Source organism: Panthera pardus, unplaced genomic scaffold (assembly GCF_024362965.1).
Source record: "Panthera pardus isolate Hobbes unplaced genomic scaffold, ASM2436296v1 HiC_scaffold_12, whole genome shotgun sequence".
NCBI lineage: Eukaryota > Metazoa > Chordata > Mammalia > Carnivora > Felidae > Panthera > Panthera pardus.
In genome coordinates this window covers 53,480,701-53,624,270 of record NW_026526677.1, presented here as the reverse complement: position 1 = coordinate 53,624,270, position 143,570 = coordinate 53,480,701, and the positions used below count along the sequence as shown (strand labels likewise).

Below are 143,570 nucleotides of genomic sequence, written 5' to 3'. Positions count from 1 at the left end.
GAATGTTTTTCCATTTCTTTGTATCTTCTTCTATTTCCTTTATAAGCTTTGTATAGTTTTCAGCATACAGATCTTTTACATCTTTGGTTAGGTTGATTCCTAGGTATTTTATGATTCTTGGTGCAGTTGTGAGTGGGATCAGTTTCTTTATGTGTCTTTCTGTTGCTTCATTATTAGTGTATAAGAATGCAACTGATTTCTGTACATTAATTTTGTATCCTGTGACTTTGCTGAATTCATGTATCAGTTGTAGTAGACTTTTGGTGGAGTCTGTCGGGTCTTCCATGTATAGTATCATGTCATCCGCAAAAAGCGAAAGCTTGACTTCATCTTTGCCAATTTTGATGCCTTTCATTTCCTTTTGTTGTCTGATTGCTGATGCTAGAACTTCCAACACTCTGTTAAACAACAGTAGTGAGAGTGGACATCCCTGTCGTGTTCCTGATCTCAGGGGGAAAGCTTTCAGTGTTTCCCAATTGAGGATGATATTAGCTGTGGGCTTTTCATAAATGGCTTCTATGGTGTTTAAGTATGTTCCTTATTTCCCAACTTTCTTGAGGGTTTTTATTAAGAAAGGATGCTGAATTTGTCAAATGCTTTTTCTGCATCGATTGACAGGATCATATGGTTCTTATCTTTTATTAATGTGATGTATTACATTGATTGATTTGCGAATGTTGAACCAGCCTTGCAGTCCAGGAATGAATCCCACTTGATCATGGTGAATAATTCTTTCTATATGCTGTTGAATTCTATTTGCTAGTACCTTGTTGAGAATTTTTGCATCCATAATTCATCAAGGATATTGGCCTGTAGTTCTCTTTTTTTGCTGGGTCTCTGTCTTGTTTGGGAATCAAAGTAATGCTGACTTCATAGAATGAGTCTGGAAGTTTTCCTTCCCTTTCTATTTTTTGGAACAGCTTGAGAAGGATAGGTATTATCTCTGCTTTAAATGTCTGGTAGAATTCCCCAGGGAAGCCATCTGGTCCAGGACTCTTATTTGTTGGGAGAGTTTTGATAACTGATTCAATGTTTTCACTGGTTATGGGTCTGTTCAAGTTTTCTGTTTCTTCCTGTTTGAGTTTTGGAAGTGTGTGGGTGCTTAGGAATTTGTCCCATTTCTTCCAGGTTGTCCAGTTTGTTGGCAAATAATGCTTCATTGTATTCCCTGATAATTGCTTGTATTTGTGAGGGATTGGTTGTAATAATTCAATTTTCATTCATGATTTTATCTATTTGGGTCATCTCCCTTTTTTTTCAGAAGCCTGGCTAGAGGTTTATCAATTTTGTGTATTTTTTCAAAAAACCAACTCTTGGTTTCACTGATCTGCTCTATAGTTTTTGTTTTTGTTTTTTTTTTAGATTCTATAATGTTTATTTCTGCTCTGACCTTTATTATTTCTCTTCTTCTGCTGGGTTTAGGGTGTCTTTGCTATTCTGCTTCTAGCTTCTTTAAGTGTGCTGTTAGATTTTATATTTGGGATTTTTCTTTTTTCTTGAGATAGGCCTGCATTGCAATGTGTTTTCCTCTCAGGACTGTCTTCGTTGCATCCCAAAGTGTTTGGATTGTTGTATTTTCATCTTCATTTGTTTCCATATATTTTTAAATTACTTCTCTAATTGCCTGATTGACCCATTCATTCTTTAGTAGGGTGTTCTTTAACCTCCATGCTTTTGGAGGTTTTCCAGACTTTTTCTTGTGGTTGATTTCAAGTTTCATAGCATTGTGGTCTGAAAGTGTGCATGGTATGATCTCAATTCTTTTATACTTATGAAGGGCTGTTTTGTGACCCAGTATGTGATCTATCTTGGAGAATGTCCCATGTGCACTCGAGAAGAAAGTATATTCTGTTGCTTTGGGATGCAGAGTTCTAAATAGATCTGTCAAGTCCATCTGATCCAATGTATCATTCAGGGCCCTTGTTTCTTTATTGATCCTGTGTCTAGATGATCTATCAATTGTTGTTAGTGGGGTATTAAAATCCCCTGCAATTACCACATTCTTATCAATAAGGTTGCTTATGTTTATGGTTGTTCTATATATTTAGGGGCTTCTGTGTTCGGTGCATAGACATTTATAACTGTTAGCTCTTCCTGATGGATAAACCCTGTAATTATTATATAATGCCCTTCTTCATCTCTTGTTACAGCCTGTAATTTAAAGTCTAGTTTGTCTGATATAAGTATGGCTACTCCAGCTTTCTTTTGACTTCCAGTAGCATGGTAGATAGTCCTCCATCCCCTCACTTTCAATCTGAAGGTGTCCTCAGGTCTAAAATGAGTCTCTTGTAGACAGCAAATAAATGGGTCTTGTGTTTTTTCCCATCCTGATACCCTATGTCTTTTGGTTAGAGCATTTAGTCCATTTACATTCAGTGTTATTATTGAAAGATATGGGTTTAGAGTCATTGTGATGTCTGTAGGTTTCATGCTTGTAGCGATGTCTCTGGTACTTTGTCTCACAGGATCCCCCTTAGGATCTCTTGTAGGGCTGGTTTAGTGGTGAGGAATTCCTTCAGTTTTTGTTTGTTTGGGAAGACCTTTATCTCTCCTTCTATTCTAAATGACAGACTTGCTGTATAAAGGATTCTCGGCTGCATATTTTTTTCTGTTCATCACATTGAAGATTTCCTGCCTTTCCTTTCTGGCCTGCCAAGTTTCAGTAGATAGGTCTGCCACTATTCTTATGTGTCTACCTTTGTAAGTTAGAGCTTGTTTATCCCTAGGGGCTTTCAGAATTTTCTCTTTATCCTTGTATTTTGCCAGTTTCACTATGATATGTCATGCAGAAGATCGATTCAAGTTATGTCTGAAAGGAGTTCTCTGTGCCTCTTGGATTTCAATGCCTTTCCCCTTCCCCAGATCGGGGAAGTTCTCAGGTATGATTTGTTCAAGTACACCTTCAGCTCCTTTTCTCTCTCTCTTATTCTGGTTTCCTATGATACGGATATTGTTCCATTTGATTGCATCACTTAGTTCTCTATTTCTCCCCTCATACTCCTGGATTTTTTTATCCCTCTTTTTCTCAGCTTCCTTTTTTTCCATAATTTTACCTTCTAATTCACCTATTCTCTCCTCTGCCTCTTCAAACCATGCTATGGCTGCCTTCATTTTATTTTGCACCTCATCTATAGCATTTTTTTTAGCTCCTCATGGCTATTTCTTAGTCCCCTGATCTCTGTAGTAATAGATTCTCTGCTTTCCTCTATGCTTTTTTCAAGCCCAGCAATTAATTTTATGACCATTATTCAAAATTCTTGTTCCATTATATTGCTTAAATCGTTTTTGATCAATTTGTTAGCTGTCGCTACTTCCTGGAGTTTCTTTTGAGGAGAATTCTTCCGTTTTGTCATTTTGGGTAGTCCCTACAGTGGCTCCAAACTGCAGGGCACTTCCCCTGTGCTGTCTGGAGTAACTTGTGTTGGTGGGTGGGGCCGCAGTTAGACCCCAGCCAGCCCACCGCTGGGGCCACAGTCAGACTGGTGTGTACCTTATCTTCTCCTCTCCCAGGAGCAGGACTCACTGTGGAGTGGTGTGGCCTCTCTCTGGGCTACATGCACACTGCCAGGCTTGTGGTGCTGCTTCTATGGGATCTGGTGTATTAGCTGGGGTGGATCTGCAAGGTGCACAGGGGTGGGAAGGGAAGACTCAACTCACTTTGCTTTTGGTGGTCCACTTCGGGAGGGGCCCTGTGGCACCGGGAGGGAGGCAGACCCGTTGGAGGGATGGATCCCCAGAAGCACAGCCTTGGGTGTGCAAACAAGTTCTGCGAGGTGAACTGGTTCCCTTTGGGATTTTGGCTGGGGGATGGGCGAGGGAGATGGCACTGGCCAGTGCCTTTGTTCCCTGCTGAGCTGAGCTCTGTCTTCTGGGGCTCAACACCTCTCCCTCCCATTCTCCTCTAGCCCTCCCGCTCTCTGAGCAGAGCTGTTGACTTCTAGCATTCCAGATATTAAGTCCCACTGGCTGTCAGAACACTCAGTCTGGCCCCTCCGCTTTTACAAGCCAGACTCAGGGGCTCTGCCTTGCCAGGCCGGCTCCCCTTCCACCACCCAGGCTACCTCCCATCAGTCCGTGTAGCACGCACTGCCTCTCCGCCCTTCCTACACTCTTCCGTGGGCCTCTTGTCTACTCTTGGCTCCAGAGAGTCCATTCTGCTAGTATTCTGGTGGTTTTCTGGGTTACTTAAGCAGACGTGGGTGAAATCTAAGTGATCAGCAGGACAAGGTGAGCCCAGTGTCCTCCTATGGCGCCATCTTCTAGAATTTTCCAGAAGATGGAAAATGTCTATTTCTTGAAAGTAAACACAAAAAGAGCAAGAGAGGACATGTTGGTAAGTTTTACACCCAGAGTCTCCAAATAGGCTTTGATTTGTTTTAAACTAATGATCTCATATGATCCTTTGACCACAGAGTAAATTTTCTGGCTAGCACAGGCTTCTGGTGAGGTGGGATATGGGGAGTGGAAGATTGATGCATTCTACATATGCACCAGGTGGGATGATTCTCTTGGGGCCCAAATCAGGCCTCCATAGGTAGTGACGTGGGCCCTCCACGGCCTGTAGCCACATCTGGAAGGGAATGACTCCACTATAAAAAGGAAATACTTGTCCCTTGAGATGAGCAGAGCAGAACATTTGAAAAGTTCCTCTGTGGGGAGCCAGTGGGGGCATCGAGGCTCAGACCCCGCCCCTGTGAGACCCAGCACCTCTCTGGGACTCTCAGGTTATTCTCATCTGCCTGCATCTGTCTCTCTCCTCCTCTCCCTCATTTTACTAAAACCATAATATATACGTTTTATAGAAAAGTAGAAAATACAGATAATTAGGAAAATAAGTCTTCCCAACTCTCACTAACGAAGACAAACTGCTCATGTAATTTGTTATTCCTTCCTTCCAAACTACTTTTTCTTTGCAAGTGTGTGAATGTGAAACAGCAATAGTATATATCAGTGTTTTTTACCAAGAAAAAACATTCTATTTGATAAGACGTTTTATTTGAAATACGGCTCTACAGTGGATTATGTACATTCTTCCAGTCTGTCCTGTACTAGAAGTCTGTTGTTGCAGCCATAGCTTCTATTTTAAGTAGTCTATTTTTCTTTTTTTTTCCCTCTTGTTTTAACATTGGGGAGCTCTACCTCATTCCTGTTCCATTTCCCAATTTTTTTTTTAACTTTAGAAAAAGTAATCTCCATTGTATAAGAATTCTAAATTAGCTTTAAGATCATGTTGTTGTATTCCCCCAAATATTCATAATTAAGTACATTGAATAGGGAAGAAATGACACCTTCAGTATTTGTTTAATCTTTCCACCTAGACACATGCTTTTGTCACCATCCATTCAAGTTTATTTCTAAACCTATTGATCATACTTGAACTTTTTTTCCATAAAACACCTCATTAAAATATTACTGAGGAATTATTTTTTCTCTCCTTCTCTCTCTTTTCTTTTTTGAGAGAGTGTGAGTGGGAGAGAAGGGCAGAGGGAGAGAGAGAATCTCAAGCAGACTCCATGCTCAATGTAGAACCCAACTTGGGGCTGGATCCCAGCCTGGTTCCATGGATCATGGATCATGACCTGAGCTGAAATCAAGAGTCAGTCGCTCAATGGATTGAGCTATCCAGGCACACCCTGAGGAATTATTTTTTTAAGTTTGAGAGTTGAATTAAATATTTGTTGTTTTTGGAAATTTCTGGTTTTGTTATATTATGTTATATTTGGAAAATTTTCTCAATTTTTAGTAATTTTTCTTTTTCTTTATTTTTTATTTACTTTTTAAATTTTAATTTATTTTTAAATTTACACCCAAGTTAGTTAGCATATAATGCAACAATGATTTCAAGAGTAGATTCCTTAATGCCCCTTACCCATTTAGCCCATCTCCCCTCTCACAACCCCTCCAGTAACCCTCTGTTTGTTTTCCATATTTAAGAGTCTCTTATGTTTTGTCACCTTCCCTGTTTTTATATTATTTTTGCTTCCCCTCCCTTATGTTCATCTGTTTTGTATCTTAAAGTCCTCCTATGAGTGAAGTCATATGATATTTGTCTTTCTCTGACTGACTAATTTTGCTTGGCATAATACCCTTTAGTTCCATCCACGTATTTTTAAATCTTTGTGTTTTCTTGAACCACAAATTACATCACTTGGAAATAATTATAATATGGTTGTATTCATTCATTTATCCAATTCATAAGTATTTACTGAAATCTGTATAATCTGCGCAAGGTTAAGGTTATAATTTGGTTACTATAAATGTTAGAATTTTCCTTATTGAGTATTTTACTATATGCCAAGCAGTGTGTGAACCATTTTTCAAATTATCTGTAAACTTTATAGAAAATATAATCTGGTTATTTTGTATCAATTTACAGTTGAGTAAATTGAGGCTCAGAGAGGTTGGTATTTTTCTTTCCTTTTTAAAAAAAATGCTTATTTTTGGGAAAGACAGAGAGGGGTAGGGCATGGGAGGAGCAGAGAGAGGGAGACACAGAATCTGAAGCAGGCTCCAGGCTCTGAACTGTCATCATGGAGCCCAACATGGGGCTTAAACCCACAAACTGCGAGATCATGACCTCAGCCAAAGTTTAACCCACTGAGCCACCAGGTGTCCCAGGTTGGGATTTTTCTAAAGCCATGATCTTCTGTGCACAAAGTTCATACCCTTTCTAATATTAAACAATTAATTCTTTCAAAACGCTTATGATTTAAGTAGGAAGCTATATACAGAGTAGTACAGAGTTCTATCTAGCTGCTGCAGTGTAATTCCACACAAATAGATTTGAAGCATACAAAGAATAAAATATCTGTTTTAACGCTATTGGAGGTGAGGGGACCAGACAGAGGGCAGGTAGTAAAGGAATTCCTTAAAATGCTGCACAAAGTAGATAACTTAAAACCTGAACCAATGTTTAGCCCATGATATCTGTCTAATAAATATTTTTGATGAATAATTAGGATGGTATACATTTTCCATGCAGATAAAGATGGACAAGATACCCCAAGTAAAGTCTCTCAGAGCAAGGATATAGATATAAAGCAGCTTGTTGGTTCATAAATCACATGTAGTTCCATATGGCTAAGGCAAAATACAAGATAGAGTGGTACTATGATTAAGAGACGTGTTACAGCTTTTGGACTTTATCCATAGACAGTAAGAGACATTGAAATCTCTTGAAAGAGACATTGAAAGTATTTTATAATCAGATGGAGCCTTTGGGAAGATCATTCTGGTTGTGGTGTAGTAAAAGGAGAGAAAAGATCAGTAAATGATGAGATCATTTTGGAAGATATTGCCAAGTTGAAGTAAGGGATGATAATGAAGGCCTCAAATAAGGTAGCAACAGTGGTGAGGTAGAGGCAAAGTTGGGAAAAATCAAAATCTGGAATTTTCAGGATTTAGTATAGAGTTAAAGATACAGGTTAAATTAAAATAATCGTTTCTATCTCAAGTCTCACAATATTGAAAAAAGATTCCTCAAAAAAATGGTAAGTGATAGCCAAATATTTGTGTGTGTGTGTGTGTGTGTGTATGATACAGTATAAAAAATATATATAGAAAATTTTAAAAAATTTAACCAGAAGGTATATGATATAACACATTAATAAAATATGCATAAAGTTTTCATTAGTACTTTCTGGAAAGTACTATTGCTTATATAGTTTTTTCATAATTTCACTCATTAGCATGATGAATTATATTGATGAATTTCTGAAAAATGAGTTATGCTTTGAAATCTAGAATATATGTTGATTATTCTTTGTCTATATTATTAATTGTATACACAACTTTGAGTATTTACACATATGTTCCCATTAGTGTGTTTTGTCTACAGGATTGTTTGCCGATATAAATTTTTTCTGTATTATTTATCAAGATTATATTTGCTCTTTTGAATAGCTTTCCAGTTTTATTTATGACTTAAGATGTATAGGGGTGCCTGGGTGGCTCAGTCGGTTAAGTGGCTGACTTCGGCTCAGGTCATGATCTCGCGGTCCGTGGGTTCGAGCCCCGCGTCGGGCTCTGTGCTGATAGCTCGGAGCCTGGAGCCTGTTTCTGTTTCTGTGTCTCCCTCTCTCTCTGCCCCTCCCCCATTCGTGCTCTGTCTCTCTCCACCTTTCAAAATGAATAAATGTTAAAAAAATGATGTATAAAAAGAGGGCGCCTGGGTAGCTTACTCAGTTCAGCATATGACTTCAGCCCTAGTCATGATGTCACAGTTCATGAGTTTGAGTCCCACATGAGGTGAGATCGAGCCCCCTTTGGGTGAGACCTGCTTCTCTCTCTCTCTCCCCCGCCTCTCTCTGCCACTCACTCACTTGTGCCCTCTAAATAAATAAATAAATATTAAAGAAAATATTAAAAGAATAATCTGTTTCTTGAAATGTGGGGAGAAAAGCAAAGAAAAAGATCTTGTTCTATATACAACTGTAATATGTTGTAATATGTATAAATACATATTATAATATGTTGGAGATGATGTGAGTATAATTGTTAAGTTGTAATTTCTTCCTTAAGTATGAGTTAATTCTTCATGCATTTACATGAAGAAAAAATAAACTTTTTTTAAGTTTATTTATTTATTTTGAAAGAGAGGGCATGCACACATGAGTTAGGGAAGGGCAGAGAGAGAGAGGGAGAGAGAGAATCCCAAGCAGGCTCCATGTTCAGTATGGAGCCTGACAGGGGACTCGATCTCACAACAGTGAGATCATGACTTGAGCCCAAATCAAGAGTCCGTCACTCAACTGACTGAGCCACCCAGGCACACCCATGTATTTACATTTTGTTATTTTCCCTCGAACACCAATTTATTCCAGACTTTAGATTACTTATAGAACATGCTACTGTAATTTTAAAAATATCTCTAATCTAGTATTATATATGATTCCTGAGTGTATTTTCCATTTGATTAAGTTTTTAGAGGTTGGTCTACTTTGAGAGCTTAAAAGATTGGTTATTGGATTATTTTCAATCTTTCCCATTCATATCATTCCATCATTTAAACAATTTTTAATGATTTTAAGTAGTATTTTATTCTTTTATAATGTCTTAAATTGACTGCTCAATTTTTTAACATTCTCTTTTTGTCATAAAAAATACCACCAACTTTCTTTTTAAGTTTATTTCTTTATTTATGAGAGACAGACCTAACCTGAGCAGGAGGGGTAGAGAAAGGGAGAGGGAGAGGAAGAGAAAGTATCTCAAGCAGGCTCTGCACTGTCAGCACACAGCACGATGCTGGACTCAATCTCACAAACTATGATATCATGATCTGAGCTGAAATGAAGAGTAGGACACTTAATTGGCTGAACCACCCAGGTGCCCACCACCAACTTTTTATAAGACTATGAATTTAGGCAGAATACACCTTTGCATACATTTTGTATGTTTTGCTATGTAGTGTTTCCACTTTGATTCTTTCCTTATAATTTGCTAATATATGCATTTATATTGTTCATTAAAATATATATACATACATATATGTGAACATATACAATTTATGTTATACACCTTACCGAATTTTATTATTATTGAAACCTAGATCACACTACAATTTATATTGTAATTGCATTTATTTCATCTTTTAAAAGCTAGGTAGATAGTGTGTATTATGTGAAATAAATACTGACATGCATAGCTATAGCTAATATACATATTTCATTCGAACTAATATTCTTTTTCATAATCTTAATTTTTTTTATTTAAACACTTAACATGAGATCTCCTCTCTTAACAAAATTTTCACTGCCATTGTATTATTGTTGACTATCTGTAAAATTCTGCACAGAAGATTTCTACAGCTTATTCATCTTGCTTAACTACAACTTTATGCCCATCAATTATTAACTTGTCATTTCCCCTTCCCCCGAGCCCCTGGCAACCACCATTCCAATCATTGATTCTATGAATTTGACTATTTTCTGTACCTCATTTAAGTAGAATCATGCAGTATTTGTTTTTCTGTGACCGGCTTATTTCACTCAGCATAATGTCCTCAAGGTCATCCACATTGTCACATATTGAAGAATTTTCTTCTTTCTTAAGGCTGAATAGTATTCCATTGTATGGATATGACCATTTTCTTTATCCATTCTTTGGTTGATGGACATTTAAGTTGTTTCCACATCTTGGCTATTATAAATAGTGCTGTAACACAGGTGTGCTATCTCTTTGAGATCCTGATTTCAATTCTTTTGGATAAATACCAAAAAGTGAGATTGATGGATCATATGGTTATGACACAAAAAAGCACAGTCAACAAAACCAAAAATAAACAACTGGGACTACATCAAACTAAAAATCTTCTGCATAACAAAGGAAACAATCAATTGTAAAGGCACCCTTGAAAATATTTGCAAACCATATATCTGATAAAGAGTTAATCTACAAAATGTATAAGGAACTCCTACAATTTAATAGCATAAAAACTAATAATCTAATTTTAAGATGGTATAAAGAGTAGAATAAGCATTTCTCCAAAGAAGACCTACAAACAGTCAACAGAACATACAATGGCATAATGGCATAACATCACTCATCATTAGGGAAATCCAGATTGAAATTACAATGAGATATCATCTCTTATCTTCCAAGATGGCTATTACTAAAAAAATGAAAGACAACAAGTATTGACAAGGACATAAGGAAATATGGACCCATGCACACTATTGAGAATGTAAAATAGATCCACTATAGAAAACAGTGTGGAGATTCCTCAAAAAAATTAAGAGTAGAGCTACCTTTGGCAAAATCTTGGGAAATGGCTTTCTTTACCCATTATGAAAGTGTTTCCATGGTACTAAGCAATTTCCTTTGTGATGATTCGCTTTCAACAAAAACATATTGTGATAAAATGAGGGACTGATTATAAGGATGTATATTTTTGGATTAAAAAAGAGGAAAATTGAGCAAGTTTTTTTTGTTTTTACTAAATTCTGACCCAGTTTATCTTGGCAAAACCTGTTGGTTTAAGTCTTAACTATTGTCAGGTAGTCATCAAACATCTGGTGGCAGAAATCCTAATATTGGTTAATGACTAAAAAGAAATGTAAAAAGCCTTGTCAAAGTAGATTTTAAAAACTCGAATTTGTGGTCTAACAATAAATATCCTCTCAGTCTTGAAATTTCAACATGTCTCCTACTTAAAACTTTGTTCCCAGCAGTATTTTGCAAAGCCTCCGACGAATCTCTTTGGTTTTGATGGAATAAATGATGGGGTTGAGCATAGGAGGCACAAAGAGATAGATCAGGGACATGAGTGTATGTACATACTGTGGGGCATGCCTCCCATAGCGAGCAACCATGGACACACCAACCATGGGCACATAGAACATGAGCACAGCACACAAGTGAGACACACATGTATTCAGTGTCTTAAGTCTTTCCTCCCAGGATGCAATGGCAAGTACAGAGTGCAGTATGAGCACGTAAGAGAGAAGAATGAGTGCAGAATCCAGACCAAAGTTACAGATGACAATGAATTGACCATAAATATTATTGATGGTGGTGTCACCACAGGGCAAGCGGATCAGATCTGGATGCAGGCAGTAAGCATGGGAGAGTACATTGGCCTTGCAGAAGGGCAACCTCTTCAGAAGGAAAGGCAGTGGGAAAACCATACAGAAACTGCGGATGATAACAGCCATGCCCATACACACCACACAGGCACCAGTAAGAACTGTGGCATAACGCAGTGGGTTACAGATGGCCACATAGCGGTCAAAGCTCATAACCAACAGAATCCCCGACTCTATGAAGGAGAAGAGGTGGATAAAGAACATTTGAGCCATGCAAGAATCAAAGCTGATCTTCTGTAAGCGGAAGGAAAATGTGGCCAACACCGTGGGCAGTGTGGAAAAGGACACACCTAGGTCATTAACTGATAGCAGGGACAAGAAATAGTACATAGGCCGATGCAAACTCTGTTCCTCCTTGATAATGAAAAGGATAAGGGCATTTCCCACAATGGAGACAGTGTAGAGGGTACCAAGGAGCAGAAACACATAGTGTTGGGAGGTCCCCAGCCCTGAGAACCCTGTCAGGGTAAAGGGAGGCAACTCTGAGCTGTTGTGGGGGTTACCTCCCATATTGGCATTACTGCTTAGACTCTAGGACCACTGTCCTGTAAAGAAGATAAACATACAGTTTAAATCATGACCTAGACCTAATATCTTAAGACTCTTATATATCATCCAGCCCTTTATTTGTAGCATTAATCAATCTTGCTCCCCAAATCATTCATCCTTCTCTCTTATTGTCAACAATATCTCTGGAATTATCTGAGTGTTCTCTTTTATACAGCTAGCTAAACAGGTCACATTGCCTTCCTTTACACCTGTGCCTAACACCACAATGCTTCTTCTCACATTCAAAGCTATGAACTCTTTTCATCAATCTCTGGGCATCTTTTTCCTCAAGACCTAAAATCAAACTGTCTTTATCACTACTTCCTTGACCATCCCACCTTCTTCCTGAACATTTCGCTTAGTCATTGAACCATAAACTTTTCCTCTTTCCACTCTCTCATGCTACTGAACCTTTATTACCTTATTATGATTCTCCAGCTTCCTCACTCCTGTATAGTCTGTCAGTTCTTCTATCCATCCATCCATCCATCCTGATAAAATATAAATGGGTAGAAAGAGGTGGTCAGTACTAAATCAGTAGTTCTGGTTTCAATCCTCAAAATTTCCTTCCTTGTACCTCAGGATACCCACATTGATCTCTTTGTTGCTATCCAAACATGAACTGCAGGTCCTCAGCTCCCTGAGGCAGCCCTGAATGTGATAACATAGCCATTAGATCCATCTTCTAGGGACCAGGACCAGCGATGCCCTCTGCCATGGATATTTGTTGTCCATGGCCAGCAGAGGTAACTTGTCTTCCTGCTACCACCTTCATAGCTATAGGTTTGTGTCTCCTTTCATGCCCACTTCTCTGCCAGTCCTGCATTATAGCTTTGTGAATCCTGTCTTCCCTCCTGACTCAGTTCCAAGAACTCAGCCGTGACTCTCGCTCACTGTTTAGCCCCTTCTGTGCTTAGTGCAAGGTCTTGCACAGGAGATATACTCACTAAGTCACTGATCCTTCCTGGGTTTTTGTTCTCTTTGTTGTAAACTGGAGATTTTAAGAAACCGAGCTAACAGTGTTGTGGAGATCCAAAAGTGGACAGTTGTGAAAACTTTAAGGACTTTGCAGCTTGGGTTCTATAGCCTTCTGTCCGCCCTCACCTCCAGCTGCTCATCTGCCTTTGCCAAACCTTCATCTGACTCAAGACTCCTCTATCCTCTCTTCTCAGGATGCATTCCCCCCTGCATTCCATATTCTTAGTACCACTTTGTCTTCTCTACCTGAAAACTCCTCCTAAACATTTTTATTTGTCTCTGCATGAAATGTGCAGACACCCTTGATTTTAGTTTCTTAACACTAAGTAAGGTGGTAAAGGTGAAAGTGTACAGGAAATCAAACAACCCGACTCAAATTATGGAGAGCCTTTCCTTCCTCTGACTGTCATACTATAGCACTAAGGATTTCTAAGTTAGGGGAAGAGTGCCTTAAGGCTTGAGATTTTGTGCATCTGACACTCCAGTTTACCTACCTGAGAGAGCTGTGCACATGGAAGGTGCAGAGGAAGGAAGAGCAGTAGTGGGGGCCCTGAATGCCTTACTCCAACCCCCAAATGGTTACTTGTGCCAACTCTCTGGCCTGACAATATAAGGTTGCATTCAGGAAGTCCCTTGAGCTTATATCTGCCTAGGTACTCATGGACTGCTGGGAACATGGAACATCTACACATCTATTTTACAACCAAAGAAATTGGGTTTAGCAAGAACCCCTCAGATACCTAATGTTTGCCTGCAACTCACCAGTCTTTTCAAAACTCCCACTCATATGTAAGTCAGACCAAAGGATTCAGTGTCTCACCTAATGCACTCATAGACCTTGCAGTCACACTGATTGCCATGCAAAAAGGTCAGGAAATTACCCAAGCCCTGATCAATACTCATGGGTTTATCAGTATCCTGTGTCTACTGACCCTTTGTCATAAGTCTCTTCAAATTTTCCCATATGGAAAGAAAAAAAATACTGTCTTTTCATTTACAGCAAGGTAACAATTTTTACCCTAAAGTTCTATGGTATAAGGTGTATGTTAACAAAAGTAACTATAAATGGAGTCCTTCATTTAATAGTAGACATGATTTTAGTCTTCAGAAATGTGTAGATGAATAAGCATAACATTCCATAGTCTAGTTGGGGAGAATCCTAAGGAAACACCTCTTCTATATTTCAGTGAATTCAATGATAAAAGATACAAGGCAGAGTTTAGGAAAGAATAAAGGAGGAGAATTTACAATATTCTAGGGCAGCCAGAGAAGATTTTCAGGTGTATCTCTTGCTTTTCAAATTATGAGCAAATATTATTTAAGTGAATATGGTAGGCAGAATGCCCCCCACAAATATGTCCAAGTTTGGTACCTATGAGTAGGTACATTTCATGGCAAAAAAGGACTTTGAAGATATAATTAAGATTATGGACCTTAAGGATTTGGTGGGGGGGGGGGGGGTGGTGACTTAAGTATACCAAACTGATTCACATAAGTCCTTAGAAACAAAGAACATTCTCAGGCTGGAATCAGAAAAATGTGGCAGAAAAAGTCAGAGAGAGTCAAAGCATGAGAGGCACTTGGTCCACAATTACTGGAGGGAGTTGAATGAATAGCATGAGAGTAGTGTAGACAGCCTTTAGGAGCAAATGCCATCCCCTGGCTGGTAGCCAGCAAGGAAATTGAAACTTTAGTCCTACTTTTACGAGGAACGGAATTCAACCAACAACTTACATGAGCTTCAAAGCAGCTTCTTCTCCAGAGCCTTCAGTAAGGAACTCAGCCTTGCCATCACTGTGATTACCTTGAGAGATCCTAAACATTAAGGGTTTCTGGACTTCTGACCTACAGAATCTATGAGATAAGATATATTTTTTTATTTTTTTAAGCTGCTAAGTTTGTGATAATTTCTGCCAGCAGCCAGAGAAAACTAACACAGTGAATCTCAGGCAGAAGGGAGATGAGGAAAGAACAAAAGAAGGGTCATTTCTGGCAGATGAGAAAACACAAACACAGGTATGAAGTCTTGAAAAGCAACACTGGAGAGGAGAATGGGAGACAGAAAGGAAGGGTTTAGGAGGCTTAAAAAATAAGTTGGAAATGAGTGAGAAATTAATTCATCAAAGCCAGACAATATATCATCTCAATTGAGAGTCCAAGAAATTTGGAGAAGAGTGGTGTCTATGCCATTGCTCTACACAGGAGAAAGAAATGTTAAAAAACAAGACACTGTGCCCAACATCGAGTCACTTGTGTAAGCCCCACACCACCAAATAGAGACTTAGTTATAGATTGTCTATTCCAGGAATGGAATCTTAAACCAGTCCATCAGGAACTCCCTGACTGGCACTTGGGAAGCAATCTGCCTGATGGACTTCAGTCATCCCCTCAAAGAAAGTAACCTTTCAATAACCAAACCACTTTATTGCGTAGTATAACTTCCTTGTTCCCTCTCCTTTCTGCCTATACAAGTCTTTATTTTGTACAGCTCCTCAGAGCCCCTTTCTATTTGCTAGATTGGATGCTGCCTGATTTAAATTGATTTTTGCTCAAATGAAGTCTTAAAATTGTTGTTCGGTTTATCTTTTAACAGAAGATAAGTACAAACTTAGTGATAGGACGTTGAGCATTCCTGTCTAATCCCATCAACGTTCTTCTGAAATGAAAGTAAGATCATCAGCTGGGAGTAAGAGGTTGGGGGCAACAGATGTGAGCAATTTGTGGAGAGAAAGTATGAGATAGGAAACATGGAAGCGTTTATGACCAATAGTGAGTCTTATTACAGTTTGGGCTAATTCATGAAGCCATTGAGTATATCATTGCTTCTAATCTGTCCAACCTCTTCATCACACTACTCTTCTAGTAAATGCTTTTTAATCTTCTTGGTAAGTTCTCCTTGAAGCTCTCTGTTCTCTTGCTTCTGTCTATATCAGTTGCTTCTCAGGTCTCTCATGCAAATAGCAGCAAGGAATCTGTCCTCCTATTCTCCTGGGGTTGGAATTCCATTTCCTGGATCATGTATCTTCCTCTTTTGTCAGCATCCATATTTGTTTGCTGGAGGTCTTTCTTCTTCACACTTTATTTTAAGGACAACATTTTTTATTAAATTGCATACCGCCTTTTCATTTCTATGCAACCCTGTTTTTCTCTCCTTTCCCTGTTTGTAGAAAAACTTTCCTGTGCCATCCATGGTGCTAAGTACCCTAAATATTTGGTAGCAATCCCACTGCATGTATGTGTGAGGGCGGAGGGTTTCCTTCAACATCCAAGCAATTCTCTGATATCAGCTTGGTGTCCTATAATTCAACTCGATTCTGACAACTGTCTACCCCGCCTCATATCCCACAGGTTTAAATCTCAGTCCCACAAGTCTGCCCTTTGCTTCAGATGCCGTTAGCAAGCCAAGGTTGTTACCTGTGCTTCTGATTGACTGGCAAGAGATTGGAGTTCCCATGACCTGCTCCTTGGACTTCGGACACCAGTCATAAGTCCAGATTGTTACTTGTACTTCTGAGAAATTGGCTACAAATCAGAAGTCCTCATGACCTGCTCCTTGGGTTCTTAATTTGTTGGAGCATCTCGCAGAACTCAGGAAACCCCATTTACTCACTAGATTACTGGCTTATTACAAAAGATACTAAATGATGTTAAAACAATCATTATCTAGATGAAGAGATACATAGAGCAAGGTCTTGAACAAGGGATCTTCTATTCTCATGAAGTTTGGAACCTGGCACAGTAACATATGGAAATGTTATTTCACCTAATCTGGAAGATCTCCAAGCCTCTTCTTTTGGGTGTTTTGTGAAGGCTTCATTACATAGGCATGATTGATTAAATTATTGGCCATTGGTGATCAATTCAGCTTCCATCCTCCTCCCCTCCTCAGAAATTGCAGGGTGAGACAGAAATTTCTACCCCTCTATTTTTGGCTGTTTCCCCTGGCAACCAGCTCTTATCCTTACGTGCCTTCCCCAAGTCACCTCATTAACACAAGCACAGTTGTTGGTGGAAAGAAGCTTGTTATTAATAAGACACCCATTTCACTTTTATGGCTCTGAAATGTTTTCAGGAACTGAGGACAAGAGAACAAATGCTATAAAAAAAGATGTTCCCGTTGCTCTTATCCCTTAAGAAATTCCAAGGGTTTGGGGAGCTGTGAGCCAAGAGCTGTGGATAAAGACAATATCTATGAGAAGTCTATATTTGGCCATCTGAATGAGCAAATATGTATTTCTTCTAAATCACAATATTGCACACCCTCACAAAATTCATATCTTATTTTGGGACACATAACTATAAAATAATATGCAAGTCATGATCCTCTTGACCTTCCTGGGTAGAAACATAGTCACCTATTTTTCAAGGGGATAATTATGGACATTTCTTCATCTAGGAGACAGAAAATAGAAAGCAGATAAGACTATATATGACTGGGGTTTTTTCATTGCTCTGAAATCACTGAGTCAGATCTGATATTTATTTTTCTATATCCACCCTAGATGTGTTACAAGTAGGGGGATAAGAGGGAGTTCCTTGCTATATGTTTGTGAGGGTCCACACTGGAAGCCCTTTATGAGATGGAGGTATAGCAACATATATCCTCAGATAGCAGTGTGAGGTGTGCTGAGTAGAACCTAAGGGAGGTAGGCACAGAAACAGACTCTTGACCCCCAAATGAAGCTTCAAAATTGTGTAGAAGGGGGGCGCCTGGGTGGCTCAGTTGGTTGAGCGTCCGACTTCGGCTCAGGTCATGATCTTGCGGTCTGTGAGTTCAAGCCCCGCATCAGGCTCGGTCTGTGAGTTCAAGCCCCGCATCAGGCTCGTGCTGACAGTTCAGAGCCTGGAGCCTGTTTCAGATTCTGTGTCTCCCTCTCTCTCTCTGACCCTCCCCCGTTCATGCTGTCTCTCCCTGTCTCAAAAATAAATAAACGTTAAAAAAAAAATTAAAAAAAAAAAATTGTGTAGAAGGGACCCAGATTCCATACAGTGATACTTCCTATGCCCTCTACTCCAATGTGTGTGTCCAGAAGATTCTCACTGAACCAACACCAACATGGAGAATGCCTTAACCTTCTGTTCCATGAAATAAATATATTGGCATTTGCTTCCAACAACTCAAGCAGACACACAGACTTGGATGGTCCTTGGAGGTACTTCCAGCTCATAACAAGTGGGTGAACTTGGCTTTGCTTGAAGAGACCGCGTACAATTCATGTCACAAGAAGAGACTAAAGAGCTCAGATAAGATGTATCTGATGACCTGGATACCCAGAGCCCTGTGAGCATGTTGGAGTAATCATAGTTCTCTTCAGTAAACCAGGTCACAGTCTTACACTTACCTCTATATTGGCAAGTTACAGATCCAGGCAGAGTCATAAATGTTCTATCTAATGGACTGAACAGAAGAAGACTTAAACAGCAAATATCTGCTGAATTTCTTTTAGACTAGGCCGATTTTTAAGGCCAAGAGAAAAGTACTGAGTGTTTTTATTTATAGAATGTGATGTGGAAAATAGACCAGAGGCTCCCAGAAAGGTTTTCACAGGTATGGAAATGAGCCAAATAGTTGCTTCAAAATCCATCAGATTTAAAGGAGCAGGCAAAAGTACTGTCACCGAAAGCATATATTGTCCACTTATTAAGGCAATAACCTTATTGTAAGTCATATTTGTGACAGAGCCAAGATCATTAAACAGCAATATTGTTTCAAAAAATATTTCTTTATGTACCTGCTAAAGGCCAGGCATAGTGCTGCCACTGTACTGAAATTGCTATGGGTATACTTTATATAGCATATAAGGTCTGAGCAATATAAATATGCAAGGTACATTTGCGGCAGGTTTGAAGATTGCAAGTACAATTTATTTTTTTATTTCCTCTGGCCAGATCCATAATGCATATGGTATTTAGACTATGAACAACGTAAGTCATCATATAGAATTGTTCTTTAATAAAATTATGATCTATGTTAAACTAAAATATTTTAGGAATATGGTAATTCATTAAAGTATAAAGAGATGGTTGGTAGGTAAATATACGGAAAGATAATCACTTATTAGTTCATTTCTTTACTTATTTGAACATGTCTGGTATATTTCAGGCCCTCTGTTAGAGACTGAAGAGTGTAAACATACATAAGACACAGTCCTTGTGCACGAGTTGTTTACAGTCTGGTGGAGGAGACAAACTACCCAAACTAATGAATATGATTAAAGTAAATTCCAAGGACAGTGGGGATGGAAAGCAGGTATAGAACAGTGCTACTTAGGGTTCAAGAAAGTCTTAGACAAAATATTTATTCAGACTCTGGTTTACACCCATGATGTTTTGAAGCTAAACCCTGAATTTTGCATTTATTCTTGCTAAATAAAAATAATATAAGCAAATAAAATATGTGTATTATCATATAATTTTTAAAGTTTATTTTATTCACTCTTCAAAACAAACATATGAAGTAGATAAATCAGAGATTAGTGTCTCATTTTACAGATGAGGAAATTAAGACTGAGAAGTTCAGCCCACTTACTCAAGAAGTCACCTCTTTGGATGGGTTAAGTAACCTTATTGTGCTGATGTTTTCACAATATATACATGCAGTAAATCATCATATTGTACATCTTGAACTTATACAACATCGATTTCAGTTATATCTCAATAAAGCTGGAAAAAAATAAAGATAAAAAAAAGATATCACCTGTGATTTACATTTCTCTCCATAATAATGGGGGACAGAGAGAGAGGAAATGCTTCTTGATATGAGATTCTGATCTTAAAAAATGTATTATTAGCCCATATGTTTATTCATTATTCACTTATGCTTTTCTTCTATTATTCATCCATTATTATGTATTAATCTATTTTTTCACTTACTCTTTCATTATTGCTGTAGCATCATCAGACATTATCTGAATGGAGGGACTATAAGTCTGATGGGGATGGACAGAGTGGTTGAAAAAGTTGCTGTTTTAGGGAGCTCAGATTCCATAAGGGGAAAGCAGATAGATATGAAAGAGTGAGGGAAAGGTCATAGGAGAGAAGCAAAGGGCTGTTGAATGCAATGGAGGTTGGCAGAGCCAAGTGCTTGTATATTTCAGCACCTCCCATGTGAAAAGAATATACCAGGAATCCTTAAGTCTAATTCTGACTATTTAAATATTGTAGCTGTTGGATTAGTCAGGGCTCTCCAGAGAAACAGTACCAATAAGATGTGTATATAAAGAGATTTATTGTATTTACTATAAGGAATTGGCTGTCACAATTATGGAGAAGCAGAAGTCTAGACCTAGGAGAATTGTTGGTATAGTTCCAGTCCAGATATGAAAACCTGAGAACCAGGAAAACCAATGGTATAAGTCCAAGCCTAAGACCAAAGGCAAGAAAAGACTAACCTTCCTGCTTTGAGACAATCAGACAGAGATGTCTTTCTTTTATTCTTGGACTTTTACTTTATTCAGTCATTCAGTGGATTGGATGAGGCCCACCTACGCTGGGGAGGCAATATGCGTTACACAGTTTATCAATTCAAATCTCAACCAGAAACACCCTCACAGATACACACATAAATAATGTTTAACCAAATATCTAGACTCCTTGTGGCCCAGTCAAGTTCACATGTAATATTAACCATCACAATTTGACTTTTCAAACGGCATGATGGGAAGAGCTCTGTCTCCTGGAAACATCAGAAACTAATCACCCAAGCTAAGCTTGCATACAGGTAAAGATGTGATACCTAGCCCATAATTAGTCCCTCTTTGCCCTTGTCTTTTTCAGAATTGTGCAGGCCCATAACCAGAAGTCCTAACCATGTCACCAAGTATCTTAAAAATAGTTCCCTGCTTCTCCAGAAAATAATCTCACCCTGTAGTGATAGTTGACATTCTTTGGGTTATTCTTGAAAAGAGACCATTTTTGTGTTTCTAAAGGACATTGAATTTTTGATTTATGGATAAGACCCAAGTTCTGGCAGGTGTTGGCCCAATATACCAGACTAAATGATTGTGCATTGATCTTATACCTCAAAGTGTAACACTAACATTCTTTGGATTGATCCTCTCTTCCAATGGTGTCTGGATGGTTATACCTCCAAGACAAAATCCTTCACAGTTTTTAGTTCTACCAAAGACTCAGGACTTAACCCTAAAGAGCATCTTGAGGAGCCTGCAACGTATCTCCTTTGTCTTAATGGAGTAGATGATAGGATTGAGCATGGGAGGCACAAAGAGGTAGAGAATAGACATGAGGATATAGACAGCATGGGGCAGGCCGGCCCCAAAACGATGCACAATGGACACACTTACCATGGGCACATAGAAGATGAGCACAGCTAGGATGTGGGAAACACATGTGTTCAGTGTCTTGATGCGCTTTTCTCCGGAGGCAATGGCAAGCACTGATCGCAAGATTAGTACATAGGAGATGAGAATGAGTGCAGAGTCCAGGCCAAAGGTGAATAGCACAATGGCCAGCCCATAGTGGCTATTGAGGGAGACATCAGTACATGCCAGCTTAATCATATCCACATGAAGGCAGTAGGCATGGGAGAGGATGTTCTGGGAGTGGCAGAAGGGGAGTCTGTGCAGCAGCAGTGGGAAGACAAGGATAAAGGCAAAGCTTCGGAGGACAGCACACAGTCCCATTGCCACAATGCGGGCATTAGTGAGCACTGTAGCATAGCGCAGTGGGTGGCAGATGGCAACATAGCGATCGAAGCTCATAGCCAGAAGGATGCCAGACTCTGTCCAAGAGAAGAGGTGGATGAAAAACATTTGGGCCAAGCAGGCATTAAAGGCAATCACCCTGGCATGGAAGCAGAGGGCAGCCAGCACGGTCGGCAATGTGGAAAAGGACACTCCCAAGTCATTGACTGAAAGTAGAGATAAAAAGTAGTACATGGGCTGGTGTAAGCTCTGCTCCTCCTTAACAATGAGGAGGATCAGGGTGTTTCCCACAATGGAGATGGTGTAGAGCATCAGAAGAGGGAAGGATAGCCAGGATTCCATGGTTTCCATTCCTGGGAAGCCCGTCAAGATAAAGGTGGGAGCATCAGAGGCATTGATTTTGAAATTACCCATGAGAAGCTGGCTACATGTGTTATCAGCCAGCACAACTGTGCCTAAGACTACTATTGTTCCTAGGGAGGAAAAACAACACAAAAGTTTATAAACTGTGATTGCATATAGATTTTATTACTAAAATACACTGATATTGGGGAGCCTGGGTGGCTCAGTCAGTTAAGCATCCAACTCTTGATTTCAGCTCAGGTCATGATCTCATAGTTCATCAGATCGAGCCCCATATCAGGCTCTATGCTGACAGAATGAAGCCTGCTTTGGATTTTCTCTCTCCCTCTCTCTATCCCTCACCCATGTGCATGCATGCATTCTCTCTCTCAAAATAAATAAATAAAAGGATGGATTGGGAGGATGAGGAGGAGGTCATGAAATGCTAGCCATCAACAGAAAGACTTCTTTCTTAGACATCTTTCAGAAAGACTAGATTAAGACTCTTCTTCCGGGTGGTTGATAGCTCATTAAGTGTCATTGGCAACCCTCTGGACACCTTCAATGTGGCCATCATCACAGCTGTCCTTCAAATGCCTCAACTTTCATAGCCATGATCTTAGCTAACCCCCAAGAGATGTTCACACTTACATCCAGTCTGACAGATGAGGAACCAAGTGTTCAAGAAAGGAAAGAGAATTAGTCCAGATTTTCTTGGGAGGCAGTTACATGGCTGGAACTAAAATTCACTAATCCAATTTCTACCTAAGGAACTTACGTGGTCTACAGTGCCACATTTAATACTGGAAGAGTCCATTCAGGACCCCTGGAAAATCAAAATATCTCAAGAGGTATTGGAGAATACTAGTTAAGAATACGGTGCCAGAACATCCTGGGTTTGAGTCCAGTGACATTAGGTAAATTTCTTAAACTCTCTTCCCCTGTGTCTTTACTTTTAAGACAGGAATAAAAGAAAGTTGCCCTATGGATATGGATACATGCATATGTAAGACAGAAAGAGAGAAACAGACAGAGGAAGAGAGAGAGAGAACTTGGACTTGAAATAGGTCTTGCCCACAGTAAGCATTATATAAGTACTGCTATTATTGTTATTATTTAAAAGTTATTATTTTAATAGCATGTTTAAATGGAAAATAAATCGCACATCGTGCTTTCCAAAAACACAAAAGTCATTGAATGTGTTTATATTAAACTTAAATTTGTATTTTTAAATCACTTGTTATCACATAATAGATCATGGTACAGACAAGCAGAAGTAAATTGCAAAAGGTTGAAAATTAAGCAAAAAAAATTATAACACTGAAAACATTCTATCCATTACCTTATTTTTTCCTATGAGTTGTTAAGGAATAGCATTCCTTCATTTCCATAACAGACCACTGTGTTTCATCTCAGAGACAGTCAAAGTTCAATAGGGAGTAGAAAATGCGAAACACTGCCTGACATCAGCCCAAGTGAGGTTGTGAGGAGAGGTGATAAAGGAGTATTAATTTTACATCTTCCCTTTTGGTCTCCTGCATTGTGGAATTTCAAAAAAAAAATTTATGGAGGGAGTTACATTTAAGAATATTTCATAATATTCTAAAGTATGTCCAGAGAACCTTGCATACCCTGTAATAAGTGGCTTTACCTGCTGTTTTTGTAATTTATTTTTTTCTAATTAAAAAAATTAATGTTTATTTCTGAGAGAGAGACTGAGTGTGAGTGGGGGAGAGGCAGTGAAAGAGGGAGACAGAATCCAAAGCGGGCTCCAAGCTCTGAGCTATCAGCACAGAACCCAATGCGGGGCTCAAACCCATGAACTATGAGATCATGACCTGAGCCAAAATTGGTCGCTTAACTACCTGAGCCACCCAGGCACCCCTGGTTTTGGAATTTAGGTGCTAGATGCCTTCTACTTCTCATGGATGGTTCCTAACCCTTGAATGGAATTATTCACCATTGAGTAATGTATTATTTATGTAAACTTTGGGAGGAAATTTGCTTTAGCCCTGCCATAGTGCACATATTATATCAATGAACAATCAAATTAGAAATCAGAGAGAAATTCCCTGCTAGATGGATAAGGGTCTGAGACAAAGCTTCAGAGAACTACTGCTGAGGACGGGGATGCTGAGCAGCAGCACTGGACTTGAAGAGGGAGGAGGATGGAGCAGATAAGCCCTGGGAAACCTGTACAGTGCAATGAGCTCCCGTTAGTACCACACAAAGAAACTGACAGAGGATTTTAGAGGAGATAGTCTTAAGGAGATGCATGGGTCACTCTCTTCTTGAGCACCCACCCCTGGATTTCATCCCATCATGCCACATGTTCCACTATAAGGAAGTCTAAATTGTCCCAAGTAAAAGACTACTCCTGGAGAGGGTCAGTTTTAGTACCTCCTTCCTGTCCTAATTAGAGATGATAGAGTTCAGCTGAATGTTCTGTTCTTTATTTTCTCAGTGTTCAGGCAAAGCAAAAAGTGGGGCAGAAGATGAAGACAGAAATGATAACTTGACAAAGAGAGAAGAACTGAAGGACAGGAAAGAGACAGAAAGGAGGGGATAAAAAATACAGAGGAAATAATATGGAAATGGGAGAGTCAAGTGAAGGAAAGAGGGTGCCAAACATAGGGAGACAGTGACTAGAACATTAAAGATGGAGAGGAAGAAAGAAGAAAAATAAGGCCAAGAACACCTCTTAGTAACACTGAGAACATTACAACGTGATGCCTCAGCAGCTGCATGAGGGTGGGCTGGGTTTTCCCCAAGCTAGGCCAAGGATGTAGAAGGCCCTAGACACACCACATTTCACGGGAGCTGCCTGCCAGGCTCTGGGAAGTGGAGGGGCTATGGGAAGCCATTCATATCCCCCAGTCAAACCCAGCTGGGAATAGATTCCTCACAGGGGATCCCAGTGGACTCTGCTTGCTGTCTATTCCATGGATGATCCAGACCTGTTTGTGAAGACCAAAACTCTCAGACTCTTCTCCTAGCTGAGCAGGGCTTACCTGCCCCCACACCATGTCTTCATGGCTCCTGAGATCCTCTTAAGGATGAGTTTTAAGGCACCTCTAGCATATGAGGAGTGTGAATACCAGGGGGCCCAGTGATTGCAAACAGTAAGCTAAGAATATAACTCATTCTTCCTTATCTCCAGCTCCAGAATTTCTTTTCCCCACACCATGTCCCTACCCTAAGGCTCTCTTCTTGGGGGACTTTTGGAAACCAGAATGTAAGGTTGGCTTGGGTCATTGGTGACAGAAAAACAATAATCATCAAGGATACTGGGTGTTTACAATGTTCCCCAAACTCCTTCAAGAGCTCTATGAGCATTGTCTCTTTCTATCCTAGCAACCACATTTAGATGGAAATATTCACTTCTCATTTTACAGATGAGAAACATGATGCCAAGGGGTTAAATTAAGTCCAAAATTATATCACTGAGTGGCAGAGCTACATCCATAGACTGTTCATTTATTCACTTAACATTTTCAGAAAACCTAAAAAAATTTATCCAGCAATGACCCTGAAACATGCATCATATGCCTGCTAATCACTATCATCTTTATCTTTTTCCCCATTTATCCTTTCATATTTGATTGTCTTTCTTGCCTTTGTCTTTCTTTGTCTTTATGCAAACTCCCTCAAAAATAACTAGAGAAAACAAGAGAGGAAAAAAGGATAAAAGAAACAAAAATTATTCTCTCTCATCCTATGACTGTAAATGTCTGGCTTTCCCATAAGACCACTAGCTAATATCTGGGAGACAAACCTGACTCCTTCCTCAGTAACCCCCAACCAAACCCAGGGCTTGTATTTGCTATATGCATGACATCACATCTATGGTATTACATATACAGCGAGTCCCAGGCAGTTGAACCTTTAAGTTTCAAAGATTACTTGATTCTCTGATTTCTTTTTTTAAAATTTTGCTATTAATATATAATTCACGTGTTATAAAATTCAGTTTTTAAGTATATAAATCAGTGATCTTTAGTGTATCTGCAAAGTTGTGCAGTCATCACCAACATCAAATCACAGAATGTTTTCATCACTCTGAAAAGAAACTTCCTGGCCATTAGCAGTCACTCCCCATTCTCATCTACCCTAGCCCCTAATGGACAACTAATCTATTTTCTGTTGCTTTGGACTTGACCATTTCTGAACATTTTACCTAAATATAATCAAATGTGCTGCTTTTCATGTCTGGCTTCTTTCATTTAGCATGTTTTCAAGGTTCATTATATATCAGTACTTAATGTCTGATAAAATTTCCATTGTATAAAATATACCACATTTTATTTGTGTAATAGTCACATGATGGGTATTTGGATTGTTCTCATTTTGAGGCTGCAAATAATACTTCTTTGAATATTAATGTATAAGCTTTATTATAAAAATATATCTTTGGTTCTTTGGAGCATGTAGCCAAGAATAAAATTGCTGAGTCACTTGGTAGCTCTATGTTCACCTGTTTGAAGAAAAGCCAAAAGGTTTTCCAAAGTGGCTTCACCAATTTACATTTCATCAGCAATGTTTGAGGATTCCAGTTTCTCCACATCTTTGCCAACTTTGTTATTTTCTGTTTTGTTTTGTTTTGTTTTCCTAATAGGAATGCAATGGTATCTCATAGCAGTGTTGATTTGCATTTCCCAAATGACCGATGAAGCTCAACTTCATACCATGTGCTTATTGGTGTGCTTACCATGTGCTATTTGTATGTCTGTTTTTGCAGAAAAGTCTACTCTAATCATTTGCTTATTTTTAAACTAGTTTATTTGACTTTTTGTTGTTGAGTTGTAAGAGATCTTTATATATTTTGGATATGAAACTATTGTTAGATATATGATTTGCAAATTTTTTTTCCACTTTCTTCACAGTGTCCTTAAAAGCACAAAAGGTTTGTTTTTTGTTAAGTCCAATTTATCTATTTTTTCTTTGGTTTCTTGTCCTTCTCATGTTATACCAAAACAACCATTGTCTAATACATCTGAGTTTTCTTCTAAAGGTATTATAGTTTTATCATTTCTCACCTTTTTGGCTAAGATCAAGTGTAAAGGTGTTAGAGTTTTACACCTTATATGTAGGCCTTTTATCTATTTGAATCAATTTTTTTACATGTTTATTTATTTTGAAAAAGAGAGTATGAGTGGAGGAGGGGCGGAAAGAGAGAAAGAGAGAGAGAGAGAATCCCAAGTAGGCTCCATGCTCAGCACAGAGCCTGACACGGGGCTCAATCTCACAACAGTGAGATCATGCCCAAAGCCAAAATCAAGAGTCAGGTACTCAACTGACTGAGCAGCCCAGGTGCCCCAGAGTTAATTTTTTAAAATTTTGAGTTAATTTTTGTATATAAGTTGAGAGAAGGATCCAACTTCAGTCTTTCTCATGTAGATATTCAATTATCCCACCAACATTTGTTGAAAAAAAATTGTTATTTACCCATTAAACACTCTTAGTATCATTGTTGAAAATTCATTGACCATAGATGTATGGGTTTACCTCTGAACTGTCAGTTTTCTTCCATTAGCCTGTATGTTTACCCCTTACATTGGTATCATACTGTCTCAAATAATCTAGATTTGCAAAAGAGAGAACAGACAGCATGGAAATCTGAGATACTGTTTCCGGTCAGTAAAAGGACTTTGGAGAATATTCAGGCATGGACAATAAGAATCAAAGGGATCTTCTGATTTCACTGAGGAGGGACAGGCAAAGGCCCACTATATTCTCCTCCAGCTTTCTTATTAAGGGCACTGACATTATCAGCCATGGCCTAAGCATTTCTATTCATCGTTAACTATTTTCTCTCAACTGTGTTGTCCAATTAGTTGTCAAATCTTGTAACATTTCTTCAAATTGCTTTGCCATTTCATTGATACCATATCTGCCTAAGAGTAGACCTTCAACACCTGAATTCCCAAAACAGACTTCTACTGGCCCCTGAACCAAATCTGCCAGCACCCAGCCATTCCTTCCCTCTATTGACAGTGACTTTTAAACCCAAATTTCCTGCTTAAACTCTTCAAAATAGACAGACCTCCCTTATTTTATAACTAAACAATGACGGAATTGGTCTTAACTCATCTCTACTTCTTCTGACCTATTTGCTTTTTAGATGGAATAGCTAATCCCTTCTATTCCTCAAGTCTTACAAGGAGAAGTGCACTTTCTATGGCTTGGGGTGAGTGGATGCACCGTGACCTACTAATGGACATGTTCATGGGCCACCACCTCTTCTCACCGTCTCTTCTTTCTTGTTCCTCATGAACTCCATAATGGATTATATTTTAGTAATGTCACACCACAAAACTGTGCTTGCAAGGTCACCACTGACCTCAACATTGTTAAATACAATGGACTCTCAGTATAGAGATTGATACCGTTGACTTCACTTCTTGATTTTTTTTCTCCTTTCTTGGACCAGTAAGTTCTCTCTTCCCTGATCTTCCACCTATCTTTATGTCTCTCTCTTCAATTTTTTTTATAAACAGCTCTCCTTCTATTCTCTCCTAAATATTAACATTACCCATGGTTCTTTCCCAAGCTAGCTCAGTTTTGACTCCACATGATCTCTCTGAATGATCTTGGAAGAAAAACAAGATTTCCATTATTTTTGAAACATGCTGATCAACTAATCTGTATCTTCTGCTTTCATTTATTTCTTGTTTTCCAACTGACTACTTGGCACCTTTAATTGTCTGTTTCATAGGAACTTTAAGATAAAAATGCCCAGGGGCGCCTGGGTGGCGCAGTCGGTTAAGCGTCCGACTTCAGCCAGGTCACGATCTCGCGGTCCGTGAGTTCGAGCCCCGCATCAGGCTCTGGGCTGTTGGCTCAGAGCCTGGAGCCTGATTCCGATTCTGTGTCTCCCTCTCTCTCTGCCCCTCCCCCGTTCATGCTCTGTCTCTCTCTGTCCCAAAAATAAATAAAAAACGTTGAAAAAAAAAATTTAAAAAAAAAAAAAAGATAAAAATGCCCAAAATATGAATATAATTTTTTTTCTTCTTAGATTGATTTTTTTCAGCGAATGGCAGAAATTCAGTAGCTAAGTCAGAAATCTAGCTATCATTCCACACATTCTTTCTTTCATGCGTTCTTTATGTCTATTTATGTAGGCACCAAATTCTAAATATCCTACCACTTAGGATAAGTGGTAAAGCAAGCTCTAAGAGAGAAGTGGGTGTTTGAAATGGCAGGTAAAAGGGATGAAAGAGAAAATTATTAGAATAGTTGCTTAGTAAAGCTGAAGTGTAAGGCCGTGTGTTAATTGGTTTATATTCGTGATTTTTTTTCTAGTGTTAAGCAGTCCTAGGGCTAACATCAGGGAAACTAGATACAAAGATTGATCCAGGATAGATACCAAGGAGCTAGTCTGATGGAAGAACAAAGCCTAAATTGCCAGAAAAAAACATCTATGATAGAAAGATCAGTTTTTATATTGATTTTAACTTTGTCAGAATTATGATTACAAACTTACCTGTAAACATTCAGTCATCTGAAAACCAAATTGCAATTGCAATTTCTTTCTTTCTCATGTTCTCCTCGGGTGCATTACCCCTCCTGAGCAGCAAGTAGAACAGTTTCAATAACTGACTCAGAGCAATCCACTTTATTAATTAAATCACCACATATTGCCAAGGATTTACTTTCCCTGCCTTATATATATTTATTTTAAGAATAATATGTGGCTTTAGATTATAATATTTTGGAGGTATCTGGAAGTTCTGAGATTAAATATATTGTTAGGCTCTGATGAAAGAAGTCATTAGATGCAGACTGGAAGCTGGAAGAAGGGTAAGGGGTGTACTTTTCCTGTTAACTTTCTGCTCCTGTAATTGTCACCCAAGCAACTGCTTTATCCTTCGCAACAGCAGTTGATTCTGACATAAGCAGCTGGTTCCAGTTTGTGGGTGGTTTTCCCCCCACTCTTACCTCCAAACAGCTTTGTGATATAACTTATATATACCAGCGCCATCTCTTGGTGACCCATTCTTAGAAGTCTGGGCCCCAGCCCTCTGGGCACTGTCCTTTAAACTTCTATAACCAGAATCTTCTTTCTCACAGAAGAAATTCATTACAGCAGTTACCAAATCTCTATCAAGTCAGTGTGCCCTGCAATTCAAACTTCTTCCATCCATAACTATTTATATAAAAACAAGAGTTCTCAGAGCTTAATTTTATAAAAATTAAATGGAGATAACTAAGGGTGAAACTTGTCTCATATCATCATTATTGATTTTTGAATATATGAATTCACTGAAGGAAAAACAAGAAAAATCCCATCAATCTTTTTTTTCTTAATTTTATTTTTTATTTTTTTAAATTTACATCCAAATTAGTTAGCATATAGTGAAACAATGATTTCAGGAGTAGATTCCTTAATGCCCCTGACCCATTTAGCCCATCCCCCTTCCCACAACCCCTCCAGTAACCCTCAGTTTATTCTCCATATTTATGAGTCTCTCCTGTTTTGTCCCCATCCCTGTTTTTATATTACTTTTGTTTCCCTTCCTTTATGTTCATCTGTTTTGTCTCTTAAAGTCCTCATATGAGTGAAGTCATATGATTTTTGTCTTTCTCTGACTGACTAATTTCATTTAGCATAATACCCTCCAGTTCCATCCACGTAGTTGCAAATGGCAAGATTTCATTCTTTTTGATTGCCGAGTAATACTCATTGTATATACATATAACACATCGTCTTTATCCATTCATCCATCGATGGACATTTGGGCTCTTTCCATACTTTGGCTATTGTTGATAGTGCTGCTATAAACATGGGGGTGCATGTGTCCCTTCGAAATAGCACACCTGTATCCCGTAAATAAATGCCTGGTAGTGCAATTGCTGGGTCATAGGGTAGTTCTATTTTTAGTTTTTTAGGAACTTCCATACTGTTTTCCAGAGTGGCTGCACCAGCTTGCATTCCCACCAACAATGCAAAAGAGATCCTCTTTCTCCGCATCCTCACCAACATCCGTCGTTGGCTGAGTTGTTAATGTGAGCCATTCTGCAGGTGTAAGGTGGTATATTGTTATGGTTTCGATTTTCCTTTCCCTGAAGATGAGTGATGTTGAACATTTTTTCATGTGTTGGTTGGCCATCTGGGTGTCTTCCTTGGAGAAGTGTCTATTCATGTCTATTCATGTCATGCATTTCTTCACTGGATTATTTGTTTTTTGGGTGTTGAGTTTGAAAAGTTCTTTATAGATTTTGGATACTAACCCTTTATCTGATATGTCATTTGCAAATACCTTCTCCCATTCTGTCGGTTACCTTCTAGTTTTGCTGATTGTTTCCTTCGCTGTGCCGAAGCTTTTTATTTTGATGAGGTCCCAGTAGTTCATTTTTGCTTCTGTTTCCCTTGCCTCCAGAGACGTGTTGAGTAAGAAGTTGCTGCGGCCAAGTTCAGAGAGGTTTTTGCCTGCTTTCTCCTCGAGGATTTTGATGGCTTCCTATCTTACATTTAGGCCTTTCATCCATTTTGATTTTATTTTTGTGTATGGTATCAGAAAGTGTCCAGAAAACCCCATCAATCTTATTAAAAACTTGATTTTCATTTAATAATTTATGAAATTAAAGTTTCTTTATATGGATTTATTAATGTACAATTAAAATAATTGCAATTATCAAACATTTTAATACTCAAACCCAAATGATTAAAGAAAATAAAATTAATCATTACAATTTGCATACATATTTTTATTGCAAACAATGATGAAAGAGTGAACGTCACAGGGTTTTTAAGCTTAAAAATTAATATGTAGGAAAATGGACCAACTTCAAGGAGACAAAGCAATAATGTTAAATTTGTGACAGTTATGGAAACCTTGTTCATGTATTTTTAAGTGGATAATAAAGGTCCACTTTATTGGACCCCTTTATTGGTCCACTTTAAAGTGGGGAAGAAAATTTCAAGGCTATTTAGATTCCATAGGACTTATAAGACTAAAGTGCTATTTTTATCTTAAAAATGTCAATATTTACACTATACTGAACATCACATCCTTTTCTAGTGCTTAAGTATTAAATGACAATTCTTAGATGTCAACTTGATATTTTTGAGGGAGCATATACTGTTTCAAAATTCTTTTGGCAAGTTCCCAGGCAAAGATTTTTGAAGACCACTGGTTTGTATTAACATGAGAGGAAATAAGCATGAACAAAGGAAAAGAATGCAGTACTCTGAAGTCTTTGGGGGGAAGGAATCTTTGGTGTGAAGGTTTGATGGATGGCTGATGTCAAAGGATCTGGGGGGATTTGGCTAAAGGAGAGATCGCTCCACTTCCAGGCAAGCTTCGTGGGTGTGAAACCTGCACAGTAGCATAAGGCCCACAGTTAGAAGGGTCCTGTGTTTGATTTAATATTCTGCTTCCATGTTGTTAAAATTATTAATAATTAATTTTTAAACGTATTAAGGCTAATGAGACAACAGAGCATGAGCATCTCCACCACCATTTCTTACCACTGTATTTACATATAGCATTCATGATGCCCTGTCTACATAGAATACTGTGGACCACGATACATGGAAATTCAGTGAAATACACAAAATTAAGGGAAAGCAGAGAAAAGGAAAGAACGGAGGATATAAGAGAAGAGAAGGGAAAAGAAACATAAAATCTACTAGGTTTTATTTCCACTTTCCTTGAAAATATCCTCGGAAAATATTCTGTCCTCATGCCTTAATCTTTGTTTTCCAACCACTCCTTATTATCTCCCTAGGAATAAACACCACGGATCAAATCTCTAGAGGAAGCAGCTTTGGGATTTCATAACTGAGCATCACAGAGAGTCAGTAAATAGCCTCACTTACCAAATCCCTTAATCAGAGGAGGCTGGAACTCAGAACTATGCTGAAGATACTCAATGGGCTCACAAAATTGAGGACAGATCAGACTTTTGAACTCAGTTTCCACACTCAGCCCCCTTTACCCTCCAAATCACGTCCATACAACCTGCACAAGAACACAGCTTTCACATCCCTAAACAACCCACTGCCTTCAGGCATACGATACCTGCACAAGCTATTGCTCTACCACATACTCTCCCACATAGCCCCACACTCACATGTGACACCCATCACAAAGCTCCAGGCTCAGCATGCTCAGCTTGTGAACACATGGCACTCGACACAGGTATGTTTTTGAAATCACATTCTAGAAAAAGATTATGCTCAGAGAAAGAACTCAGAGTTTAATGATAAAAGCCTAGGTCTCCAAGGCATCATGGTGATCCACAGCCAAGGCTGAGTGGGGCAAATTTGGGAGAGTTCTCCCATTCCACCCAAAGTAGTGCTCCAGTTCAATGTCTTTTTCACGTTGTTTCCCTGGGCAGAGGGTGGGGGGCGGAAACGTTGCTTGGACCTCATCTTTCTGGTACTCACATAGAATACCAGAGTAGCTCACAAAATAGCAGCTTCCTTACAGTAATCTTTGGAAATCTCCCTTTGCTAGCAAGAATAGGCTGGGAAGGGTGGGCAGGAGAAGGTGGTAGTGACTCCAGCTTTCCACTTGACCGCCCACACTTTTCTCCAGTACTGGCTGGACTTCCATCAGTGGAAGTCCCCAGGCAAATAAGAAGGGCTTTCATTGTATCTGTCTTTTCGAAATCCAGAAATGAGTAAAATGATTACAGCATTAAATATTAATATTAGAGCATCTGGCAAGAAAAATAAAGGAATTCAAATATTGGCCAAATACATGGACAGCCAAGTGATGTGAAAATATCCAACTTTGAATCATGAGATGTGAGGCATAATTTCAGTCCTGATAGTAATTTGCTTTGTGATCTGGATTGCATCAGTTTACTTCTCTGAATGTGGACTTTCCCCTGGTAAAACAGGTATGATAGGTATGATACTCTTTATCACTCCAGTATGTGGCTACAGGAAAAAGAGCTTGCACAAAGGGGGAGGACATTATTTTTGGTGTCCAACGTTTTAATCTCATATACTTAACACCTTCTCACCCACAAAAATGTGAGATAGGTAAGGCAGGTGGTCTCATTTCCAACAGATAAATGAAAAAAATGAATCTTAAATTATTGTGGGACTATCCAATGCTGAACATGAACATGCAGAAGACCTGGGACTAGGATTCCAGACTCATTGTTTTTCATAACTGGAGACTGCTTAGAGGAGGGAAAAGATTTTTTTTCTCAAGGTTGTGCATCATTATTTGACAAATTAGGACTAAAGTTTAGGAATCCAGGTGCCTTACAAAGCGTTCTTAGGTATGATTGGGGCTTGGAATGTGGATATCAAAACATGATTTTGAGTAAAGAAAATAGCAGATGGAAGAAATGGATTGTATGAGACATATTATTTTAAGATTTGGAAAAAATTAAAAACAATATATGTTTTTCTCAACATAAACAAAATTGTGTCACAGAAAGGTTACCATTTTAGGTGATGAACCAAATATATGAAGGCATTCCATCACCCCTTGGATACAGCCCTTTGTTTGCCAAGCAGAATGTCAGTTTCCAACATCAGTGATGACAGTCTCCCAGGCACACTCATCCTGACGGGCATCCCAGGGCTGGAGTGGGCCCACGTCTGGATTGCCATCCCCTTCTGCACCATGTATCTGGTAGCGCTGACTGGGAATGCTGCCCTCATCCTGGTCATTGTGACAGACAGTGCTCTTCATGCACCCATGTACCTCTTCCTGTGCCTTCTCTCACTCACTGACCTGGCTCTCAGCTCCACTACTGTGCCCAAGACATTAGCCATTTTGTGGCTTCATGCTGGAGAGATTTCCTTTGGTGGATGCCTGGCCCAGATGTTTTGTGTCCATTCTATCTATGCTCTGGAGTCCTCAGTTCTTCTCGCCATGGCCTTTGATCGCTACATAGCTATATGCAACCCACTGAGATATACAACCATTCTCAACCATACTGTCATAGGCAAAATTGGCCTTGCCAGCATATTCCGTAGCATAGTTTTTGTCTCCCCATTCATCTTCTTGTTGAGGCGACTGCCTTACTGTGGTCACCATGTCATGGCCCACACATACTGTGAGCACATGGGCATCGCTCGCCTGGCCTGTGCCAACATCACTGTCAATATTGTCTATGGGCTGACTGTGGCCCTGCTGGCCATGGGTCTGGATGCCATCCTCATTGCCATTTCCTACGGCTTTATCCTCCATGCTGTCTTCCGCCTTCCATCTCAAGATGCCAGGCACAAGGCTCTGAGTACCTGTGGCTCCCACCTGGGGGTCATCCTGGTCTTCTACATTCCTGCCTTCTTCTCCTTCCTCACCCACCGCTTTGGCCAGCACCGAGTCCCCAAGAATGTGCACATTTTTCTGGCCAACCTGTACGTGCTGGTGCCTCCTGTGCTCAACCCGATCATCTATGGGGCTAGGACCAAGGAGATTCGGAGCCGACTTCTGAGACTGCTTCACTTGGGAAAGGTCTCAGTATAACTTCTGAGCAGCATTGGAAATGTTAAAGAAAAGCAAACGAGCAAGGATAGTTGTCTAGAACTTTAACATGGATGGAAGCCTGTGATGTGAGAGGCAGAGTGACATGGCAGGAAGCACTGAAAGAGAAATGGTCAGATAAATTGGATACATTGAATATGACGTTGAATGTGCTCCTTGAGCAATTCTGAATTGCCCAGAATGAGGTTAAATTTTTCCTCATTAGGGACTAATGTCATCTCAGTAGGGACTATAATTTACCAAGAAGAAAGGCATTCCTGTCTGGAATTCACACTGCATCTCATGGCAGAAATATTCTACTGGGAAGTGACGTGAAAAACAAACAAAAACCTGAAAACTTGGAGTGCTTTGGATATGAACTCCAAAACGCTGGGCAGTGGCCAAGAGCATGAGAACTAGCATGGGGGTGCTTGTGTTTGAATCCCGGCTCCTCTGCCTTTTACCTCTACTTTGCTCAACAGTAAAAGGGGATAATGATAACATTTAACACTTGAGGTTGTGGTGAGGATTGACATATTATTGAGTGTATGTAGAAATCTGAGAATAGGGTCTGAAATATAAAATACCCAATAAATAAAATACCCAATAAATATGAGATGTAAATGTTATGTAACTTCTCTAGACATTATTTCCATTTTACAACTTATATAAGATTTATTTTGTATTATCTGAGCTGACATAATTATTATAACTGCTAATAAAGGTTAGACAGTGCTTGGGATATGATTAGTGCTCAGTAAAACCACATTTTCTCCCATTATCCACCCCCCTCTTCTGATTATAAGGTTTACTTCTATTTAGCCATAATTTCATCCCTTGTTATAGAAACCTGACCAGTCCCAGTACCCTTATGCACAGTCCATTGTTGACTTCAGTTGCTGTGTCTTTTTAAGTTCATCATAGTTGGAATTTGTTGAGTTTTTTGCATGTAAAAATCAATGGTTTTCATTAAAAATATATATATTATAAATTATTTTCCTGTCACTGCCACCCAAGCATCTGTTGTATTCATTGGCAGTAGCAATCGATTCTAATTGAAACAGTGAGTTCCAAGTGGCATTTTTAATTGCCCCTATTTCTTTTAAAAAATAATTACTATCTCTTTAGCTGATATTATCACTATCATCATTTCCTTTAGTTCTTTGGGCATTTTTAAAATAGTTGATTTAAAGTCATGGTTTATTAAGTTCAGTGTTTTGGCCTTCTCAGGGACAGTTTCTATTGGTATATTTTTTTTCCTGTGTATGGGCCATACTTTTTTTATTCTTTTTGTTTGTTTCTTTTTTTTTTTTTTTTTTCAACGTTTTTTATTTTATTTTTGGGACAGAGAGAGACAGAGCGTGAACAGGGGAGGGGCAGAGAGAGAGGGAGACACAGAATCTGAAACAGGCTCCAGGCTCCGAGCCATCAGCCCAGAGCCTGACGCGGGGCTCGAACTCACAGACCGCGAGATCGTGACCTGGCTGAAGTCGGACGCTTAACCGACTGCGCCACCCAGGCGCCCCTGTTTGTTTCTTTTGATGCCCCATAATCTGCTGAAAAGTGGACATTTTAAAGTGTATTTATATATTTTGAGAGAGAGTAAGAGAGAAGGAGAGAGAGAATTGAGTGAAAGAGTGGCACAAAGAAAGGGAGAGAGAGAATCCCAAGCAGGCTCTGCACTGTCAGCAGGAATCCTATGTCAGGCTTGATCTCACAAACCATGGGATCATGATGTGAGCCCAAAACCAAGAGCCAGATAATTAACCAACTGAGTTACGTAGGCACCCCTGGAAAACTGGACTTTAAAACAATTTTTTTAACGTTTATTTATTATTGAGAGACAGACACAGAGCATGAGCAGGGGAGAGGTACAGAGAGCGGGGAGACACAGAATCTGAAATAAGCTCCAGGCTCTGAACTGTCAACACAGAGCCCGATGTGGGGCTCGAACTCATCAACTGTGTGATCATGACCTGAGCCAAAGTTGGTCGCTTAAACAACTCAAATCTTTTCTGGTCATGTCTACAGCCCTGGGAATGTGCAGAGCCCTAACTTGCACATGGCCTTGTATATCTAAGAGATATGTCAAAAATATTCAAAGTTCCTATAAGTATCTCATTCTTCAGCTTTTCCTTTCTGGCTTTTTACTTAATTTATTACTCTCCCCAATTGTGATCCACTATCACAGGCAGCTGCAAAATTAACTGATTGCCTGTAATTGGTTTTAACAAATGCCCACAGGGAAAAAGGATATTTCTATTAGGAGAGCTATAGATCAGATCAAATAGAGACAGACTTGCAAGAGTGGTCTTTACAGGAAGTATCAAATAGGTCAAATTACAGTTTCTAAAGGACATTTTGAAAGAAGTCCAGCCCCAGTCTGCTATCTACTGGTGCCACCAGGCTACTGGTTTTCACTCTGCACACGGGTTGACAATCTTTAAGACTTCTATAGAGCTGGAGAGTGAGAAAATGGGATTAGAACAAATCAAAATGACACAAAGCCACAAATCTTACAAAAATTCAACCATTTTTCCTAAATACAATCTCCCTGCATAGATGCAAGCCTTGGTTTAATGTCTAGAATTCCAAACAGGTTTGATTTAGACCATCATTTTTCTCATTTTCTCATTGTTTCAATGGAAGAGGAAAATTTCCGAGGTTGTTTCTTGGCCATTTTCACAGATGTCACTGCAGTACTCCATATTATTTCTTTGCTGGAAGACATGAGAGCCAAGAAATCCATTAGGGAAAAAGGGAGGAAGTGTGTTATATATGAGAAAATGGTTTTTAGATCAGACTTGTTATGAATACCAGGCCAGTCACTTTTCAGTTAGATGATGTTATCTAAACCATGATTGAAACTTTAGTTTCCTCATCCTTAACAAGAGGTATCTTACAAACCTCCTTGTTGTGCAGTTGTGAGTATCATATGGATTATTTACTTAGGTTGCAAGATGGCAGGAGAGCAACAGATGTTATTTCCCTCACCAGCATCTACCCTCCTTTTGGGACAATCATAGGACAGACACGGTAGAAACCAGAGAAGTTGTCTCCTGTCAGTTGTGGATGTTCTCAGGCAGGAATGCTGGGCTGAGAAGAGAACTTCTGACTTCACAGAGGAAGGACTTCCTGTCACTTTTCTCCTAAGAGCACTTTCATTCTCAGCCCTGGGTTAAAATCCTCCACCTCTCTTTGACTATTATTACTCTCATCCCCGTGTCCATTTAGTTTTCACATTTCATAGCCTTTCTACAAACATTCCTGCCCATTCATTTATACCATATCTGCCTGAGTAGAGACTTTCACCATCTGAATTACCAAAGCAATCTCTTAATTTTTTCCTGTACCAGCTCCACCAGAATGCATCAATGATTCCCTTGGCCTACATAGTGCTCACTCTAAAATCCAAACACTCCTGGTGAGGTTCTTTAAAATATACACATTATCTTTTGTTTAAAACTTGGGAAATGATGCCGGCATGTATCATCCTTTGGGAATTGGTCTTAACTCATCTCTCTACTTCTATCCATTGATTTTAGCTAAAATAATTAAACTTTTTCCCTTTCGTGGGCAGTAAAAAGAGAAGTGTGTATATTAAAGCCTGGTGCAAGTCAGGGTACCAGGAGCTGCTCAAGGACATGCTTATTTTCCATCAGATTCCTTCATATCTTCTCTCCTACTTCTCATTCACTCTCATGGGTAATACTTTAGTAATATCGTGCCATAAAACTGTGCTTCCACTGCCGCCACTGACCTCACCATCACTATATGTGCTGGATTCTCACTTGAGAGGTTGATACAGTTGACTGTTCCTTATTTCTTGATTCTTTCTCCTTTCCTGGATTAGGTAGAGCCACATTTCCCTGGTCCTAGGCTGATTTCCATGTTCACCTCTCTTCAGTTTCCTTTACAAATGATTCTTCGATTTTTTTTCCCTAAATACTAACATTCTGCACAGCTTTTTTCCTAAGCCTGCTCTAGTTTTAACTCTGTATTTTTGCTGAGTGATCTTAGAAATATCAGATTTCAAATCTATATCTTTAGTTATGATTTATAATATTTCCAACTAATAGTTTGGCATCTATAGTTAGTTGGTTGGTGCATAGAATTGGAAAGGCAACATGTGCCAAATACGAATGCAAACCTGTTCTTGATAGTTTCCTTTTCTCAATAAATGACATGATTTTTTTGTTCTGAACTGCATTACCTAGGCTTTTCTGAAGAGTCAGAATCAATCAGATAGATTAGATAGATAGATATAGATATTCTATATGGATATGGATATAGATATAGATATAGATATAAGGATGGATTTATATTAAGGAATTGGCTCATGTTCATGTAATTATGGAGGTTGAAAAGCCCCATTATTTGTCATGTGCAAATGCAAACCCAGAGAACCTGGTGATGTAATGCTGTCTAAATCTGAAGACCTGCAAACAAGAGCAGCTGATAGTAGAGACTCTAGTCCACATCTGACGGCCTGAGAATGAGGAGCACCAAGGACCCAAGAAGATGATGTCCTAACTGAAGCAAACAGATAAGAAGCTCCTGAGTTTTTTTTTTTTCCTCCAACTTTTTGGTCACTTCAGGCCTTCAGTGGATTGGGTGATGCTCATAGCTGTTGACAATGGCAACTTGCTTTTTTGAGTCCACAATTCAAACACTAATTTCATCCAGAAACACTCTTACAAACACACCTGTTTAACTAAGTATCCAAAACTGTTTAACCAACTATCCAGGCACCATGGGAACCAGTCAGTTGACACATAAAATTAACTACCACACAGACTAAAGGAAAAACCCAGGTGTCATTCTGCACATATTTTTCTCATTCATTTCCCATATCCATGCGAGTAGTCACCAAATTCTAAATATTCTACACCCTCAGTATAAGTCAAACAGCAATTCCCAAGGTGCAGTGAATGTTTGAGATGACACCTAGTGGGGGAAAATAGAGGAAATTAACCAGAGCAAGCAGAATGATTGCTAGACAAAGCTAAGGTTTGAGGCCAGGGATATTCATTGTGTTAATTTGTGGATATTTATGATTTTTGACCATGGTATTCACTATGTACTGATTGTATGCCACCAAAACAAAAACAAAAACAAAAGCTGTCATACGTTGAGGTCTCACCCCCAATGTAACTGTGTTGGAAGTTAGCATTTAGAGGGGTAATTAAAGTTAAATGAGATTATGAAGTTCAGGCTCTAGGATGATAGGATTAGTGTCCTTCTAAGAAAGGCACCAGAGAACCGCCCCCCTCCCACCACCTCTCTGCTTATGCTCAGAGAAAAGGTGAAGTGAAGGCAGAGTGCTGTCTGCAAGCCGAGAAGATTCTTCACCAGAAATTGAACCCTACCAGACCTTTCTCTCGGACTTTCTAGACTCCAGAACAGTGAGAAAATAAGTTGCCATGTTTGAACCATCCAGGCTATGGCACTCTGTCACGGCAGCCCCAGAAGATTACTACAGTGTTCCCCAGTATGAAAAATAGAATCAGAGGGGCTGCATGGTGAGATTTATCCATGTTAGGAGCCAGAGAGCTACTCTGAAGGAAGGACAAATCCTCCCCTGCCAGACAAACAATCTCTGGTGGAAAGAGATTAGTTTTTGTCATTCTTGTGTTAGGATTATGATTATATAGTTATAAAAATTCTGTGATCTCAAGGGTGCAGGGAGATCAGTCGAATAAGCGTCCGACTTCAGCTCAGGTCATGATCTCAAGGTTCATGAGTTCTAGCCTTGCATCAGGCTCTGTGTTGACAGTGTGGAGCCTGCTTGGGATTCTCTTTCCCTCTCTCAGCCCCGCCTTCACTCTCTCACTCTCTCTCAAAAATAAATAATCTTTAAAGAATTTCAGTGATCTTAGAAGTCATTTATACTTTAAGCCTAATTTTCTCATCTAGTCCACTGTCTCATCTAGGCAATAAGCAAAGGAACACTTAATTCTCCATTTAGAGCAAGTCTCCTCTATGAGTCATTATATCACTGTACGACTTGCTGAAGGCTTGCTTTCGCTTCTTACACATATTTAAAAGCAACAATGGCTTTGGAGCAGAATATTTTGGCAGTGTTTGTATGTTCTGAATATAAATATATTATTAAGGAAATATGACAGTGGGAGTGGTTTTGTCTCTTTCTTCCCCGATCCAAATTTAAATGTGTCAAAGTTCTTAATGGAGAGTTAGATGATAGAAAATGAAAGAAAGATTCAAATACCAAAGATCTCTTTCTTCACATGTTTCACTTCAGAACATTTTTGCAATTGTGACTGAATGGCTATCATTAGATTATATTGTTAACTAGAAAGAAAAATATAATCCCATATAGGTGAATTGTGACATTTAGAACTTGTATATATAACTGACATGTTTTTATGGCCTACAATATTTTTAAAAAATCATGGAAGACTTTAAACATGAAAAAGTCATGTCACATGTATGTATGTGTTTGGTTTGAGAAGACGTGAATTAGAAAAGTTATGTTTCGTTCAAATAAACACCATTTTTATGAGTTTTATGAAATATTTTGAGTTATATACAATCCAAAAATGATGTAATCTATTGAAATGTTTCCTGTTTTCTCAGTGATATACATTTCTCTTACATTTAATAATAATTAAAAACTTATTGTAAGATATAGCAAAACAAGTGGATTTATTTTTATTTTCATATATGATTTATATGTACTCAAGCTCCCAGTGTCATACAGGTTATAACATATGCATACACACATACGAATCACAGGGTTTTTGTGTTAATTGCTAAGCCATTGTCTTTCAGCTTTAAACCTTCTGTGCGCTGCTTGGAGATGCCTAGGCTGGGACCACACTTTCCCTCCACCTGCTGGCTGGCTGTTAGAATCTGCCCGAAAAAGGCAGTAGAGGCAGATTAGAGAGCTCAGGCAGGGCTAGGGGATTTGTCTATCCTATGCACACTCTGTTCCTGTTAGTGTCACTCTACATTCGCTGTTTTCCTTGGCTGTACCAGTTGATTCTCATAGAAACAGTAGGTTCCAAGTGACATTTTAAAATTGCCCCTTACTTTGAACCAACCTCATCATGTCCCTCATGTATAACAGCGCTGCCTGGCTGGAATCCCTCCTCAGAATCCTATTACCAGCGCACCCTCTTTTGCCAGAACCTCCTCTTTTAGGACCATTGCTGATTACAGCTGTTACTCTCAATTATAGCTTGATTGCCATAACACAGAAACAAAACTCCTTCTATCACAGCTAAGTAACTTACATAACCACGAGTTCCAAGATTTTACTTTTAAAAATAAAATTAATAGGCGCCTAAGTGGCTCAGTCAGTTAAGCATCCAACTTCCCCAGGTCATGATCTCGTGGTTCATGAGCCTGAGCCCCAGGTCGGGCTCTGTGCTGACAGCTCAGAGCCTGGAACCTGCTTCTGATTCTGTGTCTCTTTCTTTCTCGGCCCCTCCCCTACTCTCTCTCTCTCTCTCTCTCAAAAATATAAATAAAACATTTAAAAAAATCAAAATCAAAATCAAATTAAGAATAAGCATGAACCCCACTTCATTGAATCAATATTGACTTGTGAATACATGAGGTGGTTTGGAAGAAAGTAAAAGCTCCATCCACCTCATTAAGGAATAATATTTCCAAAACAAAGTAGCCCTATGATTATTATTCAGAAATTTTAAGGATTATCATATTGCTTTTATTAATGTATTTTATAATCATTGTTATAACAAAACATTTTAACATTTGGAGACTAGTGTACAGGAAATAAAGCAATTGCTTATTCTTTGACAAGAATAGAAGAGTTATCATAACGACATTCAAGCAAAAAAATACATGTGGGAAAATGGAGTTACTTCAAACAGAAAAAGCATAATGTCAAATTTCTGACAGCTAAGAAAAGCTTGCTCAAATACTTTTAAATGGATAGTGGTGAATTACAAATTTCAAGGGCATACAGTGTCCATAGGATGAATTAAATATTGTCTATGGGAATTTAATTTTTAAATGGCAAAGTTCACAATATACCAGAAATTGCATCCTTTTCTACTCTTCAAACTTTTAATGATAATTCTTATAGTCAAGTTAAAGTTATAAAAGGTAATATCATGTTTTGAATATTCTTTTAGGAAATCTCCATATGAAATGTTTGAAGACCTCTAGACTGAAATAATTCAGAGGAGATAGATCTGTTACAAGGGAAGAGAGTCGAGTATTTTTAGACATGGGAGAAAAATGAACTATCCTGGAAAGGGCTTTGACAGAGGGAATCCTTGGTGCAGAGACCAGAGAGATGGTTGGAGTTAGGGAGCTGAGAGGATCTACCTAGAGCACTGATGTCATTTCCTACCAGGCCTGGCTTCATGGCAAATGAGCAGGACAGTTACATGGTGCCCATGCTCAGAAGGGCCTTGTGCTTTTCTCAAAGCTCTGCTGTCATCATAATGAAATTCTTGGTAATTTGATCTTTGAACTTGTGTTTTGTAAATGAAGCCTACAACACAATCATGTATGCGTGTTTCACCACCATTATTTGCTGCAGATAAGCATAGAATTATGGTGGATTCACATTGAAAGTGAGTTCCAGGAGGCACAGAAATAAAGAGAAGAGAAGAAAGCAAGGCAACGAGGAGAGAAAAGAGATACAGAGAGACAAGAGGGAGGATAAAACATCAAAGTATACCAGACATTTCATTTCTATTTCTTGACAAAGTCGTCAAGGAAGATTCTCCTTATTTCTTTCTCATTTTTTCACCACCCCCTTTCTTGTTCTCTTTTTCAAAGTGTGCTTCATGGACCAAGTCCCTGGAGGTCGCCACTTTGCTTTACACACCTGAGCATCTCAGACAGCCAATAAATAAGTTCACTCTTCAAACCCATTGCCCAGGGGAGGCTGGGCCATAGAGCTGAGCTGAAGACATTCACTGAGCCCAGAAAACTCAGGTGAGAGAAAAGATCAGCTATTTCAACCCAGATTACACATTCAGCCCCCTCTGCTCCCTCATCCCACACCCACCCAAACCTGCACAGAAACACAACTTTCTCCTCCTTCAGTCACACTGTGGATTCAGTTACACACCTCCGGCACAAGACCACCCTCTGTCCACCCAGCCTCACACTCAAGACATCTCCAACACAGCTCGAACCTCAGCATGCCCCACCTGCAAGTGTGTGTCTACCACACAGGTATGGTCTTGAAATCAGATTCCATCAACTGTGTTGTTGGAATGAAAGAATACAGACTGAGGTCTAGGTAAGACAAGGGAACACAAGGACACACTCTAGGACAATTTTGGGAAGACACCCCCATTGTGCACTAGAGTGACACTCTCTCAATATCCTTCTCCCATTACTTCCCAGGGGGAAAAAGTCCAATTCTGATTTTACCATAGTTTTTTCCTCACCACATCTCAGAATGTCTAGAGTACTAGTATCGTATCATAACCACTTGAAATCTTCCTTAAGGGACAAGAATAGGCTGGCAAGAGAAGGGAGATAAGATGGTGGTGATTCCAGCTCTCTTCCCTCCACCATCCAAGCCTCTCTCCCTTAGTGTTAAGGCTCATGTCAAGGCTGAGAAAATCCATTGGTGTCATCAGTGAAAGAGTCTGTGCAAACAGGAGGGGCTCCCTAATTCTCCTCATCTCTTTGATATTCATTAATGCATCAAGTGACTGCAGCCTTATGAATTGTTATTAGACAAAGTGCCTTGTTTGAAAGAGATAGGAATTCAGATATTGGTCAGATTCATGAACACTTGGGTGAAGTAAAACTTGAAACTCTGAATCAGCACACGTAAATCAGGCGCCTCATTTCAGTTGTGCTTCATTTGTGCTTCAGTTGTGCTAATGACTTAACACGCTTTGTGATGTGGATGACATCAGTTTACTTCTCTGGACCTTGTCTTCACATTGATTAGGGGTGCAAATGATGACTATATTTTTTCCAGAAGGTTTTTCAGAAATAAAGAAGTGCAAAGAATGGAGCGATTGTTTGGGGTGTCTAATTTTTTTAATCTCGTGAACATTATGTTTGCTCAACCAGAAACTTTGTGAAGATACTAAACCACGATGCCATTTCAAATTTATAGATGGAAAAAAAAAAGAGGGCCCAAATCAGTTATGGGATTGTTCCAGTGCCATAAAATGAGCAGATAGATAAGAGAGGATGACTATGGAGTCACTAATTTTTCCAAATTAAGACTGGCCAAAGAATTGGAAGATTTGTTCAAAATCACAAATCAATTTTATTAGAGAATCAGAACTAAAATTCAAATTTCTCAGAATCCTGTACAGATTTCTTTTTAGTAGACCATATATTTACTAGGGAGAACATTTGAAAATACTGTCTAGACTTCTACAACAAAAACAAATTCCCCTGCGGTGCCTGGGTGGCTCAGTTGGTTAAGCGTCCAACTCTTGATTTTCTCTCAGGTCATGATCCTAGGGTAGTGGGATGGAGCCCTGTATCAGGCTCTGTGCTGAGCATGGAGACTGCTTAAGATTCTCTCCCTCTGCCCCTCTCCCCCGCTTGCTGTCTCTCTCTCGTTCTCTCTCTCAAATGAAAAAACAACAACAACAACAACGACAAACAAATTTCCTTTCCAAAATGTTTTCATTGTGAGCAACAATAGGACACTCAATTTCCTCCCGAGATCTGCCTGTCAGCACTTGGTATTCTGACCTAACCTCAGTATCCAGCCATCACACGGGGAGGCATGCAGGACCTCAGGCTGGCTTTGCCATAGTAGAGAGTGCTGTCTCTCAGCTAGAATGTCTCATGTATGTCTTGCTTTTTTCTACTATATCCTGATGAATTCTCAAATCATTGTAGATATGTAAGCATATTCAGTTAGCCTAATCTCTTTCTAGGCATTAACGGTGAGATAGAAACTATAGTTACATGGTGTATATCATTGTAGACACATTATATATCAATGTAGACACATTGGACAGAAAATAAACTGGATGAACTATTATATCCTAAGTCCAAAAGCCAATGTTATGTCACATTGGCTTTCGTGAACATTGAGTCTTTAGTGAACACTGATCAAAATGTCTAGGTCCAGACATGGGCATAGTCAGTGTGGAGGTCGCAATTGCATAAAGACATAGTCTCAGCCAACGGGATTTTGTAAAGTAGTAGAAGGATGAAAACACAAACAAACAAAACAAAACAAAAAACTTAAGGGCCAGAAGAAAGGGAGGGCTTCTAGGAGGCAGAAAATTTTTCACTGAAGCTTAGAAAAAGAGAAGGGGGGAAATAAAACCAAAGACTCCATGAGCATGGAAAAGGCATAAATGAAAGAGGCAAGGAGCAACTGTTGATGTGAGTTGACCAAAGTAATAAAGGATGGATAGGATGTGTAGGAGATATGTCATACTGTATCAGATTGGAAAGATGCTTAAATAGTTAGGTTGGTGGTTGGAATATAGACCTCAAAACATGATTGATGAGGGGCGCCTGGGTGGCGCAGTCAGTTAAGCGTCCGACTTCAGCCAGGTCACGATCTCGCGGTCCGTGAGTTCGAGCCCCGCGTCAGGCTCTGGGCTGACAGCTCGGAGCCTGGAGCCTCTTTCCGATTCTGTGTCTCCTTCTCTCTCTGCCCCTCCCCCGTTCATGCTCTGTCTCTCTCTGTCCCAAAAATAAAAAAAAAAAAAAAAAAAAAAAAACATGATTGATGAGCACAGATATTAGCAAACAGAAAAAAAAAAAACAAAACAAAACAGCATATATGTGATAGAGTCTTTCAATATTCTTGAATAAGTTAATAACAATAAATATTTTTCTCAACATAAAAAAGATTATTTCACAGAAAGTTCATCATTTTATGTGAATGATGTTACAGGGAAGGCATTCCATTACCCCTTGGATAAAGGCCTTTATTTACCAAGCAGAATGCCTGCTTCCAACATCAGTGATGACAGTCTCCCAGGCACACTCATCCTGACGGGCATCCCAGGGCTGGAGTGGGCCCACGTCTGGATCGCCATCCCCTTCTGCACCATGTATCTGGTAGCGCTGGTTGGGAATGCTGCCCTCATCCTGGTCATTGTGACAGACAGTGCTCTTCATGCACCCATGTACCTCTTCCTGTGCCTTCTTTCGCTCACCGACCTGGCTCTCAGCTCCACTACTGTGCCCAAGATATTAGCCATTTTGTGGCTTCATGCTGGAGAGATTTCCTTTGGTGGATGCCTGGCCCAGATGTTTTGTGTCCATTCTATCTATGCTCTGGAGTCCTCAGTTCTTCTCGCCATGGCCTTTGATCGCTACGTAGCTATATGCAACCCACTGAGATATACAACCATTCTCAACCATACTGTCATAGGCAAAATTGGCCTTGCCAGCATACTCCGTAGTATAGCCGTTGTCTCCCCATTCATCTTCCTGCTGAAGCGACTGCCTTACTGTGGTCACCATGTCATGGCCCACACATACTGTGAGCACATGGGCATCGCTCGCCTGGCCTGTGCCAACATCACTGTCAATATTGTCTATGGGCTGACTGTGGCCCTGTTGGCCGTGGGTCTGGATTCCATCCTCATTGCCATTTCCTATGGCTTTATCCTCCATGCTGTCTTCCGCCTTCCATCTCAAGATGCCAGGCACAAGGCTCTGAGTACCTGTGGCTCCCACCTGGGGGTCATCCTGGTCTTCTACATTCCTGCCTTCTTCTCCTTCCTCACCCACCGCTTTGGCCAGCACCGAGTCCCCAAGAATGTGCACATTTTTCTGGCCAACCTGTACGTGCTGGTGCCTCCTGTGCTCAACCCGATCATCTATGGGGCTAGGACCAAGGAAATTCGGAGCCGACTTCTGAGACTGCTTCACTTGAGGAGGGTCTCAGTATGACTTCTGAGTGGCTGTTGGAAATGATAAAGAACGGTAAATGATACTTGGTAAAAGATAAAGTAAATGATAAAGGTAAAGGATGATTGTTTAGAACTTTAACATGGATGGAAGCCTGTGATGTGAGAGGCAGAGTGACATGGTAGGAAGTACTGGAAGAGAAATGGTCACATAAATTGGATACATTGAATAAGATGTTGAATGTGCCCCTTGATCAATTCTGAATTGCCCAGAATGAGATTAAATTTTTCTGTCGTCTCAGTAGGGACTAAAATTTGCCAAGAAGCAATGCTTCCCCAGCAGAAGTTCATACTATAGCTCATGGTAGAATTATTCTACTGGGAGGTGAAGTGATAAACAAAAACCAGAACATTTGAAATGAATATGAATTGAACTCCAAACCTTTGAGCAATGATTAAGAGCACATGATCATAAGGACTATAATCAGAGGGGCTGGATTTGACACTGAGTTATCCACTCACTAATTTTTGTGTTTTGAGCTATTGCGATATCCTTCTGTGCCTATTTAGGTCAACTATAAAGGGGATAATAATATCTAACTCCTGAGGTTGTTGTGAGGGTAAAATAAATTAGTGACTGAATGTATAAAGCTTAGAATACTGTCTGAAGCATAAAATGCTCAATAAAGAAATGTAACATGTAAAAGTTATGTAACTTCTCAAAACATTATTTTAGTTTTAACTCATCTAAGAATAATTTTGTATTATCTCATCTGACATTATTTTTGTCATGATGCTATATAACTGCTGTATAAATTTAGACACTGCTTGGCATATAATTAGCGCTCACTGAAACCATGTTTTCTCCCCTTTACTATCCACTCCTCTGATTGTGAGGTCCATCTTCTTTTAGCCACAAATTTATCCCTTATTAAGGATATACAGGAGTCCCAGAATGTTCAGAGGATGTTATATAAGGATGTTCAGAGTCCCAGTGCCTTTCTGCATAACCCTTGTTCATTTTAATAACTAAATATATCTTTTAAATTTATCATACTTGAAGTTTTTTGTGATTCTGTTAATTAAAACTGTTTACCAGATTGGGAGAGTTTAACTGTTATTTCTTCAAATATTCCTTCTTTTCTTTCTCTCTGTCCATTCTGCTCCTTTCATACATTCATACATATATGTTAGCATTCTTGATGATGTCTCATAAGTCCCTGAACTTCTGCTGACTTCCCTTCCTGCTTTTTCTTTCAGTTACTCAGACTGAATAATCTCCATTGACCAATATTCATGTTAGGTCTTTCTTTCTTCTGTACTGTCAAATGTACTGTTGAGCCTTATGGTAAGTTTTTTTTTTTTTTTTAATTTCAATTATAGTACTTTGTAACTCCAGACTTCACGTATGATTTTTAAAAAATAGTTATTATCTCTTTACTGATATTATCACTATCACAAGTTCCTTTAGTTCATTGAGTATATTTAAAATAGCTGATTTAAAGCATGGTTTATTAAGTCCAATATTTTGGCTTCCCTGGGGACAGTTTCTCTTGTCATTTTTTCCTGTGTATGAGCCATTTATTTCTTTTGATGACCCATAACCTGATGAAAACTAGACATTTTAAATAATATCATGCACAACGCTGTGAATCACATTTTCCACTTTCCCTAGAATTTGTTTTTGTTGCTCTTTGTTGTTATTGCGATTAGCATTTGCTTAGTGATTTTCTGAATTAATTCTGTAATATCAATTGTTTATTAGGTGTAGCGACTGATGTCTCTGCTGAGTTATTTCAGGGGTCAGCTAATAATTGGAAAGAGATTTCCTTACATACCTAGAAGCAGTAACTCTTTGTCTTTGCTCAGAAATCTATACGCATGATGGAGCACAAATCCAACACTTAGCCATTCACTATGGGCCTCTATGCCCATAGTGAGACTTGCTTGTGCACAGTCTCAAGGTGAGCCAGGGATGAGGTCTGACAGCTTTCTCATGGGCATGTGCAGAGCCCTGACATGCACATGGCCTTCTATACTTCAGGGATATGTCAAAAATATTGAAAGCTCCTGTAAATATCTCATTCTTCAACTTTTCCTTTTTAGCTTTTTGGTTAATTTATTACTTTCCTGAAGTGTTACCCACTATCATAGGAAGCTGCAATGTTAACTGATTGCCTTTAATTATTTTTGACAATTATCCATATGAAAAAAGGATGTTTGCATTAAGAGAGATAAGGATCAGATCAAATAGAGACAGCCTTGCAAGAGTGGTCCTCACAGGAAGTATCAGACAGACCAAATAAGGACAATTTTCAGGAAAGGAGATTTTGAAAGAAGTCCAGCTCCAATCTGCTCCCTCTAGATGTCACCAGGTTATTGGTTTTCACTGCGCACTCTGGTTGTTTTTTTTTAAGGGAATGGGAATTAAAGTATATTAGAATGACACAAAGCCACTGATATTACCCAAAATTCAATCATTTTTCCTAAATACAATCTCCTTGAATAGATGTAAACCTTGCTTTAATGTCTAGAATTCTGAACAAGTTGATTCAGACCATTTTTGCCCATTTTCTCATTGTTTCAATGTTAGAAGAAAATTTCCAAGGTCCTTACTCTGCCATTTTCATAGATGTCACCACCATTCTCCGTATTATTTCTTTACTGGGGAAGACATGCGAGCCAAAAAAAAAAAAAAAACCATTAGGGAAAAGGGAGGAAGTGGTTTTTGGATCAGACCTGTTATGAATACTAGGTCAGCCACTTATCAAGTAGATGATGGTATCTAAACAACGATTGAAACCTTAGTTTCCTCATCCTTAGGAAAAGAAATATCTTGCAAACCTCCTCATTATGCAGTTGTGAGTATCTTATGGATTATTTACTTAGGTTTCAAGATGGCAGGAGTTAGATATTATTTTCCTTCACCATCATCTACTCCCTTTGTGGGACAATGATAGGACAGACAGGGTAGAGATTAAAGAACTTGTCTCCTGTCAGTTGTGGATGTTCTTAGGCAGAAATTCTGGACTGAGAAGGGAACTTCTGACTTCACAGATGGACAGGCAAATGTGCATATATCTTCCTGTCACTTTTCTCCTAGGGGCACTGCTATTCTCAGCCCTGGTTTCAAATCTTCCACTCCTCTTTGACTATTTACTCTCATCCCCGTGTACATTTAGTTGTCAAGTTTCATAGCCTTTCTACAAACATTCCTGCCCCTTCATTTATGCCATAGCTGCCCAAGTGTAGATTTTTGGCATCTGAATTACCAAAGCAATCTCCTAATTTTTCCCTACACATCTCTGCCAGAATGCATCAATTTCTTCCCTTGGCTGACAGAGTGATCCCTCTAAAATCCAAATATTCCTTGTGAATTCATCAAAGCATACACATTATCCTTCTTTCAAAATTGGGTAACGACCAAGGTGTGAATCATCCTTCAGGTCTCAGTCTTAACTCATCTCTCTACTTCTACCTACTGATTTTTGGCTAGAATACTTAATCTTCTTCCGTTATTGGGCAGTAAAAGAAGTGTGTATATTATAGCCTAGTGCAAGTTGCTATACCATCTGTTGCTCAAGGTCATGCTTATTTGCCATAGGATTCCTTTATGTCTTCTTTCCTGGGATTCATTCACTCCCTCATGGACAATATTTTAGTAATATCGTACCATAAAACTGTGTGTCCACTCTCACTGCTGACCTCACCATTACTGTTTGTGCTGGATTTTCACTTGTGAGACTGACAGTTGATTGTTCCAGGTTTCTTTTTTTTTTTTTTTTTAATTTTTTTTTTCAACGTTTTTTATTTTATTTTTGGGACAGAGAGAGACAGAGCATGAATGGGGGAGGGGCAGAGAGAGAGGGAGACACAGAATCGGAAACAGGCTCCAGGCTCCGAGCCATCAGCCCAGAGCCTGACGCGGGGCTCGAACTCACGGACCGCGAGATCGTGACCTGGCTGAAGTCGGACGCTTAACCGACTGCGCCATCCAGGCGCCCCGATTGTTCCAGGTTTCTTGATTGTGTTTCCTTTCTTGGATTACTAACTGCCACACGTCTTTGGTCCTCCTCCTATTTCCATGTTTACCTTTCTTCAGTTTCCATTACAAATGTTTCTCCTGTTTTGTCTCCTAAATACTAACATTCTCCATGCTCTTTCTCAGCCTGCTTCAATGTTGGATCTGTGTATTCTCGCCAGATGATCTTGGAAAACATCAGATTTCAAAGTTACATCTTTAGTTATAATTTATAATTACTTTTCAAGTAATAGTTTGGCATTTATAGTTGGACTCTTCATATAATTCAAAAGTCAACATGTGCCAAATATGAATGTAAACTTGTTTTTTCTAGTACTTTTCTCAATAAATGACATGATTTTTTTTGTATTTGTGTAGCTGATCAGTATTACTTCGGCTTCTCTGAAGAGGAAGAATCAATAGGATGATTAGATAGATAGTAGATGGAGAGATAGATAGATAAACAAATGGATTTATTATAAGGAATTGACTCTTGTTCACATAATTGTAGAGGCTGAAAAGTCTCATGATTTGTCATGTGCAAGATGGAAACTGGGGAGCTGGTGGTGTAATGCTATCTAAATCTGAAGGCCTGCGAACGAGAGCAGCTGAAGGTAGAGATTCTAGTCCACTTCTGAGGGCCCAAGAATCAGGAGTACCAAGAACCAGAAAAGATGATGTTCCACCTGAAGCAAACAGAGGAAGCACCTAGGTTTTTCTTCCTCCCAATTTTTCTCTATTCAGACCTTCATTGGTTGGGATTATGTTCCCTGATGTTGGGGATGACAAACTGCTTTATTGAGTCCACCAATTCAAATGCCAATTTCATCCAGAAACACTCTAAGAAGCACACATAGAAAACTGTTAAGCCATCGATCCACTATCCATGGAAACCAGTCAAGAGAACACATAAAATTAACAATTACACTGTCTAATCCAGAGCAAGTGTCCTTTGCACGTATTTTTTTCATTCATTCCCCATATCCACTTCAGTAGTCACCAAACCCTAAATATTCTACATCCTGAGTATAAGTCAGACAATTCCAAAGGTGCAATGAATTTTTGACATGACCCCTAGTGGGGAAATAGAGGAAATTAACCAGAGCAGGCAGAATGATTGCTGGATAAAGCTAAGGTTTGAGGCCAGAGATATTCCTCATTCATTGTGTTAATTTGTCGATGGTTATGAGTTTTATTCATAGTTTTTTCTAGATGATTGTATGCCACCAAAAATAAAACAAAATAAAACAAAATAAAAATAAAATAAAATAACCCTCATATGTTGAAGTTCTAACCCCCAATGTAAATGTGTTGGAAGACAGCATTTCAGGAGGTAATTAAAGTTAAATGAGGTCATAAAGTTTGGGCTCTAGGCTGATAGGATTAGTGTCTTTCTAAGAAAGGCACCAGAGAAGATCCCTCTCTCTGCTCATGCTCAGAGGAAAGGTGAAGTGAAGGCAGAGTGCTGTCTGCAAGCCAGGAAGAGAGTCTTCACCAGAAATTGAAGCCTACCTGACCTTTCTCTTGGACTTTCTAGAGTCCAGAGCAGTGAGAAAATGAATGACCATTGTTTGAACCATCCAGCCTATGGCACTCTGTCACAGCAGCCCCAACAGATTACTACAGCGTTCCCCATTACGAGAAATAGAAGCAGAGGGGCTGCATGGTGATATTTATCCAGGTTAGGAGCCAGAGAGCTACTCTGAAGGAAGGACAAATCCTCCCCTGCCAGACAAACAATCTCTGGTGGGAAGTTTTTATCATTCTTGCTCTGTTAGGATTATGATTGCATAGTGGAAAAAATTCTGTGTTCTTAAAATCATTTATACTTCAAGCCTACTTTTCTCATCCAGTCCTCTGTCTCTTCTAGGCATCATGCAAGGGAACAATTTCAATTCTGGATATAGAGGCAAGTCCTCTTCATGAGTCATTAAATCACCATGCACTTGACTATGGCTTGCTGTGTCCGGTTATGCATATTTATTTTAGAGCCACGTATGATTTTGGATCAGAGTATTTTGGCAGTGTTTGTATATTCTGAATATAAATATACTATTAAAAAATCAGCAGGGCAGTGAGAATCGTGTTGTGTCTTTCCTCCCCGATCTAAAGCTAAATAAGTCATAGTTCTTAGTGGGGAGTTACATGAAAGAAAATTAAAGAAAGATTCAAAAGGTAAGGATTGCTTTTTCACATGTTTAACTTCAGGTCGTTTTTGCAATCGTAATTAAATATCTATTATTAGATTATTTTGCTAATTAGAAAGAATAATAATTCCAAATGGGTGACTTATTACATTTAGTACTTGTAAATAAACTGACATTTTTAATGAACTATTATATTTTTCAAAATTCACTACATGACTTTTAAACATGAAAAAATTAAGTCATGTGTATATGGGATTGGTTGTAGTGAAGATGTGCATTAGAAAAGTTATGCATTATTCAATTAAACACTATTTTTATAAATATTATAAAATATTTTTGAGTTATACTCAATCCTAAAATTATTTAATCTTATGAAATGTTTCCTGTTTTCTTAGGGATACATGTTTCTCTTACATTTAATAATAAATACTTACTGTAAGATATAGCAAAACAAGTGGATTTTGATTTTTATATGTGATTTATATATACTCAGTCCCCCAGTTTATATAGTTTATAACACATGCATGCACAAATATGAGTCACAGGGTTTTTGTGTTAATTGCTAAGCCATTGTCTCTCAGCTTCAAACCCTTCTGTGCTGTGCTTGGGGATGCCTAGGTTGGGACCACACTTTCCCTCCACCTGCTGGCTGGCTGTTAGACTCTGCCAGTAGAGGGCAGTAGAGGCCGATTAGAGAGCTGGGGCAGGGCTAAGGGATTTGTCTATCCACACTCTGTCTATGCACACTCTGTTCCTGTCAGTGTCACCCAAGCATCTGCTGTTTTCATTGGATATAGCAATTGATTCTAATAGAAACAGTAGGCTCCAAGTGGCAATTTTAAATTGCCCCTTACTTTGAACCAACCTCATCATGTCCCTCATGTATGCCAGCGCTGCCTGGCTGGAACCCCTCCTCAGAGTACCCACTATGAAGTCACTCTCCTTTGCCAGAATCTCCTCTCTTAGGACCATTGCTGATTACAGCAGTTACTCTCAATTATGGCTTAATTGCCACAACACAGAAACAAAACTCCCTCCACTCCCAACTACGTTACTTACATAACCAAGGGTTCTCCCAGCTTACTTTTATAAAAGTAAAATTGAGAATAGCTAAGCATGAACCCCACTTCATTGAATCAATATTGACTTGTGAATACATGAGGTAATTTGGAAAAAAGCAAAACTCCATCCACCTCATTAAGGAATACAATGTCCAAAACAAATTAGTCCTATGATTATAATTTACAAAACATAAAGATTATTATATTGTTTTTTTAAATATATTATTATAATGATTGTTATAACAAAACATTTTAACATTTGGAGCCTATTGTTACAGTAAATAAAATAACTCCTCGTACTATTACAATTATATGAGTTATCATAATGAGATATTCAAGCAAAAATACACATGTGGGAAAATGGACCAACTTCAAAGAGACAGAGCAATAATTTCAAATTTCTGACAGTTAAGAAAAACTTGTTCATATACTTTTAAATGGGTAATGTTGAGTTGTAAACTTCTAGGGCATAACGTTTCCATAGGATAGATTAAAAAGTGTCCTAAGGGGCTTTTATTTTTAAATGCCAATATTTACATTATAATAGAAATTACATCTTTTTCTACACTTTAAACTTATTTTTTTTTAATTTTTTTAACGTTTATTTATTTTTGAGACAGAGAGAGACAGAGCATGAACAGGGGAGGGGCAGAGAGAGAGGGAGACACAGAAACTGAAACAGGCTCCAGGCTCTGAGCTGTCAGCACAGAGCCCAACGCGGGGCTCGAACCCACGGACCGTGAGATCATGACCTGAGCCGAAGCCGGACGCTTAACCGACCAAGCCACCCATGCGCCCCTACCCTTTAAACTTCTAATGATAAATCTTACAGTCAACTTAAAGTATGAAGGGAATTGGGGTGCCTAGGTGGCTCAGTCGGTTGGGCGTCCGACTTCACCTCAGGTCATGATCGCACAGGTCCTGAGTTCAAGCCTTGTATTGGGCTCTGTGCTGACAGCTCAGAGCCTGGAGCCTGCTTCAGATTCTGTGTGTCCCTCTATCTCTCCATCTCCCCCACTCATGCTTACTCTCTCTCTCTCTTCTCTCAAAAATTAATAAACGTTAAAAAAATGTTTAAAAGTAAAAAAAATAGAGTATGAAGGCAATGCAGTGTTTTGAAAATTCTTTTAGGAATTTCCCATATGAAAAGATTGAAGACCATTACAATGAAATAATTTGAGAGGAGAAAACTTGTTACAAGGGAAGAGAGTAGATTACTCTTAAATTATGGGAGAAAATACAGTTAATCCTGGAAAGGGCTTTGACAGAGGGAATCCTTGGCGCGGGGAACCAGAGAGATGGCTGAGTTAAGTGATCTGAGGGGATCTACCTAGAACACTGATATCATTTCCTGCCAGGCCCAGCTTCAAGGCTAATGAGTGGGGCAGAGGACAGTTGCACAGTGCCCAGGCTCAGAAGGGTCTTGCGCTCTCCTTAAAGCTCTGCTGTCATCATAATAAAATTCTTGGTAATTCGATCTTTGAACTTGCGTTTTGTAAGTGAACCTATGGTACAGTGATGCATGCATGTACCTGCCACCCTTATTTGCTGCCCATGAGCATGGAGTTTTGGTCTATTCACAGTGAGAGGGAGTTTAAGAAGACACACAGAAATAAAGAGAAGAAATCAAGGAGACAAGGAAAGAAAAGAGAAACAGAGAGATGAGAGGAAAGGATAAAACATAAAACAAAATATACCGGATGTTTCATTTCCACTTTCCTGGCAAAGTCATCAAGGAAGACTCTCCTTCCTTATTTCTTCCTCATTTTATCACCCCCCCCCCTTGTTCTCTTTCTCAAAGTGTGTTTCATGGACCAAGTCCCTGGAGGTCGCCACTTTGCTTTACACTCCTGAGCATCACAGACAGAGTCAATAAATAAGCTCACTTATCAAGCCCATTGACCAGAGGAGGCTGGGCCATAGAGCTGAGCCGAAGACATTCACTGAGCCCAGAAAACTCAGGTGAGAGAAAGATCAGCTACTTCAACCCAGATTACACATTCAGCGCCCTCTGCTCCCTCATCCCACACCCACCCAAACTTGCACAGAAACACAGCTTTTACCTCCTTTACTGTAAAACCAGATACACACCTCCGGCACAAGCTGTCCCTGGACGAGCTGTCCACACAGCCTCACACTCAGGACATCTCCAACACAGCTCCAACCTCAGCATGCCCCGCCTGCAAGTGTGTGTCTACCACAGAGGTTCGGTCTTGAAATCAGATTCCAACAACTGTGTTCAATGAAAGAACACAGAGTTAAATAACTGAGGTCTAGGTCAGAGAGGGGGACTCAAGGACAAGACCCTGGGACATTTGGGTGGATGCCCCCATTGTATACCAGGGTGGAACCCCCTCAATATCCTTATCCCCTCACTTCTCAGGGGGAATAAATCCAACTCTTCTGTAACCACAGTTTTTCTGCTCTTCACAACCCAGAATATCACAGAGTACCACTATCTTACAATAACCACTTAAAAACTTCCTTCAGGGGCAAGAATAGCCTGGGAAGAGAGGGTGTAGCCGCGCACTGAAGATATTCTCAGACACTTTGAGCAGACGTGCAGGGCTGCCTCTGCCAGAGAAACAGCAGCGACAGCAAAAGCAGCAAACTGCACATAGTCTTTATTTTATGTTCGCCAGGTATAAACATCAAACAATGTTACAGTCTGGGAGGAAAACACAAAGAGCCTCCAGACATAGACCAAACACACATCTGGTGTTTACCTGAAAGCATGCAGGGAAGGTGTGCAGTTCAAGGACTGCTAGGCAATTACAGTGGGTCTGTCCCCTGACTGGCTCCTGGGGTGGGGGATCTTGGGGCTCTGTTCTCATGGTGCCGTGGCATTCTACAGCCTTGAGACCAGAACATCGCTGGTGTTTCAGCAATTACCCCATTCACTTTCCCAGGGCTTACAATACACTCTCTACAAATAACCCTACAGAGGGAAAGAGAAAGAGAGCTCTCTGCCCTCCACCATTTAAGCCTCTCTCCTCTAGTGACAAGGCTCATGTCAAGGCTGAGCCCAGGGCCAGTTGAGGTCATCAGTGAAAGAGTCTGTGCAAACAGGAGAGGCTCCCTAATTCTCTTTACCTCTTTCTTATTCAGGTAACAAATAAAGTGATTACAGCCTTATGAATTGATATTAGACAAAGTGCCTTGTTTGAAAAACATAGGATTTCAGATATTGGTCACATTTATGCACATTCGGGTAAAGTGAAACTTGAAACTCTGAATCAGGACGCGTAAATCAGGACCCCTCATTTCAGTTGTGCAATTAGCATGCTTTGTGATGTGGATGACATCAGTTTACTTCTCTGGACTTTGTCTTCCCACTGATTAGGGGTGCAAATGATGATTATACTCTGTTTTATCCAGAGGGCTGTTAGGAAATAAAGAAGTTGAAAAAAGGGGGGGTGATTATTTGGGGTGTCAAAATTATAAATCTCATGAATATTACTTTTTGCTGAACCATAAATTTTGTTAAGGTAATAAATCACATGATGCAATTTCAAATTTAGAGATGGAAAAAAAAGAAGTCCCAAATAGATTGTCGTATTTTTCCAATGCCACATAATGAGCAGACCTCAGAGGAAAGAATGACTAGAGTCATTGGTTTTTTAAATTAAAACTGCCCAAAGAAATGGAAGATTTGTTCAAAATCACACATCAGTTTTGTTAGAGAATCCAGTCTAAAATTCAAGTTTCTCAATATCCTACTTAGGTTTCCTTTCAGTAGGTGATGTGCTTTTAAAATTAGTTAGCCTTCTACAACAAAACCAGATTCCTTCTCAGAATATCTTCTCTGTGAACAACCCCAGGACACTCCATTTTCTCCCTTAATCTGCCTTTTCAGCGCTTGGTGTTCCCATCTAGCCTCAGTATCCAGCCATCTCACTGGGAGGCATGCAGGTTGGCTTTGCCACAGTAGGGAGTGCCTTCTCTCAGCTACAATGTTTGATGTCACTTGCTTTCTTCTATCATACCCTGACAAATACTCAAACCACCGTAGACACTCAATCATGACAATTGTAAACATATTTAGGTGGCCTAGCCTCTTTATAAGCATTCAAGGTGAGATATAAAATGAAGTTGTGTACTGTATACAGATGAAGATACATTACAAATACAGAAAATATAGATTGTATTATTATATTATGAATTTTCAAAGTCAATGGTATCTTACTAAAGTTATCAAAATTGAGTCTTTAGTGAACATTGATCAAAATGTCTAGATCCAGACACAGGCATGATCAGTGTAGAGTACACAATTTCATAAAAGCATGATCTCAGCCAACAGGATTTTGTAAACTATTTGAAGGATCAAAAATTAAAATACCATTAAGGAACAGAAGAAAGTTATGGCATCTGGAATCCAGAAAAACTTTCACTGAAGCGTAGAAAAAAGAGAAGGGGAAAATAAAGACAGAAGACTCCATAGGCATGGAAAAGGCATGAACGAGAGAGTCAAGGAACAACCATCAATATGAGTCAACTAAAAGTTAAAAAATGCTGGACAGGATGTGTAGGAGGTAAGTCGTGAAGGATCAGCTTGGAAATATGCTTAAATACTTTGGAATATGGAACTCAAAACATGATTGACAAGTACAAGAATTAACAGAAAGAAAAATCAGCAGACTGTATGTGATAGAGTCTTTCAAGATATTTGAACAAGTTAATAACAGTAAATATTTTTCTTACCTAAAAAGATTATTTCACAGAAAGTTCATCATTTTATGTGAATGATGTTACAGGGAAGGCATTCCATTACCCCTTGGATAAAGGCCTTTATTTACCAAGCAGAATGCCTGCTTCCAACATCAGTGATGACAGTCTCCCAGGCACACTCATCCTGACGGGCATCCCAGGGCTGGAGTGGGCCCACGTCTGGATCGCCATCCCCTTCTGCGCCATGTATCTGGTAGCACTGGCTGGGAATGCTGCCCTCATCCTGGTCATTGTGACAGACAGTGCTCTTCATGCACCCATGTACCTCTTCCTATGCCTTCTCTCACTCACCGATCTGGCTCTCAGCTCTGTCACTGTGCCCAAGATGCTGGCCATTTTGTGGCTTCATGCTGGAGAGATTTCCTTTGGTGGATGCCTGGCCCAGATGTTTTGTGTCCATTCTATCTATACCCTGGAGTCTTTAGTTCTTCTTGCCATGGCCTTTGATCGCTATGTGGCAATCTGCAACCCACTGAGATACACAACCATTCTCAACCATACCGTCATAGGCAAAATTGCCCTTGCTGGGCTATGCCGTAGTGTGGCCATTGTGTCCCCATTCATCTTCTTGTTGAGGCGACTGCCTTACTGTGGTCACCATGTCATGGCCCACACATACTGTGAGCACATGGGCATCGCTCGCCTGGCCTGTGCCAACATCACTGTCAATATTGTCTATGGGCTGACTGTGGCCCTGCTGGCCATGGGTCTGGATGCCATCCTCATTGCCATTTCCTACGGCTTTATCCTCCATGCTGTCTTCCGCCTTCCATCTCAAGATGCCAGGCACAAGGCTCTGAGTACCTGTGGCTCCCACCTGGGGGTCATCCTGGTCTTCTACATTCCTGCCTTCTTCTCCTTCCTCACCCACCGCTTTGGCCAGCACCGAGTCCCCAAGAATGTGCACATTTTTCTGGCCAACCTGTACGTGCTGGTGCCTCCTGTGCTCAACCCGATCATCTATGGGGCTAGGACCAAGGAAATTCGGAGCCGACTTCTGAGGCTGCTACATATGAGGAAGGTCTCATTGTGAGTTCTGACCAGTGGTTGGAGATGACAAGACTGCTAAATAGACCTGATAATGGTCTGGATGCATGTGTATGGGTGGAAGCCTTTGATGTGAGAAGGATAATCACTCGTAAGGAAGCAGTGGAAAAAAGGGAATGGCCAGATAATTTGGACATGTTAAGGATTACACTGAATATCCCCCTTTAACAATTCTGAATTGCCCAGAATGAGATTATATTTTTTTCTGTCATCTAAACAGGGAGTATAATTTACCAGGAAGCAATGCATCTCTATCTGTAGTTCACACTGCTTCTCATTGTAGAAATATTCTACTGGGCAATGAAGTAGAATAACAACAAAAACAGCATATTTGGAATGAATCTGAATCTGAGCTTCAAAACTCTGAGCAGTGATTAAGAGCGTAAGAGCACAAATGGTGTAATCAGAGTGCTTGGGTTTGAAAACTTGTTTCTCCATTCACTACTTTTGTGCTTTGAGCCTGTTGCTAAATTCTTCTATGCCTATTTAGGTCAACTGTAAGTGGGGATAATAAGATCTAACTCTTGAGGTTGTGGTGAGGATAAAAGAAAGTATTGAGTGTATGTAAAAAACTTAGAAAAGTATCTGAAGCTTAAAATGTTCAATAAAGAAATGTAAGATGTAAAAGTCATGTGACCTCTCAAAAATTATTTTAGTTTTATAAATCATCTAAGAACAATTTTGTATTTCCTCATCTCACATAATTTTTGTTACTATGTTTATAACTGCTCTATACAGTGAGACTTGTTTGGCACATGATTAGCTCTCACTAAAACCATATTTTCTCCCATTACTACCCACTTCTCTGTTTGCAAGGGTCATTTCCTTTTTAGCCACAAATTTATCTCTTATTAGGGTTTATAGAAACCTGTTCAGAGTCCCAGTGCCTTTCTGCACAACCCTTGTTCATTTCAATTACTAAGTGTATCTTTTAAATTTATCATATTTGTCATTTATTGAGCTTCTGTTATTTAATATTGTTCATCAAATTAGGAGAGTTTCAGTGTTACTTCTTCCAATGTTCCTTCTCTCTCCTCTCTGCTCCTTCTCAGACTTTCATACATATATATTGGCATTCTTGACGATATCTCATAAGTGTTTGAGCCTCTGCTCATTTTCCTTCATTATTTTTTCCTTCAGTTACTCAGACTGCATGATCACTATTGACCAATCCTCATGTTTGCTGTTTCTTTCTACTGTATTGTCAAATGTACTGTGGAGCCCTTAGAGTAAATTTTTATATCAATTATTGAACTTTATTTAATGCTTATTTATTCATTCAGAGAGAGAGAGAGAGAGAGAGAGAGAGAGAGAGAGAGAGAGAGAATCCCAAGTAGGCTCCTCACCGCTAGTGCCTAGCCCAACACAGGCTGAATTCATGAACTACAAGATTATGACCCGAGTCAAAATTCAAAGTCAGATGCTTAACAGACTGAGCCACCCAGGTGCCCCTCAATTATTGAATGTTTTTAACTCCATAATTTATATATGATTTTTGAAAATAATTTTTATCTCAATCACAATTTATCACAATCACAATTTCCTTTAGTCCATTGAGCTTATTTAAAATGATTGATTTAAAGTCATGATTAATAAGTCTAATGTTTTGACTTCCTCAGGACAGTTTCTGTTGGTATTTTTCCCCTCTGCATGGACCATAATTTTTGTTTCTTTTGATGCCCCATAATCTATTGAAAACTGGACACGTTGTGGCAATTCTGGGAATCACATTTTTCTCTATCCCCTGAATTCGTTTTTATTGCTATTTGTTGTTGTTATTGCTGCTGGCATTTACTTAGTGAATTTCTGAATTAATTCTGTAACATCAGTTGTTTTGTGTGCAGCCACTGAAGTCTCTGCTGAGTTAGCCCAGTGCCAGCTAATAATTGGAAAGAGATTTCTTTACATACCTAGAAGCAGTATTTGTCTTTGCTCAGAGATCTGTAGGCATGTTGGAACACAACTTCAACACCCAGACATTCATTATGGGACTCTACGTTAGTCTTTATCTTTCTACTCAGGCACAGTCTCAAGATGAGCCAGGGATGAGACATGAGGGCCTTCTCAGAACTTTTCTGGTCATTTCTACAGCCCTGGGCATATGCAGAGCTCTGACATGCACATGGCCTTCTATACCTCAGGTATACGTCAAAAATATTCAAAGCTCTTATAAATATCTCATTCTTCAGCTTTTCCTTTTCAGCACTTTGGTTAATTTAATATTTTTCCCAACTGTTATCCACTGTCACAGTCAGCTGCAAAGTTAATTGATTACTGGTAATTGTTTTTGACTTACCCACTGGGAAAATGATGTTTGCATTAAGAGGGCTACAGATCAGATGAAATAGAAACAGTCTAGCAAGAGTGATCTTCACAGGAAGTATCAGGCCAGATAATGACAATTTTCTGGAAAGGAGATTTTGAAAGAAGTCCAGCTCCAAACTGCTCCCTCTGGATGCCCCTGGACTATTGGTTTTCACTGTGCATTCTGGTTATTATTTTTTAAGGCTACAGTAGAGCTAGAGAGTGGGTGAATGGGATTAGGACAAATCAAAATGACACATAGCCACCGATCTTGCAAAAGGTCAACCATTTTTCTTAAATACACTCTACTTAGACAGATGCAAGCCTTTGTTCAATGTCTAGAATTTTGAACAAGTTGATTCAGACCATTTATTGCCCATTTTCTCATTTTCTCAATGGAAGAAGAAAATTTCCGAGGTCTTTACTCTGCCATTTTCACAGATGTTACCACCATTCTCCATATTATTTCCTTGCTGGCAGAGTGGGAGGCAAGATATCCATTAGGGAAAAAGGGAAGAAGTGTGTTATATTTAAGAACATGTTTTTTGGATCATACCTGTTATGAACACCAGGTCACTCACTTGTCAGTTAGACGATGCTATCTAAACCATGACTGAAACCTTAGTTTCCCTATCCTTAGAAAAATATAATATCTTACAAACCCCCTCCATATGTTGTTGTGAATATCATATGGATTATTTACTTAGGTTGCAGGATGGCAGGGGTACAACAGATGTTATTTTCCAGACCAGCATCTATCCCCCTTTTGGGACAATCATAGGACAGACACGGTAGAAACCAGAGAACTTGTCTCCCATCAGTTGTGGATGTTCTCAGGCAGGAATGCTGGGCTGAGAAGGGAATTTCTGACTTCACAGAGGAAGGACTTTCTGTCACTTTTCTTCTAAGGGCACTGCCATTCTCAGCTCTGGTTTAAATAGTCTCTTTGACTATTACTCTCATCCCCATGTCCATTTAGTTTTCAAGTTTCATGGCCTTTCTACAAACATTTCTTCCATTTTATTTATACCTTATCTGCCTGAATTTAGACTTTTACCATCTGAATTGCCAAAGCAATCTCCTAATTTTTCCCTGCACCAGCTCTGCCAGAATGCATCAATTTCTTCCCTTTGCTCACAGAGTGATCATTATAAAATCTAAATATTCCTCCTTAAGTTCTTCAAAGCATACACATTATCCTTTCTTCCAAAATTAGGTAATGACCGAGGTGTGTACCATCCTTCAGATCTTGGTCTTAACTCATCAGTCTACTTCTATGACCCATTGATTTTTGGCTAGAATACTTAATCTTCCATTTCTTAGGCAGAAAAAGAAGTGTACATATTATAACCTGGTACAAGTCGCTGTACCATGAGTTGCTCAAGGATATGCTTATTTGGCATTGGATTCCCTTATGTCTTCTTTCATGTTAGTCATTCACTCCTTCATGGACAATATTATAGTAATATCATACCATAAAACTGTGTCCACTGTCACCACTGACCTCAATATTCCTATATATGTTGGATTCTCAATTATGAGGCTGTTACAGTTGACTGTTCCATATTTCTTGATTGTTTCTCCTTTCTCGGATTACTAACTGCCGCACTTCATTGATCCCCCACCTATCTCCATGTTTACTCCCATATTTACCTCCCTTCAGTTTCCTTTACCCTTGTTCATGTAACTGCAGAGGCTGAAAAGTCCCATGATTTGTCATGTGCAAGATGGAAACCCTGGGAAGCTGGTGATGTAATGCTATCTAAACCTGAAGGCCTGTGAACCAAAGCAGCTGAAGGTAGAGATTCTAGTCCACTTCTGAGGGCCCGAGAATCAGGAGTACCAAGAACCAGAAAAGATGATGTTCCACCTGAAGCAAACAGAGAAGAAGCACCTAGGTTTTCTTCCTGCAAACTTTTCTCTATTCAGGCCTTCAGTGGCTGGGATTATGTTCACAGATGTTGGGGATGACAAACTGCTTTACTGAGCCCATCAATTCAAATGCTACTTTCGTGCAGAAACACTCTTACAAACACACCTAGAAAACTGTTAGCCAACTATCCAGGAACCATGGGAACCATTCAAGTTGTCACATAAAATTAACAACCACACTGTCTAATCTAGATTAGGTGTCATTTGCACGTATTTTTCTCATTCATTCCCCATATCTGTTTCAGTAGTCACCAAACCTTAAATATTCTATATCCCGAGCATAAGTCTGACAGCAAGCTCCAAAGGGGCAATGAATGTTGGAGATAACCCCTAATGGGGAAAATAAAGGTAATTAACCAGAGCAAACAAAATGATTGCTAGACAAAGCTAACGTTTGAGGCCAGGGATATACATTGGGTTAATTTGAGGATATTTATGATTTTTATCCATACTATTTCTATGGGCTGATTGTATGTCACAAACAAAACAAACAAAGAAACAAACAAAAAAACACCTCATATGTTGAAGTTGAAGTTCTAAGCCCTAATGTAACTGTGTTGGAAGTTAGCATTTAGAGGCATAATTAAAGTAAATGAGGTCATAAAGTTCTGTCATGACTAAGTTCAGTCATGACTAAGTAAGTCATGGTTCTTTTTTTTTAATTTTTAATGTTTTTTTAAAATTTTTTGACAAAGAGAGAGAGAGCACAAGCTGGGGAGGAGCAGAGAGAGAGACACACAGAATCTGAAGCAGGCTCCAGGCTCTGAGCCGTCAGCACAGAGCCTGACATGGGGCTTTAACTCACGAACTGCGAGGTCATGACCTGAGCTGAAGTCGGACGCTTAACCGACTGAGTCACCCAGGTGCCAAGTCATAGTTCTTAATGAGGAGTTACATGAAAGATAATTAAAGATTCAAAGAGTAAAGACCTCTTTTTTTACTTGGTTAACTTCAGGTAATTTTTGCAATTTTATTTAAATATCTATCATTAGACTATGCTGTTAACTGGAAAGAAAAATAATTCTGAAAGGTGAATTATTAAATTTAGTACTTGTAACTGACATATTTTATGAACTCTATTTTTCAAAATTCACTAGATGACTTCTAAAGATAAAAAAATTATGTCATGTTTTATACATGTTTTTGGTTTTAGTGAAGATGTACGTTAGAAAAGTTATGTATTATTCATTAAACACTATTTTTATAAATTTTATAAAATATTTTTGAGTTTTATTCAATCCTAAAATTAGTTAATCTCAGACAATTTTTCCCGTTTTCTTAGTGATATATGTTTCTCATTTATTTTATAATAATAAAAAATTATCAAGTATAGCTAAATGAATGGATTTATTTTGATTTTTATATATGATTTATATTTATTAAATCCCAAAATGTAATACAGGTTATAACTCACGCATGCACAAATATGAGTACAGGGTTTTTGTGTTACTTGCTAAGCCATTGTCTCTCAGCTTCAAACCCTTCTGTGCTCTGCTTGGGGATGCCTAGGCTGGGACCACACTTTCCCTCCACCTGCTGGCTGGCTGTTAGACGCTGCCAGTAGAGGGCAGTAGAGGCCGATTAGAGAGCTGGGTCAGGGCTAGGGGATTTGATTATCCTATGCACACTCTGCTCCTGTTCGTGTCACCCAGGATGCCCTGTTTTCATTGGTGATACCAGTTGATTCTAATAGAAACAGTAGGTTTTAAGTGGCTTTTTTTTTTTGGTCCTTACTTTGAAACAACCTCGTCATGTTCTTCAGATATACCAGCACCACCTGGCTGGAATCCCTCCTCAGAGTACCCACTATGAGGGCATTCTCCTTTGCCAGAAACTCCTCTCTCAGGACCATTGCTGATTACAGAAGTTACTCTCAATTATGGCTGGATTTCCACAGTGCAGAAGAAACTCCCTCCACTCCCAACTAAGTTACTTACTTAACTATGGGTTCTTAGAGCTTATTTTTATACAGGTAAAATTAAGAGCATCTAAGTACAAACCCCACTTCATTGAATCAATATGGACTAATGAATACATGAGGTTAATTGGAAAAAAGTAAAAGCTCCACCAACCTCATTAAGAAAGAATATTCTGAAAACAAATTAGCCCTATGTATATAATTTATAAAATTTAAACATTATCATATTGCTTTTATTAATTAATGATTATAATAATTATTATATTACAACATTTTAACATTTGCATCCCATAATTACAAGAAATAAAATCTCCTTGTATTATTAGAAACATATAAGTGTTATAATGAGATATTCAAGCAAAAATATACATGTGGGAATACAGACCAGCTTTAAAGAGAGAGAGGAATATTTTTGAATTTCTGAAAATTAAGAAAATCTTGCTCAAATACTTTTAAATGGGTATTGCTGAATTGGAAATTTCTAGGGCATACAATTTCCATAAAATAAATTAAAAACTGTCCTATGGGAGTTTTATTTCTAATGTCAATATTCACAAAACACTAGAAATTATGTCTTTTTCTGCTCTTTAAAATTTTAATGTTTTTAACTCTTTAAGAACTCTTTAAGTTCTTAAAGTCCTTTTAAAGTTTTGAAGAGAATATAGTGATTTGAAAATTCTTTTAGGATATACCCACATGAAATGTTTGAAGACCACTAGATTACAATAATTTGAAAGGAGATATGTATATCACAAAATAAGAGAGGTGAGTACTCTGAAGTCATGGAAGAAAAATCACCTATTCTGCAAAGGGTTTTGATGCCAGGAATCCCTGGTGCAGGGACCAGAGAGATGGCTGGAGTTAGGGAGCTGAGGGGATCTACCTAGAGCACTGATGTCATTTCCAACCAGGTCTGGCTTCATGGCCAACGAGCAGGACAGTTACATGGTGCCCATGCTCAGAAGGTCCTTGTGCTTTCCTTAAAGCTCTGCTGTCATCATATTGAAATTCTTGGTAATTTGATATTTGAACTTGTGTTCAGTTTGTAAGATCACTTTGTAAGATCACTTTGTAAGTGAAGCCTACAGTACAATGATGTCTGCACTTGTCCACTACCATTATTTCCTGCCCATGAGCATAGAATTCCGGTGGGTTCACAGTGAGAAGAGTTCCAGGAGGACAGAAACAAAGAGAAGAAAAGAAAGGAAGAGACAAGGAAGAAAAGAGAAACAGAGAGATGAGAGGAAAGGATAAAACATAAAGTATACCGGATGTTTCATTTCCACTTTCCTGGCAAAGTCATCAAGGAAGATTCTCCTTCCTTATTTCTTCCTCATTTTATCACCCCCCCCCCACTTCTTGTTCTCTTTCTCAAAGTGTGTTTCATGGACCAAGTCCCTGGAGGTCGCCACTTTGCTTTACACTCCTGAGCATCACAGACAGAGTCAATAAATAAGCTCACTTATCAAGCCCATTGACCAGAGGAGGCTGGGCCATAGAGCTGAGCCGAAGACATTCACTGAGCCCAGAAAACTCAGGTGAGAGAAAGATCAGCTACTTCAACCCAGATTACACATTCAGCGCCCTCTGCTCCCTCATCCCACACCCACCCAAACTTGCACAGAAACACAGCTTTTACCTCCTTTACTGTAAAACCAGATACACACCTCCGGCACAAGCTGTCCCTGGACGAGCTGTCCACACAGCCTCACACTCAGGACATCTCCAACACAGCTCCAACCTCAGCATGCCCCGCCTGCAAGTGTGTGTCTACCACAGAGGTTCGGTCTTGAAATCAGATTCCAACAACTGTGTTCAATGAAAGAACACAGAGTTAAATAACTGAGGTCTAGGTCAGAGAGGGGGACTCAAGGACAAGACCCTGGGACATTTGGGTGGATGTCCCCATTGCATACCAGGGTGGCACCCCCTCAATATCCTTATCCCCTCACTTCTCAGGGGGAATAAATCTAACTCTTCTGTAACCACAGTTTTTCTGCTCTTCACAACCCACAATATCACAGAATACCACTATCTTATAATAACCACTTAAAAACTTCCTTCAGGGGCAAGAATAGGCTGGGAAGAGAGGGGAAAGGAAGATGGTAATAATTGTCGCTCTCTGCCCTCTACCATCCAAGCATCTTTTCCCTAGTGTCAAGGCTTGTGTCAAGGTTGAGACCAAGACACTTTGGTGTCATTAGTGAAAATCTCTGTCCAAATAGGAGAGGCTCCCCAATTCTCTTTATCTCTTTGATATTCATTAACTAATAAATTAATTGCAGCCTTATGAATTGATATTAGAAAAAGTGCTTTATTTGAAAGAGATATCGAAGAATTCAGATGTTGGTCATATTTATGCATATTTGGGTGGAGTAAAACTTGAAAAATCTGAATCAGGACACATAAATCAGGACCCCCTCATTTCAGTTGTGAAATTAACATACTCTGTGATGTAGACGACATCAGTTTACTTCTCTGGACCTTGTCTTCCTATTGATTAAGAGTGCCAATGATAATTGCACTCTATTTTCTCCAGAAGGTTGTTAGATGATAAAGAGGTTGCAGAAAAATGGGGGTGATTATTTGTGGTGCCTATATTTTTAATTTCATGAATATTACTTTTTGCACAACCATTAGTTTTGTGAGGATAGAAACCACATGATGCCATTTCAAATTTAGTGATAAAAAAAAAGAAGGCCTGAAAATGTTGTGGGATTATTCCAATGCCACATAATGAGCAGATACAAAACAGAGAATGACTAGAGTCATTAATTTTTCCAAATTAAGACAGCCCAAAGAAGAAGAATATTTTTTCAGTGTCACAATCAATTCTGTTAGAGAATTGGGACTAAAATTCAAGTTTCTCAGAATCCTGTACAGATTTCTTTTTAGTAGACAATGTTTTACTAAGGGAAAATGTTTGAAAATACCAGCTAGACTTCCACAACAAAAACAGATTCCCTTTCCAAAATATCTTCACTGTGAGCAACACCAGGACACTCCATTTTCTCCCCTGATGTGCTTCTGTCAGCACTTGGTCTTCTGATCTAGCCACAGTATCCAGTCATTACACTGGGCGTCACACAAGACCTCAGGTTGGCTTTGCCACAGTAGGGAGTCTGTCTCTCAGCTGGAATGTCTCATGTATCTCTGTCTTTCTTCTACTGTATCCTCGGGAATACTCAGCACAACGTAGATAATCAGGAGATATGGAAGCACAATCAGGTGGACTAGCCTTTTTCTAGACATTCCAGGTAAGATATAAAATGAAGTTATGCACTGTATATTTATGAAGATACATACAAATGCAGAAAATACAGTGATTGCATCACTATATCATGAAGTCAAAAAGTCAATGATATGTTAGTAAAGTTAATGGAATTGAGTCTTAAGTTGACCATTTACAAAATGTCTACATCAGGACTCAGTCATGGTCAGTGTAGAGTATACAATTGCATAAAGGCATAGTCTCGGCCATTGGGATTTTGTAAAGTAGTTGAAGGATAAAAAATAATAATAAAAGATCATTAAGGACCAGAAGAAAGGAAAGTCTTCTGGGAGGCAGAAAAACTAACTGAAGCTTAGAAAAAAGAGAAAAAAGCTCAGAAAGGAGGGGGAAAATGAAGACAGAAGATTCTATAAGCATGAATGAAAGAGAGAAGGAATATTCCTCAATGTGAGTGGACTAGACTAATAAATGATGGACAGGATGTGTAGCAGGTAAGTTGTGAAGGATCATATTGGAAAGATGCTCAAATGTTTGGTGCTTGGAATATAGAACTATAAACATCATGGATGGGTACAGGAATTAGCATAAAGAAAAAAAAGACTACATGTGATAGGATATTTCAAGACTCTTTAACAAGTTAATAATAATAAATATTTTTCTCCACCTAAAAAGATGGTTTCACAGAAAGTTCATCATTTTATGTGAATGACCCAACAACCTGATATTACAGGGCCAGAATACCATGACCCCTTGGATAGAGGTGTTTATTTCCAAGCAGAATGTCAGCTTCCAACATCAGTGAGGATAGTCTCCCAGGCACACTCATCCTGACGGGCATCCCAGGGCTGGAGTGGGCCCACGTCTGGATCGCCATCCCCTTCTGCGCCATGTATCTGGTAGCGCTGACTGGGAATGCTGCCCTCATCCTGGTCATTGTGACAGACAGTGCTCTTCATGCACCCATGTACCTCTTCCTGTGCCTTCTTTCGCTCACCGACCTGGCTCTCAGCTCCACCACGGTGCCTAAGATGCTGTCCACTTTATGGCTGCATGCTGGAGAGATTTCCTTTGGTGGATGCCTGGCCCAAATGTTTTGTGTCCATTCTATCTATGCTCTGGAATCCTCAGTTCTTCTATCCATGGCCTTTGATCGCTATGTGGCAATCTGCAACCCACTGAGATACACAACCATTCTCAACCATACCGTCATAGGCATGATTAGCCTTGTTGGGCTATTCCGTAGTGTGGCCATTGTGACCCCATTCATCTTCTTGTTGAGGCGACTGCCTTACTGTGGTCACCATGTCATGGCCCACACATACTGTGAGCACATGGGCATCGCTCGCCTGGCCTGTGCCAACATCACTGTCAATATTGTCTATGGGCTGACTGTGGCCCTGCTGGCCATGGGTCTGGATGCCATCCTCATTGCCATTTCCTACGGCTTTATCCTCCATGCTGTCTTCCGCCTTCCATCTCAAGATGCCAGGCACAAGGCTCTGAGTACCTGTGGCTCCCACCTGGGGGTCATCCTGGTCTTCTACATTCCTGCCTTCTTCTCCTTCCTCACCCACCGCTTTGGCCAGCACCGAGTCCCCAAGAATGTGCACATTTTTCTGGCCAACCTGTACGTGCTGGTGCCTCCTGTGCTCAACCCGATCATCTATGGGGCTAGGACCAAGGAGATTCGGAGCCGACTTCTGAGGCTGCTTCACTTGGGGAAAATTTCAACATGAAATTTGAGTACAGGCTAGGGATAAGGAAAGTAAATGGGTTCTGAGCTTTCTAGGTACATTTACATGGATGGAGACCTCTAATATGACATAAGCGTGTTTTTAGGAGAGGAAGTAGTGGAAGCAAAGAGAGGGTCAGACGAATTGGAAATACCAAAAATCACATTGAACACACCACATTCTTGAGGCTCTTTGGGCAACGCTGAATAACTCAGAGAGATGATAATATTTTTACTCTTGGGGAAATTTTACAATTAGGAATAAGCACACCTTGGAGATATCTCAGTAGCTATGATAGTGCCAGTGCAGAATGCTCCTGATTTTTTTTTTTCTTTTCCTGCAAATGTTTCCATGACTTACTAAAGATCAAGTCAATTCTTTTTCTTAAATGAGTCTGTGTTTCATAGTGGAAATATGCTTCTGTGAGTCCAAGTTTAAAAAAATGATCATTTTAGGTAAATTTGTCTGATTTCAATGTTTTGGATAGTGATGAAGAGCAAAAAGTCTAAGGTCAGAGTTTCTGGGTGTGAATCCTGGTTCCTCTGCTTACTGTTTTTGTGGTCTTGAGCCTGATGCTAAATCTCTCTATGCCTTGGTTTGTCCAACTGTCAAATGAGTAAATGTTAATATCTAACTGTTAATGCTGTGGTGAGGAATAAGTAAGTTAATGAATGCAGAAAACTTAAGACAGTGCCTGACATGTAAAATGGTCAACCAATAAATATGAGAACGTTATGTACACTCTGAACTTTATTAGTAAACTTATAACTTATTTAGGATGGTTTTATATTATATCATTTTACAGGATTATTATGATACCTATATCAAATAACAACTCTAAAATATTTAGACAGGTCTTGGGATATGAATAGTGCCTGTTAAAACTGTATTTTCTCCCATTCCTCCTCTGGTCTTCTGTTTTGAAATCCCTTTCCTTTTAGCCATAAAATTATCCCTCATTAAGAATTCAGAGAGGCCTTCTCAAAATCCAAGTGCCTTTTTTAATAACCCTCCTTTGCCCTAGTAACCTCAGTTCTAAAATACACAAATAAATCACCGGTTGCTCCTTCCCATAATTCAAAACATGGTTACTATCAGCATCTTTCATTAAGAGCCTATGATTCAGAGAAGCTAAAAGTGTCAAGATTATGCATCTATATGGACAGTATCTCATACCTTCTTCAGTATGAGTTACATGTGAGGATGCCAAGCTGCACAAACACATAGTAGTGGAAGTGAAGACCTGTTATCTTTTGAGGCAGTAAATGGTAAAGAGACCCAGTGATGTAATGATCTCAGGAACAGAGAACAATATATACAAAGGAGCGGAAGGTGGGAATGTGGAGGGGAAGTGCTGTTCTGTTCCTGAAATGCTCCTTTGTGGGCCATATGCCTGCTCCCCTAAGATGCTGGCTTCATCTGATCAAAAGGTCTACCTCACAAGGTAACGCTCACCATCACGCTAATTACCTGCCGTGAACCTCACATTTTTCCTGGAAGAGAGAGAGAGTCAGTAACCCAGGAAGTTACTATCAAAGCCAGGGCCAGGATTCAGGACTTTGGACTCCCATAGTAATATTGAAAATGCATCCATCTGGGGGCTAGACTTACAGTACCACAGAGCTACAGGAGACTGAGGTATTGGTAAGTAAATTTAAGTTCAGGAGTGGACAAATGATGTGTCCGACATAGTTTGCAGGCTAGTGTTTACTCGTCTCCCCCAACAAATTCGTCAACAATTCTCCCCTTCCATGTCTGAGGCCTCAAGGAAGCTTCGAGGAGAAAGCTTACAGGGGTAGAGTGGAAAATAGAAGAGGAGGGGGAATGCAGGATCACCCAGCTGTTAACACCTTGGTACCGCGGTCGGTCTCGCTACAGCCTATACTCTGGATGGATACCCTGTGGCTACAGCACTGGGCGCGTCTTCCCCAGGGTTTCCCATTACTGACTGAAGTCCAAGTTTCACACACGATAGATAATAGACAGATGGAGGATTCTACAGCCCTGGCAGCAAGCTCCACTCCTTAAAGTTCTGTTTTTGGCCCTTTTATCATCCTGAAGCTAAAATGTAATAGTTCCCTAGATGGGGAAGGGGATTTGTAGAAGTCCATAGGCTTCTATAAAACTGGAGGTAGCAGGGTCCAGTCCACAGGAAGACTATTAACATTATTGTCAAGATTTCCCAGCTCACTCAGGTGTCTGACCATGGGACTCCACATGATAAAAGAGGAAACATGCTTCCAGAAGCTCGGGATACTGCCTTGCCCATCACTCACACTTCACCCCAGACTCTCACTCTTCCCTGGGACCAAATGTGCATCCCTGATCTCAGAAATTCAGACTAACATCCTGGTGCCACAGGAAAGTGAAGTGAAGTGAAGTGAAGAATAGAGTGAAGTGTATCAGGACCGTTGGTGGGTCATGTGGTCCCAAAAGTATTTTATCCACAGTCCCTGATGGCCACAACCTTCAGATCTCTAGGTTCATGGGGTGTCACAAAACAATGAAGTCACAGTGTGTAGCTCAGAGATGTCCCTCCTCTCTAGCCCCCAGGAAGCACGAGATTCAGCTGTTTTTTAGCCCAGGGTCAGTTGACCCCTGGAGCTGGCTCTGAATCTATAGTCCCTGGTTTCCCCAAAGTAATGCTTCTAATATGCTTCCTACCTCTCTTTCATCAGCTGTTATCCTGCTGCATGGCTACATATGACCCCTGGCCTTCTGGTCATGCTTCATGTGCCTACACTATGAATCTCCTCACTGACAGATGACAGTTTACAAAGAGAATGAGTGGATTAGGAAAGTATTGGTGACTTTCACTAAGACACAGGGACCCCAGAATTGAGAGTAGGAATGGGGCCCAGGGAAGGATGCTGAGCTCTTTCTGACCATGCCAGCCAGAGGTTCCTCTGTGATACCCAGGGGTAGGCTGGTAAGCTAAGGAAAGTACAAATGGACTAAAATATTAAGGAACCACGAACATGGAAGTAAGAGCCACAGCAAAGGACATGGTCAAATTCTCTGAATGGTGAATGGAGAATCAATCAGTGTAGCATACTCACAGGAATCACCACTCAAAAACAAAAAAAGGATAAGAAACTAGAGTAAATAAAGCAGCTATATGGGTCAGCATATAAGACTCCATACAAAAAAAAATAATGGGAAGAGGAGAAATGACTCACTGGGGGTAAGTGTCTGATTGCAGAGGATGGGGAAACGTGGGCATTGAAAGAGGAGGACTTTCAAGAAATTCAGAGACAAAAGGAGAGAGAAGTTCAGTGTCTGGTAAGGCAGCAGAGTCAAGTATTTTATGACATAAAGGGAAGAAACCTGCCTGCAGTGGGGGGGAGGGGGGGGTTCACCTCCTAAAGCAGGATTCTGACACAGGCAGGAAAGAGCCAGAGCTGAGAGGGAGGTTGAACAGGTTTTCTGTAATACGTATGAAAATAAGATGAAAAGAGAGGGGGCTTCCCGTGGTGGAGTGGGGGGGGGTGGGGGAGGGGGCAGAGCCGGGATTCATTCAGAGTCACTCTGGCGTTGGACGAAAGGTGGCTTGTGACGATGATGGTAATGTTGATGGGGAACTAGGTTGCTGGAAACACTCAGGATTTCTCCACCTCACGTTCAAATTTAGAAAAAGCTCTGAGATTAGGGGTATGAGAGTAGGTGCAGCCCAGACCCAAGACCCGATAGCATGATCAATCTCTCCCTCAAACAATATTTTCTTTGCCTACATACCCCCAAATTGACACCACGCATGAGATCCAAGCAATGTTTTTAATGTAGAACAGGCTTGGGCAGTGAGGGAGGGGAGTTGTTCAAGTGTGCACACGATCTAAGTAGGAAGAATTCAAAATAGGCTACTTCCTCTCCCCTCCCTTCCCCCTTCCCTTCCCTCCCTCTCCATGAGGTGGTGCGCTGGGGGCATCAGCTGGAGGCACCTGGGCTTCCGGTACCCCCAGCATCCTGTCAATGGCAGCATGACTATCTCCGCCTGTGGCCATAAGGGCCTGTAGATTGGCATCCCGATTAGTAAAACCCATGGCCCTCAGATGTTCCAGTTCTCGCTGGTAGAGGCCTTGAGTGAGGGGGGATGAGGGTAGTGAGGATCGAGTGGACTGGAAGCAGGCATTGTCCAGTGTGTGGAGAAGCTGAAGAACAGCCAAGGTGGGTTGTATGGAGTCTGCTCTCTGGCCCTGCCCTCCAGCCCTAGCTTCAGGGCACTGTCTAGTCCCGTGTGGCCTACCCTGGCCCCATAAGTAAGGTCCCAGCCCAGCCACCTCCTTGGACAGTATCTGCAGGCCCTTTTCTATCTGTATCAATGCCTGCAGTGCTCGTGGATTGGTCAGGATGGAGAGCAGTGGCATGTGATGTCTCAGGGGGCTTCCAGTTGCCAACTGGTGGAGAAGAGCTGGATTCTGCTGCAGGACATGCAAGGTTCTATGCAAGGCAGAGGGTGAGGGTCTAAGCTGACCGGTTAAAGTGGTTTTCCCTGTGGGCTGCTGACCATCCTGAAAGAGAAGATCCTGGCCCAAACTTACATCTGGCATACCAGTCCCGTATCCTGAATTGGCCTGATTTGAGGCCACGCTCCTGGCCTGGGTAACCTCTTCTGCACTGACCTTTTGTGCAAATGGCCTGGCAGGTGCTGAGGCTGTGGGGATGTTGGTAGTAGTGTCAGCACTGCTGTGAGCATTGGCTTCCTCTTTATAAAGCTCTGAACTTAGGTTGTGGCCTTTGGAGGCAAGTAATGGGGCCAGAGTGAAGAGCATGAGCTGCTGGATATCAGAGCAGACTGGATGCATAGCATTGTCACCACCTGGCACTGCCTTCAAGGCCTCTAGCCCCCGCTTGTCTGCCTGCAGGAGCTGCTGTTGCCGGGCTGGGTTCTGCAAGGTTTCCAGAGCCTTAAGAGCTGGCTCAGATTTCTGTACTGGCCTTGAGGATTCAGGAGCATGGCTGGCATTGGCTGCTTTCTCATTTGCCAGGCCTTGGACCATAGGGTCTTCCGAGAAGACCATTAAGAGTTGAGCCATCTGGCCAAGAAAGTCAGCCAGATCAGGGGACCTCCGGCCCAGCCGGCCCAGCCTGGCCAGCATCCCAGCACTGTCCGAGGTGGACGGTCCAGAGCGATGCACACAGTGGCCAGTGGGGCCTAGCAGAGTTCCGGGACCAGGCGGAGTTCCCTTCAGATGGGTCCTCACCACCAAGTGGACCATAGTGCCATCAAGGATGCCACGCTGGCTCAGTATGTCTTGATCCCGGAGGATCTTTCCAGTGAAAATGAGCACCAACTGGTCAGTGTTATAGTGAAGGCGTTTAGAGATCTGTTTCTTAAAGTGGTGGACACTGCTATTTTCTGCCAGCATAAATTCCTGGCAGTCCTGTGGGGTCTTGACAGACACTCTGATGATGCGTGATGACGGCTCCCTACAAGATACCAGCTGGCTGTCCCCTGCTTCTTCCCTAGCCCGGGCCATATGTCCTCAAGCGCGGAATGCAGGGCCACCTGCGGACATGTAGAAGCCCAGATGCAGCACTAAGCACACCTGGATGCAGGGACCATAGGTGTTCAGGGACGTCCACTCACCCACGAACTCCGGACACCACTTCCTAATGCAGCCCTGCAGCCACCTGGGTCCCATAGGGTGTCAGCAGCCCTTCGCCAGGGCCAGCCTCAGGGAATATGATGTCAGTGATGAGGTCACAGTTGAGAAGTAGACCAGAATGGGGGGAAGGGCAGAGGTCTCTTCTCCCTGTGTGAGGTTGGCTCTGTTTACAATTTGACTTAAATAGCAATAGAAAAAAATTAAACGTTTCTGTCTAGAAACATGTTTTGCACCAGCCTATTTCGCTGTTGAAAATCATACCGCCTGAGTTTTTGGTAAACGAATGTAACTGAGCAGAAAAGGCACTGGCTTAAGAATCTGGCTCAGGAAGTGCTGATTCTAGTCACCTATCATTCACTAAATTACTGTACTGGGACCATGGCCCAGTCAAGGCCATAGGTTCCCTTGTTTCTAAATGAACAGAGTGAAGATAAGTATAACCAGTCCATTTGGCCTCATCCGAGGCTTGTAGGAAGCTTGTATCTCTGAGGCCTACCACGCTGAGTGACTTATTGACATGGTTCTAAGAAAAACAGCATCATGTTCCCCAAGAACTTGTGAACTCAGTTGTTCTTAGAGAGATCAAGTCGGATCTCAACTCTTGAGGATCAGAGCTGAGACAAAATAAATTATGAGAAAGTAATTCTACTCTAGGTCTTGATGACTTAATAATGATTAGATTTAAGATACATTTGAAAAGGAAATTGTCACTTGGGAGGGGACATATTTCAACTGAAAAAGCAGAAAATGGTGACTCTCTAAGGCACTGTTTTGACCACTCCAGGCAGGTGAGACCCCAGGTAAAGTTGGTCAGATCTCGGAGGTAATTGTATTTTAACTGTGAAGATGTCAGGCTGTCAGTCTTTTGCCATTATATACTTGACCCCTTTTCTGATTCTGTAATTTCCAAGGACTATAAATTTAGAACTTAGCTGTCTACAAGACCACCTTCAGAAGGTTCTGCTCGACGTGGGGAACATGAGCATCTAGATCCCTCTACAACTAAATTGTTTATTGGGACACTGATATATGCTCTTAAACTTGGGATAATTGAAAATTTTTAATGTTTATTTATTTATTTTTGAGAGAGAGAGAGAGAGAGTGAGTGAGACTGAGTGGGAGAGGGGCAGAGAGAGAGATGGGGAGAGGGAATCCCAAACTGTCAGTGTGGAGCCCAACGTGGGGCTCGAAACCACAAACCACGAGATCATGACCTGGGCCGAAGTCGGATGCTTAAACGACTGAAGCCACCCAGGGGCCCCAAACGTGGACTAGTTTGAATCAGCATCTTCTGTATTAAACTAATAGCAGGACTCTGATAACTTGTAATTTCTGAGTTTAAAAGAGCTCCTCAGTCCTGGGGAACTTCATACAGTGAGCCTCATGGCTGGCTGGTAGCAAGCAGTCTAGTGGGCCTTTCCTAGGAATGCCCAGACCTCAGAACAACTTCTATCGTATGAATATTATTCGCAAACAATTCCTTGTGGGAATTTTGTTTGAGTTTCATCCAGCAGAATTGGATAGTCAAATTAACTTTTCTGGCTTTTCATTAACTAATAAATTAATCTGTAACAGGAATTAAAGAACATTCCAGGTAACAATTCTCCAGAATTTCCTTCGCTTATCTCATGTTTCCAGGGATTTTTCCTCCCATGTAGCCTGTGAGGTGAACCATTGCCTTGTCTCCTCTCTCACAGGTTCTCTTGTCAGGTGGGTGCTCGGGAAGGAGACATCTCAGATCCTGACAATAGAACCTGTAAGAGAGGAGACAAAGGGACCATTCATACACTTGTGTCTCAATGAGGATGCCTTTCCCACATTGTCCACTGAGTTATTTAGCACAGCAATCTCACTTCATCCTTCCTGAGAATCTGACACCATTTGAATATTTTACAGTGTACCTATATTCATTTTATCATTAGAAAATAAAACAATCAACTTTCTATTTTATTTAATCAATTAAAACTTACTACCTAGGGGGAAAATGGGGAACATGGGCTCTCTAGAGTAAAGTAGCCCTGGTTTAAATCCCACTCCTACTACTTTATAACCGTCAATAAGTCATTTATCCTCTTTGGAAGCCAGAGTTTTATCGTCTATAAATGGGTAGTTTTTCACAGATTTGTTTCAGAGATTCAAGGAGATAATGCATACAAAGTGCCATCCAAAGTAACTGGCACAGAGAAGACACTTGTCAAATTGAGTATGACTTCAATACGACAGTCAATGCCAAGCTTTGGCACATCCTGCAGTCAGGTCTGTAACTAGACTGGGAGACAAGGAGAATAGGTATGTCTGTTAGAGTTGACCAAGTGTCCAGAGGTATATTCAGCTGCAGATGATGGAGGCAACTCCAAATGGACTGGTGAGGGAAGTGTGGTCTCCTCTTAGGAGTCCAACCAGTTCAATAAAGCACTGACTTTATGCACCTGCCTTAAAGTTTACTGTATCAAGATCTAATTTCCAGAAAACATATTACATTCCCATATTCTTCACAGAGATTGGTTAAGGTTTTTCCATCTCAATAATAGCTTTATCAAATTCTATGAAAAGCTTGTTATTAAATGCAATTTCAGTGTTTTTGTCAGCAATTTGCTCCAGAAAAATCAAATGAGAGTTTAACTTTTTTTTTTAACCAAAAATTGTCACCTGGGAGAAGATGGCTCCTGGATGGCCATGCTAACTGGACATGGACTGCTGTAAGGTGTAAGGATTTCCCTTAAATGAAAAATGCCTAATTCTGACATGCTAGTGAGCTATTTTCCTTTCTATACTCCACTGAGTTTGAGCCAAGTGTGATTTATGATAATCTTATAAATTTAACTAAACCCCAGAAGGGATTACTCCCCTGATGGGAGTAGCAAAGACTACCTCCGTATCACCTTTGCAATAAAATCCAAAGCCTTTGTCTAGCTACAAAGCCTTCCCTGGTTAGACTCCTGCTTATCACCTTGACTTCCTGATGGTGATTTCTCCATCCTTATGAAACCTGGCCACACTGGCCTCCCTCTTACGTCTGAAACAGGCCAAGTGCCTCCCCATACTTAAAGCCATTGCGATTGCTGTTCCCTAAACCTTTAATGCTTGTCCACCTAATCTTTACAGGTTCATCCTTCTTACCTTTCAAATCATCTCTTCACAAAGCCCTTTCCAACCATTCTGTATCTTATCAGTCTATTTTAATTATCTGCACAGAATTTATTATGTCATATTTCTTCTTTACTATTCATTTTATGTTTCCATTCCCCTTCACTAGAATATAAGCTCCATGAGAACAAGGACCTTATCTTATTTGCTACTGTAGCCCCATTGCCAGCAGGCCCTTAATAAAATACAGGTAGGAAGGAAGAAAGGAAAGGTGGAAGGGAAGGAGGCAGAAAGAGAAATTGAATTAAGGACACAGACAATGATTTATCGTCATGGAAGTTTGTGACGTTTTGCTCACCTAAATAAAATCCAACAACAGAATGAATGTGGAGCAAACATATACAAGAATCCTTTGTTGTCGTGATAAATGGAATCATATAAAACAGTGAATGAATTCTTGACTCTCTCTCCGCAAACTTGTTTCTCCCATAGTCTTCCCTATCCCGGCTAGTTTGACAAACAAGACAGCTAATGTCATAACAGAATCTCAAGTTACTGCTCCCCCTGGCCTCTTCTCCCTTTTCAAAAGATCATCATTCATTTAGTTGTTCAGGCCCGAAACACAGGAATCACCCCTGAGTCCTTTCTTTTCACATTTAATTTATCAGCAAGTATTAGGGCCTTTTTCTTTGACATAAATCCTGACTCTGATCACCTCGACACTTCCAACACTGCCACAGCCTCCTAGCTGGTTTCCCTACTTCCTCTCTTGGCCCATTTGAGTCACTACTTCCCACAGTAGCAGATATAGGTCAATTAACCTCACTTCTGTCTGTTTTTAAAATTTTTATTTTTGAGAGAGTGAGAGAGAGAGACAGAGTGCAAGCGGGGGAAGGGCAGAGAGAGAGGGAGACACAGAATCCGGAGCAGGCTGCAGGCTCTGAGCTGTCAGCACACAGCCCAGTGCAGGGCTTGAACTCATGATCTGTGAGATCATGACTTGAGCCAAAGTCTGACACTTAACTGATTGAGCCACCCAGTTCCCCTTATTTATTTTTGAGAAAGAGAGAGCATGAGTGGGGGAGGAGGAGAGAGAGGGGGATAGAGGATCCTAAGTAGGCTCTATGCTGACAGCAGAGAGCCTGATGTAGGACTTGAACTCACAAATCATGAAATCATGACCTGAGCCAAAGTCAGACACTTAACCGACTGAGGCACCCAGGCGCCCCAAACCTCACCTCTTTATGCAAAACTACCAAAGCTTTTCCTATTCTACTTGGATTAATCTAAATGCCTTACCAAGACTAAAATGCTCTGACAATTTGGCCCCGGGCTGACCGCCTGACTCATCTCCTGAGCACCCTACCCCAGTCACAGTGGCCTTCTTGTATTCCTGGAACATACCCAGCTCATGCCTGCTTTTTAACTGACATCCCATTTGTGTGGGAACTCTTGCTCCTAACTTTCACTTGCTCACTCACATTATTGATCATATCTCTGCTTAAATGCTGTCTTTGGTGATGTTCTTGGTGATTACAAGCTCAGAAAGTCCACCTGTCAATCTCGGTCTCCTTGTTCTGTATTTCTTAGCCTCTTCTTTTGCTTGAAATTACATTACACAGTTAGTCGATGTCTGCCTCCTCTCTGTTGGCTCCATGAAGGCAGGGCTTTGTGATCTAGAACACCTAACATCTCCAGCACCCAGCACAGAACCTGACAGAGATAGAGTGTTCAATTAGTGTTAGCTGAATAAATGAATCTCTAATTCCTCTTTTTCTTTAATCTTGCACGTCCAGTCTTATCAGCACATCAAAAGGGTTTTTTCAGTTCCATTTCCAAAATTCTTCAGTTGTCCACTTCTTGCCATATGCCCTTGTAGAGAACCTTAATCTAAGGGCAACACCATCCCTCACCTGGATGATGGCAGGATCTTCTCTCTTGACTTGGTTTCCACCCCTGCCACCTTCTCATTCATGCTCCACAGAGAGGACAATGAAATCCACACTCCATGTGGGGTAACAAAGCCCTGTGCCAACCTGCTCATTGTCTCTCCCACCTCACTTTGAAGTGCTCTCCCTCCTTTTCTCAGTACTCCAGACACACTGGCTTTCATTCCTTTTTCTTCAAACGTGTTGAATTCTATTTTTTTAAATGTGTTTAACTTGGGGGTGGGGGAGAGAGAGAGAGAGAGAGAGAGAGAGAGAGAGAGAGAGAGAATGAATGGGGTAGGGGCAGAGAGAGAGGGAGAGACAGAGAGAGTCCGAAGCAGGTTCTGCACTGTCAGCTCAGGACCCCACATGGGGCTCACAAACCCTGAGATCCTTACTTAAGTGGAAATCAAGAGTCAGACGCTTAACTGACTGAGCCACCCAGGTGCCCTGAACTCTAATTTAACTCAGGGAGCTCCTTTACACTTTCCCCTCTACCTGGAACGCTCTTCCCCCAGCTCTTTGAATGTCTGACTTCCTCTTACCCTTCAAGTCTCTACATAAATACTCCCTCCAGAGAGACACACTCACACCACTCTTCTAAAAATATATTTCTCCTCTCTCTAAATGCAATATATGCATGTATTACATGCAATAGAATAGAGACTAAGAGTGTGGCCTCTGGGGGCATCTGGGTGGCTCAGTGGGTTGAGAATCTGACTTCATTTTCAGCTCAGGTCATGATCTCACGGTTCTGGGGTTCACTGGTTCTGGGGTTCGAGCCCCACATTGGGTTTTGTTCTAACAGTGTGGAGCCTGCTTTGGATACTCTGTCCCCCTCTCACTGCCCCCCTTCCCAAAAATGAATAAACATTTAAAAAAAAAAGTGTGACCTCTACAAACGCTGTTTCAAATCCCAGCTCCTACTCCACTACTTACTAGCTGTGCAACCTTGGATTAGACACTTAACATTTCTATGTCTTTCTTTATCTGTAAAATTGGCTAATGATAGTACCTACATTTTGGGGTTGTTGTAAGAATTAAATGTTAATATGCATAACGCTTATGGAACAATGCCTAGTTTTCAGTGAGTGTTCTGTTAGCTATTCTATTTCTGGTTTGTTTGAAGTGTCTTATCTCCACTATATTGTAAGCTTTATAGGGCAAAAACTTTATCAGTCTTGTTCACCATTGAATTCCTAGCACCAAACACAGTTTCTTGCATTAATAAGCCTTCAGGAAACATTGGTTAAAGTATGAGTTGCAAAAGCTACTTGGCAACTCGGAAAAAATCTTCGTGATATATTATCAAGTTAAAAAGACAGGTTATAAAACATTATGTATAATAGAATCACAGTTTTGTAAAATATGTGGAAGGACAAACATCATGGTAACAGCATCTCTGGTTTTTATATTCTTACTTTGCTTATCTGTATTATCTGATATAGACAGTTAACCCTTGAACAATGCCGAGGTTAGGGGCACTGATCCCATGCAATAAAAAATCTTCTGCATATAACTTTTGATTCCCTAAAAACTGAACTTGATTCCCCAAAAACTTAACTACTACTAGCCTTCTGTTGACCAGAAGCCTTACTGATAGTATAAACAGTAGATTAATACATATTTTGTGTATGAATTATATACTGTACTCTTACAATAAAGTAATCTAGAGAAAAGAAAGTGTTATTAAGAAAATCAGAAGAGAAAACAGTATTGTATGTATATTTATTGGAAAATCTGTCTGTAAGTGGTTGGTCACGTAGGGCTGGGGCAGGGGAGGGAGCCATGGGCCTGGCCCGGAGACGGCAGTGTTCTGCAGTGGCCCCTGGGGTGACTGTGGACAGCAACAACAGCCTGGAGCTGTGCCGCCCACCTCTGGCCATCCGCACCTGCCGCTGCAAGTGAGTGTGCTGGCCTTTCTGCGGGGGGAGGGGGGGTAGGGGACATGGGGTGCAGGACTCCCTGCACAGTGCCATCCCTGCCCTCTGGGCGTCTTCCTCCACTTCGGCCCAGCCTCATGCCCATGAGGCACCTTGGGCACATGGGGTGACCCGCAGCCCAGCCTGGTCCTGGCCTTTGGGGGCCACCCAAGGTACTCAGAGGGAAGCCGTTACGACCTCTGTGCCAGTCGCCTTGTACTGGGTCTCAAAGAGACCAGGGCAGGCAGTTGTAAATAAATGGTTCGTGGCTTTTGCTCTCAACACATAACAAAACTTTAAATTCCACATAGAAGTAGACCCTCATGGTTTGTACCCGTGTTGTTCAAAGATCAACTGTACTTCTATGTTGTTTTTAAACTGAGAAAACAAGTTAAATTACATTTTAGAAAAGAGGCTTAACAGAACCGTAGAGGCTTTATAACTGTTTTTCAAGGGTGCATATATTTGTTTGCATGGGAATCAGCAAAAAATCTGTGTAAAATAAGGATTCATAATGTAACCAGTGGCAGCAGTTTCATCAGAACAATATCCATCCTGGAAATATAATGGAAAAAATTTCACTCAAAATAATCAGAAACATATAACATTTAAATAAACCCAAATGTGTGGGACTTACATAAAGAAACTACAGTTCTTTTGTTACTGTTGTTGAAGTATAATCGACACACAATATCCTCTTAGTTTCTGGTGCACATTACAGTGCTTTGGTATTTTTATACATTATGTCACGAAATGCTATTACAATATGACTACGTTCCCTATGCTGTATATTACATTCTCATGATTTATTTATTCTATGGCTGGAGGTTTATATCCCCCTTAATCCTGTTCATCCATTTTGTCTGCTCCCAACCGCTCCTCCTCAGTTAGCCAGCACTTAGAAAAACTACCCTTCTTTGTAGAGAAACAAAGGAAACTTGAATGGACACATTCCCTATTCTAAAAGGAAAGAGCGCTATTGTAAAACTCTCAATTCCCTCTAATTCATAATGTAGCGGAAAGCCAATCAAGATCTCATTTGGCCTTTTCTGAAATTTGACATCTACTCTAAGTGTATGAAGAAAAAGAGACAAAAATAGACAATGGTCTTTTGCAAAGGAATAAGGAGTCAAGCATTGAAAATTTTGTCATCAAATATTTCAAACTTAAGGGGCACCTGGGTGGCTCAGTTGGTTAAGTGTCCGGCTTTGGCTCAAGTCATGATCTCATGGGCCGTGAGTTCAAGCCCTGTGTCAGCCTCTGTGCTGACAGCTCAGAGCCTCGACCCTGCTTTGGATTCTGTGTCTCCCTCTCTCTCTGCCCCTCCCCGGTTCGTACTCTGTCTCTCTCTCAAAAATAACCACTAAAAATTTTTTTAAAAATATTTCAAAGTTAAAACAATTTAAGAACAGTGGCACTAGTAGATTGTTTTAAAACCACCATAAATACACATGTATAAGCATATATAAGATACGGCAAAGGAAATATTCAGTCCAGTGTAGTTATTTGCAGGGAGGCAAAAATTCCAATTAAATACAACAAATCCCTGCCCTTTGCAATTTTTTGGGTAGGGATTAAAGCATGAATTAACTTGACTGAGTACAGTGGACTCTGGAATAGACTAATTTCAAATCCTGCCTCGGCTACGCAGGAGCTACCCAACTTTAAGCAGTGTAGTTTCCCCTCTCCCTAAGTCTCAGTTTTTCTCCTCTGAAAGATGGGAATAGTAACACCACCTGCATTAGAGGACTGTTGTGTGGATTCAGATAGGAAGAGCTCAGAACAGGGCTGGCATTTGGAAAGCCTCAATAAACATTAACTTCTAAAATTAAGTAGTGAAACCCTAAAATATCTAGAAAAAAATGTGTGCGTATATTTATGACAGAGGTATAAGGGGAGTATCTAAAGGAAAAAAAAAGAACAGGTGCATAAAAACACTTTCTGTTGTTTGAAGAACACCTTCCTTTTAAATTGCTGTCCACCTACCTGGCTGGCTATTTGTGATGCAGCGTTACAGGCTTCAATGCTGTTTTTTTGTTGTTGTTTTGGGGGGGTTTTGGGGTGTTTGTTCTTTTTTATTTCTAGCAAATCACTTGGTCTTGGACTTCTACTAACAGAGGAATCAGAGCAGGGAGAAAGTGGGACATCTCAGGAGGGCTGCCCTTTCAGTAACATCAGCCTGTTGGGATTCCCTCTTCCCAAACTCCAATGGCTGCCATTTTCCCAAGCCCCATCCCGTGGTACCCTCTTTTGATCCCTGTATGCCTCATTTCCCTAAACTCTTTCTCATTTTCTTGCTCATTTCCTCACTCATCACTCTCATTAATTTATTCAATGCTTTTGATTGCTTCCCATGTGCCAGACCCTACATTAGGTGGAGTCCTAGGTGGCTGACAAGGACCTTTCCTGCCCCAGGAACCCCTTTCCTCCTGGACACCACCATGGATCTGGACATGTGTCCATGAGTTCAGTCTCTGATGAGGCTACAGCAAAGACTCCAAACACCCAATCCACTGTCAAGGGTTCTCCTAAGATATGGCCAGGAAACAGTCTATTAAATGAATACTCTCCTCCTTAGCCAGAACTTTTAGACCCAGACTGTCATCCGCTATCTGCCCTGAGACCTACTCCAAATGAGCTCTCGTGCCTCCTTTGGCCCAATGGAAGACAAATGAAAGGCATATATCTTTCCCAGAGGCTTTTTGTCTTACCTATCTAGCCTTCTGGGGATTCCACTTAGAGACTGCCTTGTACACCTTTCCAGGTCAGAAGCAGTCCACAGCACCCACCTTGTTAGTTACAGGGAACAGACAGGCAAAGACTGTCTCCTGCCTACCCCCTAGTACCACTATAAGTAGTAATTCCTTTGATCAGGACAACTCCTGCCCAACTGAGGGGGAGGGAAGAGGAGGTAGAAAGGAGGCTTGAAGCCTCCTGCTTCACCTAGAGATTGAACCCAAAACCAGGGGGGGGAAGTTGCAAAGTTCATTTCACCGCTGACACCTGCTGGCCGCTAAAAGGTAAGACAGGTTGGTTAGTACAAGCATCCTGGGTCCCAGGCAGAGGTTCTGTTTCTCCAAGTTCCCAAAGAACCCCCAATGCCAGGTCTCTGATGTTAGAGTACATATCACGGCCACTTTTACCATAGTGGTCCCCTCTGTTAAAGACGCTTTTCCTGCCTTGACAAGAAGGTCACATTAATGTTTGTGTTTACACCTTCATTCTGTGATGAAACTTTAGCAAACTGTTCTGCATGTACGTGTGAGCACATGTACACAGATGTGGCCATGTAGTGATGGATTTAAGTGTGAACACGCACTGTATGTTGGTGCATTTCTCCAGAATGTTCACTCATGTGGGGGAGGTATGGTTTGCTTGTTTGATTCATGAACTGTATCACTCTTCCCCTGGAAGGACACGGGTAATGGGCAGCATTTCTGAGTGCAAACAAGAATTTAGTGTGAGATGCCGAGGGCACCTCCTGTGTGTTGTGCACAGCTCGCCTCAGTACCTTTGTCCACAATGGCTCTGTTGCTGGAATGCTCTCCCTTTTCCCATCACATTTTGGCCTACTTCATTCTTACCACTTTTAAGATGTCAGCTTTGAGCACATACTCATGGAGCCTTCCCTGTCTCCCTATACAAGATCAAACCTGTTTGCTGTTTAACAGCTTCTGGTCCTTACAGCACCTATCATAGTTTGTACTATATATAATAAGTATTCTTCAACTACAGTTTGAACACTCCATGCCACCAGACGATAACCTCGTGAAAGAGGATCGTGACTCTCACGTTGAATTTCAAACTTCGAGCAGAATGCTGAGCACCGGGTGAATCCTCCATTTCTGAATTGCCAGGTGCAAGAAAGACAACATCCGGGGTGCCCACCAGGGACAGTACTTTGTGATCTTGGTGGGATTAGGGAATCTTGGAACTTAGCCTGAAATCCTGGGGCTCCCTATCTACTCAGGAATCAGCATCAAATCCAGAAAGTGAGAGCCACCTGTGGGATGCTCTTCAGGGGTGATAGAAATAAGAAACTGTGCCCACTTCCTGGTCAGGCTGGTGGCAGGAATGCTCTAAAGAACAAAGTACATGGTGGCAGCTTCTACAGGACACAAAGTCTGGGGGACCTCTGGAAGGACACCAGGAAAGCTGAAGGCCTCATCTCACGCTCCTTTGTTCTCTATGCCTCTGAATCTTTGAACTTCGAACTTTTGATCTTCCCCTCCAAGCCCCGTTCCCCCCATGCAGAGACAGCTCCTATTACCACCTTTCATCCCATATCCCCCCCTTTACCCATAACCCACAAAGAATCAGACTCAGGCAACTGCAGACACTGGAGATTGGATGTAATTGCATCTCCAGATAGGCATAAGCAGAGTGCAGACTGGGGCCCCAAGATGGTACAGTGGCGGGCGTGGTTGGGTCACTCATAGCACCCCCACCCTGTTTCTGGCTCCAATTCTTCCTCATTGACTCTGGAACAACATTGTCTCCACAGTAAAGGGCGTCATAGTGGATTTGGTTCATACTGCAGCTGCATTCAAGATCGGGGGAGTTAGGGTAGTGGCATACGCGAAAAGGGCACAGAGGAAAAGACATGGTCTGAACAACCAGGTCTCCTATGCCTGCCTCAGCTTCTCCACAGCAGCGTCCACATCACCCCCAGTGGCTATGAGGGCCTGGAGATTGGCTTCGGGATTCAGGAAACCCATTGCTCGCAGCTGCTCTAGCTGCACCCGGAAGTGAATCTCGGGCTGCATCTGCTGGGGATTGGCACCACTTAGAGCCTGCCACATCTGGAGGAAAGGGGTGGAATGGGGGCCCAGCTCCACAGAGCCCTGTGCTGGGGGTACCTCAGGAGCTGGAGCTAGAGGGGGATCCTCAGGCATAAGGGCACCCCCTCTAGGCTCTGTACCGCCTACCATACTTCCCAGCCCTGTTAGGCAAGGCATGAACCACAGTAGGAGGCGAGGTGCTTCAGTGGCCAGGATCTGCAGACCCTGCTCAATCTGTAGGAGCGCGTGCATGGCACGAGGGTTGGCCATGGCTGCCTGAAGGTGCAGCAGCAGGGGCAGCTGCCGGCGCACCTCGTCCTGCAGCTGTGGGACCTGGTTCACGCTGGTGGGCCTCAGAGATCTTGGATAAGCTACCGGTGGCAGCTGGGCATGCTCAGGGATCCCAGGGGTAGCTGGCATAGGGGAAGCTGATGAAGGGACGAATGGGGCCCTATTGGCAGAATGCCCCAGCCCTAAGACAAGATCAGGCATGTTGGTGCCATGGTCAGTGGAGCCATTCCCTGTGCCACCTTGACCTCTATCTTGTCCAGTACTGCTCTCTGGGGGATATCTCAGGAACGATGGGCAAGAGGACTTTCCCTTGATGGCTCCTGATTCCTTAGGGAGAGGCTGGCCTGACTCACGTTCCTGGGAGGAGGATGAAGTTGGGGGGACTCGGTTTCCTGGTGGTGGTGGTTCTTGGGTCGGATTGAGAGTGGATGTAGTCCCTTGCAGATAGGTTCCCAAGGACTGGGGGGTCTCATGTAATTGCTGAAGATAGTCATAGAGCCTTATATTACCCAGAATGGTGGGAACCCTATTTCTAGTCTCGGATACATCCTGGTCCCCAGGATGCCTGCCTCGCCTGCCAACAGAGCCCCCATATGTGGAAGCCCATGGGTTGGGGAGAGGGTCACAATTCTCTGTCCTCGAAGGTTGGCTGCTGCTGCTGGTGGCATTCGCAGTAGTGGCAGTGGCAAAGGGATTGCCACCAAACTGCTCCTGTACTGCATTAAGCATCGGGTCCATAATATCCGTGTACATAGTACGAAGCACATTGTAGCCACCAGGGATGCTTTCCAGGTTACTGAGTGCCCGGTCCTGGCTACGCATCATCTCTTGCATCATGGCTGGGTTGCGGAGAAACTCCAATGTCTGCCGCATGATTTCAGGGTTGTTGAGAATATGCCCGATCTCAGGGTTGTGCTGGATCAGCTGCTGCATATGGGGGTTATCGAGAACCAGTTGGCGCATCAGGCCTGTGTTGGACAGCAGACCTTGGATGAAAGGGTCATCAATGATCTGAGCCACAAACTCAGGCACAGAGACATGCTGCCACATCAGTGAGCTTGGCTGGTCGGGGAAACTACTGGAGGTCAGGCCTAGCCCGTTGAGGCCTGTGAGAACACCTAAGCTAAAGGCGGTTGGCCCATCTGCTGGGTACATGGAGCTTGGTTGAGGGAATGATCTAAGGCTGGGGGCCGGGGCAGGGACTGAAGCAGCTGGGCACTCAGTGCCCATGGTGCGGCGTTGCATCTTGATGACCAGGTGGACAGTGAGGCCATCTCGCACTCCACACTGTGCCAGTGAGTCAGGGTCCTTGAGGATTTTGCCAGCAAAGATTAGGACCAGCTGATCAGGGTGGGCCTTAAAGCGCTGAGATATCTCTTCCTTCAGCTGCTGGATGGTGCAAGTATCTGTAACTGAGAAATCCTCCTTGTCCTTGGGTGTCTTCACTGTCACCTTGATGAGGTGGTGGTCCGGGATCAGCGCTGGGTTGCCCTGTGGCAGGGCCTCTCCGCTTTTGGCCATGGTAGGCAGCAGGAGGCCCAGGTCTGTGGGGACACAGCTGGGGGGTGGGGATGGGGGTACCAACATCATCCTTTCAAGCAGTGGTGAAAGTAGGAAAGGTGAGCAGGAAGAGGGCTTGGAGGGTAAAAGCACAAGAAGGTCTGCATGGAAGGGTCAATGAGGTCCTCAGGATGGGATGGTTGTGGAGGATTATGGGTCTGACAGGTGTTGGGGTTGGGAGAGGAGACCAAAGAGGTCTATTGATGAGTGAAAGGCAAAGTCAGGAAAAAGGGTTTGGGTCGGGGCATACATACCAACCAGCTGTGGCCCCGTCCTTCCTCTTATACAGGGCTCCAAACCGCCCTCATCTTGCTAACAGCCACCCCTGAAGCCTTCTGGGCCGGAACTCACTCCATCAGGTAACCTCTGTGACCTCAGCACTGACATCACAGCCTCACACAATGGATTCTGGAGACCTCTCCAAGGTTGTCTGTATCCCCAGGAACTCCAAACCACCCCCTCCACCTTTACCTCTTCTATTTCCTTTCTCTTGATTGGCTTCTTCATAGGGAGGGGCCTAGGATGACACTTACATCTCAGGCCAAGAATCCTACTTCCACACAACCTGTAGGTAGTGTGTGGAGCCTCAGCTTTGGATTAGACAATTAGGAAAGGCTTAGCCCCCATGTCACTGTTAAGACCAAATTCAGCTGCACCCTGAATTGGTTTTCTTGGCATTCGATGTTTCTGTATTCTCTTTGATTCATAAGCCATTAATTTTTTATATATTTTCAGAATGTTGACTTTCTGATGGGCAGGATCTAGAGCATGAGAGAGGGTCCAAAAATGACATGAAGTTTTTATTTTACTTCTAAAAAGATTATTGTTATTCCCCAGAATAACTTAAAGAATGAATTGGCTATTTACCAAGATGTAAAAAAAAAAAAAAAAAAGACCAGGGAATAAAGTTGTTAAACAGAAAATCCGGAGTTCTTTGTCACATACATTCAAGATGTCTTATACCCAAATGGACATGAAGGGAGAGAGTTCGTTATTGTGAGTCCACAGTTATCCAGCACTGACTATTTAGAACCATAAGATTAGTGAGTATAGGAACAAGATAGAAGTAAAAAGACCAAGGCATGGGCACTACATATTTTCAAATATGGAATATTAGATGTGTTCTACAAAAGAAATTGAGAAGAAATAAAACATCAAGTCAGAAAAAGGAGAGAAGGAGAGAAAGCAAATGAAGAAGAGTTTCAAAACGGAGAGAGTGACAGTGTCAGATGATGCCAGTAGGTCAGGAAGCTAAAGGAAGAGAACTGACCCTGGATATGACCAAAAAAAGGGGGGCACCATGATGAGCCAAGTTTGGAAGAGTGGAGGGGGCACTGACTGGAGGGGGTTTCAAAGCAAGTGGGTTGGAAAGGAAATGGATTAAATAAGAGTATTACAGGTAAGAGAATGGGTATGATGGCTGTGTGGACATGTGGGGATAAAGACATTTTTGTTTTGCTTTTTCTTAAACTGAGAATGTTACAGCATGCTTTTATTCTGGTGGATATAACACAATGAGGGGAAAATGACACAGAAGGAAGAGAAGATGATTGAAAAAGTCAGCTGTTGAGTAAATGGATTGGAGAGGTTGGGATCAGTGCCCAAGGGGAGAGCTTGATTTGGGTCCACAGACAATTTATGCATTACAACAGGATGGAGCAGAGAACATGCAGGCTGTCAGTGGAGAGCCAGATCTCAGTCATGGTGAAAAGGTGGGGATCATTTAGAGAAAAGGTTGTAGATACAGTAGGGTTTGCTGTTGCTAAATTATGAGTTCTAAATGTTAGGGTGGAAAAGTGGGGGGAATCGATGACCGGTGGAAAATTGGGTCAGCTGAGGGATTTTCAGAGCATAGTGGGACAAGAATCAGAAAGACAACTCAAACAGCTTGGGTTTTTCATGTAACCTGAGGCAAACAGGGTATAAAGCTTAATCAGACTAATTGATTGGATGGAGGCATCTTAATGGGAAAGTAGAAAATCCATTTTTGTGGTCATGTCTTTCTTGAGACCGATCTTTTTCCTAGTTTGAAGGGGAAGAGTGGGATTCTGGTAGTAGATCCACAGGAGTACTTGGAGTTTTGTGGGCTCTCCTTCACTCTCGCTGATGGCAGAGACAGGGCTGGAGGAAGGTGGTCTGTGAGGAGCACACGGAATTCTGTGGTGACCCTTTGCAGACCACAATATGAATACATGTCACCATCTCCACTGCTCCAGACACTACCATCTCCCACCTGCTCCGCTATAAGGGAGCTGCACCAGCTCTCCCACTTCTACTTGGACCTCTACCATGGTCTTTCTGCGCTCGGCAGCCGGAGAATCCACTGAAACACCTCCATCATTTGGTCAAAATCCAGCAGTGATTTTCCGCTGCGTTCATAGTAAAATCCAGAGTCCTTACCAGACCTACAAGGCTCTTCCTGATTTCTCTGATGTCCTGTTTTCCCTCCCACTGTTTTATTCACTCCACTCTAGCTACATCATCTCCTTGTTATTCTTCAAACACATCAAGAATATTCCCACCTCACATTTTTATCCTAAGTCGTCTTCTCTGTCTGGAACATACTTCTCCCAAGGGAGTGCGTGTTCATTTCTCCCAATCCCTTCTGGTTTCTGCTCTACTCTTGCCCTTCCAGAGAGGCCTTCCTGGATTGCCCTCTATGTAGAAGACTTTATCCTGCTTTATTTTTCCTCATAGCACTTATTCATAAGTTAGGTAAAGTACTGTCTTATACCACAGAAGTAAACCCCATAAATAAAGGAAATTTATTTGGTCACTGCTATTTCTTCAATACCTAAAACAACATTTAACTTATTAAAAGATTGAATAATTGCCACAAGTGTTTACATGCCAATTGGCTAGGATGCTCTTGGTGAGGCCAGGAGAGGGGGAGATAGGACCTTGGCTAACTACAGAGAACTCAAGCTATGAACATTAGATATGCTGAAGGACATGATATTCTTGGAAGTTACCATGTCCCCTTGAGGCTGTGTTTTGGTGATGGCAATATACAGTGAGGGTAAGCAGCTGTACCTCTCTAAGTTAAAGAGACAATGGTAACAGTCCAGAGAAGTCCTATGATTGTGACAATTAGTAATAAATTCCTGGGAGGATGAATACTTACCAAGACCTGGATGAAATGTGGACTTATCCTACTCTGACCTACCAGGCCATTCTTCTCCCACCTTCAGACTTGAACAATTTGACTTGAAAACTTGAGGAAGTCTTTATGACTAAATATCTGTGTCTATCTATAGAATTTTTCCCTTTTTGTTATGACTGTCTTCCTCTACACGTGGGTCTGTGTAGTGTTTTTAGGTATTTGTGTGTTGCTGCACATGCCCATGGCTGTCTGTGCAGTGTGTTGAACGTGTGTGCCTTTGTATGTAAATCTTTGGCCATGTGACCTTGTGTATGTGTGCACACCTGTCTGGGGCTACATATACACGTTCTTGGGTATGAGCGTATGGTATGATATCTGTGCTTTATATGCATGGTGTGTGTGTGCGTGTGTGTGTGTGTGTGCGCGTGCTCATGTCTGCATCATGAGACAGGGATATCACACACAGACAGTGGCTTTTCTTGCAAGAGAAACAAAGCCAAACCTCAGATGCGGGCATGTGGGGGTAGCCATTTTACTGACAGATCTTTTACCCATGGCCAATGCTTCCTGGCTGGAAGCATTGGAAGAGGTGGAAGGAGCAGATGATGTAGTCAAATGGGTCAGCAGGCAGGTAACAAGAAGCACAGAAGTAGGCATGGTGGTTAGAATCCCTGGGATCTCTTGAGCTTGCGAATAGCAGCACCGGTGTCCCCCTCAGTAGCGATGAGTGCCTGCAGATTGGCATGGTGGTTCCCAAATCCCATGGCCTGGAGAGATTCCATTTGCTGGCTGAAATGAATCTCAGGGGCTTGTGGAAGGTGGGAAGAGTCTCCAGCTAAGGACTGTAGCCTCTGCAGGGCTGCTCCAGATTTGTGGCAGCACTCAGGACCTTTGGGTTCAGCCATATCTGGCACATCCCAGGCCCAGGGCACTGTGTCAGGGTAGCTACAGCTGGGTGAAGGAAGCCAACCCAGGCCCCATAGATAGGGTGCAACCCAGGGTAGAAGAACAGGAGCCTCTGTGGCCAACAGCTGCAGACCCTGCTCAATATGCAATATTGCTTGTGATGCTTTAGGGTTGGCTAGGGCCAGAAGCATGTCGGAAACCTGTGTCTGCTGCAGGAATGTGGGCAGCTGCTGCCTACACTGTTCACTCAGCTGGGGCATACTTATGAACAACATCATCTGGGCTGCCAAGTAGGGGTTATTCAAAAGCAACTGCACCATGCTTCCTGTGATCTGGGAGCTGCTCTGCTCATCCGACAGCTGGGGATCATCCTTTAATTTCTGGTCAGAGCTATCTCGAGAGGTGGTGGCATCTTTGTCCTCTGCCTGGGGCTGCTGGGTAAGCTCTATGCTAGGTAAGGCTGGTACACCAGCCGGCTGCTGAAAGGCCCAGTTATGACTCCGGTCTTTGGTGGAGATAGTGGTAGTACTGGCCCTGGAAGTATGGTTCACCTTGTCAGGGGCAACATTGGCTGAGGTGATGGAGGATAAACCACAGGAACTAGTATAGATGACTCGGGTTGTAGGGAGCTGTGGGAGCTGGTCCCGCCGTTCCTGGGGTTGTGGTGGAGACAGGGGTGAGGACTGAACTGGTTCTAAAACATGTCCTTCCAGGAGAGCTGTGAAAGGGTTGCCTCCAAAGGGATCTTGCAAGCTGTTGAGCATGTGGTCATTGCAATCAGCATAACTCCGGCCCAGGGGATTGTCCCCACCTGGCATTGTCTCCAAGCCCGGGTATGACTGTGGGTTTAGTGGATGCTCAAGATTCTGTTCAGGTTGCTGGATGTGCATTATCTCCTGAATAATGGCAAGGTTTCTGGCCAGCTCCAGAGTCTGCCATAGGATCTCAGAATTGTCAAGGAGGTTGGAGACTTCTGGGTTCTGCTGCATCAGCTGTTGCACGTCTGGGTGTTCTGAGATGAACTGTCTCATGGGGGCCGTGTTGGACAGGAGCTGCTGGATGCTAGGATTCTGTAGCATCTGTGCTATGCAATCTGGATTACCCACTTCCAGATCCTGGGTATGCACTTTGGGTGCATCAGGCTCCACAGGGAGGGCCGACTCCACCGGGGTGTGACTCACACTGGCAAGTTGGTGTACCCCACTGCTGTTTCCTTTGGTGTTTCTGTCCCGGTGGCAGTGATCTTTGGTCAGCAAGTTCTGGGAGGAATGGGCTAGGGATCTGGACCTATGTTTGGACTTGATGACCAAATGAATGGTGTGGCCGTCTCGGATGCCCCTCTGTCTCAGTGTGTCATGGTCTTTAAGAAGGCAGCCCATGAATACCAGCACTAGTTGGTCCATTTGGCACTCAAAGTGAGCAGATAGCTTCTCCTTGAACTGCCTCACAGAGGTGTCGTCCGCTATCATAAAGTCCTCCCCCTTGCCTGCTGTCTTCACTATCACTCGGGTGACACTAGGAGAGATGTTCTCGTGTGTAGGCAAACCTGAAGGACGCCCACTCTGGGCCATCTTGGGTGTCTGAGAGATGACATGCGGCATGGACCTTAGTGGGAGGACAGATGGTGAGGAGGTGGAAGCTGGGGCAGAAAGGGTGAGGGCAGACAAATGTTTCCACTGGCCTTTGTCTCAGGTGTCGTGTTCTCAGGCCAAAGGCTGGTTTCCTTGATGCCCAAAAAGGGATGAGTGATGAGGCTGGGGCCAGGTATTTTAGGATGTTATACCCCCCACCCCAGGTCTCCAGATGTGGCCCAGCTGAGGCCTGTGGTGGCTACTGATTCATACTTAGTACAAGGTGGGCTAAGTAAAGATGACCCCACCCAGGGATGCCCCTCCCTTTTGCCCCACCCACAGATACCACAACCTCTCAAAAAAAAGGGATATTGTGATGTCAACTCTAGTCTCACAGCCTTTCCAAGGACTAGCTGGGGCAATAAGACATATTTGTGGGGTGGGAGACACCGGGTCTCCATAATAAAATTAAAAAGGTCATTTTCCAGACAACAGGGGACAAAGTTCTTAGGGTGGAACTATTAAAAAAAGGAGGGGGGGAGACCAGATTGCTTATGTGGGATATGTTTCTCTGTGGTCCTGTGTGGGGGTTCCTGTTGGGATGATAGGCTTGTTATAATGGAAAGTTGAGTTTATTGAAGCCATAGATAAAACTACATACCTGTAAGAATGGAATCTTTCCTGTAGGAAAGATCTTATCACTTTTGTTAGTGATCTTGAAAAAGTGAGGCCTTACAAAGAAAAATGGAGCAAGAACAAAGTTCACAGGGGTAGAGGAGGTCATGTTTTTCTCTGCCTCTAGGCTTAGGGATTCTGCACTTAATTGAGAGTGCTCCCACGTGGGGAAAGATTTCTTCTATTCTAGAAGCAGGAGCGGGGCTCATTGGGGAGGTTTTCTGAGGGCCATTTAAAATTAAAGGTGAGTTAGCCCTTCCTTGCAAAGTATTTTTTATTCATCTCTCACTTGGTCTTTTCTATGGTCTTTTCTATGTCATTATAGCAGAACTTTTAAAAAGATTTGTTTCAATGTCTTAGCCCAATCTTTGGTGCCCACCTTTGTGTCAAAGCATTAGGGGGAGAGATGCCTGTAAATCAAGAGGTGATGGGGGTGGTGATTCATAGTGAAATTCCTAACAGGGCAACTAGAACAGATTCTCAGTTCCATGCAGCTGTAGGGGATGGTGCTTGATCTTTATTTGGGTAGCACATGAATTTTCTAATAGATATGTTAAAATATACATTTATGTCTATGTAGATGGAATATTGTATACATGTCTGATTGGATGTATATTTGCGAATGTATATACATATGGGGAAGTATAAGCATGAGACTGGGTGTATAAAGTATTCTGGTATCCTTCATGTGACTGTGAAGACTTTGGGGTCTGAAATCTTGAACATTCCATCCCATTGCATGGAAAGGAAGTGAACCATGCAGATAGATAAGTAATAGGTGGAGTGTCTGATGCTCAGCCATTAGTTGCTCACTTCCTAGAATGGAACTCAAGCCTAAACCCCTCTCCTAGTTGCACTCAGAGTGAGTTTGATTCAGGACAGTGAAACATTGATTTTCACACCAACATGCTGCACTTTTCTCCCCAGCTACCCTGCAAGAGGTTGAGGATAAGAAAGGGGGCCTCTTTTGTAGCAACATGGATGGAACTGGAGAGTGTTATTCTTAGTGGAATAAGTCATATAGAGAAAGACAGATACCATATGTTTTCACTCTTATGTGTATCCTGAGAAACTTAACAGAAGACCATGGGAGAGGGGAAGGGGGAAAAAGTTATAGAGAGGGAAAGAGGTAAACTATAAGAGATTCTTAAAAACTGAGAATAAACTGAGGGTTGATGGGGGTGGGAGGGAGGGGAAAGTGGCTGATGGGCATTGAGGAGAGCACCTGTTGGGATGAGCACTGGGTGTTGTATGGAAACCAATTTGACAACAAATTTCATATTAAAAAAAATCTTAAAAAAAAAAGAAAGGGGGCGTCTACATACTATTCTAATGACAAGCTGTTTGAGGTCTTCTGCACTGGTACCAGATGCTCTCAACCTAAGACTTACCATTCTAAGCCTAATTCACAGAAGTTTATAATTGTAGCAGTTGGATTCACAGTTTTCAAAGCACAGAATAGGAGATTTGTTTTACAAATTAGAGTGCAGCTCTTAGAATTGTAGATTTCTAGTAAAGAGGTGTCTTGTTAGGGTTGGTGCTTGTTTCCCAATCAAACCCCAATCAAATCCACCTAGACCATTACTAAAAAGAACTTTAATGTGATTGAGTCATTAGTCATACAGAATTGTCAACTATAAAGAATGATCAATCATAAAAATATAATCAACACTTCTCAATCAGTAGGACTGATGGCCATTTGTGGGGGGGGGGGGGGTGTGGGGAGTGATCCATCTGGAGGGTGAGGAGGAGGATATATGCTTCTCCCAATACTCTGCCCCAGGGGTCTCAGGGACTAGATGTTTTGTTGGGTTTGACAGACTTTGGTGCAATAGGAAACCAAGAGAACTTTTCAGCTGGCAGTTTTGATGGCTTATGCTTCAGCATCTGGAAGCCGAGATCATAATTGATCAGATAGCCATCATTGTAGACATAGAGCTTGTGATCCAAGGGGGAGTAATTGATGCCATGCAGTGTTTCCAGCATCTTATCCAGCAGGATGCTGAGATGGCGCTCCCGCCCAGTGTTGGTATCAAAAGCATAGAAGATCTCTTCCTGGTGGGTGCTCCGTGGGCGTAGGGCATACAGCACTCCACAGGCCATGAAGGCTCCTGACATGGCTGGCTTGTACTGGTTGGTTTGCCAGGTTTTCTCCACTTCTAAGGTGCTGGTATTGAGGCGGCTTACAAGCAGGTTTCCCTTGCTCTCCTCGGTGGCATAGAGCACCCACAGTCCCTTCTCATCACCAGCAAAATCTAAATCTTTCCAGGGCACACCAACATAGGAGAAGCGGTTGTTGTAGGTGGCGCTGGGCAATGGGCGTCGTAGCACCAGGGTGTTGGAGGAAAGATTCAGCTTGGCAATGTCACGTGTGCCATAGTAGTTGAAGTACATGAAGTTTTTGTACACGGTGTTACCACTGCCATCACCATAGCCAAATGACCTCTTCTCATAGTTCTTCATCAATACCAGGTCATCATAGGACTTGTACATCTGGTAGTAGTCAAAGTACCTAGGCCAAGCCCCACACCAGAATTATCAGGGTTCACAATGCTAATAAAAATGAGCAGGCTAGTGTTCAAATTAATAGTTGGAACTTTGGAATCATACAGAACTGATTGGTAATCTCTCTTCTGCTTATAACATACTGTGACAAAAAATAACTGTAAAAAATCAGTAACAACAATAACATTAACATCAAATGCACCAATGTCTCATGGACACTGTGCGTGCATTACCTCATTTAATTATAGTGAAAGTACCATAAAGTAGGTTTTATCCCCACAGATTTGAAGACTGGGTCTCAGAAAGACTAATTTGCTCAAAGTCCCTCAGCTCATAATTAAAATCCATTAAAAGAAAAACAAAAGATTCTATCTCATTGATTGTCGGGACTGACCGAAATAATGCAAATAAAACAATTAGTAGAATATTTATCTCAAAGTAAGCAATCAACAAGTGATGGTTATTATTCTTTTCTTCTTTATGGATGTTCTTCCTTATGGATGCCCCCTCCACCCATCCCTGAGACAATGTCCTCTGGTAGGTCGTAGTTCTGGAGCTGGATTTGGAGAGATTTATGCTCATTGAGGTCACTTTGGAAACTCCTTTAAATTATCCATGAATGAGGTGCCTGAGTGGGTCAGTCAGTTAAGTGTCTGACTCTTGATCTAAGCTCAGGTCATTTTCTCATGGTTTGTGAGTTTGAGCCCTACATCAGGCTCTGCGTTGACAGCTCAGAGCCTGCTTGGGATTCTCTGTCTCCTTCTCTCTCTGCCCCTTCCCTGCTTGCACACTGTCTCTCTCCATCTCTCAAAATAAATAAATAAACTTTTACAAATAAATAAATAAATAAATAATTCCTGAATGATGAGTGTTGTCACTGCTTGGCCTTGGTCAGTAAGTCTTCCTTTACCACAGAGATTTGGAGAAGATTTAAAGACACATAAATGTGCTTCATATGCTACAAATGCCTATAGGAATTGGGAGCAATATTATCAGTAACACTAATCTTTCTGAGATGAGCTTCCACTGAGCTCTTCAATGACAGGTTTAAGCCACGTTCATCCTTCCCTCCTGTGGTGTCCCACTCAGTTGGATCTTTGCCATATTCCTATATAGACTACCTTTAAACACCCTGCCTGTGAGTTGCATCTAGCTTCCTAACCAGGCTGCCAGTTTATTTAAGGGCTCATTCATTTACTCCTTGATTCAATTAGCTATCCTTTCATCTAAAACAAACAAACAAACAAACATTTATCAACACCGACAATGCTGTCCACACTTTTTTTTATAAAATCTCATGTGATATTCTCTAATTTAACTATCCTCACTTTCCAGATGGCTAGAACGGGTCTGAGACATTCATGTACTTCTCCAAGTTCACTTATCTTATGTGGCAGTACTCAGATTCAAACTCAACCCTGTCTGAGTCCAAGTCCCAAGTAAAGTCAAGTTCATCCTCTAAATTTCTTCTGAGAAGAACCTAGGATTCTGAAGCCCAGGTAGAGAACAGTTTGTTCTTGAGATAAGATCAGACTACCAATAGAACCAGTTTGGATTACAATGGGTTTAGAAATTTCAGACAGCAGGTTCAAGAAGGAGCTCACAGCCATCTGTGGCATTCTTAATCATGAGAGGAGCTCTAGAAGGTGACCTGTCAGACCTAGGTTAAGTTTGTCCAGCGGCATACCTAAAACAGAGAGAGGAAGTTGTGCTGGGGCCATAAAGAAACCCGTTAGGGTAGGGTAGCAAACATTTTGAATGAACCTGGGTACAAAAGAGAAACCATCCTGAACTTACCTGCTGTCTGTAGTCATAGGGGCCACCCAGTAGAGGGAAGAGTCTGGACTGGGTGCTGAGTCTCGACCCCAGGTACCTGCCTTGTGTGCAAAGCCTCTCCAATTGAGTTGCACCACAAAGGGTCTGCTGACTTTCTGGAGGCCTCCATGGTCACAAGAGCCTGGAGAAGAGAGCAGGCAAGGTAGAAACTAGGAGTGAAGCACAAAACCCACAGGGAGAGGGCTATGAAAGTGTAATAGCTATGTGTGTGTTTCAGCATGTGTCCGTACATCTGAAGACATGCATAAGTGTATAAGCAGGCTTGACTTTGCACAAATAGAGGTTAGTGTATATGTCTGATTTTAGGTGTATTTATATATATCTATGTTTACTAGGATGCCTATACGTGAGACTATACCTATCTCTGTCTGCATTACTTAATGATGCACCAAACAAGGAAATGAAAGATTTATTCTACATCAAGACATTCACTGCCCACCCCTCAGTACGCCATAACCAACGCTGCATTCCCAAACCATCTTTGGGGAGAAGAAATTTTCAGAAATTCAGTCTGAGGCCTCACCGGGGGGCAAGGGTGGACCAGAGTGTCCAGAAGCCACTTCTTCCTTCTCCCTCTCACACTCCCTTAGCTGGTCCTTGAGACTATCCACCTCCTGACGAAGAGCACAGAGATCGTGCTGGTCTGAGTCAGCCAGAAGCTTGAGTATGAGGCTGGCATTAGCCACCTGTGGAAATGAGATGCCAAGGATATGGGTCACAGACTGTTCTTAAGAACTGATGTCAGCCTTCCATATTGCTCAACTCTGTGTCTTTTTTTCCCCCAGAAATAAGTGATTTGGTAAATCATCAAATTTATGAAATTAAGTAAGACAGGAGACTATGGAGGCAGAGGTATTCTCTAATCTATCCATGTATATGGCTCTGGAATTAAGAGAGGAGGCTCTCAGCCTCACTAAGTCCTCCCTTGGCCATAAGCCAGGTCACCAACTCCTGTGGTCTCTCCAGCTGCAGGCACAGCAGGTTGTAGATTGGGGCCTCCTAGGAGGAAGCAAGGGTAGTGGGAATCCTGGACTTCAGGGCACCTTTCATTTCCAAGACCTGGTTATCCTGACCTTCAGTGGTGCATGTGTACTCACTGACCTGGGTCTGGAGGCATGGACAGGCAGTTCCCCCAAACCTCAACATCCATGACTCTTTTCTTTTATTTGCATGCCCTCAGTGCCACGTAGCCTAAAAAATACTGTCTTGGATCTGTCATTTTATTTTGTTCCATTAACAGCCCTTGAGAGAAGTTAAAATGGTGGAGCAGCATGAAGACCCTGAGCTTATCTCATCCCTGAAACGCAGCTAGATCAGCACCAAACCATTTTGAACACCTAGGAAGTTGATCTGAGGATTAATGCAACCACCTGCATAACTTAAGTCACAGAACTTGCCAGGTACACGGTGTGGAGAGGTGAACTTGGGGAAGAAAAGCCTTGGGGGGTAGGGAGCCATTTTTGCAGAGAGGAGACAGAGAGAAAAAGAGAAAGGGAGAGAGTGCAAAACATTGGCATGGTGCAAGAAAGCATTCCCTGCAAAAGTAGCTGGAGAGAAAGAGAAAGAAAGAGTGAAAACATTTGCAGTGGACTTAACAAGAAACCTGTTCCCCAAAACCATTGATGGGGAGAAAAGAGAGGGTTTCAATACCACCAGGATTCTACAAACAGTGGATTGCTGAGTCTGAAGTTCTGGAGCTCAGTACCTGGTGGCGCTCTGATGAGGAAGCTGGGCAAATTCCCAGGAGCAAGCAGTGGGGTCTGAGGGGTCCATGTGCCACAGGGGGAGAAGCAGTTCCCCTGCTTGGAGAGCATTTGGTAGAGGCCAAATGGCCTCCCCACAGCAAAGGTCCCAGGGGACCCTGGAGAGGAGCCACATTTGAGGGTATTGGGACAAAGACCCCAGAGTATGGTGAAACCTGGAGCCGGCTGTGTGCTGTGATTTGTCACCATCTCTGAACCTCTGCTGCTGCAGGATCACACAAACATTTTCTGGGGCTAGCTGGCACCCAGCCATTGCTCAGCAAGACCCTCCTACAGAGAATCAGTGGGACCAAGTGAAGGGGTCTCTGAAGTGTTGTATTTTGAAACAACCCCATCTGAAGTAAAACTCTGGAGGAAGGTGCCATCTGGCAGGCAGATGGCTTGGACACAGACAGGGTAGAGACAGGAGTGAATGAAGTCCTGAGACAAAGGAGGGATGCTTTATCATGGGTCAGTGAGAGAGGGAATTTCCTGTGCCACAGACTAGGGAGTTGGGTGAAGCCATTTCCACCTATCTTACACATGCACAATGATCCACCCCAGTAAGATAAGCAGCGTCACCTAGTGGATAATGGAGCCATTACACCATGGAGCCACTAGAGTGCTTAGTTTAAGTTCTAAGGGAAACTAGATGTAACTTCATTGGGGTTTCATTGTGTTTGCTGGTTCATTTATTTGTTCACTTTCTTTGCTTCTGTTTTTGCTTAAGTTGTTTTCTTTTTTCTTTCTTTTCTTTGTTGGGTACAGAAAGTGAAAATTTTATTTATAGTTTTTTACTTTATTTTATTTTTATTTAAATTTTTTATTGTATTTCATTTTCTTTATTTTATTTTATTCTATAAATATTTTTTAATTTTTAAATTTTTTTCTTACACTTTTCTTCTCTCCTTTCCCTTTTTTCTCCATTCTTTCAACAATCAGACTGAAACACCCCTAGGATCTAGTTCTTTTATTTGATTTTTTATTGTGTATTTAATTTTTCAATTTTTATTTTTTATTTTATTAATTTTTTCTTCCTCCAAAATGACAAAAATGAAGGAATTCATGCCAAAAGAAAGAACACGAAAAATAACACCAAGGGACTTAATCAACACAAATATAAGTAAGATGTCTGAACTAGAATTTAGAAACATGATAATAAAAATACCATCTGGGGTTGAAAGAGCATAGAAGACACCAGAGAATCCCTTTCTGCAGAGATAAAAGAAGTAAAATCTACTCAGGCTGAATTAAACATGCTATAACTGAGATGCAATCTCGAATAGATGTCACAATGGCAAGGATGGATGAAACAAAACAATGAATCAGCGATATAGAAGATAAAATTCTGGAGAATAATGAAGCAGAAAAGAAGAGAAACAAAGGCAAAAGAGCATGACACAAGACTTAGAGAACTCAGTCACCTGTTAAGGAATAAAATCTGAATCACAGGAGTCCCAGAAGATGAATAGAGAGAAAAGGAGGAAGAAGGTTAATGTGAGCAAATTATACTGGAAAACTTTCCTAATCTGTGAAAGGACACAGACATCAAAATCCAAGAAACCTAGAGAACTCCCATCAGATTAAATAAAAACTGACCATCAACAAGGCATATCATAGTGAAATTCACAAAACACAGACAAGGAAAGAATTATAAAAGCAGCAAAGGAAAAAAATCCTTAAACTGCAAGGAAAGACAGATAAGTTTCACAGTAGACCTATCCACAGAAACTTGTTAGGCCAGAAAGGAGTGGCAGGATATATTCTACATGCTAAATCAAAAAAATATGAAGCCAAGAATTCTTTATTCTGCAAGGCTGTCATTCAAAATAGAAGGAAATATAGTTTCTGAGACAAACAAACACTAAAGAAATTCGTGACCACTAAACAGCCCTGCAAGAAATTTTAAGATGGACTCTCTGAGTGGAGAAAAGACAAAACAAAACAAAACAAAACAAAAAAGACCCAAAGCAACAAAGACTAGAAAGGACCATTGAACATCACCAACTCTACACATAACACTAAATTCATATCTTTCAGTACTCACTCTAATTGTCACTGGACTAAGTGCTCCAATCAAAAGGCATATGCTATCGGAGCCAAAGCAATCTTGAAAAAGAAAACCAAAGCAGGAGGCATCACAATCCCGGACTTCAAGCTATACTACAAAGCTGTAATCGTCAAGACAGTATGGTACTGGCACAAGAACAGATACTCAGATCAATGGAACAAAATAGGGAACCCAGAAATGGACCCACAAACATATGGCCACCTAATCTTTGACAACGCAGGAAAGAATATCCAATGGAATAAAGACAGTCTCTTCAGCAAGTGGTACTGGAAGAATGAACCTGGACCACTTTCTTACACCATACACAAAAATAAACTCAAAATGGATGAAAGACCTCAATATAAGACAGGAAGCCATCCAAATCCTCAAGAAGAAAGCAGGCAAAAACCTCTTTGATCTTGGCCACAACAACTTCTTACTCAACACATCTCCAGAGGCAAGGGAAACAAAAGCAAAAATGAACTACTGGGACCTCATCAAAATAAAAAGCTTCTGCACATTGAAGGAAACAATCAGAAAAACTAAAAGGCAACCGACAGAATCGGAGAAGATATTTGCAAATGACATATCAGGTAAAGGATTAGTATCCAAAATCTATAAAGAACTTATCAAACTCAACACCCAAAAAACAAATAATCCAGTGAAGAAATGGGCAAAAGACATGAATAGACACTTCTCCAAAGAAGACATCCAGATGGCCAACCAACACATGAAAAAATGCTCAACATCACTCATCATCAGGGAAATACAAATCAAAACCACAATGAGATACCACCTTACGCGGGTCAGAATGGCTAACATTAACAACTCAGGCAACAACAGACATTGGCGAGGATGCAGAGAAAGAGGATCTCTTTTACATTGTTGTGGGAATGCAAGCTGGTGCAGCCACGCTGGAAAATAGTATGGAAGTTCCTCAGAAAACTAAAAATAGAACTACCCTATGACCCAGCAATTGCACTACTAGGTATTTATTTACAGGATACGGGTGTGCTGTTTCGAAGGGACAATGCATCCCCATGTTTATGGCAGCACTATCAACAATAGCCAAAGTATGGAAAGAGCCCAAATGTCCATCAATGGATGAATGGATTAAAAATTGTGGTATACACACACACACACACACACACACACACACACAATGGGGTATTCCTTGGCAATCAAAAAGAATGAAATCTTGCCATTTGCAACTACATGGATGGAACTGGAGGGTATTATGCTAAGTGAAATTAGTCAGAGAAAGACAAAAATCATATGACTTCAGTCACATGAGGACTTTAAGAGACAAAACAGATGAACACAAGACAAGGGAAACAAAAATAATATAAAAACAAGGAGGGGGACAAAACAGAAGAGACTCAAAAATATGGAGAACAAACTGAGGGTTACTGGAGGGGCTGTGGGAGGGGGGATGGGCTGAATGGGTAAGAGGCACTAAGGAATATACTCCTGAAATCATTATTGCACTGTATGCTGACTAATTTGGATGTAAATTTTTAAAAATTAAAAGTAAAATGTAAAAAAAGACATAGGCTATCAGAATGGATAAGAAAACTAGACCCATCTATATGCTGCTTATGAGAGACTCAATTTAGACCTAAAGACACCTGCAGATTGAAAGTGAGGGGATGGAGAACCATCTGTCATGCTCATGGTCATCAGAAGAAAGCTGGAGTAGCCATACTTATATCCAACAAACTAGATTTTAAAATAAAGACTGTAACAAGTGATGAAGAAGGGCATTATATCATAATTAAGGGGTCTAACCACCAAGAAGATCTAACAATTGTAAATATTTATGGCCCCAATGTAGAACACCCAAATATATAAATCAATTAATCACAAACATAAAGAAACTCATTGATAATAATACTATAATTGTAGGGGACCTCAACACCTCACTTACAACAATGGACAGATCACATAGGCAGAAAATCAACAAGGAAACAATGGCTTTGAATGACATACTGGACTAAATGGACTTAACAGATATATTCAGAACATTTCATCCTAAAGCAGCAGAATACACATTCTTCTCAAGTGCCCATGGAACATTCTCCAGAATAGATCACATACTGGGTCACAAATCAGCCCTCAAGAAGTAAAAAAGATCAAGATCATACCTTGCATATTTTCAGGCCACAATGATATGAAGCTCAAAATGAACCACAAGAAAAAACTTGGAAAGACCATGAATATTTGGAGATTAAAGAACATCCTACTAAAAAATGAATGGGTCAAGCAGGAATTTAAAGAGGAAATTAAAAAGTTCATGGAAGCCGATGAAAATGTAAACACAACAGTCCATAATCTCTAAGATGCAGCAAAGCTGGTCATAAGAGGGAAGTATGTAGCAATCTAGGCCTTCCTAAAGGAAGAATGGTCTCAAATACATAACCTAACCTTACACCTAAAAAAGCTAGAAAAAGAACAGCAAAAACAGCAGAATAAAGGAAATACTAAAGATTAGAGCAGAAATCAATGATACTAAAATTAAAAAAAAAAAAAGTAGAACAGATCAACGAAACCAGGAGCTGAAAGAATTAACAAAAGAATTTAAAAAATTAATAACCTCCTACTCAGATTGATCAAAAAGAAAAAGCACAGGACCCATATAAATAAAATAACAAATGAAAGATGAGAGATCACAACCAACACCACAGAAATACAAACTATAATAAGAGAATATTATGAGCAATTATATGCCAATGAATTGGGCAATCTGGAAGCAATGGACAAATTCCTAGAAACATATACACTACCAAAACTGAAACAGGAAGAAATAGAAAATTTGAACAGACCCATAACAGTAAAAAAATTAAACCAGTAATCAAAAATCTCCCAACAAACAAGAGTCCAGGGCCAGATAGTTTTCCAGGGGAATTCTACCAAACATTGAAGCAAGAGTTAATACCTATTCTTGTGAAGCTGTTCCAAAAAATAGAATGGAAGAAAAACTTCCAAATTCATTTATGAGGCTAACATTACCTTGATTCCAAAACCAGACAAAGACCCACTAAAAAGGAGAACTATAGACAAATTTCCCTGATGAACATGGATGCATAAATTCTCAACAAGATAGTAGCAAACCGAATCCAACAATATGTTAAAAGAACTATTCAACACGATCAAGTGAGATTTATTCCTTGATGTAGGGCTGGCTCAATATCCACAAATCAATCAATATTATACATCACATTATACTTTCACATAGAAGAAAGGATAAGAGCCACATTATCCTTTCAATAGATGCAGAGAAAGCATTTGATAAAATACAACACCCTTTCTTTATAAAAACCCTGAAGAAAGTTGGGGTAAAAAGATCATACCTCAAGATCATAAAGGCCATATATGAAAAACCCACAGTTAATATCATCCTCAATGGGGAAAAACATAGTTTTCCCACTAATGTCAGGAGCACAATAAGGATGTCCACTCTCACCACTGTTATTCAACATAGTGTTAGAAGTCCTAGCCTCAGTAATCAGAAAACACAAAGAAATAAAAGGCATCCAAATCAGCAAGGAGGAAGTCAAACTTACACTGTTCACAAATGACATAATACTCCATATGAAAAACCCAAAAGACTCCACCAAAAAACTACTAGAACTGATCCATTAATTCTGCAAAGTCGCAGGATATAAAATCAATGCACGGAAATCAGTTGCATTTCTATTCACCAATAATGAAGCAGCAGAAAGAGAAATAAATGTATCAATCCCATTTATAATTGCACCAAAAACTATAAAATACCTAGGAATAAACTTAACTAAGGAAGTGAAAATCTACACTGAAAACTATAGAAAGCTTATGAAAGAAATTGAAGAAGACACAAAAAACTGGAAAAACACTCCATGCTCATGGATTGAAAGAACAAATATTGTTAAAATATCGATACTACTCAGAGGAATCGACATATTCAATGCAATCCTTTTCAAAATAACACCAGCAGTCTTCACAGAGCTAGAACAAACAATCCTAAAATTTGTATGGAACCAGAAAAGACCCCAAATAGCCAAAGCAATCCTGAAGAAGAAAACTAAAGCTGGAGACATTACAATTCTGGACTTCAAGTGGTATTATGAAGCTACAATCATCAAGACGTTATGGTACTGGCACAAAAACAGACACATAGATCAATGGAACAGAATAGAGAACCCAGAAATGGATCCACAAACATATGGCCAACTAATCTTTGACAAAGCAGGAAAGAATATCCAATGGAGAAAACACAGTCTCTTCAGCAAATGGTTGGGAAAACTGGACAGCAACATGCAGAAGAATGAACCTGGACCACTTTCTTACACCATACACGAAAACAAACTCAAAATGGATGAAAGACCTAACCTTAAGACAAGGAGCCATCAAAATCCTAGAGAAGAAATCAGGCAACAACTTCTTTGACCTCAGCCACAGCAACTTCTTACTCAGCATGTCTCCAGAGGCCAGGGAAACAAAAGCAAAAATGAACTATTGAGTCCTCATCGAGATAAAAAGCTTTTGCATGGTGAAGGAAACAATCAACAAAACTAGAAGTAACTGACAGAATGGGAGAAGATATTTACAAATGACATATCAGATAAAGGGTTAGCACCCAACATCTACAAAGAACTTACTAAATTCAACACCCCAGAAATAAATAACACAGTGAAGAAATGGGCAAAAGACATGAAAAGACACTTTTCCAAAGAAGACAACCAGATGGCTAACAGACACGTGAAAAGATGCTCAACATCACTCATCAACAGGGAAATATAAATCAAAACCACAATGAGATACTACCTCACACCCGTCAGAATGGCTAAAATTAATAGCTCAGCCAACAATGGATGTTGGCGAGGATGCAGAAAAAGAGGAACCCTTTTGCACTGCTGGTGGGAATGCAAACTGGTGAGGCCACTCTAGAGAACAGTGTGGAGGTTCCTCAAAAAATTAAAAATAGAACTCCCTTACAACCCAGCAATTGTGCTACTAGGTATCTATCCAAAGGATACAGGAGTGCTAATTTGAAGGAGTATATGCACCCCAATGTTTATAGCAGCATTATCGACAATAGCCAAAGTATGGAATGAGCCCAAATGTCCATCAACTGATGAATGGATGAAGATATGGTATATATATACAATGGAATTTTACTTGGTGATCAAAAAGAATGAAATCTCGCCATTTGCAACAGTGTGTATGGAACTAGAATGTATTATGCTAAGTGAAATAAATCAGCAGAGAAAGACAAATATATTATTTCACTCATATGTGAAATTTAAAAAACAAGAGATGAACAAAGAGAAGGGAAGAAAAAAGATAAAAACAGAGAGGGAAACAAACCAAAAAGACTCTTAAATACAGAAAACAAACTGAGGGTTGCTGGAGGGGTTTTGTGTGGGGGGAAAGGCTAAATGGGTGACAGGAATTAGGAGGGCACTTGTTGGGATGAACACTGGGTGTTATATGTAAGTGATGAATCACTAAATTCTATTCCTGAAATCATCATTATTATATTATATGTTAACTAATTTGGATGTAAGTAACTGAGAACAAACTGAGGGTTGATGGGGAGTGGGAGGGAGGGGAGGGTGGGTGATGGGTATTGAGGAGGGCACCTTTTGGGATGAGCACTGGGTGTTGTATGGAAACCAATTTGACAATAAATTCAATATATTGAAAAATAAAATAAATAAATAAATAAAATAATTTGGATGTAAGTAAAAAACAAACAAACAAAAACAACAAAAAAACAAAAACAGCTCTTGAGGTGAGCATTAGTGTTATTTCCATTTCATAGCTGAGGACATTGTGTCCCTCTTTCCTACAGAAAAAAATGACTCTCTCCTCTGTATACCCAGGTTCTCTCTCTCCTTTCCTGGTTACAGCCACATTCTCAGGAGTGTCTTGGCGAGTGAATGAATGGACACAGACAGCTAGCTTTCAGGCCCTCTCTCATCAACCTTCCCCGAGTGCCCATTACAAAAAGCAACTGCCCACATCACATGCTGGATGCCACATTTCCATTCACTCCTCACTCTACTGACAGCATCAATTCCAAGCTCACTAGCCTGGTCCACAAGTCTCTCCAGATATTGCCCCTATTTTAGCTCAATTCAAGCTCTTTTCTGTCTCCTTTCCACTGGCCATTCCACTTCCTTCTTCTTCTCTAATCTCTTCCCATCTCCCACTGCACTTATACCCACAAATTGGCCTGTTAATGTAGGAAAGCACATCCTCCACAAACCTCTCTGTATGGTGATGGCCTCTGAGAATCCCAAGGACAATACCTAACGTTTTCCTTCACACTCAGGATTCATCTCAAAGATAAGGGCTATGCTTTCTCCAGGAATTTCTCTACGGGCCCAGCTCATCCTCATGCTGGATGCAGGAGGTGTGTTCATGTAACTCCCAGCCTCAACCCGCAGCTCCAGCACTCACCCTCAAGAGCTCCTGATCATACTTGTCCATGAGCTCCTGGGCTGTACTCTGTAGCTGCTCCAGCTTCTTCAGGGGAATGAGGTCATTGGCCAGGTGAACCACACAATGGCACAGGCCATCCTTGCCCATAGAGCCTGGCACCAGCTGCAAAAGCAAGATCACAGGCACGTTAAGCATAATGAAATACATTGGATCACAGTGCACGGTTTGGGAACATGAAGCAGAAGAGCTGACCCTACTCTGGAGAGTCTGAGAAGAGCTCTCTTTGCACAGGAGGGTGTTCATGACTGCCTAAGTCTCCTTCTGCCATGAGTTTTACTGACCCTTCCCTTGATTTCCCAGAGCTGAAATATAGTCTCCTTCCAGCTCCTACTGGTGGAACCATCCTCACCCTACTTCATGCACTGACTGGGTCTGGCTGCAGTTCACAGAACTGGGAGTAGACTCTTCTCTGAGGCTCTGTGGAAAAGAGGAAAGATGATCTGAAAAGAAATGTTCAGGGACTAGCTTGGTGGCCGCAGTACCTCTACTCTGGACATAAGTAGATTCCCACAAGTTCACTTTGTCTTGAAGACAGCAGGAACAGAGAGTTCCAAATTGTCAAAGAAGGGAATGAATATTATCAGCACCATGAGGCACCAAAGTCTGGACTGATATTTAGCATTCCCAAGAATACAGGAGGGTATGACTTGAATTCTTTATTTTGTAGTTGAAAAACCAGGGGTTCTCAGAATATATATATAAAAAAAAAAAGAACCATCTAGGGTTTCCTTATAGATTTTTCAAGAATCAAGATGTGTGGCCACTGTCCTTCTCTGAATAGTCCCACACATATCTTCTGTGGCTCTGGGAGTTAATTTGGCTGTGTCTTCAGTCTGCAACTCCAGCCCAGTGGTTTAGCTTTTGGGGATCATGACACAAAGGGTGCATGCTTACAATAGCCCAGGTTGTCCTTCCTTAGTTCCAGCGTCCTTCATACAAGAAAAGGGTGGCATATTTCTGCAGGTAATGATGCCTCATAAAAGAGCAGGATGTACAGCCCAGAGTTCATCCTTGTTTTCCCTCTGTCACCCTATGCCTACCCAAGCCCAGCAACAATCAGAGCATATTGGTCATCCCATCCTCCTTTCAGACATCCCTGGGTCACTCCACCTTCACTCTCTCTCAGAACCTGGGGCTTCTTGAAATAGATCAGAGCGGTGAGGGAAGCCAGTCCAAAACCCAGAACCATCTCTTCACCCACTTGAGATCCCTCCATCCTCTGCCTGTACCTGAGCCCGTCCTGGGAGTGCCAGAGGCAGCAGTAGGATGGTTATCAGGAGAGCCAAGGAAGACTGCATGTTGCATCTGCTGCAGGAGGGGAGCAAGACCTATGAGTTCCCCTAGGCTTTTATCTCTTGTCCATGTGAATGGTCGCAGTAGGAGAGATAAGGATTTCATCATCTGAAAGGTCTGAGGGTGTGAGGGGGGTTGGAAAGGGACAGGGCGGGGCATGGGAGGAGAGGGCTGTTCTTCCAGAGAAGGGCTGAAAGTGTGTTTGTGCTTCCAGAGAAGGGCTGGGAGTGACTTTTTTACACAAACAAGATCTTTATCGTCGTGTTCTCAAGCTGAGATCTGTCCTCCATCTGCTGGGCCCTCCTGTCCACATAGATTAAGACTAACCTGAGACACACTGAAGGGGCCTTGGGATGGGTCTCTTTCAGGAGGGACTATGGTCTTTCCCTCAACTTTAAGGGAGGAATACTCTAGAGGAAAATGTAACCCTACCTGCTCCATCTCCAGGACAGAAGCCATTTATTTAATTAAGTGACCTTGGATGCAGGCCAAGCTGTGAATCTGGGGGGATTGCTTCAGCAGCACAGTGCTGGCTGCTCTGCTCTGTGCCTTCCCTCACACCTAGAAGTCTGTCCTCCTCACTGTTCTGAGCACTCTATATGTTTCCATCCCACCCAACTAGTATTCAAATGTATCTGCTAATTCAAGCTCCGGATGTCAGCAGCCTCCACTCCCTGTCCTTCAAGAGAGCCCCCTCCCAATATCTTCTTGTCAAGCCTCTGGTCCTCTGGGCCTGGTACCTGGGGTACCCTAAAGAAAAGGAAGAGTTGGTCCTGAGTCATAGCTCAGTGTTCCTAGGGCTGGCCACCAGAAATTACCCCTTTCTCTTCCACTATGTCTACTGAGAACTTCCCAGGCAGTGGTGAGTCTCAAACCCCCAAATACCTAAGAGGATGTCAGATTTCCTATGAAGACTGCATTTTCCCATTGAGAAATTTGTATCCCTTATTATTTTCCTACTTGTCATTGCAACCCCAATTCAGATATCATAGACATTCAGCATAAAGGCCATTTGCTAATGCATCCCGTCCTTTATAGCCCTTTGCCCAGCACGTAATACCTACAAGAGAAAGGCATATGAAGTCTCTACTTTTCCTCCTAGGGAAAGGATGAGAGAGCTTAAGTGAATGGATGACTCCAGGAAGAAATGCCTTGGACTCTCTTGGGCAATCCTTGATGAGAGACCATACCTTCATCTTGCTTTACAGATTTTCACCTTCTGACTCCCTGCTCACGGCCTGGGATCCATTCTCCATCAGCTCCTGTGGCCTAGCCTCTGTCCCAGAGGAGCCACAGAGGTTAGGGAGGTATGAGAGGAATGAGTTGGGAACCCTAAGCTACCTGGAGCAGAAAACCTATCCCGAATCACTGCGCAGGTGGGTGTTACTAGAACGTTATGGAAAAAGGGATGGAAAGGAGGAAGTATGAAAGAACACAGAGCCTGAATCACGACAACTAGTGCTGGGGTCATCTTCCTATATTCTGCCAATGAAAACTAGTGAGGGGATCTAGCCGGGAGAGCAGGGGAAGGCTCGGCACATGAGCAGACAGGAGAAAGAGCTTAGGTGGGCAGCATGGGGTAGTCCACTGCCTTCCCTCCCAGAACCAGCAGCTCTCTCAAGATTTAGGTGTTAGTCTCCAGGTCAGAAAGCACATCAATTTCCAGAGCTGTGTGCTCTTTTATTCATATTGCGCCATTTCCTCAGGCCCTCCTGTCTTCATTCCTTCAGCAAACATGGAGTTCCTACTTAGCGTCATGCGCTATACAAAAGGCCCCACTCAGAGCAACCTTTCAGTAATCTGGCCCTGGCTGGTCAGAGTGATGGGGAAAGATGAGATCTTGATGACCAGGCTGCATCCTGGGCCTCCCTGTTTGCCACAGTCCAGGCCCAGTCTGTTCTATGTGTGTGAGATGCAACTGTGGAGATCCATACAGAGTTAGAAAGAGCAGGAAAAGTCTATAGACACGGTAGACCCCTGTGGCGAGATGTGTTCAGTGCGCATTCTGTCCACGAGATGGGAACAGGGCTGGGGTGACCATAGCGCCACCTATCGGCAGATGATGAAGATGCCCTGGTCAGAGCTCTGCTCCAAGGATTGCTGTAGCACTACTTGGCCATCTGACGCACAAGCTGCAGAAAACATGTGCTCATTCACTGCTATGGGAGGCCCTCTCAGGGCTCACACCCCTTACGGCTCCGACCCAGCACAATCGAAGCAAGTGCCTGAGCCTCTGAGCGATCTGTTGGGTACGTACTCCATAGACCACAGGGTTCAGGGCAGGGGGCACCACCACATACAGGTTAGCCAGTAGGATGTGGATGTGGCCGGGCACCGTATGGCGGCCGAAAAGGTGGGCCAGGAAAGAGAAGAGAGCGGGTGTGTAGAAGAGAGTGATGACACTGGCATGGGCCCCACAGGTACCCAAGGCTTTGCAGCGGGCACCGTGGGACGGCAGGCGACAGACAGCACGGAGAATGAAGGCATAGGAAGTGGCGATGAGCCCGAAGTCCAGTGCTGGGGATAGAAGTGTGGTGGCTAGTCCGTACCAAACGTTGGGGCGCGTGTCACCACATGCCAGCCGAGCCACACCCATGTGTTCACAGTAGGTGTGGGGGAGCTCCCGCTGCCCACAGTAAGGCAGTCTTTGGAGCAGGGCCACAGGGGGTGCCATGACACAGGCACCACGGGTCACGGCAGCCACCGCCACTCCACCCACCACACGCTGTGTCAGCAATGCCCCATAGCGCAGAGGCTGACAGATGGCCACATAGCGGTCCACGGCCATGGCCAGGAGCACTGAAGATTCAGCAATGAAGGCCACATGGGTAACAAAGAGCTGAGCTAGGCAGGCCGCGAAAGAGATCTCTGCTGACAGGCCCCACAGCACAGCCAGAGCTTTGGGTACCGTGGATGTGGCCAGAACCAAGTCAGCAGCTGCCAGAAGCCCCAGCAGCTGGTACATGGGTGCCTGAAGTGTCTTATCAGCTGCCACCAGCCCCAGTAGAAGGACATTCCCTGCCAAAGCAGCCATGTACAGCAGACATACAGGCACCGCAAGCCAGGCATGCAAGGTCTCCAGTCCTGGCACCCCCAGCAGGACAAAGGGACCGGGCCCAGAGATGAGCACAGTCTGGTTGAGAGCAGCCAGTACAGGATCCATTTCCATCTCCTGGTTCCACCTGGCTCTGTCCCTGCAGGGTATGAATGAGGCCTGTGAGAAGCAATCATCAGTTCCCCAGAGATTTCAGATAGGTGGGGGTGAGGGTCCAGCCTTTGGGTACTAAAGCATTTGCTGACAGCCCTATGCTGGCCTATGGATTTCCTAGCCATCTGTGGGTTTGCTAATGTTTCCATATGATAAATGAAGGAATCCGGCTTCTGACAGGTCAACAGACCTACTCCAGGATACCCATCTGGTTAATAAAACTAGTATTTGAATCAAAACTCATCTGATTACAGACCACACTCTTCTGACAGTCATCTCTGGGAGGAATGTCTCCTCAACATCCCAGGCACATGAAAGCATTGGAATATGCTTTTCCTGATGACCTGTCCCAGAGGAAGTTATTCGTGTCAAACAAGCCCAATCTTGCCAACATTCTCTGTGCCCCCCTCTACCCCAGGGAAGCTATAAGTCAGAAGGAAGCATATATGGAATGGCTCTTTTTCCATTCATTCACCCACAGGTGCTCAGACAAAGCTCCTCTTCCAAAGTCTTTTTCCAGAAGCCACTTTATTAGCTCACTTACCCTCCCAAACAGTATATTCCTTCTAGTTTGTCTAGTATTTTGTCCCAGCTTTCAATGGCTTTGAAATTCTTACCTCCAGCTCTATTCATAATAGTTCAAAATGCCTGGGTTGTGAAAATTAATCCCTGCTTTGACCAGTGTAGAAACTCATCCCTTGACTCAGTTTTGTGGCTCTTTTTTCTTCTGTTCTTTGTCCATGGACAGACCCTTTGGGTTCTGAAGAGCTCAGTCTGGAAAAGTTTTGATCACCCAGAGGACACAGAAGAGCATCACGGTTTGGCTGCAGTGGAAGGGACTGGGTCAGATACCACAATGACAGTGCAGTATGGTGCATCCAATGGTGGATGTGGACAAACTTTACTTACCTGGGTTTAGGTGGATAAGGAACAGCCTAGAAAAAGGATGCAAGCTAAATGTGCTTTCCACGCTCTTCCTAAAGACCACAGTTATGTCCATGAACTTCATGAGATATTGCATTTGGTATTTTAAGCTGTTCCAGGGAATGAAGGGGCAGGTGAGCAGAGAATACAGTGGCCTGGGCATGGGGGCGGGAGGGATGGCTATCAAGCATTTCATGGTCCATGTGTGCTCTAGGCTTCTCTGCAGCAGTGCCTCCTGGGCCTTTTTTCACAGCCCTACATTTTGACTCTTGCAGAGAAGTGTTAGGTAATAAACCAGGATAGACTTTCCAAATAAAAGTCTTATTGGTTTAGAAACCAGAACTTCCTTCTGAAGAATAAGGCTTTGCCAAGTCACGGGGTCAGGTCTACACTCTCTCATGGTGGGGGACCCATGGGTTCCTCTCCTCCTGACGACCCATGGGTGGGGGATGTCATTCTAGGACCAACAAGACAGGGCCAGCCTTTCCAAGGAAAGAAAGATGTCAACACCCTCAGGGCCTGGGAACGTCTCTCCCCAAACCACAGGACAAACATGACCTGTACCAGGCAGGGGCCCCATAAAAAAGTCCTGAACTCAGGGTGTGGGCCCTATCAACACACTTCCTTATGGCAAAATTCCAGGGACAACTGCCCCATATCCCACATTCCCACAGTCCACACTTCTTCTCCTTCCATCTCCTCTCAAAGGCTAAGAGAAAGGGGAGAGGGAGAGGCAAAGACCCTGCTCCCAACCTCCAGCCTCAGCCTCTGCTTTGTGCCTGGCTTTCTATAGACACAGTTGCAGCTTCTCATCTTTCACTGCCTGCTCTGCCCTCTGCCCAGTCTCACATGGTCTCCAGGCCTCACACAGTTCAGCATCTTCTCTGAGTCAGGAGTTGCCAAGGGACATGTCGAGGGGGTGGAAGTAGGATGCCCCTCCTCCTGAGCTCCAGGCAGAGCAACGTCTCTGAGCTAAGGGCTGAAGTCCTGGGGCCTCTCCTGTGTGCTGCTGCATGCACAGTATCACCCTGTCTTGGGACCCTTTCCGTGATCAGGACACCAATGCACAGAAAAGCTAAGGTCACACATATCTGGGACATGGAACAAGGACCCCTGCATCCCAGTCCAGGACTGTTTTCTCTCCCAGAAGCCTTGCCATGTTCCTCACTTGACAGCAATTTCCTTTTGGGCAGGAGAGGCCACCTCTGCCACTCACACAGACTCTGCAGATCATCTGGTCCTGGGTCTCACTTCCACGCTGACAGTGTCCTCACTCTGACTCCATTCACACGTGCGCACCTTTGTACTGGCAGGGTCACTGGGGGCGCACAGACCTGCCTGCACCTGCTGCAGACTGAGACCCGTCTCCCTCCATTGATGCCTCCACCCCGTGGGTTCCAGGCCAGAGCCCGTGTCCTCCCTTGTCCTTCACTATGGATCCTTCTCAGACAGCCTCCCTGTCCTCAGAGTGGCTCACGTACTGTGTCCTGCCCAAGGGGCTTGAGGGACAAGTTTTCCCTCCAGGGAAGAGCAGAACAAGAACATATTAAATGTGGCTGGCAGCAGTAAGACAAAAAGAAGGCAGAAGGGAAGAGTTCCAGAACTGAACTCTAACAATATGTGCTAAGTCCCAGCTTTCTAATAGGATTTGGGCTGAATTGATTGAGTACTTTGAACTTCATTTCATCAGAATTTGAGATCCCCATCCTGAATGTGGAGAAGGAAGGAGTGAGAGGGAAACCTATCACAAAGGTCCATTTTCCTTGTTCCCGAGTATTCCCAAGTCAGCCCAGTGGTTCAGATCTAGAGCACGCTCCAAGGCCACATTATCTAGGTTCACATCCTACTTCTTCCACATATGAGCTGTTGAGATTCTCAACTTCTCCAAGCCTTTATCTCTTTTACCTATAGTAGGGATAAAGAATAAATGTGTCTCTTTTACAGGTATTTTTTAAGGATAAATAAAATAACATGTAAAGCAATTCTGGGACTTCCGGGAAGATAGCAGACTAGGAGGATCCTGAACTCACCTCATCCCATGAATATGCCAAATAACACTCACATCAGGGTTACGAACCCACAACATGGCCCAAAGACCAGCAGAACGGGCTCTCCACAGATAATCATAGAGAAGAGGCCACATCAAAAACAGTTTTTGATCTAAAGTATATGAATTGAATTGTGAAATGATGTTTTCACCTAAAAAGCAATGAAAAGTTTTAAAAACATGGATAAAACAATTCTGCCTGAAACACAGTGCATCCCCAAAGCATGTTAGATAGAATAATCATTATTACTTTTAGCACTTATAATTTTCCTTGAGCCCATTCCTGTTGCGTTCCTTTCCTCTGCCTTTCTACTTCTCAATTTCAAAACCTGATCAATCATGCATTAATATATGTTACAAAAACAAAAAGATGAGATGGGAACTGAACTAAAGAGTGTTGAAAACACAGGAGTGCTGAACTTGGAAAAAACTATGGCTTGAAGATAGGCTGAGAGTATAAGATTAGAACTGATGAGGGGCACCTGGTTGGCTCAGTCAACCATCCAACTTCACTTCAGGTCATGATCTCATGGTTCGTGAGTTCGAGCCCCATATTGGGTTCTGCTGTGAGCATGGACCCCTGTTTGGGACCCAATCTCCCTCTCTCTCTGCCCCTCCTCTGCTCTCTCTCTCTCAAAAATAAAAAAACAGTTAAAAAAGAATTGATCAGAAAGAGAAAGAACTTCCTTTGCCAATGGAGCCAAGAAAAGAAAGTTGAACACAAGACTGCTTCCACAGAAAATAGAATGTGGTGATGCTGTCCTCTAATCCCTACTCCTGGTCCCCAGCCCACACCTTCCACATTTTTCTGACCCAGAAAGGGTGAGAAGGGGGTGCTGATACCTCACCCTCAGTTCTGAAACTTAACGGCCACGGTGGCCTCTGCCTCATGCTCTCCTTTGCACCCCGAAGTTGTTCTCTGAAAAAGAGTCTGAACCACCTATTTCCGTCAGGACAGAGAGGCTTCTCAGACCATCCCATGGGGATGGGCAATTTAGCAGCACCTTCAGTGCTTGGCTCACTGTGGGATAAATCCAGGTAGGGCACAGGGAGGAGAACTTTTCAGGAGCCCCCACACCCTGTCTAGGGGGTGCCTGATCTCGGCTGATGAATTCCTGCTGCTGAGGGGTCGGGAGCTCTCACCTCTCTGCTGCGGAGGTGCGATTAGAGACGAGGAAGGGCATCCAGCCTCCACGTACCCAGTGCTGCTTCAGTCCCTACTGCTCCAGCTGGTCCATTCAGGTGTCAGTGCACTGGTGACCTGGGAGACTCCACAGGTGCTCCCGGGGCAAACCTGGGGGAGAGCAGGGATGGGTGGGAAGGACTTATGGGTCGCTTCTCGGGGCCCTCGGGAGGGCTTGGACCCTGCATCCCTCATGGGGGATTGAGAAGCTGCTGGTCACAGCTGTGCACTGTTAATGAGGAATTAGCAGCGGTCTGCAGTCCTGTCTGCCGACTTTCCTGGTCCCAGGTCTCTATACCTGATGGGCTCAGGACCCAGGAGAGGAAGAGACCAGGCAGGACCACTGGAAGGGGCACAGAGAACTCAGATGGAGACGTGCCTCACCACACACAAATAACACACCCGAGTGCCACCCAGACATGGAGAGTCATCGTCACTTGGCATCATTTCTGTCTCCAAGCTCTATAAACAGACAAAGAAGTGTGATGGGAAGAGCCTAGGCTGTTTCAACACTTGCTGACAAACTCAACTATTTCTGAAGTGTTATAAAACTATGAAGGATACAATGTCAACAAATGTAGTTTAGGGTTTATGTGTGGTGTAGAAGTATGTTCTGATTGAAGAGTAATAGGAAAAAATAAACACTGCCGTAGCTAACAAGATTATGGAGTTTACATCAGAGCATAAATCAAAAGACTTGGTATAAAAAATAAGTTAGCTAAGCTGAATAATGTGATTAGTACTATAACAAGAATCTGGAATTGTGTGAAAGTTAATGTGTTAAATTCAAGATGATTCTCTTTGTTGTGTAATACCCCAGAAACTGATCAAAAATAAAAAGTACTGCCTGATGTAGAGTAATAATTATTATGGAGAAAAGTTCTACTGAGATGCTTGAGCTACGGAATGAACTTTTAGAGTTTGTTCAAAATAGGAAACATTGTTTGTCTCAGTTCCTAAGGCTATGAATGGGCCAGCCAGATTTTCTTATTTGACTAACTTAGGAATTGTTAATATGCTGAATGCTTACAAACCATGTATTTTTCACTAGGGAATGAGTTTTAGAGGTAAATATAGAAGTTTGGAAGAACAAAGTTTCTACAGAATGTTATGACATATTTCATAAAATAATCTTCATTAAAATGAGTGAAGGGCTATATTAGACATCAGGAAAAAATTAATCACTGAACAGCATACAAATTTAATAGAATGTGTTGAATTTCATTTTCCATTGAACAAAATCAACATCAAGGAAATTCAAGAATCCTGACTCCATTTCTTTCATTGAAGGATCATTTGAATTTAATGTAAGTGTCTAGCATAAATTGTTGGAAGTGGTTACTAAAGAAGCATAGAAGGTAAATAATGGAAATACAACATTGTTTGCTTAAGTTTAAACAAAAGACAGAAACAAATGTCCTTAAAATAATGAAATGATTTCCTTAAATAGTGGCCCTTAATTTCATGCCTCTTATCATTGTTAATAGACCATTTGGAGACAGGTTTCCTGACTACTAACAGTAAAAAAGCAATACCTAAGCAAACAATACACACAAAAAAATGGTTTAATCATAAATTATTGCCTACACGTAGCATTGACATCAAGCCAAACTATGTTAGAAAAATTAACCAGAAAGATGCAAACTCATTTGATACGGTAACATTTTAAATATGATATGCACAGCATGGCATTGCTTCAAAAGGTATAGATAGGCTTTTAATACAAGGTTTTCAGTATTCTATTCGTAACTTTTTGTTTAACTATAATCACAGAATGACAAAATTTCATGATGTAATATAAGTTCTCTATAGTAAACACCAATATGCACACTTTCAAGATACAGTGTGCACATTTCTGCAGTCTTCCATTTGTTTCCTGAATTTGGTATAGTAATCCTTGTTATAATATATTTTATGGCTTTCAACACAATAACAGAGATGAGACTTCCATGTTCTATGATTATTTAAAATTTTACTTTTCGACAAATTTACTTTATTTTACAAAAACCTTATTCTACAGATTTGGGAATTGGAAAATGTGGTCCTTCCTTATTGATAGTTTGAGAGGAGCTTTTCTAGAGGCCTCTCTCTATATGTCTACATAAAAGTATGTCCACCTTAGTGATTCAATGGTTTTCTTCAGCAGAAAAATGAGACATGGTAATTGTTTGGTAGATCTTGACTCATCCTAAGGTATGCCCTCCCAAGTTTACACTTGAAAATAACATAGTAGAAAGTAAACCTGAATACACACTCATATCACATTTTTGAATTTGACACAACCAGAAATAATGCTCACATTAGTATGTCAATTTGTCTAACTCCTATGACTATCTCTCAATTAGTTTGCAAGAAGAAATAAAGAATGTGTGGCAAATTATTCACTTTCAATGCCAACAATAGCATCAAGCTATGAGATAGTTCATAAACCTCATCTACTGACATTCCAACCAGCTTCTTACATCCACAGAAGATGAGTTTATTAGTCCCCCTATTCTCACTGACCAACATCTGCAACCTCTCTGAGCAATGCCATCATCACTATGGATGATTCCTCCATTAAACTAGATTTGCAGATTTTTGAAACGCATGAATTCCCACTTAGGCTCATGCGATCCCCTCTAGCTGTCAGGTGCTGTTCCCCTTTTTCTTGAGGTTCAGTATCTTTGTGTTCCTCTAGACCATCACAGAAATGAACTTTGCCAGGAAGCTTTCCTTGCATCATAGGAATGATTGAACATGCTTCCTCTGTGTTTCTTTAACACCCTAGGCCATTCATCACAACACATAAGATCAGCTGAGCAAAGCATCTATGTAGGTTACCTACTCCTTTTGCCAGCCTAGAAGCTTTATGATTGTAAACAGCAGTGGGTAATACTTGCTACATGTCAGTGCTGGCAGTTTGTATGCATTTTATTTCCTACACGGTTAATTCATGAATGTTACCGAACTGAAATTATGACAGAAAAATTCGTTGTACATTTACTTGAATAATATAGGTTCAAAATGGCAGGTACAAGACTTAAACCCCTCCAACTGCCCCCTTACTTCTTTTTTAATGTTCATGTATTTTGGGGAGACAGAGAGACAAAGCACAAGAGCAGGAGGGGCAGAGCAAGAGGGAGACACAGAATTTGAAGCAGGCTCCAAGCCAGCAGCACAGAGCCCGACAGGGGGCTCAAACCCACTAAGGAAGCGTAGGATCATGACCTCGGCTAAAGTCGGGCACCTAACCGACTGAGCTACCCAGGTGCCCCGACTGCCCCCTTACTTCTAAAATAGACATTGTAAATCTGTTCCATTCCTCATTTTTATAAAGCCTACATTATACTTCTGAACACAGTAACTACATTTAGTTGTCATTGGCTTAATATATAAAACATATCTACACAGTCAGGTCTAGGTACACTGTGCAAGTAGCCGGCTAAGGTAAAGCCCAATGGGATAAAATCACAAACACCTAAAGAATGCTGACATGTGGGATGTCTGGAAGAGAGGGTTTAGAGACACATCCATGAACCCATAAATTTGTAGAATACAGCTAGCTCTAAATTCCGAAGATGGGAAAGCAAAACAGTTCAATTCCTTACTGTTATGGTTTTAATCCCATATCTAACACCGGGGATGAGGAATTTACAAAAAGAAAGACATACAGGATAAGACAATTTATGGGTGAGAAAATTACCTGCTGATATTTGTATAATTATTCTCTTTAATTGTTTTTTAATTTGAGAGAGGGAGAACAGAAGAGGGACAAAGGGAGCAAGAGAGAGAACGCTAAGCAGGTTCCACACTCAGCATGGAGCCCAACACAGGGCTCCTTCCCATGACTGCAGGGATCATGACCTGAGCCAAAATTGAGAGGTGGGTGCTCAACTGACTAAGCAACCCACATGCCCCTAATTATTCTCTTTTAAATCAACCAGAACACATAATTTCATTCATGGTCTGACACGGGAACAGAATGTTTTCAGACAGTGCCACCAGTGAGTTATGGGCAGCTGGGACAGCAGATTTGACCTTGAGGCAGACAAACACCAGATTTAACCTGTTTTCTCCTCCCATAAGCAGTACAGTGGAGGGAGGATTTTAAATGGAACTAGAGGGTATTATGCTAAGCAAAATTAGTCAGTCAGAGAAAGACAAGTATCATATAACTCCACTCAAATGAGGACTTTAAGATACAAAACAGATGAACATAAGGGAAGGGAAGCAAAAATAATATAGAAACAGGGAGGGGAACAAAATAAAAAAGACTTTTAAATATGGAGAACAAACAGAGGGTTGCTGGAGGGGTTGCGGGAGGGGGGATTGGCTAAATGGGTAAGGGGCGTTAAGGAATCTACTCCTGAAATCATTGTTACACTATATGCTAACTAACTTGGATGTAAATTTTAAAAATAAATTAAGTTTAACAAATAAAATAAATATATGAAATAAATTTAAAAAATAAATGTCAGTGATGAACTCAGAGTTGAACATGCTGCTGAGATTCCCCTTCCAGATGAGAATGGCAGTGGTAATTAGTGAAATACTAAGCCAGTAGCTAACATTAGATTAGTATTTTACAATCTGCAAAGCATGAGATGTACATTATTTGTTGAATCGTAACACCGAGCCTATGAAGTGGGAAAGCAGACACTGAGATTCCTCAGGAAGATCATGTATGAACACTAGGACACAGAGTTACCAGAAAAGAGACCATAATTCATAAAAATAAATTAACTCTTCTGGGGAAGAATGGTAGAAACATAATAACAGATAACTGGGCCAAAGATAGAGGGTGGGAAGAAAGTACAGGAGGCAGAGCAGGACGCAATCTCTTCATTTTCAGGTTTTTCTAGGTCATAAAGCTTTCATGGGAGTGATTTGTGTGTGCTGGTGAATAACCACTGGTGTGAAATCCTACCAGGATGAAATGATTACGTACTTCGAAATTAGCTCAGAATTTCTTTCTTTACTTTTCCTTCAGTAAGCTTTTAGAAATAGCAGCTCTTGGCTAATCCATGTTCTCAGCAGAATGGAAATAATCAGAAGAGAGTAAGAAATCATCTCTTCAGGGCATTTCTAGCAGCTGGCACAGAAAGCAGGCTCCTCCCTTAGAAGGATGTGGCTTGATTTATGACAAGAGGCTTCACAGAAACAAGAAAAATGGGCTCTGATACTCCTACTCATGTTTTCTTTTTTACGAGAGTGAGGTTGTGTCAAGTGGGGAAAACTCTGAACTGGGGGTTGGCAGAGTCTAGTGTAGCTCCACATTGATGACCGCCCCGCTGTGTGCCTTGGAAAAGTCACGTTCACTCTGCTGGCATCAGTTTCCTCCTCCTACAATGAGGTTCCGATGATTCCAGCCCCACAGGACCCGGCCACGCTCCCCCCTCCTCCCTGCTCCTGCATCCCCGCCTCGCTCTGCTCCAGACACGCTGGCCTCTGCTCTGTGCACAGTCATGTCACACTGTGTCCTGCCCCAGGGCCTTTGCCTTTGCGGTCCTCGCTGCCCTGTCCTCCTCGTCCACTTGTAGTGCATCACTGTATTCGCTGCATTTTTCCATCGGTTACATCCCTCTTTGAAGGTGTAGAACTTGTTCTCTCGTTTCTCGTGTGTCACTCTCCTGAGAATATAAGCTCCACAAGATCAGGGCGGAGTCTTTGTATCGTTAACCTTCATTTCCTGAATGCTTAGAACCGTGTTGCAATCCAGTGGGTACCCAACAAATAATTCCAAATCGGCGGATAATGGTCAAAAGAAGAAAAAAGATTTATTGTAAGAACTCTAGATCTTTTTTTGAACACGGCAGTGTTGTCTCTAATCTAATCCTGTGGAATTAGATGCATCTTGCCATGTATGCGTCAATTTCTTGTAGATTTTCTCTCCTCATCCCCCTTCACTGCACTGATGTGTCTTGTAATTGATTCTCTCTTCCAGTCCAGGAAACACACTCTGTCGATAAAAGTCCCACAGGGACTTAAACATCTACTACGCTATGTCACTGAACTGGCTTGAGGTCTCCTGGCACATCTCTGCGGCTCACTTTCTCAGTGTCTTGGAGCCTAAAAGCTCCTCTCTTCTGCCAGCACTGGAGCTAGAATGCAGGTGTTGAGAAATACATGCTCTCTCCTCCCTGTCACAACACTGCTGGTTGATCGTGCTGCTCCGAGCTCTGGTAATGAATGATTTCATGTGTGTGTCTGTTGGGGGTAGAGGGAATATAAAGTGAATGGCAGAAGCACATGATGAACACTAGTGAGAACTGAATATTATCATAAATGTCCTAAATCCTCTACCAATCCCCTCAATAATGAATTATTTGTTGATATTTTCACTTTTAGTCTCACTTCCTCAGGGTCTCTGTTGTGCATAACACACTTTTCTCTCTCCAGAGTCAAATGTCAATTTCCAAATTTGTATTCCTTTGTCCATTTACGCTAAGTCAGCTCTCTGTTTTCACCTCTTCTTACTGATCATATCCTATACAACTTCATATTCCAGAAGCAAACACACCATCAAGGATTTTTTTATATATAGAATAATGAAAGTCCTTTAAAGAGACCACACCATTTTCCTTGTATGCAAAAGCACCTGCAGGCAGTTCTCACTTCAATTAGAAGTAGCCCTTTTCTCAGTCTTGCTACATTAATAACCCCTATACAATGATATCTGCTTTTCCATAGCACGTTGAAACATCATTCCGTAGCCTTGGTGGAAAACAAAAGTATGACCTTATCTCTGATCTGCTTGGTCTTCACTCCATAGACAATGGGGTTGAGTGCAGGGGGAATAACTATGTAGAGGTTGGCAAACAGGATGTGGAAAGTGAGAGAGACATTGTGCCCAAAGCGATGCGCAAGGATGGAGAAAAAGGCGGGTGTATAAAACATGAGGATGACACAGACATGGGAACCACACGTGCCAAGGGCTTTGTGGCGGGCATCCCGGGAGGGGAGGCGGAAGATGGCACGGAGGATGAGGCTGTAAGAAACGGCAATGAGAATCACATCTGAGATGACCGTCATGATGGGGACACCAAAGCCATACCAGATGTTGACGGAGATGTCAGCACAGGCGAGCCGGGCAACACCTATGTGCTCACAGTATGTGTGCGGTATGATGCGTGTCCTGCAGAAAGGCAGGCGTGTGAGCAAGAATACATCTGGCAGGATAATGCAGAAGCTTCGAAAGGAGATGCCCACTGCAATCTTGATGATGGTCCTGGGAGTCAGAATTGTGGTGTACCTCAGGGGAGAGCAGATGGCCACGTAGCGGTCAAATGCCATGGCCATCAGGATGGCTGAATCCAGGACAAAACTATAGTGGAGGAAGAACATTTGTGTAAGACACCCTGGGAATGTGATTTCTCGAGCCCTGAGCCAAAAGATACTGAGTGTCCTGGGAACACCAGCTGTGGACAGGACGAGGTCACTCACGGCCAGCATGGCGAGAAAGGAAAACATGGGTTCGTGAAGGCTACGCTCCACCGCGATGAGGTAGAGAAGGATGCAGTTTCCCACCACGGCCACAATGTAGATGATACAGAAGGGAATCCCAATCCACACATGGCATTGCTCCAGGCCTGGGATCCCCACCAGAATGAAGGGTCCTGGGTTGTAATTGCTCAGGTTGAAAGTGACCATCGTCGAACACGGTGACACAGGCCCCAGGTCCTGAGGACAGAGGGTAGTAGAGAGTAGTTAGGGTCATGTGAGTCACTCTCACTTCCAACCACTCATGACTATTGACTCCTAAAGATAAGATGATTTATCATTCAACTGGGACACCTTTGAAGTGAAAATAGGTTGATATTAAAACGACTGCAGGTAACTTGCATAATCCTGGGTTGTCTCAGATATATTGAGATAGATAGTCATACTACCTAACGAGAATATGTTCATTCATCTGGCCACCTTTGCCCTGTACACAACTCCTCCAAGCAGCTTTCCAGATGGGCTGCAATCACTCTTCTCATTTTATGGTACGCTACTGATACAAGTTTAAAATTACAGCACATACTTTTTCCAGGTGGAAATAGTTTCTGTGAATTCACAGACATTATTGTTTGCTTGGTCTTGACAAGACCTTGACAAGATCTGCTTGCTCTGTCATGTGGAATTTCAAAATTTGTCCCAGGATACTTGCTTGCTCTTTCAAGGATCTGTGATGACCATGACTCTCAGATTTATGAGGTCAACACCCCTTCATGGCGATCCAAAAATATAGTCAATTCAGCAAACACAAATTGAGTTCCTACTCTACACTGGATAATACATATAACAAATAAAAATTAGCAAAGTTCCATCTAGTGAAGTTCTTGGGTCCTTACTCCTCTCCTCCCCCCACACACACAAAAAACTCATTTTCAAGTACCCCTTAGCTATACAGCTGTATAACATCCTAACATTTGAACTAATAACACTCCAAGTTGAGATTTCTGTCCAGAAGACAAGTGTGTCCTCATAAACTCATATCCTATTGGATATAAACATAGGCCCCTCGAGATACATTGTCTCAGATAACACACAATTTATATTTATGATCTCAAATATTCCCTGATCTATACTTACATTCTCTCATACATTTCACCATAATAGATTCACCTACCTATACTCCTACAAGATACACTCCCCCTAGCACCTTGCTCTCTGTGTCACACATACTCACACAGACCTTACACATATGCATACACCATACACATCATACACAAGGCGCACATCATACAAACACATGGCGAGAAAAATATAAACAACATATTTCACAAATGAATTATGGAACGGCTAGTTGCCATGTATGTTTTTACTTGCAAAGCTGCTCTTTCAAAGACTAGTTTCCTCACCTTCTTCCTCCTCCAGTGATGTCAGTACATAGGAAGTTACTTATAATCTACACATAACCAACCATAGAGCAAGGCCAAGCACTCCCAGGAGCAGCACTGGGAGAGGAAGATGGTGATGTTCCTACACCTACGATTCCTGGACTTACAAGGCCAAGCTCATGTTCAGCCTTGTGCCAACCCCCACGTTTTAGCTCATTCTAAGGCCCAGCTTGTCAGACTTACTTTTATCACTCTTCTGCTTTTGGTAAAGGGAAACAAAATACTCTCTTATTTTCTTTCTGAACCTCCCATTTCTATCAGTAAAAAGGTGTAAAAACACTTTTCTTGGAGCAACAGAACCCTCTTCCATAGCATCTCCTTTATATTAGATTCTGGGCTCTGGGAACACATCCACTGTTCAAAGGTGGCCACAGTCCAGCTCCCTTTTGCTGAGTATTCCTGCTCTCCAGCTGAGTGACCTTCATCTGGTTCTTAAGCACGGAGGGCACCTAGTCACCACCTGTCACCAACAGGAGAGAGCTGATTAGGTTGTTCAGGCTTCTTGTGAAAAGTTCCATCCATGTGCTGGTCACGTCCTAGAACAAAACCCACATCAGGTCCTTGAAACCCGCACTTGGAATTGCTTCTCTCCCAGCTCCTGTGAGGTCGTCCTTTATTCACACCTATGCGAGGAGGGATCTTCTCTAGTTTTTGTGTGTCATGCACTCAGACACAACGCATCTTCATACAGTCATCCAAGCATCTACAAACACACATACGGACACACATGGGGCGAGTGAACTCTGAGGCTTGTCATTCTAAGGTCAGATGAATCTGGAATGTGGGGCAATCTATGAAACAGTTCGGTCAGTTCACCAAGTCAGTGCCACCAATAGAGTACAGGGAACATAGATGTTAAAATTACTTTTCTAGATTAAATGAATTTAAGAAAGTGAAAAAAGAAATTCTTGATTGGATTCTATTGAAACAAATCAGTAATGGAATATGATGTATAATTGTGGGAATTTAAATAAGACTCAGGTAATGGATGATATAAAATGTAAGTACTCATTTTATTAAATTTTGTGTGTATAGCATTATGGTAGATAAGCGCATACACACACACACACACACACACACACACACACACACACACAGATGCCACAGTATCTTAATAAAGTACGGGCCATAAGGATATGCTATGGAGTCAGATGGATGAGCACTTTCGTCCCAGATCCATATTTATTGTCAACCTGTGTGGACATACCTGAACGATAATCCTTAGGTCCCACATTTTTCAAAAGAGCCTAATATCTATAATTCTCATTTATTATAAGGACAAATAATAGATCATATTTGATATCGCCTGTATCGTCAGATGACAGAGACAGACAGATGCATATACTAACCAGAGTATCCCCAGCACACACACACACACACACACACACACACACACACACACACATCTGCACACTTATCCCACGTTTTAGGTGAGGACAGTGAGTCCTTGTCACATGTCGGACCCAGAAGTTTGCTGATCTCAGTTACTTGACCATGCTTAACCCAGGTGTGTGACTGTGCATCCGTTCAAATCTTTTGTGGTCCCTTAAATGGAGTATCTGTGCGAGTCTTGTGACCATGACTTGGACTTCTAAGTGGAAATCACTCCAGAAAGGAAGTGACAGTCTCAGTGCGTGTCTCCTAGAAATGGAGCCCTGAGCATTCACCCAACCCTTCTTTCTGGCCAATCCTGGTCCAGGCCCCACACCACAAACAGCCAACACTCACCTATTCATGGAGATTGGGCCAGACCAGAAGAAGAAAGGTCATACTGAGAGATAGCCAGAAACTGCAGGAGGAGCAAACACACCAAACAAAGAAAAAAATGGACGGGAAAGCCCGGGACTGGTGGACAGGTAGATTCCCTGCCCATTTATTATTTCTGGCTGATGTTCAATGGGGGGGAGGAAGAGGTAAATAGGGCCTCAGGGACATCCTATCACTCTCAAGGGGAGAATGGAGAAGTTCATGTTAACCCTGCCCATGCCTGGCAGTTCCTATTGCCTACAGTTGTTTATTTTTATGTTTTGCATCACACGTGAGCCCGTATGCCTACTGGACATGGCTGTGCACGTGCCCACCTGACACATCTCCTCAGGTTCCAGCTCATGTCCTTGCCTCTGTGGTAAATGGCTTGTACGACGCACTTAATGTGTGCAAGAAGGTGATAATACAGTACCTACCTCTCGAGATTCTAGAAGGGTGACCAACTAGATAGAACAGTGCTTGTGAAAATGCCTAACACAGCGCGGGCTCACCGAGCCCTTGTTAAACTGCTCACATGGCCCATGTCAAGATGCTCTACTGCCTTCAAAGTGGGGCCCCAGCATCTGCCTTCATAGGCTCCACAGTGGATCTCTGTGCCTTGTTTTCCCCTGGGGGCCCAATGCATATGTGGATGTGAGCATTACAACCGGAAAACAAGAAAGTGGGTTGGCACTGCCTCTACGGAGGCAGAGGAGAGCAGATCCTGGACGCTATTTCCTTTGATGGCCAAAGTCAGTATGTTGCCCTTGCCAATCCAGTGGCTGCTGTTTTGCAATATCTTTGCCTGAACATCCCATTTTTATTTGAAATCCGTCACATCCTGAACTGCATCCACTCCCCACCCTAGTCCTGCTCTCAGTGCTCCCAGGATCAGCAAATGTCACTTTACTGCTCATGAGGATTGAAGTTTCTTATAAAAATGTGCTGCTGAGCCCTTTTAAAATGCCCTCAAGCCATTCCCTTCTCTGTCTCATTGTCCAGCTACCTTCACTTCTTACCTACATCACTCTCATGGCTTCCTAAAGGATCAGCGTATTTCCTTGTGTCTCCCTCCTGCCTCTCCCCTCTGCACACTGCTCCTCCTACCTTGTGTATCTGATCATGTCCTCCCTTCGCTTCAATCCTGTTCTGTTCTCATCTCTGAGTCCTAGCACCTGCTACTTCCAGTGGTTTTGTCAGTCTTCATCCTTATTTTCCTCTTATCTTTACGTTTTCCTTAATGGGACTCAACCCCAGTTGAAACACTAATATAATTTTTATTGGTAAAAACCAATATGAACAATAAAGTACAATCTTGTGGGAAGACTACCAGATATGCCCACCGACACTCTTGGTGGCTTGGAGCCCAGGTCTGTTTAGACCTGACAGGCACTTATCCCTCAGATCAGCAGCCAGGTCACTGTCCCTGGGACGGCACAGCCAGAGTCTCTGTCTCTATGCTTGCACAGATATTGGTCAATAACCCTGAGTAGTGGACCCCAAATTGACAATTGTTGGTCTTTGTCTCATCCACAGGCATATTTTCTTCTGGTTGGACACACTGTACAAAACTTTCATTTGTTCCAACGGTTATCGTTTTAAATCCTGTATCGCAAGACTGTTGAAAATAACGGACAAATGCACAATGGTGTTTTGTTTGATGTACTAGAAGTGGAAGTTCCTTGGCCAATATTTTACAGGAAGAGGAGATATGTTTAAGTCATATAAGTGTACAATCCTTACCTTTGGTATAATCTGTCCCCTTATGGAAACGTCTGCATTCCTTTGTTGATTATGTGGAGCAGAGCTGGTTATGGAAACTTGAATGAGTCTCATATGAACATCTGGTCCAATCAGAAGGTTATGTAGAACTTGCAGCTTAGTGTTGTCTAATAAAAATCATTGTCTCAGTTAATGATTTCTACTGGACTAAATAGGAATGTGCCCCGGTGCCCCTTCCCACTTTATTTATAATTTACATCCTAAAAAATTCAGTCACACCTCTCAGCCTTCACACTTCCTTAAATATCATCAAAAACTATTATTTTACACACAGATATTATGGTTCTATTCGCAAGATCGAAGGGTAGCACCTTAATGGACAACTGGCCCTCTGTCTAGGATGCCCCATAGGAGTCTTGACCCACTATTTCAAAATGGTATTTCCTACAATTCAATCACCACCATGTCTATAGCAGTATGCTTAACTTAAAATCATGTTACTTTTAAAAAAATGATTTAGTGGTGAAATGAGTAAGGAGGAATTTCCTTATGCCTATTTGAAATATTTTATTCACGCTAATTTTGGCCCCTATCAATTACTTGAACTGCTATTTCACTATTTTGCACAGAATGAAATCAGAGTTTTTTCATGTAGGCTGAGCAAAGCTTTTCTATTGTTTTGTTTCTAATTTGTGGTGAAATTGCCTTTCCTTCAGGCGGTTGAGGGGTTAAGTTTTTTCTTGATCAAAGAGGCTGCCCACCTCCTGAGGGTTAAAATGTATGTGAAAGGGTAGTAGAGTGACCACTGAATCCAGTGAGCCACCACGCCCCAAACTATCACAAACCCCGTAAAAAACAATAGATTTAGGAATAATGTTTTAAAATACAATTTGGACTTAGTTGCTGCCTTGATTAAAATTCCTATGACTTCCGGGGTGCCCAGGTGGCTCAGTTGGTTAAGTGTCTAACTCTTGATCTTGGTTTAGGTCTCATGGTTTGTGAGTTCAGGTCCCATGTTGGGCTCTGCAATAATGGCACAGATCCCGCTTGGGATTCTGTCTTTCCTTCTCCCTGTCCCTCCCTGCTCATGATCTCTCTCTCTCTCCTCTCTCTCAAAATCAGAAAACTTCAAAAAAAAATTATAAAATTCCTATGACTTCCCATTGTTCTTAGAATATTACACTCCTTAAAATGATCTGGGTTTTCCAATCTTCTGCAATATTACCATTTTGTATTCTGTCTATCTAACCCCTTCCCCCCAACATTAGATTCCAGTTCCTGTAATGCACAGAGACTTTTCAGCTCTGTGTCTTCTCATGTGCAACTTCCTTGCCTTTCTTCCTTCCTTCATTCCTTCCTTCTTTCCTTCCTTCCTTCCTTCCTCTCTCTTTCTTCCTTTCTAAATAAGCATCTTGCCATCTGTTCATCCATAAATTTTACTTTCTTATTTGTTTCAGATTTATTCAGGTATAAATGGCAAATAAAATTATATATATTAAAAGTGTACTAAGTGATGATTTCATATATATATATATATATATATATATATATATATATATATATAGTGAAATTTTACCACAATCAAGTTGGTTAACATGTCACGTAGTTGTGTGTGTGTGTGTGTGTGTGTGTGTGTGTATGCGTGTGTGTTTAGTGAGAACACTTATCATCTACTTTCTTAGTAAATTTCAAAGAAACAATACAGTATTATAAAGTATAGTCATTGTGCCTAATATTAGATCTCTAGAACTTATTCATCTTATAAGTGAAATTTTGGACCTTTTCTCCAACATCTTCTTGTGTTCCCCCAACCCAGCCCCCAGGAACAATCATTTTACTCTTTGTTTTTATGAGTTTGATTTTTTATTTTTAGATTCCACATACAAATGATACCACACAGCATTTGTCTTTCTCTATCTGGCTCATTTCACTTAGCATAATGCACTTCATCCATGTTGTTGCAAATGGCAAGATTTCATTCTTTCTCATGTCTAAATAATATTCCCTCGTATAAAATGTGATGTACATATATCTGTTCATACAAACATGGACACAAGTTCTTTCCATATTTTTTCTATTGTGAACAATGCTGCAATGAACATGGGAGTGCAGATAATTTCTTCAAGAGACAAATTTTGTTTTCTTCCAATATGTACTCAGATGTAAGATGGCTGAATGATATGAGAGTTTTACTTTTAATATTTTGAGGATCATTCATACTGTTTGCCATAATGGCTGTAACAATTTACATTCCTGCCAGCAGCATACTCCTTTTTCTCCACTTCCACACCAACATTTGTTATCGTCTTTTTGACATTAGCCATCCTAACAACTGTGAGATGATTTCAGACTATGGTTCTAATGTGCATTTCCATGACGATTAGTGATGTTGAGCACATTTTCATGTACCTGTTGCCCACCCAAATGTCTTCTTCCTTCTTACTCCATACATAAAAGTAAACTCAAAATGGATGAAAGACCTAAATGTAAGACAGGAAGCCATAAATAACCTCGAGAAGAAAGCAGGCAAAAACTGCCTTTGACCTTGGCCTCAGCAACTTCTTACTGAACATGTCTCCAGAGGCAAGGGAAACAAAAGCTAAATGAACTATTTGGACCTCATCAAGATAAAAAGCTTCTGCATGGCAAAGGAAACAATCAGCAAAACTAAAAGGTAACTGACAGAATGAGAGAAGATATTTGCAAATGACATATCAGATTAAGGGTTAGTACCCAAAATCTGTAAAGAATTTACCAAACTCAACACCCAAAAAACAAATAATCCAGTGAAGAAATGGGCAAAAGATATGAGAAGACACTTTCCAAAGAAGACATCCAGATTGCTAACAGACACATCAAAAAATGCTCAACATCACTCCTCATCAGGGAAATACAAATCAAAACCACAATGAGATATCACTTCATACCTGTCAGAATGGCTAACATGAACAACTCAGGCAACACAGGCAAGGATGCAGAGAAAGAAGAACACTTTTGCACTGCTGGTGGGAATGCAAACTGGTGCAGCCACTCTGGAAAACAGCATGGAGGTTCCTCAAAAAATTAAAAATAGAAATACCCTTACAACCCAGCAATTGCACTACTAGGTATTTACCCAAGGGATACAGGTGTGCTGTTGCGAAGGGGCACATGCACCGCAATGTTTATAGCAGTGCTATCAACAATAGCCAAAGTATGGAAAGTACCCAAATGTCCACCCACTGATGAATGGATAAAGATGTGGTATATACAATGTAGTATTACTCAGCAATCCAAAAGAATGAAATCTTGCCATTTGCAACAGCATGGATGGAACTAGAGGGTATTATGCTAAGCAAAATTAGAAAATACAAATATATGTCTTCATTCATATGAGAAATTTAAGACACAAAACAGATGAACATAAGAGAATGGAAGCAAAAATAATATAAAAGCAGGGAGAAGGACAAAATATAAGAGACTTAAACATAGAGTACCAACTGAAGGTTGCCAGAGGGGTTGTGGGCGGGGGAATGGACTAAATGGGCAAGGGGCATTAAGGAGGACCCTTGATGGGGTGAGTACTGGGTGTTATATGTAGGGGATAAATCACTGCATTCTGCTCCTTAAATCATTATTGCACTATATGCTAACTAACTTGGATAACTTTTTAAAAAATAATTTAAATAAATAAATAAACAAACAAGGAAAAAGTAGTAAATCGCAGAACGTACTACTCTTCAACAATTATGAATAAGCTAGACCAAGATGTACAGATAAAGTTTATAAGCCACTATTAAATGAAAAAGCAAGTTGCAGGACATATACAATTTTAAATAAACATAACATTAATGATAAGTTTAATAACATGCAAAGCAATATATGTTGTTTATGGATATATAAAAATATGAGTATGACATACCAATTTAGGATAGTAATTATCACTGGGAAGGAAGGAAGGGAATAAGATTAGGGAAGGTTAACACCCTTCAATTATATATGGTTTTTTTCCCCTTAACCTCAATGGTAGCACATGGGTATTTATTGTGTAATTCTCTATATTTCCGTATGCTTGAAATTTTAAAAACTAATAAAATCAAGATACTGATAAATTACAAACTTCAAAAAAATGTCTTCTTCTTTGAGGAAAAAAAGGTCTATTAGGGTCTTTTGCCCATTGTTTTAATCAGATTATTACTATTTTACCCTGGAGTGGTATGAATTCCTTACATATTTCAGAAATTAACGCCTTATCAGATGTATGGTTTGTAAATACCTGCCTTTTCTTTGTGTTTATGTTTCTTTTGCTGAGCAGCTTTTTAGTTTGTTGTAGTCCGACTTATTTTCTTTCTACTTGCTTTACCTGTGCTGTCGGTATCATATCCAAAAAAATCATTGCCAACAACATCGAAGAGCTATCCTCCCATGTTTTCCTGTAGGAGTTTTATAGTTCCAGGTCTTAAATTTAAGCCTTGATCCATTTCAAATAAAGCTTTGTGAGTGGTATAAGACCAGGGTCTAGTTTTATTCTTTTGCATGTAGATAAGCACTGTCCCCAACACCATTTCTTGAATAGACTATCCTTTCCATTTTTGGGTCTTTGTTAACAGTATATTCATGGGTTTATTTCTGGCCTCTGTATTCTGTTCCATTTATCTATATGTCTGTTTTTATACTGGTTTCATAGTGTTTTGATTGTTATAGCTTTGTAATACTGTTTGAAATCAGAAAATGTGATGCCCCCAGGTTTGTGCTTCTTTTTCAGCATGGCTTGGCTTGGCTTTTGCAATTCCATACAAATTTCAGGCTTATTTTTTCTACTTCTATAAACATGCCATTGGTATTTTTATATGGATTATATTGAATCTGTGGATTTTGGGGGGAATATGTACATTTTATTAATATGAATTCTCCCAGTCCGAACATGGGATACCTTTACACTTACTTGAGTCTTACTCAATTTCTCTGATTAAAGTCTTTCAATTTTCAGTGTACAGGTTTTTCACCTCCTCTGCCTGAATCCTCTGCCTCCTTCCCTCTCCCACCTGACTGGCTTTTTCTCATGATTCTCATCTTTGTTAGAGAAAATAACGCTTCTTTCAGGACGAGCTTTCTGCTCACCTGAGTGGAAGCTGGTTTCCTCTGATAGTCTGTCTTCAAGAGCACCGTTTTTAAATTTTTGTTGGTTTCTGTGTGTCCTAAAACCTAACACAACTTGAAGTTACATGTCCATTGGTCTGGTTACATGATTGAGGCTCAGTTCCCTCACTAAATTACAAACACCAGGAGCCTAACACCCATCCCTGTTTTGGTCAACATAGGAAACAGTTTACCTAACACAGTGCTAGAGATTTAGAAAATATTTGTCAAATATTCGGTAAATATTGTTGAATGAATGAATGAATGAATGAAGATTGACTGGAAGCTACTCAGTACTCAGAATAATCTAGAATATTTGGACCACACCAGACCTAAGGAGATTTGTATTATATTAGCTCCCAGAAAAGTCTGTAGCCTTTATTAAATGAAAATTTAGGATGTTCTACTGCTCTATACTGAGATGAGGGACATAGGAGGCCCAATGAAACTATAATTGGTAAGAATGTGACTAATTACCTTACTGGGAGCTTCTCTCTAAGAGCTTTCTGATGATATCTCTTTCTGTTCTTCATAACAGGAATAGTTCTATTTCTCTGACCATCTCACTGTCTTCTTATTTATATGCAGTGCGAATTATGGAACTAAATCATGCTTATCTCTCACATACTCTAGAGCTTGAATCTTCCCACATATGTAATAAGAGAATAGGAACCCATGAAGATAAAAGTACACTGGCTTATTTCTTACCTTATTTTTTAAAAAAATCTTTGTCTATGTTTTTTTGTTTTGTCTCTACTATCTTTTCTACTTACACTTCATAACATTTTTATTTATGGTGTTCAAAATACATCAAATAATTTTGGAGGAAACTATATATGACTGCTGTCACATGTAAAAGAACATATAGTCAAACTATAGTCTCTGTGTCCACAAAAACATATCTTTCTTACTAATATTATATGTAGAGAGTTACTGTAGAATGGTGAATCTAATCCCACATGAATGGAGGCAGGAAAACAGTAGCAGGGAGACCACATAGAACTCTGGTGTTTCATTCAGAGGAAAGGTGACTTGTGTTGGGACCACTGAGGGGAGGGAGATGGTACTCACACTCACTGGTAACTCCTAGATGTTGTTGAGAAAGAAGGAATGAGCATTGAGGACATCTTAGATCTGGGAGAAAAGCAGACATCAACTATCCTTGACACTTGACAAATACCAAAAATAGTGATTCTTTGACTAATTCCGTGACTGAGTGACTCCCTCTGACCAAATTAGACATACTAGATTTGAAAAGAGAATGAATCCTACAGGGGTGCCTGGGTAGCTCAGTCAGATAAACGTCTGACTTCAGCTCAGGTCATGATCTAATGGTTCATGGGTTGGAGCCCTGCGTCAGGCCCTGTGCTAACAGCTCAGAGCCTGGAGCCTGCTTCAGATTCTGTGTCTCCCTCTCTCTCTACCCCTCCCCCACTCATGCTCTGTCTCTCTCTCAAAAGCAAAAAAACATTAAAAAAATTTTTTTAATTAGAAAAAGAATGCAACATACAGATAAAGACACATATTTACCATTGGAGTACATCTCTTTTGAGATTTGAGAAGGAAGAAGAGACTTGAGCCACCCATTCTTCCAATTGTCCAGGTTTCGATCCCTCATCTCAATCTTTTCCGTCTCATACTTTTCCTTCTCATTGGCCAAAGGAAGTTAGTGTCATCTTTATATTTGTTCTTAGAGGACTCTAACCATCACACTTCATTTTTCTTCCTCAAGATTGAATGAAAAATGAGCTTTGCATTCCTCATTGCCTTCTTTTTGTCCACAATAAATGCCTGCACTCTTAATTTAAATTGCATGATTATTTGCCACTCATGTATTTGATAAACATTCCTTATGCACCTATTATATGCCAAGGCTCATACTTAAAGTCAAAGTCCAGAACTTCAGAGCTATCACAAGAGAAATTCTGTGATCTCCAGTGATGTGTAAACTACTAAGATACATAAAACCGGAAAAAAATATCTGTTTCCTTAGAAACATATTTATCATGAAAAACAGATGATCATTTTTTATTTTTGTTTTTTATTTTTAGAGACAGAGAGAGAGAATGAGCATGTGAGAGGGTGAGTGAAAGAGACTCTTAAGCAGACTCCACATTCAGCACAGAGTATGATGTGGGGCTCAATCCCACAACCCTGAGATCACGACCTGAACCAAAATCAAGAGTCCGACGCTCAACCGACAGAGTTACCCAGGTGCCTCAAGAGATAGGATTATTTTATTATTTCAATTAAGAGTTTGATAATCATTTCATAACAATAAAAAGAAATTGAAAATATATATACACTGTTTCCCAGCCATAGAATTTAGTTTTTTGCAACTGGAATTAAGGAGTAAAATTCTGACTAAAATAACAGAGTAGGCAAAACTTCAATTCTTCTTAAGAAAGAATTTTTTAATCTTCCCTTCTCTGAACCACTGGCTACAGGTTCAGCCTTTAAGCTGATATACACTAAGAACTTGCCCCTGCCCACACACTTCAGGCATGCATCACTGGGACCTCTGGGGACAGAGCAGATGGATGACTTTGTCCCAGATCTGTTTGGTCTTTACTCCATAGACGATAGGATTGAGTGCAGGTGGGACGACTACATAGAGGTTGGCAAAGATGATGTGAAAGGTACGAGAGACATTACACCCAAAGCGATGTGCAAGGATGGAGAAGAATGCTGGTATATAGAACATGAGGATGACACAGACATGGGAACCACACGTGCCAAGGGCCTTGTGGCGGGCGCCCTGGGAGGGGAGGCGGAAGACGGCACAGAGGATCAGGATGTAGGAGACAGAAATTAGGATCACATCCGAAATCACCGTCATGATGGGAACACCAAAGCCATACCAGATGTTGACGGAGATGTCAGCACAGGCGAGCCGGGCAACACCTATGTGCTCACAGTATGTGTGCGGTATGATGCGTGTCCTGCAGAAGGGTAGACGATTTGCAAGGAAAACACATGGAACTATAACACAGAAGCTTCTGAAGGAGATTCCCACAATAATTTTGGCAATGGTCCTGGGGGTCAAAATAGTGGTGTACCTCAGGGGAGAGCAGATGGCCACGTAGCGGTCAAATGCCATGGCCAAGAGTATAGCCGAGTCCAGCACAAAGCTGTAGTGCAGAAAGAATAACTGGGTCAGACAACCAGGAAAACTGATTTTCTGGGGACCAAGCCAGAAGATGGTAAGGGTTTTGGGGACACAAGTGGTAGACAGTATCAGATCTGTCATGGCCAGCATGGAAAGGAAAAAGAACATGGGTGCATGAAGACTATGTTCCACAGCAATGAGGTAGAGAAGGATACTATTGCCCACAATGGCCGCGAGATAGATAAAGCAGAAGGGGATGCTGATCCAGACGTGGTACTGCCCGAGGCCAGGGATGCCCAAAAGGGTGAAGTCACCTGTGTGTTCGCTACTCAGGTTGTACATGGCCGGTGTGATTCGATGAATAGATTCTGTATCTGAAAAACAAATTGTGTATAATGAACCTGAAAAAACTGTAGGGTAATTCTTCCTCCTCCTTTTATCTGTTAAGAAAGAACCTCCTACAGCTAGCAAGACCAATGCTTAGGTCTTTAAGACGGATTCCCCAGACATGATACTCCTGGTAGTAGTCACTCAATCACTCTGGAATCTTCTTCATACAGTGTAAAATATTATTGCCGTGTTAATAATGTGTTAATAATTATTGCCGTGTTAATAATTATTCTATTATTTTTTGTTATACAATCTAAAACTCTGAGTGATGATATTATCTAAGATCTCATCTCTAGTAACTGGCCGAGCTAGCATTATGACAGTCCTCAGTTAATACTCCTTTATGCTGTGGTACCACGCCAGGCGATTGCCTCAGGTGACACACTGTGAGATGCCAAGGACCGAGAAGAGGCATGGGTTGTAGAGATGACAGTAAGGAAAAGCCTAACACCCAAACTGCAGTGTGTCCGGAACACTAACCCTACGCTGATTGCACTTACTCTCCTGATATCCCTTGTACTATAGCACTTGGCATTTGCAGACGAGAATGTTCCTGAGACTGATGTTTGGTGCCTCACCAGAACAATATGGAAACAGATACACGGCTCAGATCCCTCTTAGGATTTACTGAGGAAATTGGTTCAAGTGTGCTTTTTTTTGTCCTTAAATATGTATTTATATTATTACATTTTAAAATAATATTTTAAGAGGTTAACTTATATGTAAGAATGTTGTAGTTGACATTTGTCATTTTAGCCCATTTATCATCATTGTCTCCTAGAATAAGAAAAAAGACTCTTTTTAATGTTTTGAATGAAATAAACTATCAACAATAGCAGTATGATATAAGCAGCGTTATTTATTTATTTATTTACTTACTTACTTATGAGAGAGAGACCTCAAGCAGGGAAGAGTGGCAGGGGGAGAGAAGGAGAATCTTAAGCAGGCTCCAAGCTCAGTGTGGAACCCAATGCAGGGCTGGACCCCATGACCCTGGGATCATGATCTGAGCTGAAACCAGGAGTCCAACAACGTAACTGACTGAGCCACCCAGGCACCCCTAAGTGGCATTATTTTACCCCTTCTATGGAGACTAACGTAGAAAATAAATGGTCTATTTGAGTAAGACCCAAATCCAGATACTTCTTATTTCAAATTGTGTGTTTTAAACTATTCTATCATACTTCTTTCTCAAACTATGCATATGTGGTTTAAAAAAAGGAAAGGGGGAAAAAAAAACAAAACAAAACTTCCGAAGACATGTATTCATAGAACGTGATTGAGGGCCCTCTAGTGGAAGAAATATAAAATTGCTACCTTCTGAATACCAGGTCAAGATCAAAGCAAGCAAACAACTTCCATAACAAAACTAATATTTTTGGAAACCTCTACAATATACGCAAGTCTGAAGTTCTTTACATGAAATGACTTCCAT

At 41.4% G+C, this 143,570-nt stretch overlaps 13 protein-coding genes and 1 long non-coding RNA gene across 15 annotated transcripts; 4 read left to right on the top strand and 10 right to left on the bottom strand.

Moving 5' to 3' along the window:
• Window positions 1-11,147: 11,147 nt before the first annotated feature.
• LOC109260033 (olfactory receptor 51I2-like) lies at window positions 11,148-12,092 on the bottom strand. The gene has a single exon (XM_019438020.2). The coding sequence runs from the start codon at window positions 12,090-12,092 to the stop codon at window positions 11,148-11,150; it is 945 nt and encodes a 314-aa protein (XP_019293565.2).
• A 9,146-nt stretch (window positions 12,093-21,238) lies between these two features.
• Window positions 21,239-22,186, bottom strand: LOC109260031 (olfactory receptor 51I2-like). Its single transcript, XM_019438019.2, has one exon. It carries the CDS (start codon window positions 22,184-22,186, stop codon window positions 21,239-21,241), a length of 948 nt encoding a protein of 315 aa, XP_019293564.1.
• A 12,398-nt stretch (window positions 22,187-34,584) lies between these two features.
• LOC109260013 (olfactory receptor 52D1-like) lies at window positions 34,585-35,553 on the top strand. Its single transcript, XM_019438000.2, has one exon. The coding sequence runs from the start codon at window positions 34,597-34,599 to the stop codon at window positions 35,551-35,553; it is 957 nt and encodes a 318-aa protein (XP_019293545.2). The 5' UTR covers window positions 34,585-34,596.
• Window positions 35,554-47,430: 11,877 nt separating this feature from the next.
• On the top strand, window positions 47,431-48,399 carry LOC109260011 (olfactory receptor 52D1-like). The gene has a single exon (XM_019437998.2). The coding sequence runs from the start codon at window positions 47,443-47,445 to the stop codon at window positions 48,397-48,399; it is 957 nt and encodes a 318-aa protein (XP_019293543.2). The 5' UTR covers window positions 47,431-47,442.
• An 11,978-nt stretch (window positions 48,400-60,377) lies between these two features.
• Window positions 60,378-61,346, top strand: LOC109260014 (olfactory receptor 52D1-like). The gene has a single exon (XM_019438001.2). It carries the CDS (start codon window positions 60,390-60,392, stop codon window positions 61,344-61,346), a length of 957 nt encoding a protein of 318 aa, XP_019293546.2. The 5' UTR covers window positions 60,378-60,389.
• Window positions 61,347-71,525: 10,179 nt separating this feature from the next.
• LOC109260063 (olfactory receptor 52D1) lies at window positions 71,526-72,715 on the top strand. The gene has a single exon (XM_019438056.2). It carries the CDS (start codon window positions 71,526-71,528, stop codon window positions 72,480-72,482), a length of 957 nt encoding a protein of 318 aa, XP_019293601.2. The 3' UTR covers window positions 72,483-72,715.
• Window positions 72,716-76,241: 3,526 nt separating this feature from the next.
• Window positions 76,242-78,173, bottom strand: LOC109260060 (ubiquilin-3-like). Its single transcript, XM_019438052.2, has 2 exons — window positions 78,067-78,173; window positions 76,242-77,985 (listed from the first exon to the last, which is right to left on the bottom strand). The coding sequence occupies exon 2, from the start codon at window positions 77,954-77,956 to the stop codon at window positions 76,337-76,339; it is 1,620 nt and encodes a 539-aa protein (XP_019293597.2). The 5' UTR covers window positions 77,957-77,985; window positions 78,067-78,173; the 3' UTR covers window positions 76,242-76,336.
• Window positions 78,174-85,438: 7,265 nt separating this feature from the next.
• On the bottom strand, window positions 85,439-88,879 carry LOC109260012 (uncharacterized). Its single transcript, XR_002076823.2, has 2 exons — window positions 88,815-88,879; window positions 85,439-85,577 (listed from the first exon to the last, which is right to left on the bottom strand). It is a non-coding gene; the product is annotated as an uncharacterized LOC109260012 (long non-coding RNA).
• Window positions 88,880-89,357: 478 nt separating this feature from the next.
• Window positions 89,358-92,032, bottom strand: UBQLN3 (ubiquilin 3). The gene is made up of 2 exons (XM_053899228.1): window positions 91,909-92,032; window positions 89,358-91,652 (listed from the first exon to the last, which is right to left on the bottom strand). Exon 2 carries the CDS (start codon window positions 91,613-91,615, stop codon window positions 89,648-89,650), a length of 1,968 nt encoding a protein of 655 aa, XP_053755203.1. The 5' UTR covers window positions 91,616-91,652; window positions 91,909-92,032; the 3' UTR covers window positions 89,358-89,647.
• A 3,239-nt stretch (window positions 92,033-95,271) lies between these two features.
• Window positions 95,272-97,509, bottom strand: UBQLNL (ubiquilin like). Its single transcript, XM_019438047.2, has one exon. It carries the CDS (start codon window positions 97,262-97,264, stop codon window positions 95,420-95,422), a length of 1,845 nt encoding a protein of 614 aa, XP_019293592.2. The 5' UTR covers window positions 97,265-97,509; the 3' UTR covers window positions 95,272-95,419.
• A 1,976-nt stretch (window positions 97,510-99,485) lies between these two features.
• LOC109260062 (olfactomedin-4-like) lies at window positions 99,486-113,888 on the bottom strand. 2 transcript variants are annotated; one of them, XM_053900047.1, is made up of 6 exons: window positions 113,758-113,886; window positions 112,883-112,945; window positions 112,487-112,630; window positions 102,774-102,936; window positions 102,212-102,371; window positions 99,486-100,421 (listed from the first exon to the last, which is right to left on the bottom strand). In XM_053900047.1, the coding sequence occupies exons 1-6, from the start codon at window positions 113,824-113,826 to the stop codon at window positions 99,698-99,700; spliced, it is 1,323 nt and encodes a 440-aa protein (XP_053756022.1). In that variant the 5' UTR covers window positions 113,827-113,886; the 3' UTR covers window positions 99,486-99,697. The 2 variants fall into 2 exon arrangements, with proteins under 2 accessions (XP_053756022.1, XP_053756023.1); XM_053900048.1 differs by lacking the exon at window positions 112,883-112,945 and having other exon boundaries at window positions 113,758-113,888.
• Window positions 113,889-115,970: 2,082 nt separating this feature from the next.
• Window positions 115,971-116,990, bottom strand: LOC109259988 (olfactory receptor 52D1-like). The gene has a single exon (XM_019437983.2). It carries the CDS (start codon window positions 116,988-116,990, stop codon window positions 115,971-115,973), a length of 1,020 nt encoding a protein of 339 aa, XP_019293528.2.
• A 10,877-nt stretch (window positions 116,991-127,867) lies between these two features.
• On the bottom strand, window positions 127,868-128,815 carry LOC109260009 (olfactory receptor 52H1). The gene has a single exon (XM_019437996.2). It carries the CDS (start codon window positions 128,813-128,815, stop codon window positions 127,868-127,870), a length of 948 nt encoding a protein of 315 aa, XP_019293541.2.
• Window positions 128,816-141,145: 12,330 nt separating this feature from the next.
• LOC109260010 (olfactory receptor 52H1-like) lies at window positions 141,146-142,102 on the bottom strand. Its single transcript, XM_019437997.2, has one exon. The coding sequence runs from the start codon at window positions 142,085-142,087 to the stop codon at window positions 141,146-141,148; it is 942 nt and encodes a 313-aa protein (XP_019293542.2). The 5' UTR covers window positions 142,088-142,102.
• Between the last annotated feature and the right edge of the window lie 1,468 nt (window positions 142,103-143,570).

Coding starts and splice junctions, on each gene's coding strand:
- LOC109260033 (XM_019438020.2), bottom strand. CDS start 12,092: ATGGGAGGTAACCCCCACAACAGCTCAGAGTTGCCTCCCTTTACCCTG.
- LOC109260031 (XM_019438019.2), bottom strand. CDS start 22,186: ATGGGTAATTTCAAAATCAATGCCTCTGATGCTCCCACCTTTATCTTG.
- LOC109260013 (XM_019438000.2), top strand. CDS start 34,597: ATGTCAGTTTCCAACATCAGTGATGACAGTCTCCCAGGCACACTCATC.
- LOC109260011 (XM_019437998.2), top strand. CDS start 47,443: ATGCCTGCTTCCAACATCAGTGATGACAGTCTCCCAGGCACACTCATC.
- LOC109260014 (XM_019438001.2), top strand. CDS start 60,390: ATGCCTGCTTCCAACATCAGTGATGACAGTCTCCCAGGCACACTCATC.
- LOC109260063 (XM_019438056.2), top strand. CDS start 71,526: ATGTCAGCTTCCAACATCAGTGAGGATAGTCTCCCAGGCACACTCATC.
- LOC109260060 (XM_019438052.2), bottom strand. CDS start 77,956: ATGGCCCGGGCTAGGGAAGAAGCAGGGGACAGCCAGCTGGTATCTTGT.
- UBQLN3 (XM_053899228.1), bottom strand. CDS start 91,615: ATGGCCAAAAGCGGAGAGGCCCTGCCACAGGGCAACCCAGCGCTGATC.
- UBQLNL (XM_019438047.2), bottom strand. CDS start 97,264: ATGCCGCATGTCATCTCTCAGACACCCAAGATGGCCCAGAGTGGGCGT.
- LOC109260062 (XM_053900047.1), bottom strand. CDS start 113,826: ATGCAGTCTTCCTTGGCTCTCCTGATAACCATCCTACTGCTGCCTCTG. Junction 112,946..113,757: donor CACTCCCAGGACGGGCTCAG/GTACAGGCAGAG, acceptor TCTTTTCCACAG/AGCCTCAGAGAAGAGTCTAC. Junction 112,631..112,882: donor AGACCCAGTCAGTGCATGAA/GTAGGGTGAGGA, acceptor TTGCTTTTGCAG/CTGGTGCCAGGCTCTATGGG.
- LOC109259988 (XM_019437983.2), bottom strand. CDS start 116,990: ATGGAAATGGATCCTGTACTGGCTGCTCTCAACCAGACTGTGCTCATC.
- LOC109260009 (XM_019437996.2), bottom strand. CDS start 128,815: ATGGTCACTTTCAACCTGAGCAATTACAACCCAGGACCCTTCATTCTG.
- LOC109260010 (XM_019437997.2), bottom strand. CDS start 142,087: ATGTACAACCTGAGTAGCGAACACACAGGTGACTTCACCCTTTTGGGC.